Here is a 144,179-nt window from a genome sequence, read left to right as displayed (position 1 = left end):
TAAAGTATATCTCATTCACAAGGACATTCAAAAGCACCCATGTGTACAGGAAAACTTAAAAAAAAAAATTACATCATGCCCAGTACAGTACATATAATCAGAAAAGAGCAGAGAAGAACCTAAATTTTCATATCAGGCTGATGACTAGGTTCACTGAAAGCCTAACTGTGTTCAAGTGCCATATCCCCGAGTTAATGCCAAAAGAATGAAAGAGGTGTTTGCTGTAATTTATTTAGATACTTGCCCAAGGCATAAAATTTCTGTCAAAACATTAGATAAGCATGAGCTTTAAAAGAGGACATTTCAACAGTCACATACTAAGAGAAATATGGGATTTTTACAATACAGCTTGAGGAAAGGGTCTAAACAAATCAACAATTACAGTCTTCAAAAAAAAAAAAAGACAAGAAAAAGAAAACAGCTCAGCAAAGCCTATGGAAGTAAAGAAATAAAGTATATCTCCTTCACAAGATAAAAATACATGAACAGACATATGAACTATCCCAGAAATTTGACCTACAGGATAAAATCTTCAAAGCAAAATTCAAAAATGTAAAGTAAAACATAACACTAATAATTGTAGAACATTGGTGAAATAATGCATGAATAAGATGAGAACACCAATAGAGTCAGAAAATGTAAATTGCAAACCTAACAGAAATTCTGGAGCTAAAAAGTGTAATAACAGAAATAAAAAATGTCCTAGAGTGTTTCAGCAGCACATTTGAATGATAGAAAACAGAATCAAACTTGAAGGCAACAGATTGAAATTATCATATCTAAGGAGTGAAAAGAAAAAAAATAAGAAAGGGAACAGAGCCTAAGAGAATTTTAAGGAATATTATCAAAAGGACCAACATGTGTATTATGGGACCCTAAGGTGGAAAAACTAGAGGAAAATTGTCCTAAGATTATGGAAAGGAATAATGGCTGAAAACTTTGCAAATTTGAGGCAATCTACAAATCTAAAAATTTCTACATTCTCCAAGAAGAATAAATCCAAAGAAACCCACCCTGAGATACACTATAATCACACTGTTTTTTAAACTTATTTTTTGATATAGAGTCTCATTTTGTTGCCCTCAGTAGAGTGCCATGCTATCACAGCTCACAGCAACCTCAAACTCTTGACCTCAAGCGATTCTCTTATCTCAGCCTCCTGAGTAGCTGGGACTAAAGGTGGGTGCCAGAACACCCAGCTATTTTTAGACAGGGTCTTTCTCTTACTCAGGCTAGTCTCGAACTTCTGAGCTCAGGCAATCCACCTGCCTTGGCCTCCCAGAGTGCTAGGATTACAGGTGTGAGCCACCACACCCAGCCTTATAATAAAACTGTTGAGGGACAGAAACAAAGTGAGAATCTTGAAAGCAGCAAAGAAGAGTGATTTTTCATGTAGAAGTCATCTTCAATGAGATTATCACTGGATTTCTCAGTAGCAATCAAGGAGGCCAGAAAGAAGTAGGGTGATATATTTAAAGGAACAAAAATAAAATTCCTGGGGCAGAGACAGTTGTTGGGCTAAAAACATGCCCCTACTAGTCTACTCCCAGCAAGGCAGTTGGGAAAAAATCCCCAAATCATCTCCAGTGGGGGGAACCTGCATGGAGTCATCACTCTGGAGGCACGCTGATGGACTATAGGAGCCACCAAGAACATCAGAAGCTGAGGACAGCAAGAACAGAAGACAAGTATGTGGGAATGGGCAGGGACCAGCTAGCGAACCCTCACACAGAGGACTGGAGATGGGAAGGCTATAGGTTTCTGATCTAGCTGCATTGCATTAGAATTGGTGTGGAGGTCTTAGATTAGTAGGTGAACTTGGTGTTGAATGCCAGGTTTGAATACCTGGTGGACTGGATCTCCCACCTGCTTTGCTGCTTGCTGGATTGCCATTGTGGGAAGGTCCTGTAGGAGAAAGTGTCTGCAGAGTCCTAGTACACAGTGGGCTCTGATATTCCTGGAGAGCCTGGGCATTCACTTTTGGGGTAAACTGTGTAGCTCTCGTAACCCCAGGAATTGTTATCTGGGAGCACTGTGAGGTGTGCCTCCTAAGGCTTCTCTAGCCAGAGCTTTAAGACCCCAACCCCACAGGGATTTAATGCTGAATACAAACAGGCACAAACAGAGCAACTAAGTCAGGAAGACAGCCTGATCTCTTTGGCAACTACAGAGTGGTTTCCAGCATGTGTTCTCTGTCTCCTAATACCACAGCACTTCCTGGTGTCCAGTTTTTTTTTTACATACCTCTTTTATTATTGCTGGGGTTGTTTTGGTCTGGATTATTTTGTTGTTCTTTTGTTTTGAATGATTGTTTTTAAATTTTTATTCCTTTTTGTTTGGCTGATTGTATTTTTACCCCTTTCATTTTATTCTCTCTTCTTTAGCTCTTTTTTTCCTCTCTTGGTTGAGATTTATCTACTTTGCTTATCTTTCCCACATGAATTTCTCATACAACAGCTTAAGATATCCACTTGTTTTCCTTTATCTTATATAATTATAATTTTAATTTTCTTTGTTTTTTTTCTTTTTCTTTTCTTTGAGTGCTAAGGGGTCACAGCATTAATCCGGCTGGGAGGTCACGGAAGTGGTCTGGCTCCAGGAGGTCACAGGCTCATGGTCCATAGTGTCCTTCTCATATTGGCCTTTAGAAAGTCAGTACTGGCAGGTTCCCACTGTAACATACAGCTGAATTTTTCTTGATTTTATTTGTTTTATTATTTCACCATATTTTACTTTATTTTTTCTTTCTCTTCTTGAAATTAGTGGAGGTGGGGTCTGATATTTCACAGACTAGTAAAGAGCTCGAGATTTCTAAGGACCCACCCAGCCCAGTACCCCAAAGTTCTGGAGTTGCAGGTGTGGCCATAGCACCCAGACAATCAAAACTATTTCTCCGGTCACTCTTTCTAGCATTCTTTCTTCTCTCCTTTTCTCCAGTTCTTTTATTTTGCCACCTTTTCTGTTTTTTATTTCTATTTTTCTCTTCTTCCTCTCTCTCTTCACTATTTACTCTCTTCTTCCTTTTGGCCTTATAACAAGAGGCCACTTCAACACCTAAGCTCTGAGACAAGGCAAGGCAATTCAAAGTGAAGGAGGCAGTGAGAAGGATAAAGCAGTAGAAGAAAGTTGACAAGAAGAAAACACACAGGAGGAGGGACCAACAGAAAAATTCTGGCACCATGAAAAGCCACAACAGAGCAACACACACACAAAGGATGATGAAACAGCTATGGAAGAGGACTCCACTTATAGAAATTAGTGGAAATTACAAACAGAACTTAAAATATGGATAGTAAAGGCAATAAAGGGAATTGATGAGAAAATGGAAAACAAAACCAAAAAATGGATGAAAAATATCAAGAGGAAAGGCTATGACTGAGCTTAAGGAAAAGGAGGAGTTAACCAGGGAACTTAAAGATACAGTAGAAAGTATCAATAACAGATTAGACCATGTAGAAGAAAGAACCTCAGAGCTAGAGGATAAATTTCTTGGGTTAACCCAGGTAGTTAAAGAGTCAGAAAAGAAGAGAGAGAAAGCAAAACATTCATTCAGTGCATTATGGGACTTCAGAAAGCATTTAAACATACAAATTCTAGGGCTCACAGAAGGGAAAGAAGAATGTCCCAAAAGAATGGAAGCCCTACTGGATGTTATCATAAATGAAAACTTCTCAAGGTTCACTAAATATTTGAAACTTTCTTTTTAGAGTGATGTCAAACCCTGGGGTCGTCTCAACACAGAGCAGCTCCAAGGCACATTGTAATTAACCTATCCAAAGTCAAGATGAAAGAGAAAATTCTACAAGCAGCCAGAGTAAGCTTGAGCCCCCATCCCATATTCCATGAGCCCCCACCCCAACTGACCTATAGGGGAAGATCCATCAGGGTAACAGCAAACTTCTCAACTGAAACTTTTCAAGCCAGAAGAGAATGATCATCTACCTTCAACCTTCTTTTTTTTTTTTTTTTTTTTGTAGAGACAGAGTCTCATTGTACCGCCCTCAGGTAGAGTGCCGTGGCGTCACACGGCTCAATAGCAACCTCTAACTCTTGGGCTTATGCGATTCTCTTGCCTCAGCCTCCCAAGCAGCTGGGACTACAGGCGCCTGCCACAACGCCCAGCTATTTTTTTGTTGCAGTTTGGCCGGGGCTGGGTTTGAACCCGCCACCCTCGGCATATGGGGCCGGCGCCCTACTCACTGAGCCACAGGCACCGCCCAACCTTCAACCTTCTTAAACAAAACAATTTTCAGCCCAGTGCTGTTCAGTATCCTGCCAAAATAAGCTTCAAAATCGATGGAGAAATCAAATCTTTTGCTGCTGTGCAAACATTGAGGAAATTTGCCACATCAAGACTAGATTTCCAGGAAATACTTAGACCTATTCTTAACACCACTGAGAAACTAGTGAACAAAACCTAGTTTCCACAGTGGTGCAAAGGATAAAACTAAGCAATAGACTCTTATAAAAATGAGATGAATAGAACTCCACCACATTGACCAATTCTCTCAATAAATGTTAATGTAAGGCAGGACACCAGAAGAAATCATACCTAACAGGCATGATCTAACTCTTATTTGGTGTGTGTGTGTGTGTATCTCACAAACACACTTTAGAGTACAACCCAGACATAAGAAAGGCTGGAATAAAGTCTCGTAGCAACTTAGAACTGGAGACCATTATGTTAAGTGAATTAAGTCACAAGCACAAAAATAAATGATGCATGTTCTTACATATAAGTGGGTGCAAAACTATGGGTACACAAGAGCACACGGAGTGGTGAAATGGATATTGGAGATGCCAAAGGAAGGAGAGAATAAATGGGGGATGGAATATTCTTTACCAGGTTTAGAGTATACTAAATTTTTTTATTGTTTTGGATTCATTGAGGGGAAAGAAACATAGGTTACAATGGTTGAATTTGTTAGGTAAAGCCCCTCATTTAATTGTGTCCCACCCCCAAGAGGTGTGTCATACCTCTTGTCATGCCCCCACGCCATTCCCTTCTCCCCTTTCCCCATCCCTCATTCCCTGCTCTCCACCTTGTATTAGATCATCTACTGCCTTCAATAGTGTACACTATTTGGGTAATGCATACACCAAAATCCCAGGCTCTGCTACCACACAACATATACACATAACAGAATTCAAATTGTAATCCCTAAATGTATTGAAATTTATTTAATTAAAAAAATACAGAAATAAAGTAATGCATTCAACTGAATAACTACTGTTTTTGAAGTATGGGACCTTGCCTGCTTTTGAGGTGACTTTGTATAAATGTGCTGTAATGCATTGTGGTGATTTTAACATGAAACTCTCATAAGACACCTTATATCTTTTGTTTCTTATTTGTATCTGGTATCTGTCATCTAACATAATAGCTATCACTTCCACTTTTGTGTTGGCTGCAATTTTAATCATCAAAGTCATTGATAAAAATTAAAACAGAGGAGAACAAACATCTTGTTGCATGCTGCTAGAATTTCTTTTCTCTCTTGAGTTTTCAGTAATTTGAGTTCTTTCTGAACTTGAACAACCATTGACAACCTCTCCCAAATACCATACCTTCTAATAAAATGAATTTCTAGTTTTCAAGATCATGTGAGATCTTGTGAAATGCCTTTATGAAATCCAGATGAGCTACATCTAATAAATTAACCAAATTACTAGTTCAGTAAACGCCCATAACAGAAAACATAACTGATCTGGAATGGTTTATTTTTACATCATTTTTTTTTTATCCTTATACTCTTGGTGAGTACTTTTTAAAAGCATGGTTGGAGGGTTCAAATCCAAGCTGGGCCTGTCAAACAACAATGACAACTACAACAAAAAAACAGCCAGGCATTGTGGCAGGCAACTGTAGTCCCAGCTAGTTGGGGGGCTGAGGCAAGAGAATCACTGAAGCCCAAGAGTTTGAGGTTGCTGTGAGCTGTGATGCCACATCACTCTACCCAGGGCAACAGCTTCAGACTCTGTCTAAAAAAAAATAAAAAATAAAAATAAAAAGCATAATCTCACTTGCTCATTTAAAATGTATAATATGTCTTTTTTTATTGTTGTTCACATAATGAAATTTTTATCTTTGTAAAGCCTCTTTGGCTCCTCTATTCGAAAGTTTCAGAATTTTATAAAGCTTTTCAGTCTTCCCTCTTTCTCAGTTTTCATTCTACTACCAAATCTTGAATTTCCCCCTTCCATCCACTTCTGCTCAATGTATCCTCCACTTCACCATATATTGTATTGTCAGAAAAACCTATCAAGTAGATGAATGGACTAAATTTTATCACTCCCAAGTTTAAAGACTGAACCCTTAACCACAAGTTAAGTTAACCACAAGTGGTTTTATTTATTTGTTTATTTATTTATTTTCAGACAGGGCAATTAAGGAGGATATTGGGAGTAAATGCGGTTTTATGGGCAAGGTTTTAATCCATTAGGACCAGTGTCTTTATAAGGAAAGGAAGAGACACTCATGCACATGCAGAGAAAAGGCCACATGAAGACACAGTAAGAAGGTGGATTTCTGCAAAAAAATAAAAAAGAAAGGAGAGGGATCTCCAGAGACCAACTCTGCCAATATCTTGGTCTATAGACACCCTCTTTTTTCTTCATTAAAACAAACTAAAACCAGTGCTTATACACAATATTTTTTCTTTATAAACTACATTAAGTTCTGTGGGAACTAAATTTTAAATTATTTTTATAATTCTTCATGCTAAAATAATTTCTCTATTAAATGGTGATGATCTTTTGTTGTTTGGTTATGATGCCCATCAACCTAATCATAATATTTAAATGTTTATCTCACTTTCTGTGTTCATGTACATTGCATGAACACAGAGATTGAGCTTTTCTCATTTTGCTTAATATTTTCTATATTCACACTCAGTGCTCACACCAGTTGATACCATCTGCAATGACATCACTCCCGCCCCCCCTTCCTGTAGCCCATGCAGGCGAGGCCAGGAGGTAAGGCTAAGTAAGCTTCCTGTGCAGTCTTGAGCCATCCCAGGCCCTCCTGCTGGCAGTGGGCACAGAGTTACCCTGGGCTGGGAATGTAATGTGCTGGGTGGCCCTGCGCTGGGCCCAGGCTTCCGCTTTCTGAACCCCGGCCTATTGGTCCCTCAGTTCTGCACAGCATAATGATGTCCGCCCACAAATCACCAGCCTCTCAGACCTGGATTGAGCCATCAGCAGCCACCTGTCGAGCTTCCTCACCGACCAAGAAGACAGTACCAGATTCTCTCCACGAACCTCCATCTCCTAGCCTCCTGAGCCAGCCTGCAGAAATACACCAGGGATTTCGGGGGCACCAGATGTTCCAGGTTCGTAGGACTATGAGCAGGAGCCACAGGGGCGCCACCTGGCCGTCACAGGTTGGCTCCAAGGAGCAGCTACCCTCACTGCTCAGGAGCCAGAGTATCAAGGCCACGCATCCATCACGTGTACACTTGAACGCAAGGCCAAACGCCCTGGAGCATGCTGCCCTCATTCCCTGATGACACCAATCTCACCCTGATCCACAGCTCACTTCACTGACAACCACATCTGGGCTCTAGTGGAGACCTTTCACTTGGTGGATCAAGGGCTGCCCAGAACAGCCACAGTGTGTCCCCTGCCTAACCAGGCCCCCAATCCCACTGCCATGCAGAGTCCTACGCAACACTGCCGTCTGTCTCGCCAGTCTCTGAGCTCGATGAACCCTCCATCTCTGAAGACTTTGCCTATGCTCCTCGCCACGCTCAGCGACCCCCGTTTCTCATTCCAAGACCTGCCCAAAGACTTGCTCCACATGACCTCCTCTTTCATCCCTTACCCCCTTCCTGTACACTAAGGGTGTAGACACCCTTAGCCTCCCCTTCCCTCAGTCAACAGGCAATAGATGGGGCCAGGTGGAGGGAGGAAGCAGGAGCTTTAAAGTGGTGTGGGATACTGAGTCCCTTGTTAGGGCGCTGATCCTCACTGTGGCTGCTTCTTGGTCTATTTCTACTGCGGTCAGCCCTGGACCCGTCTCGCCCCCGCTCCCGCCCCCCCCCCCGCGACAGCCTGTCCTTTTGCACTTTCTGAACTCCACAAAACCTCCTTTGTTGATGGTGGCCCGGCCACCACTTGACCAACGACCCATGAATGGATTAACAAATTGTGCTATATGTATACCATAGAATATTATGCAGCCAAAACAAGATACTTTACCTCTTTTATGTTTACGTGGATGGAGCTGGAACATACTCTTCTTAATAAAGTATCTCAAGAATGGGAAAAAAGTATCCAATGTACTCAGTACTATTATGAAACCAATACATAATCACACTTTCATAGGAATGATAAAACACAACTATGTCCCAGAAGGAAGGAGGGAAAAGGAGTGAGAGGGGTGAGAGCAAGTGGAGGGAGGGTAATCCCTGGGACTTCACCTATGGTGCATATTGCAATGGTACAGGTCGAATTATTAAGAGTAGTGTATAAATGTCTTAACATAGCAACTAAGTAAGTGAGGTAAAGGCTATGTTAACCAGTTTGATGTAAGCCTTTCAAATTGTATATAAAACCAGCACATTGCATCCCATAAATGCATTAATGTACATAGATCTGATTTAATTTTTAAAAAATTTAAAAAAAAGAAAAAGGCACAGATCAGCCTCTAAAATCAAGATAAAAAGTTTTACAATTTGTGGAGCTCTAATGGAGAATAATGACTATGAAAATTTGGTTTGCGCTGGCTGACCATTCAATGAAAAGGCATAAAAAAAAGAGAGAGACAAGGTGCAGGCTTCATGCACTGTAGATCCTGCCTGCCACCCTGCAGGCTCACTCTGGGAAGAACCAGAGACTCTGGCTTAGCTGTTCAGGACCAGGACTGGAGAGTACTTTAATTTATTCAAGATGCTTCATCATCTGAAGTTCTGCTATTTTGTACATAATGAGTTTATTCTATTATGAGCTATCAAAAATTACATTTTTTGTAGAAGCTTCTTTGTATAAATAAAAACTAAGTGAAAATAAATGTATATATTTTCTATATTCAAACTCATACTTCAGAGACCCATCTCTCTCATAGTATCATACTATGATTACTTTGCAATTCATGATATAAAAGAATGTTTTACAAACTATGCCCATAATTTTGTGTTTATTTTGTTTACACATGCACTCTGAACTGTAAACAACTAATTAAATACAAATAATAGAATTGATTAAAAATTGAACATGCTGCAGATAGTACATACAAATGTATCATACAGTCAATTTACATGTATTTGTGTATGGATTTTCATTGTAAATGTACTTGCTTTTGAGGAATGCCAAGAAAGTTTGAAAACAATGATCCACTAGTCATTCATGTAATGTGGTGCTCTTTTAAAGGTTGTTCTTTTCAGACAATAAAAATGAATTCAATATCCTTGGAACTATATTAATATAGACATCATCAAACATATTATGTCTCCTTGTGACCATTTTGTGATGATTATTGCCCAAAGTATCATGTTTGGAACTCAACCTAAGGGATGTACTTGTTTTGAATAATTATTTAGAAACCATATTCTTATTGTATCAGTTAAACCAGGGAAAGGTTTTTATACTTGATAGCCTAAGGATATTTTTGGTCACATGTTGAATTTTTTTTTAAACCTCAGTCTTCCTGAAAAATTAACATTGCTACTATTTCTATCTGCAAGAACAGGCACAAAAAATTTGTGGGTATCATTTCAGTGCATTGATGGCCTAGCACCATTGATGAACTTTTGTGTTGACTGGGCAATTTTATAGTTCTGTTTGGACAGAGTTATGTGTAGATTTTTGGCTACTAAGAGATACAAATTGTTGTTTGTTTGTTTGTTTGTTTTGAGACAGATGCTCACTCTGTCCTGGGTAGAGGACCAGAACATCATCCTAGCTCACAGCAACCTCAGACTCTTGGGCTCAAATGATCCACTTGCCTCAGTCGCCCTAGTAAGCGTGAATGCAGGCACCCACCACAATGTGTGGCTAGTTTGTCTATTTTTGGTAGACATAGGTAGAGATAGGGTCTCTCTTTTTGTGCTGACTCTTCCCCAACTCCTGAGCTCATTTTACCCACCTGTCTCAGCCTCCCAGAGGGCTAGGATTATAGTCCTGAGCCACTTTGACTGGTCTCACATTGTTTTTAAGTGAAAAAGATAAACCAGACATTTTGGTTTATTGCCCAGTTCAAAATTAATCAGTTTGTAGCTATCTTAGAATTGTTTTATTATCATCTTTTATCAAATTACCTATAAATACCTAGGTTTTGAACTATTTTGAGGTGGTATTAACATTTTAATGATTCCTTCTTTAATAAGAAATATACAATATTTTACATGTGTTTATTTTATATTTATAACTTTAAAATTATATGTTTTGTTTGTGGCAATAATTAAACATATAATTCCAAGTTAGTGAATTCCTAGCCTTTATTTATTTTTTCGAATGCAAATTAGGTTATAAACTCCTTAATATTTTCTTCTTAGTTCACCTAGATTGCAAACTTTTGGCATCTTTGTTGACAACCTATTTTTGATGGTAACTACCACCCTAAATCCTATAAATAGACATAGTATGAGTAAATACCAAAGGGTTTTGTCTGATCAACACCAGATGAGATCTACTTTGACATTTGCATTGTTAGTGTGTTCTTTTTCTGAAAAAAACTAATCTGTGTCCAAGATATCCTAAGAAAAATATCTCATAAAGAAAAATACTCATATAGGTATAGAATGTTGTGCCAACTAGTATTGTTCTGAAGTATTATTCATGGCTCTCTCGAGTTTCTCCCTCCCCTTTAGATTGAATATGATGGCATTAACAAGATGTAAGTGCTCAAAGAATTTCATTAAGGTAATTGATGCTGGCATTGAAGGATAAGAGTGATCCCTAAACTTTTCAGATATAATGGATATTTGGTTAATAACAATTGGACAGGATCTGCTGAACTGAAAATACCACCAAAGAAGGGGATATATAGAGGTTTGTTTTGAACCTTGATTTATCTGTCATGATTATATGGAAAAAATATGAATTTTGAAAGCATGTGAAAATGAATTCAGGTCCCAATTAATTTTTACAACTTATTTTTTGAAAAATAGATGATAAAACCTGTTATCTATTTCAATAGAAACAACAACAAAGACATCATGGGGTCCCTTTACCCAGACATGCCATGTTCCAGCAATTCACCAAAATGACAAACCAAAAGGAAAGAGAAGAGGCACCCGCTATACGTTCCCTAGGCCTTTTAGAAAATGTGGAGTTGTTCCTTGGCCACACATATACTAATCTACAAGAAAGGTGATATTGTAGAACCCAAGGGAATGAGTACTGTTGAAAAACTCAGGCCCCCAAAAAATGTTACCTTGGCAAAACTGGAAGAGTCTACAATGTTACACAGCATGCTGTTGGCATTGTTGTAAACAAACAAGGTAAGGGCAAGATTCTTGCCAAAAGGATTCTTGTTTGTATTGAGCCTATTAAGCACTCTAAGAGCCAAGATAGCTTCCTAAAACACATGAAGGAAAATGATCAGAAAAAGAAGGAAGCCAAAGAGAAAAGTAACTGAGTTCAACTGACGTACCAGTCTGTTCCACCCAGAGAAGCACACTTTGTGGGAACCAACAGAAAGAGCCTGAGGTCCTGGAACCCATTCCCTGTGAATTCATGGCATCAAAGGCATCACAGCATAGCACACAGGAGAGCCAAGAGAACCAGCTGAGCAGAAGTGTAAAGTGCTGGACCTATTCCCCACGAATTCATGGCATAATAGGCATAGTAAGTTTTGTCACATTTGATAGAAAGGCACCTCCCTGAGCTGCTGGAAATTTTTTCTATGAATTCACGTAATAATAGGTATTAAAAATGTTCATATTTATGCAAAGTAAAAAATTGGTTATCAGTGTCTTCTTATAATGCAAGAGGAAACAGGTATAGGGAGATTAAGTGATTATGAGAATATGCCGTGACTATACAGAAAGCCTGTATATCTGATATTCTGATTAATAATAGGTTTTTATACAACAAAAATATGACATTATATTGTGTATTATCTTTGGCTCTTAGAACAGTACTACCAACACATGTTGCAGATGAAACAAGTACATGTAACATACGGCACACTGTGATATTTAAGTGATTAATTTAAGATGAAAAAATGGAAAATAACATAGATAAATCAAATATTTAGTAGAAAATCTACCTTTCATTGTAAAGTTTTGATTTATTCTATTTATACTCCATTATTTTATGTTTTTCCTTTGTGTGTAGATATATAAATATATATGTACAAAAATACACATAGTAATCATAATAATTAATGGAAAAATTCTTTTACTGCAATTTTTTTTTTTTGAGAAAAAGTCTCCTTCTGTCACCCTTGGTAGAGTGTGGTGGCATCACAGTTCCTCCTGCATCAGCCTCCCAAGTTGCTGCAACCACAGGTGTGAGCCACCGCTGCAATAACTTGAATTAACCAAGAAACATACTTGTATTAATTTTTCTTATGAAAAACTCTTTTGAGAAAACTATGCATTTGAGGACCACAAAATAGTTCATTTCATTAACAAATTCTACAACATAATGACAGATACACTGGACCCTGTATCACTACTCTATATAAAAAATGGACACTCTTCCAAAACTAGGTTCAGTGTGGAGAGAGATAATCTGACACACAACAACAAGGCATGGAGATTTTTTTTATTTAAATAATGTGACTTTTCTTGTGAGAACAAGACAAATCTCTGAAATCTATACAAAAATGGCTTGAAAGATCAACACTACAGACTGGTTTGTAGTTGTTTGTTGTGCTTAGGGCAGAGACTTACATAGTTAGAATTTTCTGTAAATGTCAAAGTAGCAAGGAAGTATGCTTTTATAAGCTTGATCAGGTAGATGTGTGACTGAAAAGTAATCATGTGATTTAATTGCCGTTCATCATCAAACATGAAGAAAAAGAGTCAGAGTCCATATAATAGGAGACCATAGTTACAGTTAATAAATTTCTGCATTGGCTGCTTTTAGTTTTCAGTCAGAATGCTTGGGATTAATTTCTGACATGTTTCTGATATGGGCTCTTTCTGATTTTGAAGAAGTTATACGACCTCTGGTGCTCATTTTTCTTCTTTCAAAATGGGTAACTTATATTTCACTATAAGAAGTGTACAAGACCAACAATATTTGAAAATTATTAACTTATATTTGTGAATGAACAATCAGTGTAATATGTACTTTAAATAATTTTAGCTATATTTCATAAGTAAAATAAAACAACAAATCTGTGGGAATATGTTGTATTTTTATTGTGGTCCTGACATTTCTCCCTGATAAGGATGTTATACATGTTGCAAGATATTCTGTGAGGATGCAGATCTATCTGATTTTAATGAGTTCTCAACTTATTTTCTCACCATATGTTTGGGACTGGACTGTCCAAATACATATCACAACTTCAACTTTGAATTTATATGTTATCTTAAAAATTACTTAGATATTTCTAAAGGTGGCTAATTTTCAGTTTAACATTATTCCATGGCCAACCAGAAAAATAGGAAATTTATATTTCTCATTAGAAGTTATTAAAGTTAAAATATTTTCAAAAACCATATGTCCTGTTATGCAAATAAATAATCTGTCCAACATTTTCCCTGTAATTGGTAGAGAAGAGAATAATTTAGAAACGGATTGTAACATCTCAATAGCGTAACCTTGAAAGGAGAAGGGACCAAATGAAGGACATTATACAACTGATGTGTATTCTGTTGATATGGGGAAAGGCTGAGAAAATATGATATAAATATACCTTTATGAAATGACACAAAATTTTCAAAACCTGTTAAAATCTAAAGAAAAGCAAGATGCTGAATAATTCACTGCATGAATGCATATCTACTCTCAGGGGAATATGAGGACAGAAAATTTAGAATTATCAACAATAGTCTTCTGTTTCGGAATCTGCACCAATTTATTATCCAAGAAAAATAAACTAACGAATGAATAATCATAACATTTTCTTCATAATGGAAGAATCTATAAATTCTCACAGTGCCAGAACAAGAACATACAATGTGACACAAACATATTACCAAAATTGCTTTAAGGCAGAGGTGTCAAACAAGCATCCTGAGAGCCCTAGGGTGATTTTGTGAGGACTTTTTTATTGTGTTACATATCACAAAAAACAAGGCAACATGTCTGGTGTTGGGATTTTGGGATGTGAGCTAATCTTACTGGAGTTTATGATGTCTCAAAGTCATTTTGATTTACATTTCTCTGATGATTAAGGATGATGAGCATTTTTTCATATGTCTGCAGGCCGTGCACTTGTCTTCTTCAGAGAAGTTTTTCTTCAAATGCCTTGCCCAGCCTGAGATGGGATCACTTGTTCTTTTCTTGCTAATACATTTGAGTTCTCTGTGGATTCTGGTTATTAAACATTTGTTGGAGACATAACCTGCAAATATCTTCTCCCATTCTAGGGGCTGTCTGCTTGCTATACTTACTGTGTTCTTGGCTGTGCAGAAGCTTTTAAGTTTGATCAGGTCCCAGTAGTGTATTTTTGATGCTGCTTCAATTGCCTGGGGGGGTCCTCATCAAAAAGTATTCACTCAGACCGATTTCTTCAAGAGTTTTCCTGGCACTTTCTTCTAGTATTTTTATAGTTTCATGTCTTAAGTTTAAATTTTTATCTAATGAGAGTCTATCTTAGTTAATGGTGAAAGGTGTGGGTCCAGTTTCAGTATTCTATAGGTCACCAGCCAGTTCACCCAGCACCATTTGTTAAATGGGGAATCTTTTCCCCACTGAATGTTTTTAATTGGCTTGTCAAAGATGATAACAGTAAGTAGCTGGGTTCATCTCTTGATTCTCTATTCTGTCCCATACATCTACCTCTCTGTTTTTGTGCTAGCACCATGCTTTTTTGATAACTATCAATTTATAGTATAGTCTGAGGTCTGGTAGCGTGATTCCTCCTGCTTTGTATTTAATTCTGAGTAATGTCTTGGCTATTTGAGGTCTTTCCTGATTCCATATAAAACAAAGTATTATTTTTTCAAAATCTTTAAAATATGACAGTGGTGCTTTAATAGGGATTGCATTGAAATTGTATATTGCTGTGGGTAGTATGGACATTTTAAAAATCTTGATTCTTTCCATCCATGAACCTGGTATGTTTTTCCATTTGTTAATATCTTCAGCTATTTCTTTTCTTAGAGTTTCATAGTTCTCTTTATAGAGATCTTTCACATACTTTGTTAGATAAACTCCCAAATATTTCATCTTCTTTGGCACTACTTTGAATTGAATAGAGTCCTTAACTGTTTTTTCAGCTTGACTATTGTTGGTATATATAAAGGCTACCGATATATGAGTGCTGATTTTGTAACCTGAGAAGCTGCTGTATTCCTTGATCACTTCTAGAGTTTTGTAGTAGAATCCCTGGTGTTTTCCAGATATACAATCATACCATCTGCGAAGAGTGAAAGTTTGATCTCTTCTGATCCTATATGGATACACTTGATCACCTTTTCCTCCCTAATTTTAATGGCTAAAACTTCAATTACAATGATAAAGAACAGTGGAGACAATGGGAAACCTTGCCTGGTTCCCGATCTGAGTAAAAATGATTTCAATTTAACTCCATTCAATACAATATTGGGTGTGGGTTTGCTGTAGATGGCCTCTATCAGTTTAATAAATGTCCCTTCTATACCCATTTTCTTTCTTTCTTTTTTTTTTTTTAACTGAAACTCATAAGTTGAAGAATTTTATTGGTGAAAAAATATGATTTGAAAGAATGCTGGTCTTTTTTTTTTTTTTTTTGAGACAGAGTTCACTCTGTTGCCCTGGGTTGAGTGTCGAGGAGTCCTAGCTCACAGCAACCTCAAACTCTTGGGCTTAAGCAATCCTCCTGCCTCAGCCTCCAGAATAGCTGAGACCACAGGTGCCACCACAACGCCTGGATAGTTTTTTCTATTTTTAGGAGAGACAGGGGTCTTGCTCTTGCTCAGGCTTGTCTTGAACTTCTGAACTCAAACAATCTATACCCCTCAGCCTCCCGAAGTGCTAGGATTACAGGTGTGAGCCACCATACTTGGCTAGCATGCTGGTCTTTTTCTTTGTTTATTTTTATTTTAAAATGTGATTTTTATGGGACTTTTTATGGGACTGTCACCTGAGGCAAAGGAAGTCTTTTTATTTTGTTATTGTTGGGGATTCATTGAGGGTACAATAAGCCAGGTTACACTGATTGCAATTGTTAGGTAAAGTCCCTTTTGCAATCATGTCTTGCCCCCATAAAGTGTGACACACACCAAGGCCCCACCCTCTCCCTCCTTCCCTCTTTCTGTTCCCCCCCCATAACCATAATTGTCATTAATTGTCCTCATATCAAAATTGAGTACATAGGATTCATGCTTCTCCATTCTTGTGATGCTTTACTGAGAATAATGTCTTCCACGTCCACCCAGGTTAATATGAAGGATGTAAAGTCTCCATTTTTTTTAATGGCTGAATAGTATTCCATGGTATACATATACCACAGCTTGTTAATCCATTCCTGGGTTGGTGGGCATTTAGGCTGTTTCCACATTTTGGCGATTGTAAATTGAGCTGCAATAAACAGTCTAGTACAAGTGTCCTTATGATAAAAGGATTTTTTTCCTTCTGGGTAGATGCCCAGTAATGGGATTGCAGGATCAAATGGGAGGTCTAGCTTGAGTGCTTTGAGGTTTCTCCATACTTCCTTCCAGAAAGGTTGTACTAGTTTGCAGTCCCACCAGCAGTGTAAAAGTGTTCCCTTCTCTCCACATCCACGCCAGCATCTGCAGTTTTGAGATTTTGTGATGTGGGCCATTCTCACTGGGGTTAGATGATATCTCAGGGTTGTTTTGATTTGCATTTCTCTAATATATAGAGATGATAAACATTTTTTCATGTGTTTGTTAGCCATTCGTCTGTCGTCTTTAGAGAAAGTTTTATTCATGTCTCTTGCCCATTGATATATGGGATTATTGGCTTTTTTCATGTGGATTAATTTGAGTTCTCTATAGATCCTAGTATCAAGCTTTTGTCTGATTGAAAATATGCAAATATCCTTTCCCATTGTGTAGGTTGTCTCTTTGCTTTGGTTATTGTCTCCTTAGCTGTACAGAAGCTTTTCAGTTTAATGAAGTCCCATTTGTTTACTTTTGTTGTTGTTGCAATTGCCATGGCAGTCTTCTTCATGAAGTCTTTCCCAGGCCAATATCTTCCAGTGTTTTTCCTATGCTTTCTTTGAGGGTTTTTATTGTTTCATGCCTTAAATTTAAGTCCTTTATCCATCTTGAATCAATTTTTGTGAGTGGGGAAAGGTGTGGTATACCCAAGTGTTCTGATCATGAAGGGATGCTGGATGTTATCAAAAGCTTTTTCTGCTTCATTTGAGAGAATCATATGGTCTTTGTTTGTTAATTTGTTTGTGTTCTGAATTATATTTATAGATTTACATGTATTGAACAAGCCTTGAGACCCTGGGATAAAACCTACTTGGCCATGGTGATTAAATTATTTGATGTGTTGCTGAATTCTGTTTGTTAGGATCTTGTTGAATATTTTTACATCAATATTCATTAGTGATATTGCTCTATAATTATCATTTCTTGTTAAGTCTTTTCCTGGTGTGGGGATCAAGGTGATGTTTGTTTCATAGAATGTGTTGGGTAGTATTCCTTCTTTTTCTATATTTTGAAAAAGGTTGAGTAATATAGGTACTAGTTACTCTTTAAAAGTTTGGTATAATACTGACGTGAAGCTATCTGGTCCTGGGCTTTTCTTTTTAGGGAGATTTTGTATAGTTGATGCTATTTCAGAACTTGATATAGGCCTGTTCAACATTTACACTTGATACTGGCTGTCTTGGAAGGTGGGGTGCTTCAAAGTATTGGCCCATTTCCTTCAGATTTTCAAATTTCTGAGAATAAGGTTTATTGCAATATTCATTGAAGATTTTTTAAATTTCTGAGCATTCTGTTATTATTTCATTTTTGTCATTTCTCATTGATGAAATTAGAGACTTTGCCCTTTTTATCCTAGTTAGGTTAGCCAAAGGTTTATTTATTTTATTGACCTTTTCAAAAAACCAACATTTTGATTTATTGATCTGTTGTATCAGATCATATTGTTTTCAATTTCATTTAATTCTGCTCTAAATTTGGTTATTTATTTTCTTCTACTGGGTTTGGGATTGGAATGATCTTCCTTTTCCAGTTGCTTGAGATGTGCCATTAAGTTATTAACTTCCTCTCTTTCCGTTCTCTTGAGGAAGGTTTGCTATAAATTTCCCTCTTAGTACTGCCTTTGTGGTATCCCAGAAGTTCTAATAATTTGTATCTTTACTGTAGTTTTGTACCAAAAATTTGGTAATTTCCACCTTAATCTCGTCTATGACCCAGCTTTCATTCAGTATAAGGTTATTTAACTTCCTTGTTTTTGTATAAGTATGCAGATTCCTGCTGTTACTCAGTTCAACTTTTATTCCATGATGGTCTGAGAAGATGCAAGGAATAATTTCTATTTCTATAAATTTACTGAGGTTAGACTTGTGACCGAAGATGTGATCTATTTGAAGTATGTTTGTGGGCTGATGAGAAGAATGTGTATTCATTTTTGTTGGGATGAAATGTTCTCTAGATGTCTGTTAAATCCAAATTTTGAATGGTGAAGTTTACATATACAATTTCTTTTTTTTATTTTATTAAACATTTTTTTTATTATTAAATCATAGCTGTGTACACTAATGTGATCATGGGGGCACCATACACTGGTTTTATAGACCGTTTGACACATTTTCATCACACTGGTTAACATAGCCTTCAGACATTTTCTTAGTTATTGTGTTAAGACATTTACATTCTACATTTACTATGTTTCACATGTACCCTTGTAAGATGCACCGCAGGTGTAATCCCACCAATCAGCATCCCTCCACCCACCTCCTCCCTTCCTCCCCTCCCTCTCCCCCTTTTCCATATGCTTAGGTTATAACTGGGTTATAGCTTTCATGAGAAAGCCACAAATTAGTTTCAAAGTAGGGCTGAGTACATTGGATACTTTTTCTTTCTTCCATTCTTGAGATACTTTATACTAAGAAGAAAATGTTCCAGCTCCATCCATGTAAACATGAAAGAGATAAAGTCCCCATCTTTCTTTAAGGCTGCATAATATTCCATGGTGTACATATACCAAATTTTATTAATCCATTCATGGATCGATGGGCATGTGGGCTTTTTCCATGACTTAGCAATTATGAATTGGGCTGCAATAAACATTCTGGTACAAATATCTTTGTTATGATGTGATTTTTGGTCTTCTGTGTATATGCCTAGTAGAGGAATTATAGGATTGAATGGCAGATCCATTTTTAGTTCTCTAAGTGTTCTCCAAACATCTTTCCAAAAGGAATGTATTAATTTGCATTCACACCAGCAGTGTAGAAGTGTTCCCTTTTTCCAAATCCACGCCAATATTTCTGGTCTTGGAATTTTGTGATATAGGCTAATCTTACTGGAGTTAGATGGTATCTCAAAGTAGTTTTGATTTGCATTTCTCTGATGATTAAAGATGATGGAGGATGATGGGAAGATGGCGTACTGAAGCCAGCTTTCCACAGAGGCTCCCGTCCTGAAGGAGAGTTAGGGGATGAAAATTTAGCAAGTAACCTGATGGATTTGAGCAACACCAAGCGAGAAAGTTGAAGAACGCACATCAACCCCGCTGAGGAGAGCTGCGACCACAAGGAAGCAAACAAAAGGTACTAAAACCATCACCAAGCGGACGGGAGTCCTTCCTCTCCCACCTGATCGGCTTAAGGGCCCCACAAACAAAAGGGCAGAAATCAAAGGCCCTCCCACTACACTTCACGGGAGACACCTACTACAAACTGGACCTATCTCCCTTACTAGGATGCCTAGGCGTTCTCCTGCCAGGCATAAAACTGTATAAATCTGTAAATATCCTTTGCTGGCAACTCTGAGCACCCAGCACTTCCCTCCACTCTCTCTGAGGTCTGAAAGCCTGTCCCCCAGGAGTTCGAATTCTTGGCTGACTCCTAAAGGGGAGAGGACAGTCCCCGAGTTGCAGCTGGTCAGTGCTGATTCTGGGGCACAGGAGAGAGGTGAGGACAGTCAGCGGAGGGAGACCCTCACGAGGGCAGCGCTTCCCCGATGCGAGGTGCAGCAGCCCTCCTTGGGCAACAATACAACCAGGCATATATCTGAGTTGAACTTGCTACCAGATGCTCTGAGCTCCCTGCTGCTCTGAGCTCCTGGCACTCCCCCCGCCCTCCCTCTGTGGTCCGGAGACCTGAGCGCCTGCCGTGTGACTGGGCAGGGAGCCGGGTGGACCTGAGTCTGTTTTTCACTGCCCGGCGGTTCTGGGCTCCAGCTGCACCCTCCATCCCTCCCCCACTCTGAAGCCTCAAGGCTTGAGCTGCGGTGGTACAACCAGGTGAGAGACTGGGAGAAACCGAATTTGCTCACTTCCGACTGGGCTCCCTGCAGCTCTGAGCCCTTGCTAGCTCTGGGCTCCCGGCGCTCTCCCCACCCTCGCTCTGTGTTCCGGAGACCTGAGCGCCAGCCGTGTGGCCAGGCAGGGAACTGGGTGGAGCCAAGTCTGTTCGCTGCCCCGCGGTTCTGGGCTCCAGCCGCTCCCCCCACCCCACCCCCACTTTGAAGCCTGAAGGCTTGAGCTGCGGTGGTACAACCCAGAGAGAGACTGGGAGGAACTGAATTTGCTCGCTGTCAACCGGGCTCCCTGTGGCTCGGAGCCCCTGCTGTCTCTGAGCTCTCGGCACTCGCCACCGCCCTCGCTCTGTGGTCTGGAGACCTGAGCACATGCCATGTGGCTGCGCAAGGAACTGGGTGGAGCTGAGTCTGTTCACTGCCTGGCGGTTCTGGGCTCCAGCTGCTCCCCCCACCCCACCCTCACTCTGAAGCCTGGAGGCTTGGGCTGCAGCACTGTGGTGGAGCCAAAGATTGGGAGGAATTGAGTGAGCTTGCTGCCGGCAGCTCTGAGCTCCCAGCAGCTCTGAGCTCCAAGTGCCCCACCCCACCCTCACTCTGGGATCTGGAGGCCTATCCCCTGGGAGTCCAGATTCTTGAGGGATTTTTCGGGGCGTGGACAGTGCCTGAACTGCGGCTGGTTGGTCCTGACTCTGGGACACAGTAGTGAGGCTGGGGAAGACCCACATCAGAATGGCAGTTCCCTGAGGTGGCTGAAGCCATACCCCCTGCTTCCCTGTGCAACCAGGGGAGGCCACCCCTGAGTATAGGATTTGCCTGAGGTGACTCACAGACCCTGGAAACATCCAGGGTAGGGCCAACTCAGAGAACTGAGACTTCAACCCAGAGTAAGTGCTTCACTGGGGTCAAACAGAAGCCAGCTGACAATAAGTCAGAACCACTCAGCCCCACACCAGACAGGGGCCCAGTGTCTCAGGCTACAACACTGAACAGGCCCTCAACAAAACCCTAGGGGAAAATCAAAGGGAGTAAAACAACCATGGTGCGGAATCAGCAGAAAATCTCCAGTAACATGAATAACCAGAATAGATAACCCCCCCCAAGGAAAGAAATGGTGGATGTAATTGAAGATCCCATTCATAAACAACTGGCAGACATGTCAGAAATCGAATTCAGAATTTGGATTGCAAACAAGATTGATAAAATGGAATTAGGAATCCGAGGAGAAATTCAAAAGTTGTCTCAGGAATTTAATGAATTTAAAGACAAAACCACCAAAGACTTAGACACACTGAAGCAAGAATTTTCAGCCCTCAAAGATATGAAAAATACAGTAGAATCCCTCAGAAACAGAATGGACCAAGCAGAAGAAAGGATTTCTGACATCGAAGATAAAACCTTCAAACGCTCCCAAACTCTCAAAGAGGAAGAGAAATGGAGAGCAAAAATGGATCATTCTCTTAGAGAGCTCTGGGATAATTCGAAGAAGGCAAATATATGAATAATAGGAGTTCTGGAAAATGATGAAGTGGCATCGATGGGCACAGAGGCCCTTCTGCATGAAATTATGAAAGAGAATTTTCCAGACATGCCTAGAGATTCTGAAATTCAGATAGCAGACAGTTTCAGAACTCCCACACGATTCAACCTGAATAAGTCATCCCCAAGACATATCATAATTAGCTTCACTAAAGTCAACATGAAGAAGAAAATTCTCAAGGTTATCAGGTGAAAGAAAGCCATTACCTACAAAGGTAAGAACATTAGAATGACTGCAGATATCTCTGCTAAAACTTTTCAAGCCAGAAGAGGGTGGTCATCGACTTTTAATCTCCTAAAGCAAAATAACTTTCAACCCCGGATCTTGTACCCAGCTAAACTAAGTTTCATCTATGATGGAGAAATTAAATATGTTGAAGAAATTTGCCACAACCAAACCAGCTCTTCAGGATATTCTCAGACCTATCCTCCATAATGACCAACCCAATCCTCTACTACAAACGTAAACTCACTCAGAAAGTCCTGATCAAACTCCAACTTCTACAATGGTGAAAATATTAAAATTGTCCACTAGACTTTTGAAAACTCGATACCCAAAATTTCACCAAATTTATCAATAATCTCCATTAATGTGAATGGCTTAAACTGTCCTCTAAAGAGATATAGGTTAGCCGACTGGATACAAAAACTCAGACCAGATATCTGTTGCTTACAAGAGTCACATCTTAACTTAAAAGACAAACACAGACTCAGGGTGAAAGGATGGTCATTCATATTCCAGGCAAATGGTAACCAGAAAAAAGCAGGTGTTGCAATTTTATTTGCAGATGCAATAGGCTTTAAACCAACAAAAGTAAGGAAGGACAAGAATGGTCACTTCATATTTGTTAAGGGTAATACTCAATATGATGAAATTTCAATTATTAATATCTATGCACCCAATCAGAATGCACCTCAATTCATAAGAGAAACTCTAACAGACATGAGCAACTTGATCTCCTCCATCTCCATAATAAACGGAGATTTTAACACTCCTTTGGCAGTGAGGGATTGATCCTCCAACAAAAAGCTGAGTAAAGAAATTTTAGATTTAAATCTAACCATCCAGCATTTAGATCTAGCAGACATCTGCAGAACATTTCATTCTAACAAAACTGAATACACATACTTCTCATCAGCCCACGGAACTTACTCCAAAATTGATCACATCTTAGGTCACAAATCTAACCTCAGTAAATTTAAAGGAATAGAAGTTATTCCATGCATCTTCTCGGACCATCATGGAATAAAACTTGAGCTGAGTAACAACAGGAATCTACATACTCATACAAAAACATGGAAGTTAAATAACCTCATGCTGAATGATAGCTGGGTCAGAGATGAGATCAAGAAGGAAATTGCCAAATTTTTGGAACAAAACGACAATGAACACAGAAACTATCAGAACCTCTGGGACACCGGAAAGGCAGTTCTAAGAGGGAAATTTATAGTGCTGCAAGCCTTCCTCAGGAGAATGGAAAGAGAGGAAGTTAGCAACTTAATGGGACATCTCAAGCAACTGGAAAAGGAAGAACACTTCAAGCCCAAACCCAGTAGAAGAAACGAAATAACCAAAATCAGAGCAGAACTAAATGAAATTGAAAACAAAAGAACAATACAACAGATCAATAAATCAAAAAGCTGTTTTTTTTAAAAGGTCAACAAAATAGATAAACCGTTGGCCAACCTAATCAGGAGAAAAAAAGAGTAAAATCTCTAATCTCATCAATCAGAAATGACAAAGATGAAATAACAACAGACTCCTCTGAAATCCAAAAAATCCTTAAGGAATATTACAAGAAACTTTACTCTCAGAAATATGAAAATCTGAAGGAAATGGACCGACACTTGGAAGCTCATCAGCTTCCAAGACTTAACCAGAATCAAGTGGAAATGTTGAACAGGCCCATTTCAGGTTCGGAAATAACATCAACCATACAAAACCTCCCCCAAAAGAAAAGTCCAGGACCAGATGAAGTTATATATTGCTTTGGGTAGTATGGACATTTTAACAATGTTGATTCTTGCCAACCATGAGCATGGTAGGTTTTTCCATGTGTTAACATTTGCAGCTTTTTCTTTTCTTAGACTTTCATATATTTTGAGAGTCTCTCCTGTGGAGTGGAGTGGGAGGACCTTTGAACTCTGCTGGTTTGTTTGTTGGGCACTCCAAGCCAGTCTCATGGGGGAGGGGACTCCCATCCACTTGGTGATGGATTTTGTACCTTTTGTTTGAATCCTTGGGGTTGCAGCTCGCCTCAGTGGGGTTGATGTGTGTTCTTCAACCTTCTCTCTTGGTGTAGCTCTAATCCATCAGGCTGCTTGCTAAATTTCTGTCCTTTAATTCTTCTTCTGGACGGGAGCCTCTGTGGAAAGCTGGCTTCAGTCAGCCATCATGTCTCTGCCCCCTTTAAAATTTCTTTGCTCAGGTTCTTATTGGAGAATCTATCCAACACTGCCAAAGGAGTGTTAAAATCTCTGACTATTATGGAGCTGGAGGAAATCAAGTTGCTCATGTCAGTTAGTGTTTCTTTTATAGACTGAGGTGCATTCTGGTTGGGTGCATAGATATTAATAATTGAAATGTCATCATATTGAGTATTACCCTTAGCAAATATGAAGTGACTATTCTTATTCTTCCTTACTTTTGTTCGTTTAAAGCCTATTGTATCTGCAAATAGCATTGCAACACCCACCTTTTTCCATTCACCTGAAATATAGATGATCATCTCATCAACCTGAGTCTATATTTATCTTTGAAGGTAAAACGAGACTCCTGTATGCAGCAGATATCTGGCCTGAGTTTTTGTATCCAGTCAGCCAAACTGTGCCTCTTTAATTAATTTGAGGACAATTAAAGCCATTCGCATTAATGGAAAATATGTATAAATCTGGTAGAATTTGTGGTATTGAGTTTTTCAAAAGTCCAGTGGACATTTTTAATCTTTCACACTGTGGACATAGGAGTTTGATCAAAAGTTTCTGAGTAAGTTAATTTTTATGGAGGAGGACTGCACTGGTCATTATGAAGGATAGGTCTGAGAATATCCTGAAGAGCTGGTTTGGTTATTGCAAATGTCTTCAACAGATGAATGTCATTAACGTATTTAATTTCTCCATCATAAATGAAACTCAGTTTAGCTGGATACAGGATTCAGGGTTGAATGTTATTTTTTTTTAGGAGATTAAATGTCAATGACCACTGTCTTCTAGCTTGAAAGGTTTTAGCAGAGAGATCTGCAGTCATTCTAATGTTCTTCCCTTTGTAGGTTATGGTTTTCTTACTTCTGGCTGCTTTCAGAATTTTCTCCTTCATATTAACTTTAGTGAAGTTAATTATGATGTACCTGGGGATGTCTTATTTGGGTTGAGTTGTGCTGGGTTTCTGAAACTGTCTGCTATATGAATTTCAGTATCTCCTGGCATGTCTGGATAATTCTCTTTCATAATTTCATGAAGAAGAGCCTCTGTGCCTTGCGAAGCCAATTTGTCACCTTTGGGGATTCCTATGAGGCAAATATTAGTTTTCTTTGAATTATCCAGAGCTCTCTGAGAGAATGATCTGTTTTTGCTCTCCATATTGCTTCCTTTTTGAGCGCTTTGGAGTATTCAAAACCTTTGTTTTCAATGTCAGAAATACTTTTCTGATTGCTCCATTCTGTTATTGAAGGATTCTACTGTATTTTTCACATCTTTGAGGACTGCAAATTCTTGTCTCAACGTGTGAAAATCTTTGGTGATTTTGTCCCTAAATTCATTGAATTTTTGAGACAACTTTTGACATGGTCCTGGAATTTCTAATTCTAACTTTTCCTCTATTCTGTTAACTTGTTCGCAATCCAAATTCTGAGTTTGATTTCTAACATCTCGGCCATCTGTTTATGAATGAGATCTTCGGTTGTATCCACCATATCTTTCCTTGCAGGGGTTTATCTACTCTGGTTATTCATGGTACCAGAGTTTTTCCACTGATTCAGCTCCATGATTATTTTACACCATTTGACTAGATGAGCAGATAAAGAGAAGTTGGGTTTAGGGCTCCAGGAGTAGTGCTTAAACAGCCCTTTGCCCCAAAGCTGGGACTGGTGCCTGTACCTTTTCCCCTGGAGCTTTGCCAAGGACCCGTACAGTGCTATGGCCTGAGAAACTGGGGATCTGCTTCATCAGCTAAGTGACTCTGTCTTTTTTTCAGCTGGTCTCTTTCATACCCTAGTGAATTACTTATTCTGGGTTGAAGTCTCAGCTTTGGAGAATTACCAGCAATTAAGTCACCTCACCCCCCCCCCACAGGCAACAATTGGAAAAGGTATATCAAACTTTCTTACAACCACACACCCAGGGTACCACTTGGATAGTTCTCAGGTGACTGGCCCAGTTCCAGAGGTCCAAATCAATTGTCCCAGTCAGCACCTGTCTCAGGTAGGAGAGTTCAAAAGGTCTCTGACAACTAGATCACAGGGGTCTGCTGGAAACTCAAGTATGACTCGCTCTGGTGCTCCGTGAGGTCAGGAGGACCCACCTAGCAAATACTTTAGTCTGGGAAGTTTGATGCCTCCTTCCCCACCTTGCACCTCTGTCGCAACCAATCACTGATAACCCCACAGGGCTGTGACCCAGTTGCCTCCAATGAGCAGATACTCTAGGAGTTTGTGCTTGTATGAATCATAGGGATATCTATGTCTTCTCAGCCAGGCCACTGCTCTCTGCCACTGTCTGGCAGGGGGAGGTGAGGCCTGACAGCCTCAGGTGCTTAATGGAGGCTGGGGCAGTTCACTCTGTTCCAGTCCTGCCCCTGATTGATGTTGCTAACAGAACTTCACAGAATTTGTTTCTGTCCCAGCTATTTTCCCCTGCAGATCAGACACTGTTGGAGTTCATGGAAAGTGCAACTCAGGCCCAGTCTGTGCTGATGCCCACTCTCAGCTACAGTTTCTGTTGGGGCAGGATGGTTAAGCTCACACTCAGCTGTCAGTTCCAGCCTCTGCCTGCCCTCCTTTTTCTCAGCTATGATTCCCTGCGGGCTGGGTGTGTCTTAGGCTCAGTAAGGCAGTCCTCTGAGTCAGCCCCAACCTGAGAGTCCTGCTGACTCTGGATGTGCATGTATTCTAGTCCCAGTGCTCAGCCCAAGCCACTACCACCTCAGGAACATCCTTTACTCACGGGGCCTGCATTTCCATCCTAGATCTGTTCTGCCAGTGGCTGGCACCAGAGGAGATGCCTGACCTCCTCTGGTTGCCCAGAGAGACAGGGGGTGTGACTCCGGAATATCCCGAGGGGTGTGATATTGCTGCTGTGGTTGGTGCTCTGTGCCTCAGAGCACTGGTGCTCCTGTATAGTTTCCTCTCAGCTGACTGTCCTTTCCTTACTCCTGTGCCACAGAATCATCATTGACCAGCAGCAGTCCATGCTCTGTCCATATCTCTCAAGAAAATACCCAAGAATCTGGACTCCTGGGGGACAGGCTTCCAGACCTCAGAGTGAGAGTGGAGGGGAGTGCTGGGAGTTCAGAATTGCAGGTAGAGAATATATACAGTTTTATACAGTTTTATGCCTATCAGGAGAGTGCCATGGTACCCTAGTAGGGGAAGTAGGTCCAGTTTTTAGAGGGTCTCTCCTATAGGATAAAATGGGAGGACTTTTGAACACTGCTTGCTTGTTTGTATGGAGTACTCCAAGCCGTTCTCATGGGAGATGACTCCCATATGCTTGGCGATGGATTTTGTACCTTTTGCTTATATCCTTGGGCTTGCAGCTTACCTCAGCAGGCTTGATGTGCATTCTTCCACCTTCTCTCTTGGCTCGGCTCTAATCCACCAGGATACATGCTAAACTTCTGTCCTTTAACTCTCCTTCTGGACGGGAGCCTCTGTGGAAAGCTGGCTTCAGTCAGCCATCTTGCCACCACCCCTGGTTGTTTGCTTTCATGAAGAAAAAAAGGGTGTCTATAGACTGAGGTATTGGCAGGGTTGGTCTCTGGAGATCCCTCTCCTTTTTTTTCAGAAGTCCACCTTACTACTGTGTTTTCATGTGGCCTTTTCTCTGCATGGGCATGAGTGTCTCTTCCTTTTCTTATAAACACACTAGTCCTATTGGATTAGGACCTTGCCCATAAATCTGAAATTGCTCCCAATATCCTCCTTAAATGCCTTCTCTCCAAATAAATTGACACTTGTAGTTAAGGATCAAGTCTATTAACTTGGGAGTGATAAAATTTAGTCCATCCAACTACTTGATAGGTTTTTCTGACAACACAATACATGGTGAAGTGGAGGATGCATTGAGCAGAAGTGGATGGAATGGGGAAATTCAAGATATGGTAGTAGAATGAAAACTGAGAAGGAAGAAAGACTTAAAAATCTTATAAAATTCTGAAACCTCCAAATATAGGAGCAAAAGAGGCTTTGCAAAGATAAAAATTTGATTATGTGAACAACAATAACAGAAGACATATTACCCATTTTAAACAACTAAGTGAGATTATGCTTTTATTTTTATTTTCTATTATTTTTTAGACAGAGTCTCAAGCTGTTGCCCTGGGTAGAGTGCTGTGGCATCACACCTCACAGAAACCTCAAATTCTTGGGCTTAATATATTGTTTTGCCTCAGCCTCCCAAGTAGCTGGGACTATAGGCCCCCACCACGATGCCTGGTGGTTCAGAAAGTGCAAAAGGAAGACCTCTGGGTGGCTGGAAAGAGGGGATCAGGGCTGAGGGCTGTAGAAATAGACCAAGAAGCAGCCACAGTGAGGACGCAGCGACCTAACAAGGGGCTCGGTATCTCACACCACTTTAAAGCTCCTGGTTCTTCCCTCCATCTGGTCCCATCTATTTCCTGTTGACTGAGGGAAGGGGAGGTTAATGGTATCTACACCCTTAGTCTATAGAATGGTGGTAAGGGATAAAAGAGGATTTCATGGGGAACAAGTCTTTGGGCAGGCTTGGGAAGGAGAAAAGGGGGTCGCTGAGCGTGAGGAGGAGCATAGGCAAAGTCTTCAGAGATGGAGGGTTCACTGAGTTCAGGGATTGGCGAGTTGGCAATGTTGCCTAGGACTCTGCATGGCTTGTGGGGTTTGGGGGCCTGGGCAGGCAGGGGACACACTGCGGCTGTTCCAGGCAGCCCTTGATCCACCAGGTGAAGGGTCTCCACTAGAGCCCAGATGTGGTTGTAAGTGAAGTGCAGCTGTGGAACAGGGTAAAGTTGTTGTCATCAAGGAACAAGGGCAGCACGCTGCAGTGTGTCTGGCCTTATGTTCAAGTGCACTCACGATGGATCCGTGGCCTTGATGCTCTGGCTCCTCAGCAGTGAGGGTAGCTGCTCCTTGGAGCCCACCTGTGCCCGTCTGGTGGCACCACTGCAGCTTCTGCTAATAGTCCTGTACCCCTGGAACATCTGATGCCCAGAGATCCCTGGTGTATTTCTGCAGGCTGGCTCAGGAGACCTGGAGATGGAGGCTAGCAGAGGAAACCTGATGGGTGAGGAAGCTGGACAGGTAGCTGCTGATGGCACAGTCCAGGTCTGAGAGGCAGTTGGTTTGTGGGTGGACATCATCATGCTGTGCAGAACTGAGGGACTGATAGGCAGGGATTCAGAAAGCTGAAGCCTGGTCCCAGGGCAGGGCCATGTGGGACACTTAACTTTCCCAGTCCAAAGTAACTCAGTGTCCACTGCCAGCAGGAGGACTTGGGATGGCTCAAGAGTGCAGAGGAAGCTTAGCCTTGCCTCCTGGCTTTGCCTGCATGGCCTACATGCAGGGTGGATCTGGTGTGATGTCATTGGAGATGGTATCAGCTTGTGTGAGCACTGAGTGTGAATATAGAAAATATTAAGCAAAATGAGAAAAGCTCGATCTCTGTGTTCATGCAATATGCAATCTAGCATAGAAAGTAAGATAAACATTCAAATATTATGATTACGTTGATGGACATCATAACCAAACAACACAAGATCATCATCATTTAATAGAGAAATTATTATAGCATGAAGTATTGTGTATAAGCACAGAATGTTTTTAGTTTGCTTGTTTGTTTTAATGAAGAAAAAAGAGGGCATCTATAGACTGAGGTATTGACAGGGTTGGTCTCTGGAGATCCCTCTCCTTTTTTCTTTGTTTCTTTCTTTTCTTTCTTTCCTTTTTTTTTGCAGAAATCGACATTCTTACTGTGTCTTCATGTGGCCTTTCCTCTGTATTTGCATGAGTGTCTCTTCCTTTTCTGATAAACACACTGGTCCTATTGGATTAGGACCTTGCCCATAAAACCTCATTTACTCCCAATATCCACCTTAAATGCCCTCTTTCCAGATAAATTCACACTTGTGGTTAAGGATTCAGTCTCTAAACTTGTGAGTGATAAAATTTAGTCCATCCGTCTACTTGATAGGTTTTTCAGACAACACAATATATGGTGAAGTGGAGCATACATTGAGCAGAAGTGGATGGAATGGGGAAATTCAAGATCTGGTAGTAGAATGAAAATTGAGAAAGAGGAAAGACTGAAAAGCCTTATAAAATTTTGAAACTTCTGAATAGAGGAGCCAATGAGGCTTTACAAAGATAAAAATTTCAGTATGTGAACAACAATAAAAGAAGACATATTATACATTTTAAACGAGCAAGTGAGATTATGCTTTTATTCTTATTTATTTATTTAGACAGAGTCTCAAGCTGTTGCCCTAGGTAGAGTGCAGCTCACAGCAACCTTGAACTCTTGTGCTTAAGTGATTGTCTTGCCTCAGCCTCCCAAATATCTGGAACTACATTTGCCCACCACAATTCCTGGCTATTTTTTGGTTGTAGTTGTCATTGTTGTTTGACAGGCCAGCTTGGATTCCAACCCTCCAGCTATGTTTTTAAAAAGTATTCACCAAGAGTATAAGGATAAAAAAAATGATGTAAAAATAAATCATTCCAGATCAGTTATGTTTTCTGTTATGGGAGTTTACTGAACTAGTAATTTGGTTAATTTATTAGATGTAGCTCATCTGGATTTCATAAAGGCATTTCAAGAGCTCTCATATGATGCCCTTAAAAACAAGAAATTCATTTTATTAGAAGGCAGGGTATTTGGGAGAGGTTGTCAATGGTTGTTCATGTTCAGAAAGAACTGAAATTACTGAAAACTGTCAAGAGAGAAAAGAAATTCTAGCAGCATGCAACAAGGTTTTTGTTCTCCTCTGTTTTAATTTTTATCAATGACTTTGATGATTAAAGTTACAGCCAAGACAAAAGTGGAAGTGATAGCTATTATGTTAGATGACAGATATCAGATACAAATAAGAAACAAAAGATATAAGGTGTCTTATGAGAGTTACATGTTAAAATCACCACAATGCATTACAGCACATTTATACAAAGTCACCTCAAAAGCAGGCAAGGTCCCATACTTCAAAGACAGTAGTTATTCAGCTGAATGCATTACTTTATTTCTGTATTTTTTAATTAAAAAAATTTTCAATACTAGTTTGCAGTCCCACCAGCAGTGTAAAAGTGTTTCCTTCACTACACATCCATACCAGCATCTGCAGTTTTGAGATTTTGTGATGTGGGCCATTCTCACTGGGGTTAGATGGTATCTCAGGGTGGTTTTGATTTGCATTTCTCTAATATATAGGGATGATGAACATTTTTTCATATATTTGTTAGCCATACAACCTTTCTCGAAGGAAGTATGGAGAAACCTCAAAGCACTCAAGCTAGACCTCCCATTTGATCCTGCAATCCCATTACTGGGCATCTACCCAGAAGGAAAAAAATCCTTTTATCATAAGGACACTTGTACTAGACTGTTTATTGCAGCTCAATTTACAATAGCCAAAATGTGAAAACAGCCTAAATGCCCACCAACCCAGGAATGGATTAACAAGCTGTGGTATATGTATACCATGGAATACTATTCAGCCATTAAAAAAAATGGAGACTTTACATCCTTCGTATTAACCTGGATGGAAGTAGAAGACATTATTCTTAGTAAGGCATCACAAAAATGGAGAAGCATGAATCCAATGTACTCAATTTTGATATGAGGACAATTAATGACAATTAAGGTTATGGGGTGGGGGAGGAAAAGCAGAGAGAGGGACGGAGGGAGGGGGGCGGGGCCTTGGTGCGTGCCACCCCTTCTGGGGGCAAGACATGATTGCAAGAAGGACTTTACCTGACAAATGCAATCAGTGTAACCTGGCTTATTGTATCCTCAATGAATCCCCAACAGTAAAAAAAAAAGCAAAATAAAATAAAATAAAACTGTATTAGGAACCTAATTCTATGATTTTCTTACTTAGGAAAAAACATTTTTTTCAATAGATTTAGAGATTACAAGTTGAATTCTTTTATGTGTATATGTTGTATGGTAGCAGAGTCTGGGATTTTGGTGTATGCATCACCCAAATAGTGTTCACTATTGAGTGCAGTAGATGATCTAATACAAGATGGAGAATAGGGGAATGAGGGATGGGGAAAGGGGAAAAGGGAGGTGGGTGGGGGCTCATGGTGTATGGCACACCTCTTGGGAGTGGGACCCAATTACATGATGGGTTTTACATAACAAATGCAATCAGTGTAACTTATGTTTTTTAACCCTCACTGAATCCCAAACAATAAAAAAAATAAAAAATACTGTACGCTAAGTCCGGTAAATAACATTTCATCCCTCATTTATTCTCCCCCCACCTTTGTATCTACAATATCCATTTCACCACTCTGTGTTCTATTGTGTACCAATAGTTTAGCTCCCATTTATATATAAGACATGCATCATTGATTTTTGTGCTTATGTCTTAATTCATTTAACATAACGGTCTCCAGTTCTAAGTTGCTACAGGACTTTATTCCAGTCTTTCTTATGTCTGAGTTGTACTCTAAAGTGTGTGTGTTAAGATACACATACACACACACTAACACACACCAGACAAGAGTTAGATTGTGCCCATTAGTTTTGATTTCTTCTGGTTTCCTGCCTTACATTAATATTTATTGAGAGAATTGATAGATGTGGCAGAGTTCTATTCATCTCATTTTTGTAAGAGTCCATTGCTTAGTTTTATCCTTTGCACCACTGTGGAAACTAGGTTTTGTTCATTATTATCTCAGTGGTGTTAAGAATAGGTCTAAGTTTTTCCTGGAAATCTAGTCTTCATATGGAAAGTTTCCTCAATGTTTGCATAGCAGCAAAAGATTTGATTTCTCCATCGATTTTGAAGCTCATTTTAGCAGGATACTGAACAGCACTGGGCTGAAAAAAATGTTTTGTTTAAGAAGGTTGAGGAAGATGACCATTCTCATCTGGCTTGAAAACTTTCAGTTGAGAAGTTTGCTGTCACTGATGGATCTTACCCCATAGGTCAGTTGGTGCTTACTCCTGGCTGCTTGCAGGATTTTCTCTTTCATCTTGACTTTGGATAGGTTCACTACAATGTGTCTTGGAGATACTCTGTTATGAGATGACCCCAGGCTTCAATATCATTCTGAAAGGAGAGTTTCAAATATTTAGTGAATCTTGGGAAGATTTCATTTATGATAACATCCAGTAGGGTTTCCATTCCTTTGGGACATTCTTCTTTCCCTTCTTCTTTCCTATAATTTGCATGTTTAAATGCTTTCTGAAGCCCCATAATGCACTGAGTGAATGTTTTGCTTTCTCTCTCTTCTTTTCTACCTCTTTAACTACCTGGGTTAGCCCAAGAAATTTATCCTCTAGCTCTGAGATTCTTTCTTCTACATGGTCTAATCTGTTATTGATACTTTCTACTGCATATGTACATTCCCCAATTAACGCCTTCATTTCCTTAAGCTCTGCCATAGCCTTTCTATGGTCTTGATTTTTTCATCCATTTTTTGGTTTTGGTTTCCATTTTCTCATCAATTCCCTTTATTGCCTTTACTATCCATATTTTAAGTTCTATTTGTCATTTCCATTACTTCCTATAGATGGAGTCCTCTGCCATAGCTGTTTCATCATCCTTTGTGTGTGTGTTGCTCTGTTGTGGCTTTTCATGGTGCCAGAATTTTTTTTGTTGGTCCCTCCTCCTGTGTGTTTTCTTCTTGTCAACTTTCTTCTCCTGCTTTATCCTTCTCACTGCCTCCTTCACTTTGAATTGCCTTGTCTCAGAGCTTAGGTGTTGAAGTGGCCCCTTGTTATAAGACCAAAAGGAAGAAAAGACTAAATAGTGAGGAGACACAGGAAGAAGAGAAAAAGAGAAATAAAAAAACAGAAAAAGGGGGATGGTAAAAGAAAGGAATTAGAGAAAAGGAGAGAAGAAAGAAGGCTAGAAAGAGAGTGACAGGAGAAATAGTTTTGATTGGCTGGATGCTATGGCCACACCTGCAACTCCAGGACTTTGCATTACTGGGCAAGGTGGGTCCTTAGAAATCTTGAGCTCTTTACCAGTCTTGGAAAAATCAGACCCCACATCCACCAATTTCAAGAAGAGAAAGAAAAAGTAAAATAAAATAAAGAGAAACAATAAAGCAAATAAAAACAAATAAAATAAAAAAAATTCAGCAGTATGTTGCAGTGGGGGACGTGCCAGTTCTGACTTTCTAAAGGTCAATGTGAGAAGGACACCCTGGACCATGAGCCTGTGACCACCTGGAGCCAGACCACTGCTGTGACCTCCAAGCCAGACCAATGCTGTGAACCCCTAGCACTCAAAGAAAAGCAAATAAAAAGATAAAGAAAATTAAAAATACAATTATATGACAAAGGAAAACAAAGGGATATCTTAAGTTGTTGTATGAAAAATTCGTGTGGGAAAGATAAGCAAAGTAGATAAATCTCACTTGACAGAGGAAAAAAGCAGATAAAGAAGAGAGAATAAAATGAAAAGGGTCAAAATACAAGCAACCAAACAAAATGAAATAAAAAATTAAAAAACAATCACCCAGGGCGGTGCCTGTGGCTCAAGGAGTAGGGCGCCGGTCCCATATGCCAGAGGTGGTGGGTTCAAACCCAGCCCCGGCCAAAACAAAAAAAAAACCAATCACCCAAAACAAAGCAACAACAAAAAATCAAAACCAAAAACAATGCTAGCAAGAAAAAACAAGAAAGTAAATAAACTGGACACCAGGTGGTGCTGTGGTTTTAGGAGACAGAGAACACATGCTGGAAACCACTCTGTAGTTGCCAAAGAGATCAGATCTTGTCTTCCTGACTTAGTTGCTCTGTTTGTGCCTGTTTGTCTTCAGCATTTAATCCCCGTGGGGTTGGGATCCTAAAATTCTGGCCAGAAGCCTTAGGAGGCACATCTCACAGTGCTCCCAGACAATTCCTGAAGTTTATGAGATCCACTCAGTTTACCCCAAAAGTGAATACCCAAGCTTGTCAGGCGCATCAGAGCTCACTGTGTACTCAGACCCTGCAGACAGTTTCTCCTACAGGACCTTCCCACAATTTCAACCCAGCTAGCAGCAAAGCAGGTGGGAGATCCAGTCCACCAGGGTTTCAAACCTGGCTCTCAACACCAAGTTCACCCACTCATATAAGACTCCCCAGCAATTCCAATGCAATGCAGCACTAGATCAGAAACCTACAACCTTCCCATCTCCAATCATCTGTGTAAGGGTTGGCTAGCTGGCCCCTGCCCATTTCCACATACTCGCCTTCTTTTCTGGCTGTCTTCAGCTTCTGATGTCCTTGATGGCTCCTATAGTCCATCAGCATTCCTCCAGAGTGATGATAACAGGTAGGTTCCCCCCACTGGAGATGATCTGGGGCTTTCTTTCCCCACTGCCTTGCTGGGAGTAGACTAGTAGGGGCGTGTTTCTAGCCCAACATCTTGCTGTGCCGCAGGAATTTTATTTTTGTTCCTTTAAATATGTCACCCTACTTCTTTCTGGCCTCCAAGATTGCTGCTGAGAAATCTAGTGATAATCTCATTGAAGATGACTTGTAGATGACAAATCACTGTTCTTTCAAGATTCTCCCTTTGTCCCTGTCCTTCAACAGTTTGATTATAAGGCTGGATGTGGTGGCTTACACCTGTAATCCTAACACTCTGGGAGGCCAAGGCTGTTGGATTGCCTGAGTTCACAGGTTCAAAAACGGCCTGAGTAAGAGCAAGACCCCGTCTCTAAAAATAGCTGGGTGTTCTGGCACCCACCTTTAGTCACAGCTACTCAGGAGGCTGAGATAAGAGAATCGCTTGAGTTCAAGAGTTTGAAGTTGTTGTGAACTGTCATACCATGGCCCTATACTGAGGACAACAAAATGAGATCTGTATCAAAAAGTAAGTTTGAAAAACAGTGTGATTATAGTGTATCTCAGGGTGGGTTGCTTTGGATTTATTCTTCTTGGAGAATGTAGAAATTTTTAGATTTGTAGATTGTCTCAAATTTGCAAAGTTTTCAGACATTATTTCTTTCCATAATCTTAGGACAATTTTCCTTTAGGTTTTCCTCCTTAGAGTCCCATAGAACATATGTTGGTCTTTTGATAATATTTCTTAAAATTCTCTTAGGCTCTGTTCCCTTTCTTATTTTTTTCTTTTTGCTCCTTAGATATCATAATTTCAATCTGTTGCCCACAAGTTTGATTCTGTTTTCTATCACTCAAATGTGCTGTTGAAACCCTCTGGGACTGGGCGGCGCCTGTGGCTCAGTGAGTAGGGCGCCGGCCCCATATGCCGAGGGTGGCGGGTTCAAACCCAGCCCCGGCCAAACTGCAACAAAAAATAGCCGGGCGTTGTGGCGGGCGCCTGTAGTCCCAGCTGCTTGGGAGGCTGAGGCAAGAGAATCGCGTAAGCCCAAGAATTAGAGGTTGCTGTGAGCCGTGTGACGCCAGGCACTCTACCCGAGGGCGGTACAGTGAGACTCTGTCTCTACAAAAAAAAAAAAAAAAAAAAAAGAAACCCTCTGGGACATTTTGTATTTCTGTTACATTTCACTTTTTAGCTCCAGAATTTCTGTTAGGTTTGCAATTTACATTTTCTGACTCTATTGACGTTCTCATCTTATTCATGCATTATTTCACCAAAGTTCTACAATTATTTGTGTATGTTTTAATTCATATTTTTAAACTTTGTTTTGAAGATTTTATTCCATAGGTCAAATGACTGGGACAGCTCATATGTCTGTTCATGTATCCTGTGAATGGGATATAAGTTATTTATTTTTATGCCTTTCTATTTTTTTTGTCAAAAAATAAGTACTTGAATACTATAATGTGGTGACTTATTAATTTAAATTATATTCCTTCCCTAGGTTTGCTGAGCTGTTTTCTTGTTTTGACGACTGTAATTTTTGATTTGTTTAGATCCTTTCCCCAAGCTATATTTTAAAAACCCTGTATTCTTCTTAGTGTGTGACTGTTGAAATGTCCTTTTTTTAAGCTCATGTTGATCTAATGTTTAGTCAGAAATTTTATGCCTTCGGCAAGTATATAAATAAATTACAGTAAACACCTCTTTCATTCTTCTGATATTAACTCTGGGATATGGCACTTGAATACAGTCAGGCTTTCAGTGAACCTAGAGATCAGCCTGAGGTGAAAATTTAGGGTCTCTCTGCTCTTTTCTGATTATGTGTACTGTCCTGGGCATGATGTGATTTTGGGGGGGTAATTTTTCCTGTACACATGGGTGCTTTTGAATGTCCTCATTGCCAAAATAATGTCCTTTTAATACTTTTTTTTCCTGGGCATTAAGCAATCTAATTCTATGTTTACAACACAATCTTCTGTCCCAGGGATCTGTAGAATGATAGTTTGCTATGCAAAGTTTTTGCAATGTCACTGCTTTTCAGTCTGAGTTCCAGGTTAGGTAAATAAAAATTGAACATCTTGCATCAGCCCTTTGGGTTATCTCCAGACAAGTTACAATAGGCATACCCCAGGATTTGTGAAATGGATATACTCTGCTTTCCTTGGAATCAGGGACTAAGGTCCCATACTGTGAATGTGGACCACCATCAATTGAAGATTGATTCCACAAAGTGTGTGAGTTGGTCAGGGCCTGGAAAAGTGTTGCCAAGGTTCCCTACTGATTTCAAGATTCCCTTTTCTTATTTTAGCATTTGTTCTACAACCGTGACTATTTTCTAGAATCCTGACAAATTTATCTAACAATTACTGCTTTTTTCTATATTTTTATAAAGGGATAACTGCCTAAAATTGCCTTAATCACTATTTTTGTAATGTAATTCTCTCTTGACAAAATACAGGCATTTGTAGCTTTAAATTTACCTCTAAGCACTGTTTTAGGTGCATCCTGTATGTTTTGGTATGCTGTGTCTTTATTTTCTTTCCTATCAAACTAGTTTCTAATTTCCATTGTGATTTCTTTATTGCTACATTGATAATTTTACTTTGTTTTCATTTATTTTTTAAAACAGTCTGATTTTGTTGAATGGCTAGTGTGCAAATGTGTGATTACAGCTCACTGCAATCCCAAGCCATATCCTCCTGGCTCAGACTCCTGAGTAGCTAGAACCATTTGGCTTGCACCACTATGCCCAGTTAATGCTTTTTGTGTTTTACAGGAATGGGGTCTTGTTGTGTTGTCCAGGATGGTGTCAAGGTCCTGGCCTGAAGCAATCCTCTTGCCTTGGTCTACCAATGTGTTAGGATTATAGACATGAGCTACTATGCTTAGCTTGTTTAATTAAATTAATGAATTAATTCAGATTCAGACCATTGATCCACTGTTTAAGAATTGTAATTAATTACCATGTATTTGTAATTCTTTCCAATATCTTTCTATTATTACTTCCTAATGTTATTCCTTTTGATGAAAACATGTGAGTGAAGTGCAGGAACCCCCTCTGCCTTCTCAATGGTTGTGTGGTGCTTGGGATACAGAGAGCAGCAAACCTGAGCATTGCATATTTGGGGATATGGGTGGCATCCCCACATTGTAATTACTGCCAGAACTCACTGGTAACACTTGGAACCTGTGTAGGTCATGAAAATGAAACTCTCTCAACCACTTGCCCCACTGATGCCACTAGCTATATTCAAGAAAAAACTATTGCCTCCAGTGAGGGACACAAGGGCTTGTAGTACTCTCACCAATTTGTCTGTCCCTTCTGGGAATAGCTATATCTCCTTATAGGCATGTCCCTGGCAGAAATACACCTGCCCCAGGAGAGCCCTTCAGCCAAAGCACACAGTCAGGCTGGTAGCCCTGAACTCGGTGAGCTGATCTGCCTCCATCACCCTTGCTACATCTGGGTCTGTGGGGGAACTATGAATCCAGGTGCTTTTGTGCCCCAGAGTACAGAGGCCATTGTCCATTCTGAGACTGCTTCCCATTCTGAGAGTGGGAAGTATAAACATCTTATGCACCCAATCAAACTAAGAGAAGTCTCATCAGAAACCTTATAAGCCAGAATGGATTGGGATCCCATCTTTAGTTTTAAGGAGAATATCCCACAAAGCTAAGTTTCATAAATGAATGATAAAAAAGGCTTTCACAGACAAGCAAACAGTAAGATATATATTACCCCTAGACATGGCCTACAAGAAATGCTCGGAAGTATTTTAAACAACAGAAAGAACAGCTGATGTTGACTACTATAAGAACTCTGGAAATATAAGCACTGATGTTCTAGAAAACAGTAATACAGTGGAGAATACAAAGTAACTGGTAACAATCATCATTATGACTATCAATATTAAAATTGAATATAAATGGTCTAAATGCACCCATTTAAAAGATATAGATCAGCATAACAGATGAAAAACACACACACACACAATCTAAGTATATATTGTCTTCCAGAAACTCATTCGATTTGTAGAGTCTCATAGATTGGAGTGAAATGGGTAGGAAAAAAAGTTCTACACAAGTGGAAATTTTAAAAGATCAGGGTAGTTGTTCTTATATTAGATAAAACAAATATTGAATCAACAACAATATTAAAAAGACAAAGAAAGTTATTATGTAATGATATAAGGATCAATTCAACAAGAAAATCTAATAATCCGAAATATATATGCACCTAACAGCAAAGTTCACAGATTCATAAAACAGATACTACTAGATATATGCAATGAAATAAGCAGCAACTTAATAACAGTGGCATGCTTGCAAACCTACTGACAGACACAAAGAGGTAGATAAGGCAGAAAATCAACAACGTAACACTGATCGTAAATGAGATGTGCAGACAAATGGATGTAACAGATTTTCATAAAGCATTCTATGCCAAAACTTCAAAATATACATTCTTCTCATCAGCACATAGAACATTTGTCAAGATACAATATATAGTAGGACACAAAATAATACGTCTTTGAAAATCAAAATAAATGAAATCAGACCATGGTTCTTCTCACATCACAGTGAGTTCAATTCTAAGAGGCACTCTCAGAACTACACAAATAAATGGGAGTTAAACAGCCTGCTAGAGAATGATTTTGGGATCAATAATGAAATCAAGATGAGAATCAAAACATTTTTTAATTGAATGAACATAATGACACTACCTACCAAAATCTGTGGGATACAGAAAAACAGTGCGGAGAGGGAAGTTCAAAGCACTCAATGTCTACATCAAGAAGACAGTGAGTCAGAAAATAACAATGTACTGTCACCACCTCCCCCCAAGAAACCAAGAAAAAATGAAACAAACCAAACTCAAAGCTAGCAAAATACAAGAAATAACAAAGATGACAACAGAACTAAAGGAAATTTAAGCAAACAAAAAAAAAAAAACAACTATACAAAGGATGAAAGAATCAAACTTTTGGTTCTTTGAAAAGATAAATTAAATTGACAGATCACCAGATAGTGTAACCAAGAAAAGGAGAGAAAGGATTCAAACTTATGTGTCATTATGAATGTTTTGAGATACACAGAAATCAAGAAATGTAAAGTGTGCATAGATGGAAATGAATGAAGCACTCCCAGCAACACCTAGAAGCCAAGCAAGTTGCAACTTGCATGAGTGAATCAGAAATGAGGCAATTGACTGTGTTTCTTGGAAGGAAAATAGTAGATCACAGCTCTGTTTCAACGTTTTTGTAGTGACCCATGTAAACTCAATCAGAAATGAGAAAAAAAAAAAGAAATGACAAAGGAGACACAGAAATACAAAATCTCAGAGTGCTATGAACACTTCTATGCACACAAATTAGAAAATCTAGAGGAAATGGATAAACGTTGGGAAATAAACAACCTCCCAAGTCTGAATCAGAAATAAATTGAAATTTTGAACAAACCAATGTCTAGTGGCAAGATTGAATCAGTAGTAAGACATCTACTAACAACAAATAAAGCCCATAGCCAGATGTGTTCCCAGCCAAATTCTATTAGACCAGCAGAGAACTGGTAACTGTCCTACTGAAATTGATCCACAACACAAAGAAGAGGGAATCCGTCTGTGAAGTGAGTATCACACTGATACCCATGCCAGGAAAGGATATAGTAAAAAAAAGAAAACTATGGACTAATATCCATTGTGAATATACATGCAAAACTCCTCAACATAATACCAGTAAATCTAATTAAATGATACATCAAAAAAAATTCCCCATGATAAAGTCAGTATCATCCCAGGGGTGTAAGGATAGTTCAACACACACACTTAGAAATGACTATACCCTCCTCACTCAGGTTGATTTTAAAAAGATTCTAAGGTTTTAAATTTTCTAAAATTACAAATGTGTTTTTTCTAAACCAGATTTAAAAATATGATTTTAATATGTACTTTCAATAAAAATATTAATTTTTGTTTTATATTCTATTATGTAGTTTTCCTCATAGCTGTATCAATTATTGACAGAACTGTGCTTAATCTCACATTAAAATCATCAATATGATCACTTCTGTTTACAAATTCAAATAATACTAAATAACTGTACAAAAATTTCACAGCTGATATTACTTCTCAGTTAACCTTTTATCATTGTTGTAGTACACACTCCATCACTAGTACAGTTGTTGTTTGATGATTTACATATAGTTAACTTATCTCTTTTGAAATTAGTATTTGCTTATTGTAGTGTTTTCCTCTTTAGTTTGAACCTTAAATTGACTTTATTTTAGTTGTTACATTGTAAAAGCTGATTTTTTTCACACTGTGGATCATTCTCTGTTCTATGGCTTAAATTGCCATTTCTGTTTTACAAGGACCTGTGAACCATCGTCATCTGGTTCTAAGATTTGCAAATGCATGAGAAGAGCTCCACGTTCTTTTCCTCCTCAGAAAGTCACTGAGCAGTGTTCTGGTCATAGTTGTTAATGAAAAAGTATTTTAAATATTTTATTTAGAATGCTGGCGGTTTCAAGCATAATTTTTCGGTTTTCTCAAATATCATAGTTTTGGTGCTATTATGGGAAAATTGCTAAATATTTCTTCATAAAATAATAGGTACAGAGATAAAAAATGTGATATTCACACAAAAAATCTTCAAAATAGAATAGAATTTCAAGAAATAATATCTAATGATGAAAAATTTGATATGTAATTGTTCCTATAGAAAGTGTAATGTGGATTTTATACACTATATGAGGATGAATAATACATTTGTGGTTTGGGAGTCCTGATTATTATCCATGGGGGGAGAGGAGCATGGTTCTATTTATACTTCATAGCATTCTACTGTTAAATGATATATAATTAGCAACATGTTGTAAACTCAGGCTTTGATTTCAGATTAATATATACAACAGGGAAGATGTAAAATCCTTCAATCTATTGAAAGATATATCTAGCATCATCCACCAAGTATTCTTACTGCCAGTGAACTGATGGACACGTCACATTAGGGAGAAACTCGTAAAAATAGGGGCATTGCAATAACCATCAATATAAACTTTTGAAAATCATTGTAGGATCATAAGAGAAGTGCTCCTGCCACGTGAAACAGTGTCCCTGCTTTCTTCTATGAGCCTGGCCATTTACCTCAGCACATTCACTAAGCCAATAGTTGGCGGATACCTGCAAAGTAAAAATTATGCGTGCTCTTTCAGAAAACTACCTTACTAAAATTATGGGGATGGGAAATTCTCATCATATGCCCTTTGTTGCAGAGAAGTGTGTGACATTGTTCCATCCCTTGCTCAAAATAGTTTGTGGAGAGAACTTGCTCTTCTTTAGAAAGGCCTGGTTTAGAAAGGATAGACTTTTGTTACTTTTGATAATTACTAAAGGACAAATTACTGGATAAAAACAGGAAATAAGCACAGCTAAGTTTTCCATTCGTGGTACATCGTGTGTATAAGTTACATAAATGGTAAGGCAGCAGTTGGTCCAGTAAAAGAAAACAAAGCAGCTCACCAGCACCAGGGTAACATAGGTGGCCTTGGTCTCAGGAGAGGGCCCTGTGCCATGGCTGGTCCTGTGGATACACTGAACTCTCCTGTGGTGTATGATGAGATGCACTGCAATATATACACTGGTGCAGATCATGAGGAGCACACAGAAGAAATCCCGCACAATCATGGCCGCTAGGAAGACAGCTGCCTCCATTCCAGAGTCTCTCCCAATACAATATCCCAGATTATATGGTTGTCGAACGCTGCTGGAGTTGTAGGGGGCCCAAGAATACAGGGTGACTCGAATGTAGATCAGCATATTGATGATCCAGTAGAAAAAGAAGGCAGGCAAGATGCACGTGGAGACCTTGGGTCTGAGCCATGCCCACCTAGAGTTGCTGGGAGTGATACTAATGGCCTGAAATATACTCAAAAAAGATGTTGTACAGAGGGAAAGGCCTCGGGTGACTCTGTACATGTAGAGTACTACCTTACAGCCAATGTCATCCATGAAGTTTCTTATTTCAAGAGAGTTTATTATTTCTGGAATTCCAATGAAAATAATTGTCATGGCATTAGCTAAAGTTAGGTGGGTGAATATCAAATCTATAGGCTTCTTCATATGGGTCTGAAATAACATTTTAATGTGTACCATGAGAAGTATTGTGTTCCCAATAAGACCAATCCCAATTACAGGGAGAAAGAATATTCCCAAAATAGTTTCAGTTGGAATTAATGATTTCATTGATGTCTTCTAATTTGCATAGGCTCCTTCCCAGCTGTAGTGGAACACAAATGGCTTGTAAGTTTGATGGGAATAACTGGACTTCTTGTAGAGAATGTGAGGTATGATCACTCTCTCAGCAGGTTGTGGAAATGCTCTGTAAGAATATTTAGGACATTAAGAATTAGTCTGGAGGAATATGACAAAGATTATTGAAGTCACTTCAGAAGACTATAGAAGTTGAGATAAACTGGCATTTTAGAAACATTATTGTAACCTATTTTCTGAGAAAGAAATTGAGTATCCCAAAGGACCATGTTTTATTTACTAAACAAATTTTGTACTTGTTGAGATTGTACTTAAATTTTACCTATCTTTTCTGAATTTCATTTCAAACCTTTGAATGCATTTCTGTTTTGTGTCTCAATAATGGAAAATCATCACAATATTTTAATGCATATTATGATGATTCTGCTTTGCATGATGTACCTTGTTGCTATTGTCAGTCACCGGGAGAAGAACCCCTTCCCCAGGTTTAAGCAGGACAGTCTGACCCTGTACCTTTCGTTCTTCTGACCCTTGCTCTCACTCTTCCCCAACTCCAAGACCCTTTTAACACACATGGTGAACATCAGAGGAGCTTAGTGGGCAGTTCCCTGTATCCTCTGTCTCTGATGTAAAAATTCACTTCTTGTTTTTTGCTCCACTCTGAAGTCTTTGGTTCTCTTTCAACTGTCTCAAGTAGTGGAATCTTCCTTTCCTGCACCCTGTTGTGCTCCCCGGCCTGAAGGTGGGAACATCCTCTTTGATCCTCAGGATGACTCCCAGATAATTCTCCATCACACCAACTTCAGGACAATTGTCACTGACCAACAGCATTCATCATTGTTCTTGTGCAAATAATCTGCTGACCCCAAGTCATCCCTCTCCTCAACTCCTGACCCACGGCAACACCACTCTAAACTCCTGTCATTGTTCTTGGTTGACTGTGGTGTCACAGATGATATGTCCAATGCCCTTGCCCTCTCAGTTCTACAGTCTTCTTTCTTCCAATAGTCACACTTCACTCACTTCACCCTCTCCCCCTGCTAATTCCCTAGAGATTATTACTCATAACGTGAACTTCTATTTAATTTTCAAGAATCCTCTTCTTCTCTCACTGGCTATTCCCAGATCAGTACATCATTTTTGATGTCATGAGCTCAACCCCATTGATTTCTTTATTCTCCATCACCCTCCTATAGCCTCTCTTTCCTCCTTACTCAAACCTTTTAAGACCCAGCATTATGACCACTCCCAGTAAAAAACATCAGATTGTGTTTCTTTTTTTCCTAGTTCCTAGTCCACACCATAGGAAAAAAAAATTATAGCTATATCTTATATTTTGTCTTACTTATCCAATCTACCCATATAACCAACAATGGAGAATAACACAAAGGGCTATTAACTCAACTTATATCAAATTCATTACCACTAAATTCCAGTGAACTTTTATGATTTTCAGAAATTATACTACATTTTCTAAACTATTCCAAGTCTATTTAATTTCTCCTTCCTCTGATGACTACTTTGTATTATCTTTTCTAATCTCAAACTGCCAACATAACCTCTCTCTCTATCATAGTCAAATGATGGTATACTGTAATTTTCATAAGAAAAGCAAAGATTTCTAAATATTACCTTCAAGGTGGCACCTATGGATCAGTGGGTAGGTCTCCAGCCCCATATACTGAGAGTGGCTGGTTTGAACACAGCCCTGGCCAAATTCCAACAAAAAATAGCAGGGCGTTGTGGTGGGTGCCTGTAGACCAAGCTACTTGGGAGGCTGAGGCAAGAGAATCACCTAAGTTCAAGAGTTGGAGGTTGCTGAGAGCTGTGATGCCACGGTACTCTACTGAGGGTGACAGGGTGAGACTCTGTCTTGAAAAAAAAATCCCTTCAGAATGCCAGCATTGCATTTATCACATATTTTGTGTCCTTGCTTAGAATTTCATCCTTCTCTCCTAGCACAGTGAATGAACTCTCCATGATTCCTTTCATTAGCCAATAAATCTGGATCTGTCTTTTTTTCTCAATAACCTATCTTTTTTTATTCTCTCTCATGTGATTTTTGAAAAATTCCCTTAGCAATGTACACATGTATTGTATTTCTTGTATATTTCTTGAGTCATTTATCCTCCTCCCTTTTGAACTGTACTCCTTCAAGTAATTCTCTACTCCCTGTCTCCAATTTCTCTCATATTAAATGTTCTTGATCCCAGAATATAGTAGATTGAAAAACATCTATAGATCCTTCCCTTTCCCATTTACATTTTAATGTGACAGGGTGGCTGCACTCACTAGGTGGCTATTTTCTCCACTCCTTGAACATGGGACTAGCTTTGGTCAATCACTGCACAGCCAGCTGAACACCAGCAGTTCTTCATAATGACTGCATGGCCATGGTGGGGGGCAGGGGTGGGGGTTGGTCTCCTGTCTCACTTGGAACTCTGATAGCCACATGTGGGCAGCGTGCTGGCCTGTAGTGGATAGGCAGCCACAGGGAGGAAATCTGGGGCACTTAAGACAGCTCTGAAAACTGTACCTGAGGCCATTCCACCATGATCAATATTGAGACCATATAGGACAGCAGCCATTCTCCAGCTAACCACCTGCATAACCATGTTTTCTTGAGAAAATCCAGCAAACACGTTAAATAAATCAGAGTCAAAGCCACATGTTGTGTGATTTCATTGTATGAACTACCCAGAACAAAGAAATCCATAAAACAGAAAGCATGTGTAGAACTGCCAGGGACCTGATGAAAGATGCTCCCATTTCTATGAAAGAGAAAAAAATTAGCACCTGTAACCTTAGTTTCTCAGGAGGTGGAGGAAGGAGGATCACTTGACTCCAGGAGTCTGAGATTGCTGTGTGCTATGATGATGCCACTTCACTCTAGCCTGGGTGACCAAGCTAGACTCTGTCTCAAAAAGAAAGAACGAAAAGAAAAGAGAGAGAGATAAAGAGACACAGAGAGAGACAGAGAGAGAGGGAGGGAGGGAGATGAGAGTGAGGGAGGAAAGAAGGAAGGAACGAAAGAAGGAAAGAAAGAAAGAAAACTATATTATGAGGTATGTGTATTTTCTCAGAAATACTAGGATGTCTGAACTTTAGGAAACCTACTGATTGATTCACCTATTAATAACTAAAGTTAGCAAGGCACATGACCATTTCAGTAAATGAGAAAGGTGCATTTATATATATTGAAAAATGATTTATGATGAAAAATTAAACCCCCATAGTATATTATAAATATAAACAAATTTTTAACTTTATGCAAGGTAGTTTATAAACATAGGGAATATAAATTTTGTAACCAAGTGTAGTTTTAAGATTTGAGTAAATCTCAAGTATAAGAAGCATGCCAGCTATCATTGTTTCTATTTTAAATTACATTTATGGCTTCTAAAATGTGTGGTGAAAGGAAAGCAGAGATAAGCATTTCCAAAACAAAATAATTGATTGTTGTTATTCACTGAAGATAAGATGGTCTACACTGAAAAATAAATTTGAAACTTTGGAGAAAGTTATAATATAAGCACAGCTTAGTAACTCTACCAGATAGATCATTATAGTAATACATTTGGTATCATAATTTTAGAAAACATAAAATTTTCAATAATAATAAAACTATGAGATTAAGTCAAATTAGTACAATAATTTCTTGCATATAATTGTATAAATCAATTGAAAGGTATTAAGATAGAAACAGGTAGTATTGTGTAGAGCATTTATATATCAGAATATCCTATGTCATAAAAGATCAATTCTCATCAACATTTAAAATTTAATACCATATCAAACAAAACGTAAATCCCTTTGGTAATGCTGAATTTGACAAGTTAATTCTGAAACAGACATACAAGATATATAAAAAAGAAAAATGTGGTGGCACATGAAGAGAATGTTTAAAATAGGTACTAAAATAAACAGGAGAAATGAAAAGGAAATAAATGAGAAAGAGAATTAAAGTCAGGAGACAATGTTTTGTCAAAGTGAAGGAAAAAGCCCAAGGGCCCATTGACCCATGAATGGATTAATAAATTATGGTATATGTATACCATGCAATACTATGCAACATTTAAAAAAGATGGGGACTTTAACTCTTTTATGTTTACATGGATGGAGCTGGAAAATATTCTTCTCAGTAAAGTATCTCAGGAATGAAAAAAAATATCCAACGTACTCAGTACTACTATAAAACCAATTTATAATCATACACACTTTCATATGAGAGATGAATCACAAGTATAGCCTAGGATGAAGGAGGGAAGGGGTGGTGTATAGGAAGGGAGGTGGTGGTTTGATAGAGGGAGGGTTAATGGTGGGACCACACCTATGGAGCACATTGCAAGGGTACAAGTCAAATGTATCAAGTATTGAAGACAAACGTCTTAACACTGTGATTAAATGAGGTGAAAGCTATATTAATTAGTAGGATGTAAGCACTCCAATTTATACAAATAATCAACACATTGAATCCCACAAAGGCATAAATGTATTCATGATCTATGTATATATGACTTAATAAAAGAAAAAATAAAAGAAAATAATGTGAAGGACAAGTGAAACTATAAATGCAAAAACAGGGTGATTTTACTGTCATCCCAAGATGAAAATCAGCTAAGGAGAGTGAAGGAGAAAAGAAAAAAACACAAATGAACAGGCAACAATATAAAGAGAATTGTGCAAGTAAAAAAGTCATAGAGGCAAAAAAAGTAGAAAAGGTATAAGTAATGTATAAGAAATAATTGAAAATATGTTTGTAAGAATACATTAGAAGGCATGAAATGGGATATTTTAGGGAAGGAAAAGCAATAATTTTCTAGAAACATTTGTGTTATGACTAACAAAGTGCTATAATAACATTGTGGTGAGATCTTGTGGACCCAGTTAAACCTTCAGAGATAAAATAAAGATTAAACTAAGGACATTTAATGTTCAACAGATGCAAAAGGATGTCTTCTGGGAGCTGCCCTTGTCCCACTAAAAGCAGAAACATCAGGAAATGAAGCTGTCATAAATTCTCTCCCCCTAGAGAGTTTTATGGTCACTTAAAAAAAAAAAACAAAAACAAAAAGACCACATACACCTGCATAAAGAAACATTATCACACACCTCTTTATCTGTTTGTTCTCCTAAATACTCATTTGTCCTTTCCATAGAAGCATTTTCTCTGCCCTTCTTTCCTTTTTAAAAGAAACTATGTAAGCCCCTAATTTTAGCCATTAATGTACTACTTTTTTTGTGAGCTTCCAGATGCATATGAAAACTTTCCTGTATCTATTAATCCATCTTTTGTCAGTTTACTTCTTAGGCCCACAGATACTGAACACAAGATGATAGATGAGAACAGGGTGTGGTAGAAACTGAAAAAGAAAAAAGGAAACACTCTCATGACAGAAACAAAAACCGAGAGACTGAAATAATAATGGAATAAAAATGACAAAGCATATACCTAAAAATGATTGAAATAGAAAATCTTCCAAATTATTTTTAGACTGAAAAAGTTAATGAATAAATGATAGTAGTGAACTTGGAAAAACAGGGACATGGATTTAAATACTGGAAGATGGCAAGATGAAAAGGTGAGCGTGTGGTGAACAAATTGGATTATAAGGCAATGTTAATATGACAGAGGTGATGAAAACACACACATTCAGGACAGGGAAGAAATAACAGGTAATAAAATCTATTTGTGTAGACAGAGTTTAATTTTCAAAGTGAAAGACCCCTAAGTGTGAGAGTGGAGGAGGTTCAGAAACAAACAATGACGGAGTGGGTGACACTGTACTAACAATGTGAATTAAAGAAGCAGCAGAGAAAGTAACAATGTCTAACACACAAAAAATAAAAAATATACCAATGTAAGAACTTCACAGGTATTAGTAGGCAGAATCTAAAGTGGGGCATTGAGAAGAGAAGAATAATATGAAAGGAAACTAAGCGGAGAAAACAAAGAAAGAAACAATTACCCACTATTAAGGCTGGAGTTCCCTGGGTGAACCATCAGTCATCATCAGCAAAGCTCCCAGGAGATCAGGCTTTCCTGCTTGTTCCCAGAACCTTCCTGCTCTTCCTGGACCCTGGTACATCCTAATACCCTTGTCTCACATTCTGGGGTCTCTGGCTCCACATGCTTTTTTTGGGCAGCTTCTCCCACCACTTTGGAAATATGACCCTGGAGCTCGGGAGCTTTCTCCTGGCTGGTCTGGTCCATTTCCAAATCAGTTTCTACCCTCTCTCTGTGATATCTTGAGGTTAATCCATGCAAGATGTTAAATGAAATGACACCTCATGGGTTATTTGTAACCATAATATTTAAATAAATATTGTTACTTAAAATAGTTGTAAAGAATTCCAATCTTTACATGGTGTGATTATTCACCTAGTACATAAAGTATTTCTCACATCTGTCATAATTACACCCTATGGGATATTAATAAAATATTTTACGTCATTTATTTGACCTGTTGAACACATACTTCTATTCCATATCTCCAATAAAAGATTGACCTTATATAGTATGTTTTACACTGGAAGGCCATTATTGATCACTCTATTTTACATTTCTGCAGATATTCCAATGTATTATTTGTTTTTGCCCCAACATTAAATTAATGCCTCCACATTAATATTCTTTTTTATTTTTTTTATTTTTTTATTTTTTTTAATTTTTTTATTAAATCATAACTGTATACAATGATATGATTATGGGGCATCATACACTCACTTCGTAAACCATTTGACACATTTTTATCACAGTGGTTAACATAGCCTTTCCGGTGTTATCTCAGTTACTGTGCCAAAACATTTACATTCTACATTTACCAAGTTTCACAAATACCCCTGTAATATGCACCACAGGTGTGATCCCACTGATTCCCCTCCCTCTACCCACCCCCCCCTTTCCCACTTCCCCCTATTGTTAAGTTGTAGCTGGGTTATAGCTTTCATGTGAGAGCCCCAAATTAGTTTCATAGTAGGGCTGTGTACATTGGGTATTTTTTCTTCCATTCTTGGGATACTTTACTAAGAAGAATATGTTCCAGAAAACCCTTGAAGAAATTGGTCTGGGTGAGCATTTCATGAGGAGAACCCCCCGGGCAATTGAAGCAGTTTCAAAAATACACATTAATATTCTTAATAGCACACAACTGGCAGGACAATATCTATTTATGCAAACTGATATAAACTAAAACCACAGAAGCAAAATGTTATTAAAAATGCATCTTATGGGAGAGGCATTGGTTATTTTTCAAATAGCATAAGAATCTATATGTGGAATATATATTTTATGAAAAAAATTTATAAATATAAATTAAAAATAAAGAGAAACTTTTATAGTAAATTTCCTTGATTTTAAAGTTTTTAAACAGAATGCTTCGTAATAACTACACATTTTTCTATATTTTAAAAATTATTTGTTATTAATAATTATATATACCAAATAGCCATTTAGAGGAAGTTTACATTAAAAGAAAAGTTTAAAAATAAGAATCAGAACAAAAATAAACTTCCTAAAATTTTTTGAATTAAAAGAAGTTAGAACCTATACAAGATAAAACTAAATGCTTTTGAAGCATCTCAAAAATGGTCAGAAATATGTAAAAGGACATTATAGAAGAATAAATAATCATTGTGGAAAACTATGTTTATGAATGTAAAGAAGTGGTAGAAAGGATACAATTAAATACATTTAAGATAAAAGAAAGGAGACTGAGAAGAAAGAAAGGTGTAGAATGGGAGGGAAGAATAGAAAGAATTTACAAGGAAATTAAAATAGAATTTTAAAAGCAATAAATTAAGGGCAGAGAAATGACTGAGAACAATCACAGAAGGTACAAGATTTGTAGGGTACAACCCATTTTATAAAGGTTGATACATTATAAATAAAGAAATATCAATATGAAAAGTGAGTTTGAAGATTGTGAAGTCAAAGAAAAATAATTTTGATTAGTGCAATCAGAATTAGGGACAAAGATAAATGAAAGGGAGAAGGCAGGAGAATAAAAGCTGTCAGAGGAAAGAGAAATGAGATAAATGGAATAGAAAGCAAATGCTCAAATGCAGATGGAGGAGCATGGGGGTAGGAACACGGAGAGAAGAGATGTGCATTTAGGTAGTGGTGAAGTATAGAATGTAAAAAGAATTTTGAAGAATAAAGAACTTAGGAAGGTAAATTTTTCTTGCCAAGAATGGCATGGCCAGATGTCTCCGTTCATCTGTGAACTGCAGGCAGGGAGGGACTTACTGAGCTGCCTTCAAGCTGGTTCAGGGGACTCCTCTGCTCAGGGCAGCTGGATGCCTTCGCCTGGCCTGGGGATGTAGGTGATGGGTTACTTTATCCTCTCTGTTCCAATTTGTTCACAGGGAACTTTTTGATTTGTCCAGAGGAATAACAAATTACTCTCTTAGTCACAGAGTGTTCTGTTGGTAAATTTAGAAGTGTTTTTAATTAAAGTCACCACCTGAGCCAGAAACATTCCTTCCTCAACTTTATGACAAGTGATTCTATAGAGCTGCACAATAGTAGAGGAAAAAGTAAACTCAGGGTGTTAGTTTTTTTTACTTATTTTAAAAAAGAGAAATGATTATTGTTCTAATCACAGTCCAGCAATCTAGAGAGGAATTAATTTCTTTCTTCTAAGAATTGAACCATAATTTACTTTCAAGCATCCATGTCTCCATCTAATAATATTTAAATTTAAAAGGGATGTAAATGCGGGGAGCTGGAGACAATAAATGAAAAGTGAAATTTTAATGACTAATGTATAGCAAGTGCTATAATTAGTGCAAATTTATGATTTAAACAATTTCATCAGTGGGTTTTTTATTCCTTGTTTTGAATGTTGTACAGTGGTCAATGTATAGTTTTATAATGTATTTTGCAATAGACTGATCAGCCCAGGAAAAAAAATGAAGCTGAAATTTGTGCATTGCCCAAGCCAACACAGTAAATGCTGATCTGTGATTTCATTGCACAATCATATCAACAGAGGAAATGACTTTCTCTGTAGGCCCTGTAATTAACAGGCTTTGGTCCCAAGCTTATGCTGTGCCTTATGCAGAAAGTACAGGCTGTTTCCTACTGACATACCTCCTAGTATATCCTCTTCTTTGACACACTCATGCATCAAACCCAGGACATCAGACCTGGAGGTGCTATGTCCTTTCTCAATTAATCACTGGACAAGTGTTTTTTGAGTGTTTAATTTCCAGTTACCAAGATTTTAAAAATCAACTATAATTCACATGGCTAAATATCATAAAGATTCATCAGTTAAGCTTGCTGTCATATCAGCGGGCTGTTTTGCAGTATCCTCCAAAATATTATGACAGTGTTACTGGAATAAGAGGTTATGACCACCTGTCACTGTCAGCCAATATGCAGAGATGAGGATAGGTCCACCAAACTTCATTTGTCTGAAGGTCAACAATTCTGAAGAACAGTGGGAGTAATCTCTCCAAGACTATTCTATTCTTCTATTTCCAAAATCACAGTTTTATACATAAAAGTTCAAAGCAAGAACCATACTAACCCTTATCATAAACAACAATAATTAACACTTATCTTAATTAATGGTACTTGCCATAACTTATGAAGTACAAGAAACAATAATTGACTTAACCCATGACCCATACAATAATATTCCAATTCGAAAGTTAATGTCCTAAATCAATTGTCCTAAACTACTTAAGATATACGCTTTTAGGTTAAAGCCAAATTATAAAACAATAAGGATGGAAGACATGAGGTGAAGGTCACTGTAGGACCTAAACCAGCCAGATTAGCTCTGTTGTCTCAGCCCTAGCCTGACTGACTCCATCTTATTCTCACTATATGTGCTCTCAATAGTAACCTCCAAAATCACCAATCGAACAGGGAGCAAAATGGTGACAGAGTAACAGCTTCTTTGCAACCAGGAGCAGCAAGATTTCAGGGAGAAGACTCCAGGCATCTCTGGCTTATGGGCTCTGCCCTGAAACATCCCTTAGGGTATGCAGGGAGACAGCTAGAGACTTCTGGACCCCAAGAGAAGGAGAAAAGCGGTGGAGAACTGGCAAGTGGTTGTGTTAGTTTGGTCTGAGGCTGTCTGCAGCTGTAATTACAACAGCAGCGAGATTGGAAACAAGAAAGATTTTCCTGTGGGCTGTTTTGTTATTTTGGACTTGAGCATTTGGTTGAACTACCTTGGGAGAAGTTGAGCAAGAATACGGATGAGTTTAAGTGCAATCAAGGGCCCCAGACTGTGCCATTAAGCTGTAATGCAGCTAATAGTTAGACTGTTGGCCACACACACAGCCATTTTAGAAGAACTGCCCCTGCAGGCTCTTTTCTCAGAGTCTTAGAGTGAGGATCAGGCTGGGAGAACTTGGGTGTGTAATCTAGTGACTGAGCAGTGCTAAAGGCCGGGACTGAGACACTGGAGAAGAGTGGAGATTTCAGTGTTTGGCAGTAGCAGGGATGCTTGGCATCCTTGGCCCTCAGGGGCATACAGTGAGACCACTTTGGTGCACTGAATAAGTGGGCAGCCTCTTTAGGAGAGATCCCAACAAGAAGTGCTTTCCTGGGAAAGCTTCTGCTTACCCAAAGTTAATGATTTAAAGTGTGTTTTAAGTGGGCTGAGGAGAGATTTAGGCTCTCAATCCTGCAGGGTTTGAGAAATCAGCAGAAGGCTCCAGTCTCCATTTTGTACAAATGTATCAGTATTGTGATTAAAATATTATGCCCCACAAGATCACCGGTTGTCCAGATAATATTCAGCAAGATATGTACATATATATATATGCTACTTCTTTTGTTTTTGTTTTATTTTGTTTTATTTCAACATTTTCCCCCTAGATTTTTCTTTCTTGTCTTTCTATATTTTTTGTTTCAATATAATTTTCCATTGTTGCCTCATTTATTTTTATTTATTCATTTTTATTAAATCATAGCTGTGTACATTAATGTGACCATGAGGCACCATACACTGGTATTATATACCATTTGACATATTTTCATCACACTGGTTAACATAGCATTTCTGGCATTTTCTTAGTTATTGTCTTAAGACATTTATATTCTACACTTATTAACTTTCACATGTACCCTTACAAGATGCACCGTAGGTGTAATCCCACCAATCATCCTCCCTCCTCCCATTCTCCCACCTCTCTCTCCTCCTTCTCCCCCTTCCCCATATTCTGAGGTTATAACTGGGTTATAGCTTTCATATGAAAGCCATAAATTAGTTTCATAGTAGAGCTGAGTACATTCGATACTTTTTCTTCCATTCTTGACATACTTTACTAAGAAGAAAATGGTCCGGCTCCATCCATGTAAATATGAAAGAGGTAAAGTCTGCATCTTTCTTTATGGCTACATAATATTCCATGGTGTACATATACCATAGTTTAGTAATCCATTTGTGGATCGATGGGCACGTGGGTTTTTCCATGACTTAGCAATTATGAATTGGGCTGCAATAAACATTCTGGTACAAATATCTTTATTATAATGTGATTTTTGGTCTTCTGGGTATATACCTAGTAGGGGAATTATAGGATTGAATGGCAGATCTATATTTAGATCTCTAAGTGTTCTCCAAACATCTTTCCAAAAGGAATGTATTAATTTGCATTCCCACCAGCAGTGTAGAAGTGTTCCCTTTTCTCCACATCCACGCCAACATCTCTGATCTTGAAATTATGTGATATGGGCTAATCTTACTGGAGTTAGATGATATCTCAAAGTAGTTTTGATTTGCATTTCTCTGATGATTAAGGATGATCATTTTTCATATGTCTGTAGACCGTATGCCTGTCTTCTTCAGAGAAGTTTCTCTTCAGGTCTTTTGGACAGCGTGTGATGGGATCACTTATTCTTTTCTTGCTACTATGTTTGATTTCTCTGTGGATTCTGGTTTTTAAACCTTTGTCGGAGACATACCTGCAAATATCTTCACCCATTCTGAGGGTTCTCTGCTTGTTTTACTTACTGTGTTCTTGGCTGTGCAAAAGCTTTTTGGTTTGATCTTGGCATTTCTTTTTAGGGAGACTTTGTATGGTTGATACTATTTCAGAACTTAATATAGGCCTGTTCAATATTTCCACTTGATTCTGGCTAAGTTGTGGAAGGTGATGTGCTTCCAATTATTGCTCAATTTCCTTCAGATTTTCATATTTCTGAGAATAAAGTTTCTTGTAATATTCATTAAGGATTTTATGAATTTCTGAGGAGTATGTTGTTATTTCGTCTTTGTCATTTCTGATTGATTAAATTAGAGATTTTACTCTTTTTTCCTGATTAGGTTAGCCAACGGTTTATGTATTTTATTGACCTTTTCAAAAAACCAACTTTTTGATTTATTGATCTGTTGTAGAATTCTTTTTTTTTATTTTATTAAATCATAGCCGTGTACATTAATGTAATCATGGGGCACCATACAGTAGTTTCAGAGACTGTTTGACACATTTTCATCACACTGGTTAACATAGCCTTCCTAGCATTTTCTTAGTTATTGTGCTAAGACATTTACATTCCACATTTACTAAGTTTCACATATACCCTTGTAAGATGCACTGCAGGTGTAATCCCACCAATCCCCCTCCCTCTGCCCACCTCCATCCTCCCTCCCCTTCCTTTCCCCCTTCCCTGTATTCTTAGGTTGTAACTGGGTTATAGCTTTCATGTGAAAACCATAAATTAGTTTCATAGTAGGGCTGAGTACATTGGATACATTTTCTTCCATTCTTGAGATACTGTACTAAGAAGAATATGTTCAAGCTCCATCCACGTAAACATGAAAGAGGTAAAGTCTCCATCTTTCTTTAAGGCTGCATAATATTGCATGGTATACATATACCACAATTTATTAATCCATTCATGGATCAATGGGCACTAGGGCTTTTACCATGATTTAGCAATTATGAATAGGGCTGCAATAAACATTCTGGTACAAATATCTTTGTTATGATGTGATTTTTGGTCTTCTGGGTATATGCCTAGTGGAGGAATTATAGGATTCAATGGAAGATCTATTTTTTAGATCTCTGTGTTCTCCATATATCTTTCCAAAAGGAATGTATTAATTTGCAGTCCCACCAGCAGTGTAGAAGTACTCCCTTTTCTTCACATCCACGTCAACATCTCTGGTCTCGGGATTTTGTGATATAGGCTAATCTTACTTGAATTAGATGATATCTCAAAGTAATTTTGATTTGCATTTCTCTGATGATTAAAGATGATGAGCATTTTTTCATATGTCTGTAGGCTGCGCACCTGTCTTCTTCAGAGAAGTTTCTCTTCAAATCCCTTGCCCAGCCTGTGATGGGATCACTTGTTCTTTTCTTGCTTATATGTTTGAGTTCTCTGTGGATTCTGGTTATTAAACCTTTGTCAGAAACATAACCTGCAAATATCTTCTCCCATTCTGAGGGCTGTTTGCTTGCTTTACTTACTGTGTTCTTGGTTGTGCAGAAGCTTTTTAGTTTTATCAGGTCCAAGTAGTGTACTTTTGAAGCTGCTTCAATTGCCTGGGGGGTCCTCCTCTTAAAATACTCACCCAGACCAATTTCCTCAAGGGTTTCCCCTGCACTCTCTTCAAGTATTTTTATACTTTCATGTCTTAAGTTTAAATCTTTAATCCAGTGAGAGTCTATCTTAGTTAGTGTTTGGTCCAGTTTCAGTCTTCTGCAGGTTGCCAGCCAGTTCACCCAGCACCATTTGTTAAATAGGAAATCTTTTCCCATCTGAATGTTTTTAATTGGCTTGTCTAAGATTAAATAACAGTAAGTAGCTGGATTCATCTCTTGGTTCTCTATTCTGTTCCAGACATCTACTTCTCTGTTTTTGTGCCAGTACCATGCTGTTTTGATCACTATCGATCTATAGTATAGTCTGAGGTCTGGTAGTGTGATTCCTCCTGCTTTGTTTTCATTTCTGAGTAATGTCTTGGCTATTCGAGGTTTTTTTCTGATTACATATAAAATAAAGTATTGTTTTTTCAAGATCTTTAAAGTATGACAGTGGAGATTTAATAGGGATTGCGTTAAAATTATATATTGCTTTGGGTAGTATGAATATTTTAACAATATTGATTCTTCCCGGCCATGAGCATGGTATGTTCTTCCATTTGTTAACATTTTCAGCTATTTCTTTTCTTAGCGTTTGATAGTTCTCTTTATACAGATCTTTCACGTCCTTTGTTAGATAAACTTCCAAATATTTGATCTTCTTCAGCACTATTGTGAATGGAATATTGTCCTTAACTGATTTTTCAACTTGACCACTGTTGGTATATATAAAGGCTACGGATTTATGAATGATGATTATGTAACCTGAGATGCTGCTGTATTCCCTGATTACTTCTAAGAGTTTGTAGTAGAATCCCTGGTGTTTTCCAGATATACAATCATATCATCTGTGAAGAGCGAAAGTTTGATCTCTTCTTACCCTATATGGATACCACTGATCGCCTTTTCTTACCTAATTGCAATGGCTAAAACTTCCATTACAATGTTAAAGAGCAATGAAGACAATGGGCAGCCTTGTCTGGTTCCTGATCTGAGTGGAAATGATTTCAATTTAACTCCATTCAATATGATATTGGCTGTGGGTTTGCTGTAGATGGCCTCTATCAGTTTAAGAAATGTCCCTTCTATACCAATTTCTAAAGTGTTCTGATCATGAAGGGATGCTGGATATTATCAAAAGCTTTTTATGCATCGATTGAGAAAGTCATATGGTCTTTGTTTTTTAATTTGTTTATGTGCTGAATTATACTTATAGATTTACAGATATTGAACCACCCTTGAGACCCTGGGATAAAACCAACTTGGTCATGATGTATAATTTGTTTGATGTGTTGCTGGATTCTGTTTGTTAGGATCTTGTTAAATATTTTTGCATCTATATTCATTAATGATATTGGTCTATAATTTTCTTTTCTTCTTGGATCTTTTCCTGGTTTGGAGATCAGAATGATGTTTGCTTCATGCAATGTGTTGGGTGGTCTTCCTTCTTTTTCTGCCTTTTGGAGCAGGTTGAGTAATATAGGTACTAATTCCGCTTTAAAGTTTGGTAGAATTCTGACATGAAACCATCTGGTCCCGGGCTTCTCTTTTTAGGGAGGTTTTGTACGGTTGATGCTATTTCAGAACTTGATATGGGCCTGTTCAACATTTTCACTTGATTCTGGCTAAGTTTTGGAAGGTGACGTGCTTCTAAGTATTGGTCAGTATCCTTCAGATTTTCATATTTCTGAGAATAAACTTTCTTGTAATAATCATTAAGGATTTTTTTTTACCTTTTTTTTTTTTATTGTTGGGGATTCATTGAGGGTACAATAAGCCAGTTACACTGATTGCAATTATTAGGTAAAGTCCCTCTTGCAATCATGTCTTGCCCCCATAAAGTGTGACACACACCAAGGCCCCACCATCCTCCCTCCATCCCTCTTTCTGCTTCCCCCCCATAACCTTAATTGTCATTAATTGTCCTCATATCAAGATTGAGTACATAGGATTCATGCTTCTCCATTCTTGTGATGCTTTACTAAGAATAATGTCTTCCACTTCCATCCAGGTTAATACGAAGGATGTAAAGTCTCCATTTTTTTTAATGGTTGAATAATATTCCATGGTATACATATACCACAGCTTGTTAATCCATTCCTGGGTTGGTGAGCATTTAGGCTCTTTCCACATTTTGGCGATTGTAAATTGAGCTGCAATAAACAGTCTAGTACAAGTGTCCTTATGATAAAAGGATTTTTTTCCTTCTGGGTAGATGCCCAGTAATGGGATTGCAGGATCGAATGGGAGGTCTAGGTTGAGTGCTTTGAGGTTTCTCCATACTTCCTTCCAGAAAGGTTGTACTAGTTTGCAGTCCCACCAGCAGTGTAAAAGTGTTCCCTTCTCTCCACATCCACGCCAGCATCTGCAGTTTTGACATTTTGTGATGTGGGCCATTCTCACTGGGGTTAGATGATATCTCAGGGATGTTTTGATTTGCATTTCTCTAATATATAGAGATGATGAACATTTTTTCATGTGTTTGTTAGCCATTCGTCTGTCGTCTTTAGAGTAAGTTCTATTCATGTCTCTTGCCCATTGATATACGGGATTGTTGGCTTTTTTCATGTGGATTAATTTGAGTTCTCTATAGATCCTAGTTATCAAGCTTTTGTCTGATTGAAAATATGCAAATATCCTTTCCCATTGTGTGGGTTGTCTCTTTGCTTTGGTTATTGTCTCCTTAGCTGTACAGAAGCTTTTCAGTTTAATGAAGTCCCATTTATTTACTTTTGTTGTTGTTGCAATTGCCATGGCAGTCTTCTTCATGAAGTCTTTCCCCAGGCCAATATCTTCCAGTGTTTTTCCTATGCTTTCTTGGAGGATTTTTATTGTTTCATGCCTTAAATTTAAGTCCTTTATCCATCTTGAGTCAATTTTTGTGAGTGGGGAAAGGTGTGGGTCCAGTTTCAGTCTTTTACATGTAGACATCCAGTTCTCCCAACACCATTTATTGAATAGGGAGTCTTTCCCCCAAGGTAAGTTCTTGTTTGGTTTATCAAAGATTAGGTGGTTGTAAGATGTTAGTTTCATTTCTTGGTTTTCAATTCGATTCCAAGTGTGTATGTCTCTGTTTTTGTGCCAGTACCATGCTGTCTTGAGCACTATGGCTTTGTAGTACAGACTAAAATCTGGTATGCTGATGCCCCCAGCTTCATTTTTGTTACAGAGAACTGCCTTAGCTATACAGGGTTTTTTCCAGTTCCATACAAAATGCAGAATAATTTTTTCCAAATCTTGAAAGTATGATGTAGGTACTTTGATAGGAATGGCATTGAATAGGTAGATTGCTTTGGGAAGTATAGACATTTTAACAATGTTGATTCTTCCCATCCATGAGCATGGTATGTTCTTCCATTTGTTAATATCCTCTGCTATTTCCTTTCTGAGGAGTTCATAGTTTTCTTTATAGAGGTCCTTCACCTCCTTCGTTAGGTTAATTCCTAGGTATTTCATTTTCTTTGAAACTATGGTGAAGGGAGTTGTGTCCTTAATTAGCTTCTCATCTTGACTGTTATTGGTGTATACAAAGGCTACTGACTTGTGGACATTGATTTTATATCCTGAAACATTACTGTATTTTTTGATGACTTCTAGGAGTCTTGTGGTTGAGTCTTTGGGGTTCTCTAAGTATAAGATCATGTCGTCAGCAAAGAGGGAGAGTTTGACCTCCTCTGCTCCCATTTGGATTCCCTTTATTTCCTTGTCTTGCCTAATTGTATTGGCTAGAACTTCCAGCACTATGTTGAATAGTAAAGGTGACAGAGGACAACCTTGTCTGGTTCCAGTTCTAAGAGGAAAAGCTTTCAGTTTTACTCCATTCAGTAAAATATTGGCTGTGGGTTTGTCATAGATAGCTTCAATCAGTTTTTGGAAATGTGCCACCTATGCCTATACTCTTCAGTGTTCTAATTAGAAAAGGATGCTGGATTTTATCAAATGCTTTTTCTGCATCTATTGAGAGGATCATGTGATCTTTATTTTTGCCTCTGTTAATATGGTGGATAATGTTTATGGACTTGCGTATGTTAAACCATCCTTGTATCCCTGGGATGAAGCCTACTTGATCATGATGAATGACTTTTTTGCTGATAAGCTGTAATCTATTGGCTAGGATTTTGTTGAGAATTTTTCCGTCTATATTCATGAGTGAGATTGGTCTGAAATTCTCCTTTTTGTTTGGGTCTTTTCCTGGTTTTGGTATCAGGGTGATGTTTGCTTCATAAAATGTGTTGGGGAAGATTCCTTCTTCCTCAGTTTTTTGGAATAATTTCTGCAGTAGAGGAATAAGCTCTTCCTTGAAGGTTTGATAGAATTCTGGAGTGAAGCCATCTGGACCAGGGCATTTTTTAGTTGGAAGCTTTTTTATTGTTTCTTTGATCTCAGTGGTTGAAATTGGTCTGTTCAGGAGGTCTGTTTCTTCCTGGCTAAGTCTAGGGAGAGGGTGTGATTCCAAATATTGATCCATTTCCTTCACATTGTCAAATTTCTGGGCATAGAGTTTCTGGTAGTATTCAGAGATGATCTCTTCTATCTCTGTGGGATCAGTTGTTATTTCCCCTTTATCGTTTCTGTTTGAGGTTAGTAGAGATTTTACTTTTCTATTTCTAGTTAGTCTGGCCAATGGTTTATCTATTTTATTTATTTTTTCAAAAAACCAACTCCTTGTTTCATTAATTTTCTGAATGATTCTTTTGTTTTCAATTTCATTGATCTCTGATTTGATTTTGGATATTTCTTTTCTTCTACTGAGTTTAGGCTTAGATTGTTCTTCTTTTTCCAATTCCATAAGATCTCTTGTGAGATTGTTGATGTGCTCTCTTTCTGTTTTTCGAATGTAGGCATCTAAAGCGATGAATTTTCCTCTCAAAACTGCTTTTGCACTATCCCACAGGTTTTGGTAGCTTGTGTCTTCATTGTTGTTATGCTCAAGGAAGTTAATGATTTCCTGTTTTATTTCTTCCTTCACCCATCTGTTATTCAACAGAAGATTGTTTAATTTCCATGCCTTTGGGTGGGGTTGAGCATTTTTGTTAGAGTTGAGTTCCACCTTTATTGCCTTATGGTCTGAGAAGATACAAGGTAAAATTTCAATTCTTTTGATTCTGTTGATATTTGTTTTGTGTCCCAGGATATGATCTATTTTGGAGAATGTTCCATGGGGTGATGAGAAGAATGTATATTCTTTGTCTTTGGGGTGGAGTGTTCTATATGCGTCTATCAAGCATAGTTGGTCTAAGGTCTCATTTAAATCTCTTATATCTTTGTTTAATTTCTGCTTAGAGGATATGTCCAGCTCTGTAAGAGGTGTGTTAAAGTCCCCTGTTATGATGGTATTATCAGATATCATATTGCTCAGACTGAGTAAGGTCTGCTTCAAGAATCTGGGAGCATTTAAATTGGGTGCATAAATATTTATAATTGAAATGTCTTCTTGTTGTAGTTTTCCCTTGACCAATATAAAGTGACCATCTTTGTCTTTTTTGACTTTAGTTGCTTTAAATCCACATGTATCTGAAAATAAAATTTCAACTCCTCTTTTCTTCTGAATTCCATTTGCCTGAAAAATTGTCTTCCAACCCTTGACTCGGAGCTTTAATTTGTCTTTTGAAGGCAGGTGTGTTTCTTGCAGACAGCAAATGGATGGCTTGTGTTTTTTAATCCAGTCAGCCAATCTATGTCTCTTCAGTGGGGAATTCAAGCCATTAACATTTATTGAGATAATTGATAAGTGTGGTAGTATTCTATTCGTCTTATTTGGTGGGAGTCCATTGCTTAGTTTTATCTTTTGCATCAGTGTGGAGGTTAGGTTCTGTCCTTTGATTTCTGAGTTCTTACTTTGCTGCTGATCCATTGTGGTGGTCAGTGTGCAGAACAGGTTGAAGTATTTCCTGTAGGGCTGGTCTTGTTGTGGCGAATTTTCTCAATGTTTGTATATCCGTAAATGATTTGATTTCTCCATCAATTTTGAAGCTTAGCTTAGCAGGGTACAGAATTCTGGGCTGAAAATTGTTCTGTTTAAGTAGATTAAAGGTAGATGACCATTGTCTTCTTGCTTGGAAAGTTTCATTAGAGAAGTCTGTGGTCACTCTGATGGATTTGCCCCTGTAGGTCAACTGGCGCTTACTCCTGGCAGCTTGCAGAATCTTTTCTTTTGTCTTGACTTTGGACAGGTTCATCACAATGTGTCTTGGAGAAGCTCGGTTAGAGTTCAGGCGACCCGGGGTCCGATATCCCTCTGAAAGCAGGGTGTCAGAATCTTTGGTGATGTTTGGGAAATTTTCTTTTATAATATTCTCTAGTATGGCTTCCATTCCTCTGGGGCATTCTTCTTCCCCTTCTGGAATTCCTATAACTCGTATGTTGGAACGCTTCATAAAGTCCCATAATTCTGACAGTGAACATTCTGCTTTCTCTCTCTTCTCTTCTGCCTCTTTTACTATCTGAGTTATCTCAAAAACTTTGTCTTCTACCTGTGAAATTCTTTCTTCTGCATGGTCTAACCTGTTGCTGATACTTTCCATTGCATCTTTAAGTTCCCTGATTGACTGTTTCATTTCCTTCAGCTCTGCTATATCCTTTTTATATTCTTCATATCGTTCATCTCTGATTTGATTCTGTTTTTGGATTTCCTTTTGGTTATTTTCCACTTTATTAGCAGTTTCCTTCATTGTTTCCATCATTTCTTTCATTGTTTTCAACATGTGTATTCTAAATTCCCTTTCTGTCATTCCTAACATTTCTGTATAAGTGGAATTCTCTGCAGTAGCTAGCTCATCGTCCCTTGGCAGGGTTGTTCTGGACTGGTTCTTCATGTTGCCTGGAGTTTTCTGCTGATCCTTCCTCATGAGTGATTTCATTTATCTGTTTCCTTGCCCTAATTTTCCTTTCACTTCCTCTTGCTCTTTAAATTCTTGTGCCTGTGGACTAAGGGTTACAGGACCAGAAGGGTGAGAAGGTTGAGGAGCAAAAAAGGGATGAAAGAAAGGAGGACCGAGTGATAAGAGAAAAAAGAAAGATAGAGAAAGGAGAGGGAGTGGGGATAAGGAATATTGACAAAAAGAGGAGAGGTACAGAAAGAGGGAGACAGAGCAATATAAGTGTACAGTAGGGTACTTTGACACAACCTTAAAAAACCCCACCTCCTGGGAGTGCCCAGTTGGGTTGTTCCCTTGAGGTCAGCAGCTCTTTGCTAACCGGATCAGACACTACCCCACCTCCACCAAGTAGAGAGGAAAGACAAAAATGCTATAAATCAAACCAAAACAAGCAAACAGAAAACTTTATGGGGATACAATTGGGTGAAAAACCAAATGATAGCGGTAGAAACACTAGCAAAAATGAAGTTGTAGTTATTAAAGAAGGCAGCAATGGGAAATTATAATTAAACTAGAAAAGTTGAGAAAGAAAAAGGGATCTGTACGGAAAAGATTGAAATTAAAAAACAAAAGAACATCAACAATGTCAAAATAAACAAACAAACAAAAAAAAACAACCAAACAAAAAAACAGAAAAAAATACACAACCAAAAACAAAGCAGTTTGTATATGTTATTGAATATTGTCTGGGCAACACGTGGTCTTCTGGGGTTTGAGATGTTAGTCACAGTTCTGATACGACTGGAGGCTGCTGATTTCTCAAACCCCAGCAGGTAGACACCCTAAATCTCTCTTCAGCCCACTTAAAAGGCACTTTGAACTTGTAAACTTGCTGAGCAGAAGCTTTCCCAGCTTTCTCGCTGGAATCACTGCTGAAGTGTCTATCCACTTACCCAGTGTGCCAAAACCGGTCTCACTCTGCCCCTGAGGTTTAGGGCTGCAAGGCGGCTCAAACCCCACCCTTAGGCTACTTGGTTTCTGGGTTACAAGCTCCCACCCATTTCTAGCTCTGCGACCCTGAGGGCGGAGCTTGCTGGGGCAGATCACTGACAATGGTTCCGTGTGACCCACCGCCAAACACTATTAGCTCCGTCTGGCTCAGCGGCTCAGACTGGGGCCTTAGGCAAAGGCCAAAGTTCTCCGCACTCCCGCTCAGGCCTTCCCCAGGGCAGTTCAACTCAGTGCCAAGCCCAAGGACATCAAAACAGTTTACAGGTAAGGCCTTTCTGGTTTGCAGTCTCGCTGCTACTGAACTTACAGTTGTGGGCGGGTTTAGACGGATTGAACACACGCGACCACTTGCCAGTTTTCCACTATTTTAGTCCTCCTCTTGGGGTCCAGAAGTCTCTCGCTGACTCCCTGTATCCTCATAGGAGTGATGATAGGCAGTTCCCACCAGCCAGAGATGCCTGGAATCCTATGTCCCCAGACTCACAGTGCCCAGATGCAAGGAAGCTGTTACTCGGCTGCCATCTTGGATTTTTTGGATTTCTGACGAGTCTGTTGTTATTTCGTCTTTGTTGTTTCTGATTGATGAGATTAGAGATTTTACTCTTTTTTTCCTGTTTAGGTTGGCCAAAGGTATATCTATCTTATTGTCCTTTTCAAAAAACTAACTTTTTTATTTATTGATCTGTTGTATAATTCTTTTGTTTTCGATTTCATTTAATTCTGCTCTAATTTTAGTTATTTCTTTTCATCTACTGTTTTTGTGGTTGGAATATTCTTCCTTTTCAGGTTGCTTGAGATGTCCCATTAAGTTGTTAACTTCTTTTCTTTCCATTCTCTTGAGGAAGGCTTGCAGTGCTATAAATTACCTCTTAGGACTGTCTTTGCGGTATCCCAGAGGGTCTGATAATTCGTGTCTTCATTGTCGTTTGTTCCAAAAATTTGGCAATTTTCTTCCTGATCTCATCTCTGACCCAGCTATCATTCAGCATAAGGTTATTTAACTTCCATGTTTTTGTATGAGTATGCAGATTTGTGTTGTTACTCAGCTGAACTTTTATTCCATGGTGGTCCAAGAAGATACAAGGAATAATTTCGATTCCTTTAAATTTACTGAGGTTAGACTTGTGACCTAAGATGTGATCGATTTTGGAGTAAGTTCCATGGGCTGATGAGAAGTATGTGTATTCAGTTTTGTTGGGATGAAATGTTCTGTAGATGTCTACTAAATCCAAATGTTGGATGGTTAGGTTTAAATCTAAAATTTCTTTGCTCAGCTTCTTATTGGGGGATTGATCCAACACTGCCAAAGGGGTGTTGAAATCTCCAACTATTATGGAGGTGGAGGAAATCAAGTTGCTTATGTCTGTTAGAGTTTCCCTTATAAATTGAGGTGCATTCTGGTTGGGTGCATAGATATTAATTATTGAAATCTCATTATATGGAGTATTACCCTTAACAAATATGAAGTGACCATTCTTATCCTTCCTTAGTTTTTTTGGTTTAAAGCCTATTGTATCTGCAAATAAAATTGCAACACCTGCTTTTTTCTGATTACCATTTGCCTGAAATATGGATGACCATCCTTTCACCCTGAGTCTATATTTGTCTTTTAAGTTAAGATGTGATTCTTGTATGCAACAAATATCTGGCCTAAATTTTTGTATCCAGTCATCTAACCTATGCCTCTTTAGAGGACAGTTTAAGCCATTCATATTAATGGAGAATATTGATAAGTCTGGTAAAATTTGGGGTATTAAGTTTTTCAAAAGTCCAGTGGACGTTTTTAATCCTTTCACCAGTGTGGAAGTTGGAGTTTCATCAAAAGTTTCTGAGTAATTTTTCTTTTGTGGTAGAGGATTGCTTTCGTCATTATGGAAGATAGGTCTGAGGATATCCTGAAGAGCTGGTTTAGTTATGGCAAAATTCTTCAACATATGAATGTCACTAAAGTATTTAATTTCTCCATCATAAATGAAACTCAGTTTAGCTGGATACAGGATCCGGGGTTGAAAGTTATTTTGCTTTAGCAGATTCAAAATTGATGACCACCCTCTTCTGGCTTGAAAAGTTTCAGCAGAGAGATCTGCAGTCATTCTAATATTTTTCCCTTTGTAGGTAATGGCTTTCTTATGTCTGCCTGCTTTGAGAATTTCCTCCTTCATATTAACTTTAGTGAAGTTAATTATGATGTGCCTGGGGGATGTCTTATTGGGGTTGATCGTCCTGGGTTTCTGAAGCTGTCTGCGCTCTGAATTTCAGGATCTCTAGGAATGTTTGGAAAATTCTTTTTCATAATTTCATGGAGAAAAGCCTCTGTGCCTAGCTAGGGCACTTCATCCGTTTCAGGAATTCCAATGATTCGGAGATTGGCCTTTATCGAATTATCCCAGAGCTCTCCGAGAGAATGATCTGTTTTTGCTTTCCATTTCTCTTCCTCTTTGAGAGTTTGGGAGCATTCAAGGCTTTGTCTTCAATGTCAGAAATTCTTTCTTCTGCTTGCTCCATTCAGTTACTGAGTGATTCTACTGTATTTTTCAGATCTTTGAGGGCTGCAAATTCTTGCTTCAGTGTGTCTAAGTCTTTGGTGGTTTTGTCTTTAAATTCGTTAAATTCTTGAGACAACTTTTGAATTTCTCCTCGAATTCCTAATTCCATTTTATTAATCTTGTTTGCAATCCAAATTCTGAATCGAATTCTGACATCTCAGCCAATTGTTTGTGAATGGGATCTTCAATTACATCTGCCATATCTTTCCTTGGTGGGGTTGATCTATTCTGGTTATGCACGTTATCAGAGATTTTCCGTTGATTCCACCCCATTATTGTTTTACTCCCTTTGATTTTTTCCCCTGGAGGACCCATACAGTGCTGTGGCCTGAGAAACTGGGAACCTGTTTGGTTTGGTGGGGCTAATTGGTTCTGTCTTGTTTTCAGCTGGTTTCTGTTTGACACTATTGAAACAGTTACTGTGGGTTGATGTCTCAGCTGTGGAGAAATACCAGCAATTAAGTCATCCCGCCCACCACAGGCAACAATTGAAAAAGGAAAATCAAACCTTCCTACTGAAAGAAAATATTACCATGAGAATGTGACCACTTCTCGCCCCCTACCTTAGGAATGTGACCTTTTGTAACTGTTCCAGGAGCTTCAGCAAATATTTACTATTAAGTAAATAGCCCCAGGAGCTTCAGCAAATATTTACTTAATAGAAATATTTGACTGTTAGTCTTGTCTTAAGACAGTTGAATAGTGAATTAGAGTTCTCCTTATCTACTTAGAATCCCAGGTGTGTGTATTCTCTCTTACTTTGATAGAATCCCTGCATGTCTGCTATCCCGCCCATTTTGTAGTTTTTGCCTTTAAAAGCTTGTAAAAAACTGCTGTGGGGGACTTGATTTCTTGGCTCCTAAAAGAGTTGTGAATCAAGTCCCCCGTATACAGGAATAAAAATCCTCTTGCGTTTTTGCATCAAGAGACGACTCTTGCGGTTGATTGGGGTGGTCAGAGCTCCGGGCTGAGGGGGGGTTCTGCCCCCAAGTCTTTCACTACAACCACACCGAGGGCACCACCTGAATAGTCCTCAGATGATTGGCTCAGTTCAAAAGGTCCAGATAAATTGTCTCAGTCAGCACCTGTCTCAGGTGGGAGAGTTTAAAAGGTCTCTGGGAACTGGATTACAGGGGTCTGGTGACTACTCTGATATGGCTTGCTCCAGTGCTGCATGGAGTCAGGAGGAGCCATCCAGAAAATAGATCAGTTTGGGAAGGTTGATGCCTCATTCCCCACCTTGCAGCTCTGTCACACCCAGTTGCTGCTAGCCCAGCAGGGCTGTGACCCAGTCAGTTTTCTGCAATGAGCAGATACTCCAGAGCTTTGCACCTGCCTAAATCACAGGTAAGTCTGTATCTGCTCATCCAGGCCACTGCTCTCTGCCTCTATTTAGCAGGGGGTGGTGAGACCTGTCAAGCTCAGGCACTTGATTGAGGCTGGGGGTGTTCATTCAGTTCCAGCCCCACCCTTAATTGATGTTACTGGCTGACAGAACAACCCTGTGGGAGTTTGTTTCTGACCCTGCTAAATTCCTCTGCAGAGGAGAGGCTAATTTGAGTTCCCAGAACCTGTGCCTCAGGCCCTGTCTTTACTCCTGCAGGTTTGTAATCACAGCACGATTAGTTGTCAGCTGTAGCCTCTTGGCCTCCTATGTCTATAGGCTGACGATCCCCTGAGGGCTGGGTGTGTCTTAGGCTCACTAAAGTGGTCCTCTGGATCATCCCCACCCTGGGAGTTTCACGGCTCTGCGCATGCATTTGCTAATCCCCGGATTCCACCCAGGCAGTACTGCCTCAGGCAAACCTTTCACTCATGGGGTCTTTGTTTCAGTCCCAGGTCTGTTCCATGGTGGTTGGCATCTGACAAGATGCCTGGCCTCATCTGGTTGCCCAGGGAGACAGGAGGAGTGGCTATGGGATATCTGGGAGTGGGACTTGTTATTGCTAAAGACGGCTGCTGCTCTGCACCTCAGGGCACCGCCGCTCCGGCGTGATTCCCTCTTAGCCAACCATCATTTCCTCACTCCTGTGCTGCAGAATCAGCACTGTCCATCTGGAGTCCAAGTCTGTCTGCACCTCTTGAGAAATCACCCAAGAATCTGGATTCCTGGGGGGCAGGTCTCCCGACCTCAGAGTGAGAGTGGAGTGGAGTGCTGGGAGCTCAGAGTTGCAGGTCATAACACCAACCTCATTGACAGCAAATGAGCAAACAAACAGATACAAAGGCTACCAGACACAAAAGCCCATAGATACAGAAACAGACAGAGACAAATAGACATACAGACAACATCCACAACAACAGCAACATAAAAACAACTGCAATAAAAATAGTGATAATCGTAAAATAATTGAAAAGAAAAAAAGTGGTGTTCATAGAAAATTTAAAAGAGAAGAAAGGAGAAATTAAAAATAGAAATAAAAATATACCTATATAAAAAGTAATTGTAAAAAAATTAACAAAATCTCCTGCAAGAAAATGGTGAGGAAAAAATGGAATCCCCAAAAAAAAGAAAGAAAAAGAAAAAAAAGGCACCAACAAAAAAAATATTATTGTATGTAGAAATATACATCTATATATATGATATAGGGATCAACTTTCATAGGGATATATTCATACTGCAATGTACTTTCTGGACACCCGGTGTTGCTGTGAGTGGTTTCCAGGCTTATACCTGATTCACAGTTTATACTGTTACCACGGTAACCACCTTCCATGGCTGATTACCATTTTGGAGTTTCTGTAAAAGTTTGTCACCTAGGTATTGTGTAACCTAGGCTGTTCTGCTCCAGATAGCACTCGCGACCGACCTTCCCACTCAGTGCAGGAGTCCACGCTTCTCAAATCTTTCCACTCTGCTCCCATGTTCTCCTGCAAACTGGTGACTGCAATCGGCTGTGGGCGCGGTTGCTGGAGGGTCCGTGGCTAAAGAGTCCCACGGCTGTAACTGGTTCCCATGTCTGGAGCGCTCGGGGACCTTATTTTTAGTTTTATGGTCAGAGTTACCCTTTTGGATCAAGACACACCAGTTCGCCATGCAGCCTGAACTGCCAACCCCCTCCAAAATTCTCCACCAGGAATGCTTCAGTCTATTCAGGTCTGGGGGAAGGCGCCCACCATTTTGGGTAGTACAAAATGTCTGTTTCCCAGGTGGGATCCCTTCCCTTCAATTTTCCATCAGGCTGCCAAGCTCCCCGTGGTTTTGAGTGGCTCTCTTTTTGGATGCCTCCTTCAGTTCAGGAATAAATATTCATCAATTGGGTTTTGTCAGCATTTGCAAGCTGCTGTCCTCCATAAGGGAGGGGCCTGCTGGCCAGCATGGCCAAGCAGGGAAGAAGCTCTACAACAGAGTCTGTGGTTTTAAATTACCCCTCATATATAGCAATCCGCCAATTTGCTGAGCATCTCCAGCTCCCCGTCCAAACCAATAATCCACACACAGGGAAGGTCCAGACCCCTTTTCCTCTCACCTGATGGCTTGGAAGAGGTGAGCTACACGTCCGTTCTGTCCGCCATCATGCTCCATCTCTCTCTAATTCTTTTATTTTTAATTTTATTTAATTCTGCTCTGATTTTGGTTATTTCTTTTCTTCTAATGGGTTTGGGGTTGGAATGTTCTTCCTTTTACAGTTGCTTGAGATGTCCCATTAAGTTGTTAACTTCCTCCCTTTCTGTTCTCTTGAGGAAGGCTTGCAGTACTATAAATTTCCCTCTTAGGACTGCCTTTGTGGTATCCCAGAGGCTCTGATAATTCATGTCTTCATTGTCATTTTGTTGCAAAAATTTGAGAATTTCCTTCTTAATCTCATCTCTGACCCAGCTATCATTCAGCATAATGTTATTTATCCATTTTTTTGTATGAGTATGCAGAATATTGTTGTTACTGAGTTCAACTTTTATTCCATGGTCGTCCAAGAAGATGCCAGGAATAATTTGGATTCCTTTAAATTTACTGAGGTTAGACTTGTGACCTAAGATGTGATTGATTTTGGAGTATGTTCCGTGGGCTGATGACAAGTATATGTATTCAGTTTCGTTAGGATGAAATGCTCTGTAGATGTCTGTTAAATACAAATGTTGGATGGTTAGGTTTAAATCTAAAATTTCTTTGCTCGGGTTCTTATTGGAGGATCTATCCAACACTGTGAAAGGAGTGTTGAAATCTCACACTATTATGGACCTGGAGAAAATCAAGTTGCTCATGTATGTTAGAGTTTCTTTTATAAATTGAGGTGCATTCTGGTTAGGTGCATAGATATTAATAATTGAAATCTTGTAATATTGAATATTAACCTTAATAAATATGAAGTGACTATTCTTATTCTTTCTTAATTTTGTTCGTTTAAAGCCTATTGTATCTGTAAATAGAATTGCAACACCTGCTTTTTCCTGATTTCCATTTGCCTGAAATATGGACGACCATCCTTTCACCCTGAATCTATGTATATCTTTTAAGGTAAGATGAGATTCTTGTATGCAGCAAATATCTGGCCTGAGTTTTTGTATCCAGTCAGCCAGTCTGTGCCTCTTTAGAGGACAGTTTAAGCCATTCACAGTAATGGAGAATATTGATAAGTCTGGTAAAATTTTGGGTACCGAGTTTTTCAAAATTCTAGTGGACGTTTTTAATCCTTTCACCACTGTGGAAGTTGGAGTTTGATCAAAAGTTTCTGAGTGAGTTTACTTTTGTGGTAGAGAATTGTGCTGGTCATTATGGAGGATAGGTCTGAGAATATCCTGAAGAGCTGGTTTGGTTATGGCAAATTTCTTCAACATATGAATGTCATTAAGTATTTAATTTCTCCATCATAAATGAAACTCAGTTTAGCTGGATACAGGATCCTGGGTTGAAAGTTATTTTGTTTTAGGTGATTAAAAGTCGATGGCCACCCTCTTCTGGCTTGAAAGGTTTTAGCAGAGAGATCTGCAGTCATTCTAACAATCTACAATTTGTAGCTTATGATTTTCTTACATCTGACTGCTTTCAGAATTTTCTCCTTCCTATTAACTTCAGTGAAGTTAAATATGATGTGTCCAGGGGATGTCTTATTCGGGTTGAGTCGTGCTGGGGTTCTGAAACTGTCTGCTATCTGAATTTCAGAATCTCTTGGCATGTCTGGAAATTCTCTTTCATAATTTCATGGAGAAGGGCCTCTGTGCCTTGCAAAGCCACTTCATTGCTTTCAGGATTCCAATGAGGTGGATATAAGCCTTCTTCGAATTATCCCAGAGCTCTCTGAGGAATGATCCCTTTTTGCTCTCCATTTCTCTTCCTCTTTGAGAGTTTGGAGCATTCTAAAGTTTTGCCTTCAATGTCAGAAATCCTTTCTTCTGCTTGCTCCCCTGTGTTACTAAGGGATTGTACTATATTTTTCAGATCTTTGAAGGCTGCAAATTCTTGCTTGAATATGTCAAAATCTTTGGTGGTTTTGTCTTTAAATTCGTTGAATTCTTGAGAGAACTTTTGAATTGCTCCTCTAATTTCTAATTCCAACTGTTTCACCATTCTATTAATCTTGTTTGTAATTCAAATTCTCAATTCAATTTTTGACATTTCGGCCCTCTGTTTATGAATCGGATCTTCAGTTACATCTGCCATATCTTTCTTTTGGGGGGTTGATTTACTCTGGTTATTCACGTTACCAGAGTTTTTCTGCTGATTCCACCCCATGATTATTTTACACCATTTGACTAGATGAGTGGATAAAGAAAAGTTGGGTTCAGGGCTCCTGGAGTAGTGATTAGCCAGCTATTTTCCCAAAATCTGTGACTGGTGTCTGTACCCTTTCCCCTGGAGCTTTGCTGAGGACCTCCATGGTGCTATGGCCTGAGAAACTGGGGACCTGCTTGGTGTGGTGGGGCTAAATAGCTCTGTATTGTTTTCAGCTGGTCTCTGTCCAACCCTAGTGAAACAGTTACCCTGAGTTGAAGTCTTATCAGTGGAGAAATACCAGCAATTAAGTCACCCCACAGGCAACAATTGGAAATGAAAAATCAAACCTTCCAACAACCACACACCCAGGATACCACTTGGATAGTCCTCAGGCGATTGGCTCAGTTCAAATGGTCCAAATCAATTGTCTTGGTCAGCACTTGTCTCAGGTGGAATGGTTTAAAATGTCTCTGGGAAGTAGATTGCAGGGATGTGCTCTGGTGCTCCGTGAGGTCAGGAGGACGCATCCAGCAAATAGATTAGTCTGGGAAGGTTGATGCCTCCTTCCCCACCTTGCACCTCTGATAACCAGTCACCAATATCACCACCCAGTCACTGATAAACCCACAGGGCTGTGACCCAGTTGCCTTCAATGAGCAGATACTTGCCTGAATTACAAGGAGTTCTATGTCTCCTTAGCCAGGCTGCTGCTCTCTGCCCCTGATTGATGTTACTGACAGAAGAGAACAACTTTGCAGAATTTGTTTCTGTCCCTGCTAAATTGCCCTGCAGAAGAGAAGCTGTTTTGAGTTCACAGAACCTGTGCCTCACGCCCTGTCTGTGCCACTGTCCAGTCTCAGCTGTAGTTTGTATTTGCAGCACAGTTACCCTTCAGTTCCAGCCTCTGCCTACCCTCCTTTATTTAGGCTGATGATCCCCTGGGGGCCGGGTGCATCTTAGGCTCAGTAAAGCTGTCCTCTGGGTCAGCCCTGCCCTTGGAGTCTGTCAGCACTGTGGATGCATTTTCTAGTTTCTGTGCTCCACCCAGGATGGTACCGCCTCAGGCAAACACTTTACTCACAGGGTCTGCATTTCCATCACAGATTTGTTCTGCCAGTGGTTTCCACCAGTAAAGATGCCCAGGCACCTGTGGTCACCCAGAGAGACAGGGGTTGTGACTACAGAATATCCAGGGGTGAGCCCTGTGGTAGCCAAAAAATGGCTGCTGCTCTGTGCCTTGGGGCACCAATGCTCCTGTGTGGTTCCCTCTCAGCTGACCATCCTCTCCTCACTCCCGTGCCACAGAATCAGCACTGACTAGCAGCAGTCCAGACCCTGTCCACACCTCTCAAGAAAACACCCAAGAATCTGGACTCCTGGGGGATAGGCCTCCAGACCTCAGAGTGAGAGTGGAGGGGAGTGCTGGGAGCTCAGAATTGCAGGTAGAGAATATATACAGTTTTACACAGTTTTATGCCTGGCAGGAGAGTGCCATGCCACCCTAGTAGGGGAAGTAGGTCCAGTTTTAAAGGTTCTCTCCTGTGGAGTATATTGGGAGGAGTTTTGAACTCTGCTCCTTTGTTTATGTTGTACTCCAAGCTGTTCTGCACTCCCATCCACTTGGTGATGGATTTTGTCCCTTTTGTTTGTATCCATGGGGTCACACCTCACCTCCGCTGGGTTCATGTGTGTTCTTCAACCTTCCCTCTTGGTGCAGCTCTAATCTTCCAGGTTACTTGCTAAATTTCTTTCCTATAACTCTCCTTCTGGATGGGAGCCTCTGTGGAAAGCTGGCTTCAGTCAGCAATCTTATCTCATACCCCTTGTTGCCTTATTTAATAATAAGAACTTCATATTTGCTAGTGTTTCTGCCCTTATTGTTTGGGGTTTTGCCAAATTTTATCCTGTAAGGTTTTCTGTTTTTTATTTTTGTTTGGTTTATGATATTTTTGTCTTTCCTCTCTACTTGGTGGAGGTGGGGTACTGTGTCTGAACATGTTGGCAAGGACTTCTGATGTCAAGGGAACCACCCAACTAAGCATCCCCAGGGTTTGGGGTTTTTTTAAGGTTGGGTCAAAGGATTGTACTGCATACTTTATTACTCCTGTCGCCCACTTGCTGTGCCTCTCTTCTTTTTGTCTATATTCTCTTTTACTTACTCCCTCTCCTTTCTCTTTTATCTCTTTCTTTAAATTTTTTTTTCCTTCTTGCTCTTCAATCTTCTCATCCTTCTGGTCCTGTACTAAAAGGACTCACAAAAACCTTAGGGTAGAGGATTGGTACCTTAAAGAATGAGGGGAAGTGTAAGGATAATTAGGGTAAGGAAACAGATAAAAGAAAACACTCATGAGAAAGAACCAGCACAAAAATCCTGGCAACATGAATAGAGACATATACGTATGGAACAGAACTGGAGACCAAGAGGTGAACCCAGACACTTACCATCATTTGATTTTTGATATGCCTATTAAAAATATAAATTGGGGGAAAGATTTCTTTTTCAATAAATGGAGCTGGGTGAATTGGCTGGTGACCTGTAAAAGACTGAAACTGGACCTACACCTTTATCCTCTTACAAAAATTGACACTCTGGTTAAAGAATTAAACTTAACACATGAAACTATAAAAATTCTTAGACAGAGTCGCAGGGGTAAGGCTTGAAAAAAATTACCAGGGAGAATACTTTATGAGGAGGACACCCTGGGCAATTGAAGCAACATCAAAGATACATTACTGGGATCTGATCAAATTAAAAATCTTCTGTACTACCAAGAACAAACTAAGTAAAGCAAATAGACAGCCCTTAGAATGGGAGAGGATTTTTTGCAAGTTATATTTCTGACAAAGGTCTAATAATAAAAATTTATGGAGAACTCAAACTTATTACTAAGAAAAAAACAAGTGATCCCATTTCACTGTGGGCAAGAGACATGAACAGACAAGTGCATGGTCTACAGGCACATGAAAAAATGCTTATCATCTTTAATCATCAGAGAAATGCAAACCAAAACTACTCTGAGATACCATCTAACTCCAGTAAGAGTAGCCCACATCACGAATTCTCAAAACTACAGATGTTGGCATGGATGTGGAGAAAATGGAACACTTCTGCACTGCTGATGGGAATGCAAGCTAGTATGTTCCTTTTGGAAGGAAGTTTGGAGAACACTCAGGGATCTAAATGTAGACCTGCCATTTGATCCTGCAATTCCTCCTCTAGGTATATATCCAAAGGACAAAAAAAATCATGTGGCAATAAATATACTTGCACCATATTGTTCACTGCAGCTCAATTCATAATTGCCAAGACTTGGAAGGAGCCCAAGTGCCCATTGACCCATGAATGGATCAATAAATTGTGGTATATGTATACCATGGAATAATATGCAGCATTAAAAAATGGAGATTTTACTTCTTTTATGTTTACATGGATGGAGCTGGAAAATGTTCTTCTTAGTAACGTATCTCAGGAATGGAGCAAAAATATCAAATGTACTCAGTACTACTGTGAAACCAATTTATAATCACTCACACTTACATATTAAAAACAAAACACAACTTTAGCCTAAGATGAAGGAGGCAAAAGGAGGAAGAGGGGAAGGAAGGGGGGTGGGTTGATAGGGGGAGGGATAGTAGGGGGACCATACCCATGGAGCACATGGCAAGTAAAATTTGGATCTATCAGGTGTAGAACACAAATGTCTTAATGCTGTAATTAGGCAAATGAGGTGACAGCTATATTGATTAGTAGGATGTAAGCACTCCAATTTGTACAAATAATCAACACATTGAATCCCACAATGGCATAAATATATTTCTGATCTATGTACAAATGACTTAGTAAAAAAATTAAATAAGAAAAGTGGACCTGGAGGTGGAGCAAGATGGCGGACGGGTCGTACATGTAGCCCACACCTCCCAAGTCATCTGGTGAGAGGAAAGGGGGTCTGGACCTTTTCCCCATGTGGATTATTGCTGTAGACAGACAGCTGGAGATGCGCAGTGAATTGGCAGATTGCTGTATTTGAGGTCTAATTTAAAACCACGGACTCTATTGTAGAAATTCTCCCTGTTTGGCCATGCTGGCTGGCAGGCCCCTCCCTCATGGAGGACAGCAGTGTGCAATCCCTGGCAAAACCCATTTGATGAAAATTTATTCCTGAGCTGAGTTTAGCGATCTGAAAGGGGCCCCACTCAGAGCCACAAGGGACTAAGCAACCGGATGGAAAATTGAAGGGAAGAGATTCCACCTGGGAAACAGACATTTTGAATTGTCTGAAATGGCGGGCACCTTCCCCCAGAACAACAGGAGTGATTAAATAGACCGGACCATTCGGGTGGGGAATACTGGTGTGGGCTGGCAGTTCAGGCTGTGTGGCAAACTGGCAGGTGGCTGGACTCAAACCTCTAGAGTCAAAAGTGAGACCCTGAGCCACATAAAGGGAGCAGAAGTTTTCTGTGTGCTGCAGCCACGCGGTGGGCAGCAGCCACCCCTCCCCCACAGCCAATTGCAGTTGCCAGTTTGCAGAAGAACATGGGAGTAGAGTGGAAAGATTTGTGAAGGGTGGACTCCTGCACCGAGTTTGGAGGTCAGTTAGAAGTGCTGTCTCAAACAGAGAGGCCGAGGTTGCACAATTAGGTAAAAACTTTTACAGAAACTCCAAAATGGCAATCGGCCAGGTAGGGTGGTTACTGTGGTAACAGTATAAACTGTGAATCAGGTATAAGCCTGGGAAACACTCACAGCGCCACCTGGCTGTGCAATAATTTATATTGCATTATAAATATATTCCTACGAAAGTTGATCCCCAATTCACACATACAGATGTATATTTCTACATATATACAAGAATAATATTTTTGTGGTTGGTGCCTCTTTTTTTTCTTTTCTCTCATCATTTTCTTGGAGGAACTATCATTAATTTTTATTATTTTTATATATACATTTTTTTATTTTTTTTTTCTATTTTTAAATTTTTTTTCTTCTTTTTTAACGTTTTTATGAACACCACTTTTTTCTCTCTCTCTTTCCTTTCTCTCTTCCTCTTCTTCCCTTCTTATGGTTTCTGAGAGTACTAACATCAGATTTCTAGAGGGTTTTTTGTCTGTTTGTTTTCTTTGTTTTTTTTTACCTTTTTTCTTTTTTTCTTTTTCTCCATTATTCTATGATTATCATAATTTTTATTATAGTTGGGTTTTTTGTTGTTGTCTGTATGTCTATGTGTTTCTGATTGATTGTGCATCTGTGGGCTTGTGTGTCTGGTAGCCTTTTTATCTGTTTATTTGCTCATTTGGTCTCAAAAAGTTTGGTGTTTCAACCTGCAATTCTTCTCCCAGCACTCCCCTCCACTCTCACTCTGAGGTCTAGAGACCTGTGCCCCAGGAGTCCAGATTCTTGGGTGATTTCTTGAGGAATGTGGACAGGGCCTGGACTGTGCTGGTCAGTGTGGATTCTGCAGCACGGGAGTGAGGAGACAACAGTCAGCTGAGGGAGAACCACATCGGAGCAGCAGTGCCCTGAGGTGCAGAGCACTAGCTGATCTTGGCAACAATATGGCCCACCCCCAGATATTCTGAAGCCACAACCCCTGTCTTCCTGGGCAACCAGAGGAGGCCAGGCATCTTCCCAGATGTCAACAACCATGGAACAGATCTGGTACTGAAACACAGGCACCATGAGTAAAGGGTTTGCCTGTGGCGGTACCGGCCTGGGTGGAGTGCATGGACTAGAAAACGCACGTGCAGACCCAGGAAATTCCCAGGGTTGGGCTGACCCAGAAGACCACTTTACTGAGCCTAAGACCCACCCAGCCCTCAGGGGATCATCAGCCCATAGACAGAGGAAGGCAGGAAGCTAAAGCAGACTGTGCTATGAATACAAACCTGCAGGAGTAAAGACAGGACCTGAGGCACAGGTTCTGGGAACTCAAAACAGCTTCTCTTCTGCAGAGAAATTTATCAGGGACAGAAACAAACTCCCAAAAAGTTGTTTTGTTCTGATAGTAACATCAATCAGGGGTGGGGCTGGATCTGAGTGAACACCCCCAAGCCTCCATCAAGTGCCCAAGGTTGTCAGGCCTCACGACCCCCTGCTGGATAAAGGCAGAGAGCAGTGGCCTGGCTAAGCAGAAACAGATTTCCTTGTGATTCAGGAAGGTACAAACCCCTGGAGTATTTGCTCACTGGAGGCAACTGAGTCACAGCCCTGCAGGGGCTATCAGTCACTGGCTGTAACAGAGCTGCAAGGTGGGGAAGGAGGAATCAACCTTCCTAGACTACTCTATTTGCTGGGTGGGTCCTCCTGACATCATGGAGCACCAGAGAAAGTCATATTTGAGTTGTCACCAGACCCCTGCAATCCAGTTCCCAGAGACCATTGATACTCTCAGACCTGGGACAGGTGCTGACTGAGACAATTGATTTGGACCTTTTAAACTGAGCTAATCGCCTGAGGACTATTCAAGTGGTGCCCTGGGTGTGTGGTTGTAGGAAGGTTTGATTTTCCTTTTCCAATTGTTTGCCGGTGGGCGGTGGGGTGACTTAATTGCTGGTATTTCTCCACAGATGAGACTTCAACCCAGAGTAACTGTTTCAATAAGGTTGAACAGAGACCAGCTGAAAACAAGACAGAACCAGTTAGCCCCACCACACCAAATAGGTCCCCAGTCTATCAGGCCATAGCATTGTATGGGTCTTCATAAAAGCTCTAACGGAAAAGGCAAATGGTTGAAAATAATCATAGGGCAGAATCAACAGAAAAACTCTGGTAGAACGAATAACCAGAATAGATCAACCCCCCCTCCCCCCAAGGAAAGATATGGCAGATGTAACTGAAGATCTCATTCATAAACAGCTGGCTGAGATGTCAGGAATTGAATTCAGAATTTGGATTGCAAACAAGATTAATAGAATGGAGGAAAATTTGGAATTAGAAATTCGAAGAGCAATTCAAAAGTCAGAATTAGAAATTCAAGGAGAAATTCAAAAGTTGTCTCAAAAATTTAATGAATTCAAAGACAAAACCACCAAATATTTTGATGCACTGATGTAAGAATTTGCAGCCCTCAAAGATCTTCAAAATACAGTAGAATCCCTCAGTAACAGAGTGGAGCAATCAGAAGAAAGGATTTCTTACATTGAAGAAAAAATGTTTTGAACACTCCCAAACTCTTAAAGAGGAAGACAAGTGGAGAGCAAAAACAGGTCATTCCCTCAGAGAGCTTTGGGATAATTCAAAGAAGGCTAATGTCTGCCTCATTGGAATCCCTGAAAGTGATGAAGTGGCCTCGCAAGGCACAGAGACCCCTCTCCATGAAATTATGAAAGAGAATTTGCCATACATGCCAAGAGATTCTGAAATTCGGATAGCAGACAGTTTCAGAACCCCAGCATGACTCAATCCAAATAAGACATCCCCCAGGCATATTATAATTAACTTCACTAGTGTAAATATGAAAGAGAAAATTCTGAAACTAGCCAGATGTAAGAAATCCATTACATACAAAGGGAAGAATATTAGAATGACTTCAGATCTCTCTGTTGAAACATTTCAACCAGAAGAGGATGGTCATCAACTTTTAATGTCCTAAAACAAAATAAATTTCAACCCCAGATCCTGTATCCAGCTAAACTGAATTTCACTTATGATGGAGAAATTAAATAATTAATGACATTCATATGTTGAAGAAATTTGCCATAACCAAACCAGCTCCTCAGGATATTCTTATACCTATACCCCATAACAACCAGCACAATCGTCTGCCACAAAAATAAGCTCACTCAGAAACTTTTGATCAAACTCCAACTTCCACAGTGGCAAAAGATCAAAAATATCCACTGGTCCTTCGAAAAACTCAATACCCAAAATTTCACCAGACTTATCAATATTCTCCATTAATGTGAATAGCTTAAACTGTCCTGTAAAGAGGCACAGGTTAGCTGACTGGATACAAAAACTTAGGCCAGATATTTGCTACATGCAAGAGTCACGTCTAACCTTAAAAGATAAATATAGACTCAGGGAAAAAGGATGGTCATCCATATTTCTGGCAAATGGTAGCCAGAAAAAAAGCAGGTGTTGCAATTCTATTTGCAGACATAATAGGCTATAAATCAACAAAAGTAAGGAAGGACAAAAATGGTCACTTCATATTTGTTAAGGGTAATACTAAATACGATGAGATTTCAATTATGAATATTTATGTACCAAACCAGAATGCCCACAATTCATAAGAGAAACTCTAACAGACATAAGCCACTTGATTTCCTCCAGCTCCATAATAGCTGGAGATTTCAACACTCCTTTGACACTTTTGGATAGATCCTCCAATAAGAAGCTGAGCAAAGGGGCAGAGACAAGTTGGCTGACTGAAGCCACCTTTCCACAGAGGCTCCCGTCCAGGAGGAGAGTTAAAGGACAAATATTTAGCAAGTAACCTGGTGGATTTGAGCTGCACCAAGAGAGAAGGTTGAAGAACGCACATAAACCATGCTGAGGTGAGCTGCGACAATGATACAAACAAAAGGTACAAAATCCATCACCAAGCGGATGGGAGTCCCCTCCTCCATGAGAACGGCTTGGAGGGCCCCACAAACAAACAGGCAGAGTTCACAGGTCCTCCCACTACACTCCACGGGAGAGACTCTCTAAAAACTGGACCTGCCTCCCCTACTAGTTTTCAATGGTGTTCCTCTGCCAGGCATAAAATTGTATAAAACTGTACATATTCTCTACCTGCAAATCTGAGCTCACAGCACTCCCCTCCACTCTCACTCTGAGGTCTGGAATCCTGTCCCCCAGGAGTCCAGATTCATGGGTGATTTCTTGAGGGGTGTGGACAGTGCCTAAACTGCAGCTGGTCAGTGATGACTCTGGGGCACAGGAGCAAGGAGAGGATGGTCAGATGAGAGGGAACCACACCATAGCAACAGTTCCCTGAGGCTCAGAGCAGCAGCCATCTTTTAGCAGCAATGTGGCTCACTCCCGTATATTCTGAAGCCACAACCCCAGTCTCCCGGGCAACCAGAGGAGGCTGGCAACCAGCCGTGAGTAAAGGATTTGCCTGAGGTGGTACTGACTCACAGACTCAGGAACTTCCCAGGGCAGGGCTAACACAGAGGACTGCTTTACTGAGCCTAAGACGCACCTGGCCCTCAGGGGATTGTCAGCGTATAGACAAAGGAAGGCAGCATGGTAGAACTGACAGGTAACTGTATACAAACCTGCAGGAGCAAAGACAGGGCTTTGGAACTCAAAACAACTTCTCTTCTGCAGGGGAACTTAGCAAGAACAGAAACAAAATCCCGCAAAGATGTTCTATTCTGTTCTGTTTTGTCAGTAACATCAGTCAGGGGTGGGGCTGGACCTGAGTGAACACCCCCCAACCTTCATCAAATACCCGAGGCTGTCAGGCCTCACCTCCTCCTGCTAGATAGAGGCAGAGCGCAGAGGCCTGGCAGATTTCCTTGTGATTCAGGCAGGTGCAAACACCTGGAGTATCTGTGCACTAAGGCAACTGGGTCAGCCAACTGCAGGGCTATCAGTGACTGGGTGTGACAGAGGTGCAAGGTGGGGAAGGAGGATCAACCTTCCCAGACTGATTGATTTGCTGGGTGGCTCCTCCTGACTCCACGCAGCACTGGAGCAAGCCATATCAGAGTAGTCACCAGACCCCTGTGATCCAGTTCCCAGAGAGCTCTTAAACTCTCCCACCTGATACAGGTGCTGACTAAGACAATTGATTTGGACCTTTTGAGCTGAGCCAATCACCCGAGGACTATTCAGGTGGTGCCCTGGATGTGTGGTTGTAGGAAGGTTTGATTTTCCTTTTCCAATTGTTGCCTGTGGGGTGTGGGGTGACTTAATTGCTGGTATTTCTCCACAGCTGAGACTTCAACCCAGAGTAACTGTTTCACTAGGGTCAAACAGAAACCAGCTGAAAATAAGACAGAACGACTTAGCCCCACCACACCAACAGGGCCCCAGTTTCTCAGTCCACAGCACTGTATGGGTCCTTGACAAAGTTCCAGGGTAAAAATCAAAAGGAGTAAAACAATCATGGGGCTGAATCAGTGGAAAAACTCTGGTAACATGAATAACCAGAATAGATCAACTCCACAAAGGAAAGATATGGCTGATGCAATTGGATATCCCATTCATAAACAACTGGCTGAGATGTCAGAAATTGAATTCAGAATTTGGATTGCAAACAAGATTAATAAAGTGGAGGTAAATTTGGAATTAGAACTTAGAGCAACAATTCAAAAGTGGGAATTAGGAATTTGAGGAGAAATTCAAAAGTTCTCTCAAGAATTTAATGAATTTAGGAGGTGGAGACAAGATGGCTGACTGCAGCCAGCTTTCCACAGAGGCTCCAATCCAGAAGGAAAGTTAAAGGACAAAAATTTAACAAGTAACCTGGTGGATTAGAGCTGCACTAAGAGAGAAGGTTGAAGAACGCACATCAACCCCACTGAGGTGAGCTGTGACCACAAGGATATAAACAAAATGTACAAATCCATCACCAAGCAAACAGGAGTCCCCTCCCCCAAGAGAACAGCTCAGAGTGACACACAAACAAACGGGCAGAGTTCAAAGCTCCACCCACTACACTCCATGGGAGAGACCCTCTTAAAACTGGACCTGCCTCCCATACGAGGGTGCCATGGCGTTCCCCTACCAGGCAAAAAATTGTATAAAACTGTATATATTCTCTACATGCAACTCTGAGCTCACAGCACTCCCCTCCACTCTCACACTGAGGTCTGGAGGCCTGTCCCCCAGGAGTTCAGATTCATGGGTGATTTCTCGAGGGGTGTGGACAGTGCCTAAACTGCAGCTGGTCAGCACTGAATCTGGGGCATGGGAGCAAGGAGAGGACGGTCGGCTGAGAGGGAACCACCGCTCTGTTTGGTGGTTTGGAGCCATCTTTTAGCAGCAATACGGCTTCCTTAGAATATTCTGAAGCTACACCCCCTGTCTCCCCGGGCAACAAGAGGAGGCAGGCAACAACCCCTGAGACTTAAACCCAGAGTAACTGTTTCACTAGGGTCGAACAGAAACCAGCTGAAAACAAGATAGAACCACTTAGCCTGACCACACCAACAAGGTCCCAGTTTCTCAACAACAGCCCTGTACGGTTCCTCGACAAAGCTCCAGGGGAAAAATCAAAGGAAGTAAAACAATCATGGGGTGGAATGAGCAGAAAAACTCTAGTAACATGAATAACCAGAATAGATCAACCCCCCCCCAAGAAAAGATATGGCAGATGTAATTGAAGATCCCCATCACAAACAACTGGCTGAGATGTCAAAAATCGAATTCAGAATTTGGATTGCAAACAAGGTTAATAAAGTGGAGGAAAATTTGGAATTAGAACTTCAAGCAGCAATTCAAAAGTCAGAATTAGGAATTCGAGGAGAAATTCAAAAGTTGCCTCAAGAATTGAACGAATTTAAAGACAAAACCACCAAAGACTTAGGCACACTGAAGCAAGAATTTGCAGCCCTCAAAATCTGAAAAATACAGCAGAATCCCTCAGTAACAGAATGGAGCAAGCATAAGAAAGAATTTCTCACATTGAAGACAAAGCCTTTGAATGCTCCCATACTCTCAAAGAGGAAGAGAAATAGAGAGCAAAAATGGATCATTCTCTCAGAGAGCTATGAGATAATTCGAAGAAGGCTAATATCCAACCCATTGGAATTCCTGAAACCAATGAAGTGGCCTCGGTAGTCACAGAGGCCCTTCTCCATGAAATTATGAAGAGAATTTTCCAGACATGCCTAGAGATTCTGAAATTCAGAAACCAGACAGCTTCAGAACCCCAGCACAACTCAAACCCATTAAGACATCCCCCATGAATATCATAATTAACATCACTAAATTTAATACGAAGGAGAAAATTCTCAAAGCACCCAGACATTAGAAAGTCATTAAATACAAAGGGAAGAATATTAGAATGACTGCAGATCTCTCTGCTGAAATTTTCAAGCCAGAAGAGGGTGGTCTTCGAATTTTAACCTCCTAAAGCAAAATAACTTTCAACCCCGGACCCTGTATCCAGCTAAACTGAGTTTCATTTATGATGGAGAAATTAAATACTTTAATGACATTCAGATGTTGAAGAAATTTGCCATAACCAAACCGACTCTTCAGGATATTCCCTGACCTATCCTTCATAATGATGAACCCAATCCTATACCACAAAAATAAACTAACTCAGAAACTTCGGATCAAACTCCAACTTCCACACTGGTGAAAGGATTAAAAATGTCCACTGGACTTTTGAAAAACTCGATACCCTAAACTTCACCAGACTTATCAATATTCTCCATTAATGTGAATGGCTTAAACTGTCCTCTAAAGAGGTATAGGTTAGCTGGTGGGATACAAAAACTCAGGCCAGATATTTGTTGCATACAAGAGTCACATCTTAACTTAAAAGACAAATACAGACTCAGGGTGAAAGGATGGTCATCCATATTTCAGGCAAATGTAATCAGAAAAAGCAGGTGTTGAAATTTTATTTGCAGACACAATAGGCTTTAAACTAACAAAAGTAAGGAAGGACAAGAATGGTCACGTCATATTTGTTAAGGATAATACTCAATATGATGAGATCTCAATTATTAATATCTATGCACCCAACCAGAATGCACCTCAATTTATATGAGAAACTCTAACAGACATGAGCAACTTGATTTCCTCCAGCTCCATAATTGTGGGAGATTTCAACACTCCTTTGGCAGTGTTGGATAGATCCTCTAACAAGAAGCTGAGTAAAGAAATCTTAGATTTAAACCTAACCATCCAACATTTAGATTTAGCACACATCTACAGAACATTTCATCCCAACAAAACTGAATACATATACTTCTCATCAGCCCATGGAACTTACTCCAAAATCCATCACATTTTAGATCACAAGTCTAACCTCAGTACATTTAAAGGAATAGAAATTATTCCATGCATCTTCTCAGACCACCATGGAATAAGACTCAAGCTGAGTAACAACAGGAATCTGCATACTCATACAAAAACATGGAAGTTAAATAACCTTATGCTGAATGATAGCTGGGTCACAGATGAGATGAAGAAAGAAATCGCCAATTTTTTGGAACAAAACAACAATGAAGACACAACCTATCAAAAACTCTGGGACACCACAAAGGCAGTTCGAAGAGGGAAATTTATAGCACTGCCAGCCTTCCTCAAGAAAACGGAAAGAGAGGAAGTTAATAACTTAATGGGATAGCTCAAGCAACTGGAAAAGGAAGAACATTCCAACCCCAAACCCAGCAGAAGAAAAGAAATTACCAAAATTACAGCAGGATTAAATGAAATTGAAAACAAAAGAATAATACAACAGATCAATAAAACAAAAGGCTGGTTTTTCGAAAAGGTCAATAAAATAGATAAACCTTTGCCCACCTAATCAGGAAAAAAAGAGTAAAATCTCTGATCTCATCAATCAGAAACAACAAAGATGAAATAACAACAGACTCCTCAGAAATCCAAAAAATCCTTAATGAATATTACAAGAAACTCCGTACTCAGAAATGAAAATCTGAAGGAAATTGACCAATACTCGGAAGCATTTCACCTTCCAAGACTTAACCAGAATCAAGTGGAAATGTTGAACAGGCCCATATCACATTCTGAAATACCATCAACCATACAAAACCTCCTTAAAAAGAAAACCCTGGGAACAGATGGTTTCGCGTCAGAATTCTACTAAACCATTAAAGAGGAATTAGTACCTATATTACTCAACCTGTTCCAAAAGGTAGAAAAAGAAGGAAGACTATCTAACACATTCTATGAAGCAAACATCACCCTGATCCCCAAACCAGGAAAAGACCCAACAAGAAAAGAAAATTATAGACCAATATCACTAATGAATATAGATGCAGAAATATTTAACAAGATCCTAACAAACAGAATCCAGCAACACATCAAACAAATTATACATCATGACCAAGTCAGTTTTATCCCAGGGTCTCAAGGCTGGTTCAATATACGTAAATCTATAAATGTAATTCAGCACATAAACAAATTAAAAAACAAAGACCATATGATTCTCTCGATCAATGCAGAAAAAGCTTTTGATAATATCCAACATGCATTCATGATCAGAAACCTAAAGAAAATTGGTATAGCAGGGACATTAATTAAACTGATAGAGGCCATCTACAGCAAACCCACAGCCAATATCATACTGAATGGAGTTAAATTCAAATCATTTCCACTCAGATCAGGAACCAGACAAGGCTGCCCATTGTCCCCATTGCTCTTTAACATAGTAATGGAAGTTTTAGCCACCGCAATTAGGAAAAGGTGATCAGTGGTATCCATATAGGGTCAGAAGAGATCAAACTTTCGCTCTTCGCACATGATATGATTGTAAATCTGGAAAACACAAGAGATTCTACTACAAAACTCTTAGAATTGATCAGGGCATACAGCAGTGTCTCAGGTTACAAAATCAACATCCATAAATTGGTAGACTTTATATATACCAACAATAGTCAAGTTGAAAAAACCGTTAAGGACTCTATCCCCTTCACAGTAGTGCCAAAGAAGATGATATATTTGGGGATTTATCTAACAAAGGACGTGAAAGATCTCTATAAAGAGAACTATGAAACTCTAAGAAAAGAAATAGCTGAAAATGTTAACAAATGGAAAAACATACCATGCTCATGGCTGGGAAGAATCAACATCGGTAAAATGACCATACTACCCAAATCAATATATAATTTCAACGCAGTCCCTATTAAAGCTCCACTGTCATACTTTAAAGAATTGGAAAAAAACAATACTTCATTTTATATGGAATCAGAAAAAACCTCGAATAGCCAAGACATTACTCAGAAATAAAAAGAAAGCAGGAGGAATCACTCTACCAGACCTCAGACTTTACTACAAATCTACAGTGATCAAAACAGCATGGCATTGGCAAAAAAACAGAGAAGTAGATGTCTGGAATAGAATAGAGAACCAAGAGATGAATCCAGCTACTTACCATTATTTAATCTTTGACAAGCCAATTAAAAACATTCAGTGGGAAAAAGATTGATTCAAAATCAACATTCATAAATCGGTAGGCCTTATATATACCAACAACAGTCAAGTTGAAAAAACAGTTAAAGACTCTATCCCATTCACAGTAATGTCAAAGAAGATGAAATATTTGGGAATTTATCTGTAAAGGACATGAAAGATCTCTATAAAGAGAACTATGAAACTTTAAGAAATGAAATAGCTGAAAATGTTAACAAATGGAAAAACATACCATGCTCATGGCTGGGAAGAATCAACATTGTTAAAATGTCCAGACTACCCACAGCAATATATAATTTCAACGCAATCCCTATTAAAGGTCCATTGTCATACTTTAAAGAACTTGAAAAAACAATACTTTGTTTTATATGGAATCAGGAAAAACCCCAAATAGCCAAGACATTACTCAGAAATAAAAACAAAGCAGGAGGAATCACGCTACCACACTTCAGACTATACTACAAATCGATAGTGATCAAAACAGTATGGTATTGGCACAAAAGCAGAGAAGTAGATGTCTGGAACAGAATAGAGAACCAAGAGATGAATCCAGCCACTTACCGTTATTTAATCTTTGACAAGCCAATTAAAAACATTCAGTGGAGGGCGGCGCCTATGGCTCAGTGAGTAGGGCGCCGGCCCCATATGCCGAGGGTGGCGGGTTCAAACCCAGCCCCGGCGAAACTGCAACAAAAGATGGCCGGGCATTGTGGCGGGCGCCTGTAGTCCCAGCTGCTTGGGAGGCTGAGGCAAGAGAATCGCATAAGCCCAAGAGTTGGAGGTTGCTGTGAGCCGTGTGACGCCACGGCACTCTGCCCGAGGGTGGTACAGTGAGACTCTGTCTCTACAAAAAAAAAAAAAACATTCAGTGGAGAAAAGATTCCCTATTTAACAAATGGTGGTGGGTGAACTGGATGGCAAGCTGCAGAAGACTGAAACTGGACCCACACCTTTCACCATTAACTAAGATAGACTCTCACTGGATTAAAGATTTAAACTTAAGACATGGAACTATAAAAATACTAGAGGAGAGTGCAGGGAAAACCCTTGAAGAAATCGGTCTGGGCGGAGTATTTTATGAGGAGGACCCCCGCAGGCAATTGAAGCAGCTTCAAAAATATACTACTGGGACTTCATCAAACTAAAAAGCTTCTGCACAGCCAAGAACACAGTAAGTAAAGCAAGCAGACAGCCCTCAGAATGGGAGAAGATACTTGCAGGTTATGTCTCCGAGAAAGGTTTAATAACCAGAATCCACAGAGAACTCAAACACATTAGGAAGAAAAGAACAAGGGATCCCATCGCAGGCTGGGCAAGGGATTTGAAGAGAAACTTCTCTGAAGAAGACAGGCACACAGCCTTCAGACATATGAAAAAATGCTCACCATCTTTAATCATCAGAGAAATGCAAATCAAAACTACTTTGAGATATCATCTAACTCCAATGAGACTAGCCTATATCACAAAATCTCAAGACCAGAGATGTTGGTGTGGTTGTGGAGAAAAGGGAACACTTTTGCACTGTTGGTGGGAATGCAAATTAATACATTCCTTTTGGAAAGATATATGGAGAACACTTAGAGATCTAAAAATAGAACTGCTATTCAATCCTGTAATTCCTCTGCTGGGCATATACCCAGAAGACCAAATATCACATCATAACAAAGATATTTGTACCACAATGTTTATTGCAGCCCTATTCATAATTGCTAAGTCATGGTAAAAGCCCAAGTGCCCATCGATCCACGAATGGATTAATAAATTGTGGTATATGTACACCATGGAATATTATGCAGCCTTAAAGAAAGATGGAGACTTTACCTCTTTCATGTTTACATGGATGGAGCTGGAACATATTCTTCTTAGTAAAGTATCTCAAGAATGGAAAAAAAGTACCCAATGTACTCAACCCTACTATGAAACTAATTTAAGGCTTTCACATGAAAGCTATAACCCAGTTACAAACTAAGATTAGGGGGAAGGGGGAAAGGGAGGGGAGGGAGGGGCAGGTGGGTAGAGGGAGGGGGATTGGTGGAACTACACCTGTGGTGCATCTTACAAGGTTATATGCGAAACTTAGTAAATGTGGAATGTAAATGTCTTAGCACAGTGATTAGGAGAATGCCAGGAAGGCTATGTTAACCATTGTGATGAGAATGTGTCCAGCGGTCTATGAAACTAGTGTATGATGCTCCATGATCATATCAATGTACACAGCTATGATTTAATAAAAAATAAAAAAAATTAAAATATAAAAAAAACCTTTCCCTGATTTTACTGATACAATAAGAATATGGTTTCTAAATAATTATTCAAAACAAGTACATCCCTTAGGTTGAGTTCCAAACATGATACTTTGGGCAATAATCATCACAAAATGGTCACAAGAAGACATAATATGTTTGATGATTTTTGTATTAATATAGTTCCAAGGATATTGAATTCATTTTTATTGTCTGAAAAGAAGCAAAACCTTTAAAGGAGCACCACATTACATGAATGCTAGTGGATCATTGGTTTTCAAACTTTCTTGGCATTCCTCAAGAGCAAGTACATTTACAATGCAAATCCATACACAACTTGATGTAAATTGACTATATGATACATTTGTATGTACTATCTGCAGCGTGTTCAATTTTTAATCAATTCTATTATTTGTATTTAGTTGCTTACAGTTCAGAATGCATGTGTATGCTGTTTATAAATAAACACATAATTATGGGCATAGCTTGTAAAACATTGTTATATATCATGGATTGCAAAGTAATCGCAGTATGGTAAGGCTCAGAGAGATGGGTCTCTGAAGTATGAGTTTGAATATAGAAAATATATACATTTATTTTCACTTAGTTTTTATTTATACAAAGAAGCTTCAGTACAAAAAATGTAAATTTTGATAGCTCATAATAGAATAAACTCGTTATGTACAAAATTGCATAACTTCAGATGAATGAAGCATCTTGAATAAATTAAAGTACTCTCCAGTCCTGGGCCTGAACAGCTAAGCCAGAGTCTCTGGTTCTTCCCAGAGTGAGCCTGCAGGGTGGAAGGCAGGATCTACAGTGCATGAAGCCTGCACCTTGTCTCTCTCCTTTTTATGCCTTTTCATTGAATGGTCAGCCAGCGCAAACCAAATTTTCATAGTCATTATTCTCCATTAGAGTTCTACAAATTGTAAAACTTTTTATCTCATTTTCAGAGGCTGATCTGTCTCTTTTCCTTTTTTTTATTTTTTAAAAATTAAATCATATCTGTGTACATAAATGCATTTATGGGGTACAATGTGCTAGTTTTATATACAATTTGGAAGGCTTACATCAAACTGGTTAACATAACCTTTACCTCACTTAGTTGCTATGTTAAGACATTTATACACTACTCTTAATAATTTGACCTGTACCATTGCAATATGCACCATAGATGAAGTCCCAGGGATTACCCTCCCTCCACTTGCTCTCACCCCTCTCACTCCTTTTCCCTCCTTCCTTCTGGGACATAGTTGTGTTTTATCATTCCTATGAAAGTGTGATTATGTATTGGTTTCATAATAGTACTGAGTACATTGGATACTTTTTTCCCATTCTTGTGATACTTTATTAAGAAGAGTATGTTCCAGCTCCATCCACGTAAACATAAAAGAGGTAAAGTCTCCATCTTGTTGCTGCATAATATTCCATGGTATACATATACCACAATTTGTTAATCCATTCATATGTCGTTGTTCAAGTAGTGGCTGGGATCAGTTCTGAGCCACCAACAAAGGAGGTTTTGTGGAGTTCAGAAAGTGCAAAAGGAAAGGCCGTCTGGGGGGCCTGGCTAGAAAGGTCCAGCGCTGACCGCAGTAGAAATAGACCAAGAAGCAGCCACAGTGAGGATCAGCGCCCTAACAAGGAATCCAGTATCCCACACCACTTTAAAGCTCCTGCTTCATCCCTCCACGTGGCCCCATCTATTGCCTGTTGACTGAGGGAAGGGGAGGCTAAGGGTGTCTACACCCTTAGTGTACAGGAAGGGGGTAAGGGATGAAAGAGGAGGTCATGTGGAGCAAGTCTTTGGGCAGGTCTTGGAATGAGAAAAAGGGGTCGCTGAGCGTGGGGAGAAGCATAGGCAAAGTCTTCAGAGATGGAGGGTTCATCGAGCTCAGAGACTGGCGAGACGGCAGTGTTGCGTAGGACTCTGCATGGCAGTGGGGTTGGGGGCCTGGGTAGGCAGGGGACACACTGTGGCTATTCTGGGCAGCCCTTGATCCACCAGGTGAAGGGTCTCTGCTAGAGCCCAGATGTGGTTGTAAGTGAGGTGCAGCTGTGGAACAGGGTGAGGTTGGTGTCATCAGGGAATGAGGGCAGCATGCTCCAGGGCGTTTGGCCTTGCGTTCAAGTGTACACGTGATGGATGCATGGCCTTGATGCTCTGGCTCCTGAGCAGTGAGGGTAGCTGCTCCTTGGAGCCAACCTGTGCCCGCCAGGTGGCGCCTTGTGGCTCCTGCTCATAGTCCTACGCCCCTGAAACATCTGGTGCTCCAGAGATCCCTGGTGTATTTCTGCAGGGTGGCTCAGGAGGCCAGGAGATGGAGGCCAGTGGAGGGTACCTCGTACTGTCTTCTTGATCCGTGAGGAAGCTGAACAGGTGGTTGCTGATGGCTCAATCCAGGTCTGAGATTGTGGGTGGACATCATCATGCTGTGCAGAACTGAGGGACCAATAGGCGGGGGTTCAGACAGCCGAAGCCTGGGCCCAGGGCAGGGCCACCCAGCACATTACATTCCCAGCCCAGGGTAACTCTGTGCCCACTGCCAGCAGAAGGGCCTGGGATGGCTCAAGAGTGCACAGGAAGCTTACTTAGCCTTACCTCCTGGCCTCACCTGCATGGACTACAGGCAGGGCTGGTCCGGAGTGATGTCTTTGCAGATGGTATCAGCTCGTGTGAGCACTGAGTGTGAATGTAGAAAATATTAAGCCAAATGAGAAAAGATCAATCTCTGTGTTAATGCAATGTACAATCTAGCATAGAAAGATAAATATTTAAATATTGTGGTTAGGTTGATGGGCTTCATAACCAAACAACAAAAGATCATCACCATTTAATAGAGAAATTATTTTAGCATGAAAAATTATGAAAATAATTTAAAATTTACTTCCCACAGAACTTAACATAGTTTATAAAGAAAAAATATTGTGTATAAGCACAGAAGGTTTTTAGAATGCTTCTTTGTTTTAATAAAGAGAAAAGAGGGCATCTATAGACCGACGTATTGGCAGAGTTGGTCTCTGGAGATACCTCTCCTTTTTTTTTGCAGAAATCCACCTTCTTATTGTGTCTTCATGTGGCCTTTTCTTGGCATGTGCATGAGTGTCTCTTCCTTTCCTTATAAAGACACTGGTCCTAATGGATTAAAACCTTGCCTATAAAACCGCATTTACTCCCAATATCCTCCTTAATTGCCCTGACTGCAAATAAATTCGCACTTGTGGTTAAAGGTTCAGTCTATAAACTTGGGAGTGATAAAACTTAGTCCATCCATCTACTTGATAGGTTTTTCTGACTACACAATATATAGTGAAGTGAAGGATACATTGAGCAGAAGTGGATGGAATGGGGAAATTCAAGATTTGGTAGTAAAATGAAAACTGAGAAAGAGGAAAGACTGAAAAGCCTTATAAAATTCTGAACATTCTGAATAGAGGAGCCAAAGAGGTTTTACAAAGGTAAAAATTTCAGTGTATAAACAACAATAAAACAAGACATATTATACATTTTAAACGAGAAAGTGAGATTGTGCTTTTATTTTTATTTTTAATTTTTTTTTAGACAGAGTCTCAAGCTGTTGCCCTGGGTAGAGTGACGTGTCATCACAGATCACAGCAACCTCAAACTCTTGGGCTTAAGTGATTGTCTTGCCTCAGCCTCCCAAGTAGCTGGAACTACATTTGCCCGCCAGAACGCCTGGCTGTTTTTTGGTTGTAGTTGTCATTGTTGTTTGACAGGCCCAGCTTAGATTTGAGCCCTCCAACTATGCTTTTAAAAAGTATTCACCAAGAGTATATGGATAAAAAAATGATGTAAGAATAAATCATTCCAGATCAGTTATATTTTCTGTTATGGGAGTTTACCGAACTAGTAATTTGGTTAATTTATTAGATGTAGCTCATCTGGATTTCATAAAGGCACTTCAGAAGATCTCATGTGATGTTCTTGAAAATAAGAAATTCATTTTATTAGAAGGCAGGATATTTGGGAGGGGTTGTCAATGACTGTTCATGTTCACAAAGAACTCAAATTACTGAAAACTGTCAAGAGATAAAAGAAATTCTAGCAGCAAGCAACAAGATTTTTGTTCTCCTCTCTTAATTTTTATCAATGACTTGGATGATTAAAATTGCAGCCAACACAAAAGTGGAAGTGATAGCTATTATGTTAGATGGCAGATATCAGATACAAATAAGAAACAAAAGATATAAGGTGTCTTATGAGAGTTACATGTTAAAATCACCACAATGCATTACAGCACGTTTATACAAAGTCACCTCAAAAGCAGGCAAGGTCCCATACTTCAAAGACAGTAGTTATTCAGCTGAATGCACTACTTTATTTCTGTATTTCTTTTAATTAAAAAAATTTCAATAGATTTAGGGATTACAAGTTGAATTCCTTTGTGTGTATATGTTGCATGGTAGCAGAGTCTGGGATTTTGGCATATGCATTACCCAAATAGTGTACACTATTGAAGGCAGTAGATGATCTAATACAAGGTGGAGAGCAGGGAATGAGGGATGGGGAAAGGGGAGAAGGGAGGGGGCTGGGGACATGACAAGAGGTATGACACACCTGTTGGGGGTGGGGCACAATTACATGAGGGGCTTTACCTAACAAATGCAATCCTTGTAACCTACGTTTTTTTCCCCTCAATGAATCCCAAACAATAAAAAAAAAAAAGTGTACTCTAAGCCTGGTAAATAACATTTAATCTCTCATTTATTCCCTCCCCTCTTTGGCATCTCCAATATCCATTTCACCACTCTGTGTGCTCTTGTGTACCCAGAGTTTAGCTCCCACTTATAGGTAAGAACATGCATCATTTATTTTTGTGCTCCTAACTTAATTCACTTAACATAATGATCTCCAGTTCTAAGTTGCTACAAGACTTTATTCCAGTTTTTCTTATGTCTGAGTTGTACTCTAAAGTGTGTGTGAGATACTCATACATATACACACACACACACCTAATAAGAGTTAGATCATGCCTGTTAGGTATGATTTCTTCTGGTGTCCTGCCTCATATTAACATTTATTAAGAGAATTGATCAATGTCGTGGAGTTCTATTCAGCTCATTTTTATAAGAGTCTATTGCTTAGTTTTATCCTTTGCGCCACTGTGGAAACTAGGTTTTGTTCATTAGTTTCTCAGTGGTGTTAAGAATAGGTCTAAGTGTTTCCTGGAAATCTAGTCTTGATGTGGCAAATGTCCTCAATGTTTGCATAGCAGCAAAAAATTTGATTTCTCCATCAATTTTGAAGCTTATTTTAGCAGGATACTGAATAGCACTGGGATGAAAATTGTTTTGTTTAAGAAGGTTGAAGGTAGATGACCATTCTCTTCTGGCTTTGAAAGTTTCAGTTGAGAAGTTTGCTGACACCCTGATGGATCTTCCCCTATAGATCAGTTGGTGCTTACTCCTGGCTGCTTACAGGATTTTTCTTTCATCTTGACCTTGGATAGGTTCATTACTATGTGACTTGGAGCTGCTCTGTGTTGAGATGACCCCAGGGTTCAATATCACTCTGAAAGGAGAGTTCCAAATATTTACTGAATCTTGAGAAGTTTTCATTTATGATAACATACAGTAGGGCTTCCATTCTTTTGGGACATTCTTCTTTCCCTTCAGTGAGCCCTATAATTTGCATGTTTAAATGCTTTCTGAAGTCCCATAATGCACTGAGTGAATGTTTTGCTTTCTCTCTCTTCTTTTCTACCTCTTTAACTACCTGGGTTAGCCCAAGAAAATTTACCCTCTAACTCTGAGATTCTTTCTTCTACATGGTCTAATCTGTTATTGATACTTTTTACTACATCTTTAAGTTCCCTAATTAACTCCTTCATTTCCTTAAGCTCTGCCATAGCCTTTCTATATTCTTGATACCTTCCATCCAGTTTTTGGTTTTGTTTTCCATTTTCTCATCAATTCCCTTTATGGCCTTTACTATTCATATTTTAAGTTCCATTTATCATTTCCATTACTTCCTATAGGTGGAGCCCTCTTCCATAGCTGTTTCATCATCCTTTGTGTGTGTGTGTTGCTCTGTTTTGCCTTTTCATGGTGCCAGAATTTTTCTGTTGGTCCCTCCTCCTGTGTGTTTTCTTCTTGTCAACTTTCTTCTCCTGCTTTATCCTTCTCACTCCCTCCTTCACTTTGAATTGCCTTGTCTCAGAGCTTAGGTGTTGAAGTTGCCTCTTGTTATAAGGCCAAAAGGAAGAAGTGAGTAAATAGTGAGGAGAGATAGGAAGAAGAGAAAAAGAGAAATAAAGAAAAAAAAAACAGAAAATGGGGATGTCATAAAAGAAAAGAATTGGAGAAAAGGAGAGAAGAAAAAAGTCTAGAAAGAGAGTGACAGGAAAAATAGTTTTGATTGGCTGGGTGCTATGGCCACACCTACAACTCCAGCACTTTGGGGTACTGGGCTGGGTGGGTCCTTAGAAACCTCCAGCTCTTTACCAGTCTGGGAAAAATCAGACCTCACCTCCACCAATTTCAAGAAGAGAAAGAAAAAATAAAGTAAAATAAAGAGAAACAATAAGACAAATAAAATTAAGAAAAGTTCAGCAGTATGTTACAGTGGGAACCTGCCAGTACTGACTTTCTAAAGGCCAACGTGAGAAGGACACCCTGGACCATGAGCCTGTGACCTCCTGGAGCCAGACCACTGCCATGACCTCGCAGCCAGACCAATGTCTTGACCCCCTAGCACTCAAAGAAAGGAAATAAAAGCAGATAATGAAAATTAAAAATACAATTTATAAGACAAAGGAAAACAAATGGATATCTTAAGCTGTTGTATAAGAAATTCATGTGGGAAAGATAAGCAAAGAAGATAAATCTCAACCGAGAGAGGAAAAAAGGAGCTAAAGAAGAGAGAATAAAATGAAAGGGGTAAAAATACAACCAGCCAAACAAAAAGAAATAAAAAATTTAAAAACAATCACCCAAAACAAAAGAACAACAAAATAATCCAAACCAAAAACAACCCCAGCAATAAAAATGAGGAAAGTAAAATACTGGACACCAGGTGGTGCTTTGGTATTAGGAGACAGAGAACACATGCTGGAAACCACTCTGTAGTTGCCAATGAGATCAGGTCCTGCCTCCTGACTTAGTTGCTCTGTTTGTGCCTGCTTGTCTTCAGCATTCAATCCCCATGGGGCTAGGATCTTAAAGCTCTGGCCAGAAGCCTTAGGAGGCACATCTCATAGTGCTCTCAGACAACAATTTCTGGGGTTATGAGAGCCATTCAGTTTACCCCAGAAGTGAATGCCCAAGCTCGTCAGGCACATCAGAGTCCACTGTGTACTAGGACTCTGCAGACACTTTCTCCTACAGGACCTTCCCACAATGGCAACCCAGCTAGCAGCAAAGCTGGTGGGAGATCCAGTCCACCAGGTATTCAAACCTGGCACTCAACACCAAGTTCATCTACTCATCTAAAACCTCCACAGCAATTCCATGCAATGCAGCACTAGATCAGAAACCTATAGCCTTTCCATCTCCAATCCACTGTGTGAGATTGGCTAGCTGGTCCCTACCCATTCCCACATACTTGCCTTCTGTTCTGGCTGTCCTCAGCTTCTGATGTCCTTGGTGGCTCCTATAGTCCATCAGCATGAGTGATGACTCCAGGTAGGTTTCCCCCACTGGAGATGATTTGGGGCTTTTCCCCCCACTACCTTTCTGGGAGTGGACTAGTAGAAGCATGTTTTTAGCCCAACTGGCTCTGCCACAGGAATTTTATTTTTGTTCCTTTAGATATATCACCCTACTTCTTTCTGGCCTGCATTATTGCTACTGAGAAATCTAATGATAATCTCATTGAAGATGACTTTTACATGAAAAATCACTCTTCTTTGCTGCTTTCAAAATTCTCACTTTGTTTCTGTCCCTCAACAATTTGATTATAAGGCTGGGTGTGGTGGCTCACACCTGTAATCCTAGCACTCTGGGAGGCCAAGGCAGGTGGATTGCTTGAGCTCAGAGGTTCTAGACCAGCCTGAGTAAAAGCAAGACCCTGTCTCTAAGAATAGTTGGGTGTTCTAGCAACCACCTTTCTAGATAAGAGAATCGCTTGAGGTCAAGAGTTTGAGGTTGCTGTGAGCTGTAATACCATAGCACTCTACTGAAGACAACAAAATGAACTCTGTATCGAAAAATAAGTTTAAAAAACAGTTTGATTATAGTGTATCTCATTGTGGGTTGCTTTGGATTTATTCTTCTTGGAGAACGTAGAAATGTTTAGATTTGTAGATTGCCTCAAATTAGCAAAGTTTTCAGCCATTATTCCTTTCCATAATCTTAGGACAATTTTCCTTTAGTTTTTCTACCTTAGAGTCCTATAATACATGTTGATCAGATCACTGCAATCCCAAACTCCTGGGCCTAAGCCATATCCTCCTGGCTCAGACCCCTGAGTCACTAGAACCATTTGGCTTGCACCACTATGCCCAGTTAATGCTTTTTATGTTTTATAGAGATGGGGTCTTGTTGTGTTGTCCAGGATGGTGTCAAGGCCCTGGCCTCAAGATTCCGGCCTAAAGTAATCCTCTTGCCTTGGTCTCCCAATGTGTTAGGATTATAGACATGAGATATTATGCTTAGTTTGTTTAAATTAAATTAATGGATTAATTCAGATTCAGACCACTGATCCCCTGACTGTTTCAGAATATTAATTACCATGTATTTGTAATTCTTCCCAATATTTTTTATTATTACTTCCTAATGTTATTCCTTTTGATGAAAACATGTGAGTGAAATGCAGGAACCCCCTTTGCTCTCTCAGTGCTGCTGGGGTGCTGAGGATACAGAGAACAGCAAACCTGAGGACTGCATATTTGGGGCTCTGGGTGGCATCCCACATTGTAATTACTGCCAGAACTCACTGGTAACACTTGGGACCTGTGTAGGGCATGCAAATGAAACTCTCTCATCCACTGTCCCACTGCTGCCACTAGCTACATTCAAGCAAAAACTATTGACTCCAAGGAGGGAGGGAAGGTCTTGTAGTCTTCTTTCCACGTCTGTCCCTTCTGGGAATAGCAAACCTCCCTATAGGCAAGTCCCTGGCAGAAACACACCTGTCCCAGCAGAGCACTTCAGCCAAAGCACACAGTCAGTCTGGTAGCCCCAAACTCAGTGAGCTAAGCTGCCCCCACCATCATTGCTACATCTGGACCTGGTGGGAACTATGAATCTAGGTGCTTTTGTGCCTCAAAGAACAGTGGCCATTGTCCATGCTGAGAGTGGGAAGTATAAACATCTTATGCACCCAGTCAGACAAAGAGAAGTCTCAGCAGAAACCTTATAAGCCAGAATGGATTGAGTTCCCCTCTTTAATTTTAAGAAGAATATCCCACAAAGCTAAGTTTCATAATTAAGGATAAGAAAGGCTTTCACAGACAAGCAAACACTAGAATATGTGTTACCCCTAGACATGGCATGCAAGAAATTCTCAAAAGTATATTAAACACCAGAAAGAACAGCTGATGTTGACTACTATAAGAACTCTGGAAATATAAGCACTGATGTTCTAGAAAACAGTAATACAGTGGAGACCACAAAGTAACTGGTAACAATCATCATTATGACTATCAATATTAAAGTTGAATATAAATGGTCTAAATGCTCCCATTTAAAAGATGTAGATCAGGAGAACAGATGGAAACAAACACACAATCTAAGTATATATTGTCTCCCAGAAACTCATTCAATTTGTAGAATTGACTCCTCATAGATTGGAGGGAAATGGGTAGGAAAAAATGTTCCACACAAGTAGAAATTTTAAAATATCAGGGTAGTTATTCTTATATTAGATAAAACAGATATTGAATCAATAACAGTAATAAAAAGACAAAGATAGTTATTATATAATGATACAGGGATCAATTCAACAAGAAAATCTAATAACCCTAATTTATATGCACCTAACCCACAGTTCACAGATTCATAAAACAAATACTACTAGATTTATGCAATGAAATAAGGAGCAACTTAATAACAGTGGCAGACTTCCAAATGTACTGACAGACACAAAGAAGTAGACAAGGCAGAAAATTAACAAAGTAACACTGATCATAAATGAGATATGCAGACAAATGGACCTAACAGACTCTAATAAACCATTCTATGCCAAAACTTCAAAATATACATTCTTCTCATCGGCACATGGAACATTTTTCAAGATACAGTATATATTAGCACACAAAATACGTCTTGGAAAACTAAAAAAAAAAAAAATCAGACCATGGTTCTTCTCAGATCACAGGGAGTTCCATTTAAATATCAATTCTAAGAGGCACTCTCAGAACTACACAAACACCTGGAAGTTAAACAGCCTGCTGGAGAATGATTGTGGGATCAACAATGAAATCAAGATGAGAATCAAAACATTTGTTGAATTGAATGACCATGATGACACTACCTACCAAAATCCGTGGGATACAGAAAAGCAGTGCTGAGAGGGAAGTTCAAAGCACTCAATGTCTACGTCAAGAAGACAGTAGGTCAGAAAATAACAATGTACTGTCACCGCCTCCCCCCAAGAAACTAAGAAAAAATAAAACAAACCAAACCCAAAGCTAGCAAAAGACAATAAATAAAGATGACAACAGAAAGAAAGGAAATTGAAACAAACAAACAAAAACTATACAAAGGATGAAAGAATCAAAAAGTTGGTTCTTTGAAAAGATGAAATTAACAGACCACTAGGTAGGGTAACCGAGAAAAGGAGAGAAAGGATTCAAAAATATGGGTCATTATGAAAGTTTTGAGATACAAAAAATCAAGGAATGTAAAGTGTGCATGGATGGAAATGAATGAAGCCCTCCCAGCAACACCAAGAAGCTGAGCAAGTTGCAACTTGCATGAGTGAATCAAAAAGAAGTGAATCACTTCTTGGAAGTGAAATAATAGATCACAACACTCTGTTTCAAAATTTTTGTAGTGACCCATGTAAACTCAATCAAATGAGAAAAAAAGAGAAATGACAAAGGAGACACAGAAATACAAAATCTCAGAGTACTATTAACACCTCTATGCACACAAATTAAAAAATCTAGAGGAAATGGATAAACGTTGGGAAATACACAACCTCACAAGTCTGAATCAGAAAGAAATTGAAATTCTGAACAAACCAATGTCTGGTAGCAAGATTGAATCAGTAATAAGACATCTACTAACAACAAATAAAGCCCATTACCAGATGTGTTCACAGCCAAATTCTATTAGACCTGCAGAGAACTGGTAACTCTCCTACTGAAATTGATCCACAACATAAAGAAGAGGGAATCCTTCTGTGAACTGAGTATCACACTGATACCCATGGTGTGATTCGTGGATCGATGGGCTCTTGGGCTTTTCCCATGACTTAGCAATTATGAATATGGCTTCAATAAACATTCTGGTACAAATCCACTTTCATGTTTACATGGATGGAGCTGGAACATATTCTTCTTAGTAAAGTATCTCAAGAATGGAAGAAAAAGTATGCAATGTACTCAGCCCTACCATGAAACTAGTTTATGGCTTTCACATGAAAGCTATAACCCAGTTACAACCTAAGAATAGGGGGAAGGGGGAACGGGAGGGGTGGGAGGGGGTAGGTGGGCAAAGGGCAGGAGATTGGTGGGATTACACCTGCGTTGCATCTTACAAGGGTATATATGAAACTTAGTAAATGTGGAATGTAAATGGCACAATAACTAAGAAAATGTTAGGAAGGCTATGTTAACCAGCATAATGAAAATGTGTCAAATGATCTATGAAACCAGTGTATGGTGCCCCATGATCACATTAATGTACACAGCTATGATTTAATAATTAAAAAAAGAAAGAAATTAGTATTTGCTTACTGTAGGGTTTTCCTCTTTAGTTCGAACCTTTGATTTACCTTATTTTAGTTGTTACATTGTAAAAGGAATATAGCTGATTTTCTTCACATTGTAGATCATTCTCTGTTCTATAGCTTAACTTGCCATTTCTCTCTTACAAGGACCTGTGAACCATCATTATCTATTTCTAAGATTTGCAAATGCAAAAGAAGAGCTTCACTTCCTTTTCCTCTTCAGAAAGTCACTAAGCAGTGTTCTGGTCATAGTTGTTACAGAGTTGTTAATGAAAAAGTAATTTAAATATTTTATTTAGAACGCTAGCTGTTTGAAGCATAATTTTTCGGTTTTCTCATCTATCATAGCTTTGGGGCTATTATGGGAAAATTGCTAAATATTTCTTCATAAAATATAGGTACAGATATAAAAATGTGATACTCACACAAAACATTTATTCAAAACAGAATAGAAATTCAACAAATATAACTAATGACAAAAAATTAATATGTAACTGTTCTATAGAAAATGTAATGTGGATTTTATACACTATATGAGGATGTATAGTACATTGATGGCTTGGGAGTTCTGATTATTATCCATGGGGGAGAGGAGCATGGTTCTATTTATACTTCATAGGGTTGTACTGTTAAAGCATATGTAATTAACAACATGTTGTAAACCCAGGCTTTGATTTCAGGCTTATGTATACAAAAGGATAGATGTAAAATCCTTGGATCTATTGAAAGATGTGTCTAGCAGCATCCACCAAGTACGCTTACTGCCAGGGGTGGACATGTCACATTAGGGAGAATCTCATAAAAATAGAGACATTGCAATAAATAGCAATATAGACTTTTGAAAATCATTGTAGGATCATAAGAGAAGTATTCCTTCCATGTGAAACAGTGTACCTGCTTTCTTTTTTTTTTAATATTTTTATTTTTTATTAAATTATAGCTGTGTACATTGATATGATCATGGGGCATCATACACAGTTTCATAGACCGGTTGACACATTTTCATCACACTGGTTAACATAGCCTTCCCGGCAATTTCCTAATTATTGTGCTAAGACATTTACATTCCACATTTACTGAGTTTCAAATATACCCTTATAAGATGCACCGCAAGTGTATTCTCACCAATCCCCCTTCCTCTACCCACATCTCCCCTCCCTCCCTTCCTTTTCCCCCTTCCCCCTATTCTTAGATTGTAACTAGGTTATAGCATTCATGTGAAAGCCGTAATCAGTTTCATAGTAGGGCTGAGTACACTGGATCCTTTTTCTTCCATTCTTGAGATACTTTACTAAGAAGAATATGTTCCAGCTCCATCCATGTAAACATAAAGGAGGTAAAGTCTCCATCTTTCTTTAAGGCTGCATAATATTCCATGGTATACATGTACCACAATTTATTGATCCTTTCGTGGATCGATGGGCACTTGGGTTTTTTCCATGACTTAGCAATTATGAATAGGGCTGCAATAAACATTGGGTACAAATATCTTTGTTATGATATGATTTTTGGTCTTCTGGGGATACGCCCAGTAGAGGGATTACAGGATTGAATGGCATATCTATTTTTAGATCTTTAAGTGTTCTCCATATATCTTTCCATAAGGAATGTATTCCCACCAGCAGTGCAAAAGTGTTCCCTTTTCTCCACATCCACGCCAACATCTCTGGTCTTGGGATTTTGTCGTATAGACTACTCTCACTGGAGTTAGATGATATCTCAAAGTAGTTTTGATTTGCATTTCTTTGATGATTAAAGATGAAGAGCATTTTTTCATACGTCTGAAGGCCGCACGCCTATCTTCTTCAGAGAAGCTTCTCTTCAAATCCCTTGCCCAGCCTGCGAAGGGATCTCTTGTTCTTTTCATGCTAATGCGTTCGAGTTCTCTATGGATTCTGGTTATTAAACCTTTGTCAGAGACATAACCTGCAAGTATCTTCTCCCATTCTGAGGGCTGTCTGCTTGCTTTACTTACTGTGTTCATGGCTGTGCAGAAGCTTTTTAGTTTGATGAAGTCCCAGTAGTGTATTTTTGAAGCTGCTTCAATTGCCTGCGGGGGTCCTCCTCATAAAATACTCGCCCAGACTGATTTCTTCAAGGGTTTTCCTGCACTCTCCTCTAATATTTTTATAGTTTCATGTCTTAAGTTTAAATCTTTAATCCAGTGAGAGTCTATCTTAGTTAATGGTGAAAGGTGTGGGTCCAGTTTCAGTCTTCTGCAGGTTGCCATCCAGTTCACCCACCACCATTTGTTAAATAGAGAATATTTTCTCCACTGAATGTTTTTTTTTTTTTTGTAGAGACAGAGTCTCACTGTACCACCCTTGGGCAGAGTGCCGTGGCGTCACACGGCTCACAGCAACCTCCAACTCTTGAGCTTACGCGATTCTCTTGCCTCAGCCTCCCAAGCAGCTGGGACTACAGGCGCCCGCCACAATGCCCGGCCATCTTTTGTTGCAGTTTCGCCGGGGCTGGGTTTGAACCCGCCACCCTCGGCATATGGGGCCGGCGCCCTACTCACTGAGCCATAGGCGCCGCCCTCCACTGAATGTTTTTAATTGGCTTGTCAAAGATTAAATAACGGTAAGTGGCTGGATTCATCTCTTGGTTCTCTATTCTGTTCCAGACATCTACTTCTCTGCTTTTGTGCCAATACCATACTGTTTTGATCACTATCGATTTGTAGTATAGTCTGAAGTGTGGTAGCGTGATTCCTTCTGCTTTGTTTTTATTTCTGAGTAATGTCTTGGCTATTTGGGGTTTTTCCTGATTCCATATAAAACGAAGTATTGTTTTTTCAAGTTCTTTAAAGTATGACAATGGACCTTTAATAGGGATTGCGTTGAAATTATATATTGCTGTGGGTAGTCAGGACATTTTAACAATGTTGATTCTTCCCAGCCATGAGCATGGTATGTTTTTCCATTTGTTAACATTTTCAGCTATTTCATTTCTTAAAGTTTCATAGTTCTCTTTATAGAGATCTTTCATGTCCTTTACAGATAAATTCCCAAATATTTCATCTTCTTTGACATTACTGTGAATGGGATAGAGTCCTTAACTGTTTTTTCAACTTGACTGTTGTTGGTATATATAAGGACTACTGATTTATGAATGTTGATTTTGTAACCTGAGACGCTGCTGTATTCCTTGATCACTTCTAAGAGTTTTGTAGTAGAGTCCCTAGTGTTTTCCAGATATACAATCATAGCATCTGCGAAGAGCAAAAGTTTGATCTCTTCTAACCCTATATGGATACCCTTGCTCGCCTTTTCTTCCCTAATTGCTGTGGCTAAAACTTCCAATACAATCTTGAAAAGCAGTGGGGACAATGGGCAGCCTTGTCTGGTTCCTGATCTGAGTGGAAATGGTTTAAATTTAACTCCATTCAATATGATATTGGCTGTGAGTTTGCTGTAGATGGCCTCTATCAGTTTAAGAAATGTCCCTTCTAGACCAATTTTCTTAAGTGTTCTGATCATGAAGGGATGCTGGATATTATCAAAAGCTTTTTCTGCATCGATCGAGAGAATCGTATGGTCTTTGTTTTATAATTTGTTTATGTGCTCAATTACATTTATAGATTTACAGATATTGAACCAGCCTTGAGACCCTGGGATAAAACTGACTTGGGTCATGATGTATAGTTTGTTTGATATGTTGCTGGATTCTGTTTGTTAGGATCTTGTTAAATATTTCTGCATCTATATTCATTAGTGATATTGGTCTATAATTTTCTTTTCTTGTTGTGTCTTTTCCTGGTTTGGGGATCAGGGTGATGTTTGCTTCATAGAATGTGTTGGATACTCTTCCTTCTTTTTCTTCCTTTTGGAACAGTTCGAGTAGTATAGGTACTAATTCCTCTTTAAAGGTTTGGCAGAATTCTGACGTGAAACCATCTGGTCCTGGGCTTTTCTTTTTAAGGAGGTTTTGTATGGTTGATGCTATTTCGGAATGTGATATGGGCCTGTTTGACATTTCCACTTGATTCTGGTTAAGTCTTGGAAGGTGAAATGCTTCCGAGTATTGGTCAATTTCCTTCAGATTTTCATTTCTGAGTACGGAATTTCTTGTAATATTCATTAAGGATTTTTTGGATTTCTGAGGAGTCTGTTGTTATTTCATCTTTGTTGTTTCTGATTGATGAGATTAGAGATTTTACTCTTTTTTTCTTGATTAGGTGGGCAAAGGTTTATCTATTTTATTGACATTTTCGAAAAACCAGCCTTTTGTTTTATTGATCTGTTGTATTATTCTTTTGTTTTCAATTTCATTTAATCCTGCTGTAATTTTGGTAATTTCTTTTCTTCTGCTGGGTTTGGGGTTGGAATGTTCTTCCTTTTCCAGTTGCTTGAGCTATCCCATTAAGTTATTAACTTCCTCTCTTTCCGTTTTCTTGAGGAAGGCTGGCAGTGCTATAAATTTCCCTCTTCGAACTGCCTTTGTGGTGTCCCAGAGTTTTTGATAGGTCGTGTCTTCATTGTTGTTTTGTTCCAAAAAATTGGCAATTTCTTTCTTAATCTCCTCTCTGACCCAGTTATTATTCAGCATAAGGTTATTTAACTGCCATGTTTTCGTATGAGTATGCAGATTCCTGTTGTTACTCAGCTTGAGTCTTATTCCATGGTGGTCTGAGAAGATGCATGGAATAATTTCTATTCCTTTAAATTTACTGAGGTTAGACTTGTGATCTAAAATGTGATGGATTTTGGAGTAAGTTCCATGGGCTGATGAGAAGTATATGTATTCAGTTTTGTTGGGATGAAATGTTCTGTAGATGTGTGCTAAATCTAAATGTTGGATGGTTAGGTTTAAATCTAAGATTTCTTTACTCAGCTTCTTGTTAGAGGATCTATCCAACACTGCCAAAGGAGTGTTAAAATCTCCCACAATTACGGAGCTGGAGGAAATCAAGTTGCTCATGTCTGTTAGAGTTTCTCATATAAATTGAGGTGCATTCTGGTTGGGTGCATAGATATTAATAATTGAGATCTCATCATATTGAGTATTATCCTTAAAAATATGACGTGACCATTCTTGTCCTTCCTTACTTTTGTTGGTTTAAAGCCTATTGTATCTGCAAATAAAATTGCAACACCTGCTTTTTTCTGATTACATTTGCCTGAAATATGGATGACCATCCTTTCACCCTGAGTCTGTATTTGTCTTTTAAGTTAAGATGTGACTCTTGTATGCAACAAATATCTGGCCTGAGTTTTTGTATCCCGGCAGCTATCCTATACCTCTTTAGAGGACAGTTTAAGCCATTCACATTAATGGAGAATGTTGATAAGTCTGGTGAAGTTTAGGGTATCGAGTTTTTCAAAAGTCCAGTGGACATTTTTAATCCTTTCACCAGTGTGGAAGTTGGAGTTTGATCTGAAGTTTCTGAGTGAGTTTATTTTTGTGGTATAGGATTGGGTTCATCATTATGAAGGATAGGTCAGGGAATATCCTGAAGTGCTGGTTTGGTTATGGCAAATTTCTTCAACATCTGAATGTCATTAAAGTATTTAATTTCTCCATCATAAATGAAACTCAGTTTAGCTGGATACAAAATCTGGGGTTGAAAGTTATTTTGCTTTAGGAGATTAAAAGTCAATGACCAGCCCCTTCTGGGTTGAAAAGTTTCAGCAGAGAGATCTGCAGTCGTTCTCATATTCTTCCCTTTGTATGTAATGGCTTTCTTTCACCTGACAGCTCTGAGAATTTTCTCCTTTGTATTAACTTTAGTGAAGTTAATTATGATATGCCTGGGGGATGTCTTATTCGGGTTGAGTTGTGCTGTGGTTCTGAAGCTGTCTGCTATCTGTATTTCAGAATCTCTAGGCATGTCTGGAAAATTCTCTTTCGTAATTTCATGCAGAAGGGCCTCTGTGCCGAGCAAGGCCACTTCATCAGTTTTAGGAATTCCAATGATTCGGAGATTGGCCTTCTTTGAATTATCCCACAGCTCTCTGAGAGAATGATCCTTTTTTGCTCTCCATTTCTCTTCCTCTTTGAGAGTTTGGGAGCGTTCAAAGACTTCGATGTCAGAGATCCTTTCCTCTGCTTTCTCCACTGTGTTACTACGGGATTCTACTGTATTTTTCAGATCTTTGAGAGCTGGAAATTCTTGCTTCAGTGTTTCTAAGTCTTTTGTGGTTTTGTCTTTAAATTTGTTAAATTCTTGAGACAACTTTTGAATTTCTCCTCGAATTCCTAATTCCATTTTATTAATCTTGTTTGCAATCCAAATTCTGAATTCGATTTCTGAATTCAGAAATTCAGAAATTCTGAATTAATTTATTATCTATTAATCTTGTTTGCAATCCAAATTCTGAATTCTGAATTCAGTTGTTTGTGAATGGGATCTTCAATTACCTCTGCCATATCTTTCCTTGGGGTGGGGGGTTGATCTGTTCTGGTTATTCAAGTTACTGGAGTTTTTCCACTGATTCCGCCACATGATTGTTTTACTCCCTTTGATTTTTTTCCTAGAGATTTGTTGATGACCTGTACAGTGCTGTGACCTGAGAAACTGAGGCTCTGTTTGGTGTGGTGGGGCTAAGTGGTTCTGTCTTGTTTTCGGCTAGTTTCTGTTTGACCCTATTGAAGCAGTTACTCTGCGTTGAAGTCTCAGCTGTGGAGAAATACTAGCAATTAAGTCACCCTGCCCACCACAGGCAACAATTGGAAAAGGAGAATCAAACCTTCCTACAACCACACACCCAGGGAATCACATGAACAATCTTCAGGTGATTGGCTCAGTTCAAAAGGTCCAAATCAATTGTCTCAGTCAGCACCTGTCTTGGGTGGGAGAGTTTAAGAGGTCTCTGGGAACTGGAACACAGGGGTCTGGTGACTACTCTAATATGGCTTGCTCCAGTGCTGCATGGAGTCAGGAGGAGCCACTCAGTAAATAGATCAGTCTGGGAAGGTTCATGCCTCCTTCCCCACCTTGCAGCTTTGTCACACCCGGTCGCTGCTAGCCCCACAGGGATGTGACCTAGTCAGTTGTCTCCAGTGAGCAGATACTCCAGAGGTTTGCACCTGCCTAAATAACAGGGAGGTTTGTATCTGCTCATCCAGGCCGCTGCTCTCTGCCTCTATCCAGCAGGGGGTGGTGAGGCCTGTCAACCTCAGGCACTTGGTGGAGGCTGGGGGTGTTCACTCAGTTCCAACCCCACCCTTAATTTATGTTACTGGCTGAACAGAACGACCCTATGGGAGTTTGTTTCTGACTCTGAAGAGCCCCTGCTAAATTCCTCTGCAGAGGAGAGGCTGACTTGAGTTCCCAGAACCTGTGCTTCAGGCCCTGTCTTTACTCCTGCAGGTTTGTATTCGCAGCATGGTTAGATGTCAGCTGTAGCCCCTTGGCCTTCTTTGTCTATAGGCTGATGATCCCCTGAGGGCCAGGTGCAGCTTAGGCTCAGTAAAGCAGTCCTCTGGATCAGCCCCAAGCTGGGAGTTTCCGGGCTCTGGGGGTGCGTTTTCTAGTCCTCACATTCCACCCAAGCCTGTACCACCTCAGGCAAACCCTTTATTCACGGGGCCTGTGTTTCAGTCCCAGGTCTGCTCTGTTGTGTTGCCATCTGGGAAGATGCCCAGCCTCATCTTGTTGCCCAGGGAGACAGGAGGAGTGGCTATGGGATATCTGGGAGTGGGCCTTGTTATTGCTAAAGATGGCTGCTGCTCTGCCCCTCGGGGCACCACCGCTCCGGCGTGATTCCCTCTTAGCTGACCGTTGTCTCCTCACTCCTGTGTTGCAGAATCAGCACTGTCCAGCTGCAGTCCAGGTCCTGTCTACACCTCTCGAGCAATCAGCCCAGAATCTGGACTCCTGGGGGGCGGTCCTCCAGACCTCAGAGTGAGAGTGGAGGGGAGTGCTGGGAGCTCAGAGTTGCAGGTCGTAACACCAAGCTCATTGAGAGCAAATGAGTAAATAGACAGTTAGAAAGGCTACCAGACACACAAGCCCATAGATACAGAAACAGATGGAGACACATAGACATACAGACAATACCCATGACAACAGCAACATAAAAACAACTGCAGTAAAAATAGTGATAGTCGTAAAATAATTTTTTTAAAAAGATAAAAAGTGGTGTTTGTAGAAAAGTTAAAAGAGAAGAAAGGAGAAATTAAAATTTGAAAAAATAGAAATAAAAAATATCTATTTAAAAAGTAATAATAAAAAATTAACAAAAGCTCCTCCAAGTAAATGTGAGGAAAAAACAGAACAACAAAAAAAAACAAAAAAAAAAGAAAGGCACCACCTACAAAAAGATTGTTCTTGTATGTAGAAATATACATCTATATGTATGATGTAGGGATCAACTTTCGTAAGAATATAATCATACTGCAATATACTTTCTGGACACTAGGTGGCACTGTGAGCAGTTCAGGTGGCACTGTGAGCAGTTTCCAAGCTTATACCCGATTCACAGTTTATACTGTTACCATGGTAACCACCTTCCATGGCCTATTGCCATTTTGGAGTTTCTGTAAAAGTTTGTCACCTAAGTATTGTTCTGCTTCAGCTGTTCTGCTCCAGACAGCACTTGCGAGGGACCTTCCCACTCAGTGTAGGAGTCCATGCTTCTCAAATCTTTCCACTATGCTCCCAGGATCTCCAGCAAACTAGTGACTACAATCGGCTGTGGGGGAGGGTGCTGCTGGGTTCACGGCCATGGCTGGAGCCAGTTCGCGGGGCTGGAGCCGGTTTGCACGGTTGGAGCACTCAGGGACCTTATTCTGAGTTTTATGGTTCAGAGTTTCCCTTTTTGATTGGGACCAGCCAGTTCACAATGCAGCCTGAACTGCCAACCTCCCTCCAACTTTCTTTGGCAGGAATGTTGTGATCTTATTCAATCACTGCTGGTCTGGGGGAAGGCGCCTGCACTTTTGGGTAGTTCAAAATGTCTGTTTCCCAGGCAGGATCCCTTCCCTTCAATTGTCCAACAGGTTGCCTGGTTCCCCGTGGTTTTGAGTGGCTCTTTTTTCGGATGCCTCTCTTAGTTCAGGAATAAATATTTGTTAATTGGGTTTTGTCAGCATTTGCAAGCTGCTGCCCTCCGTAAGGGAGGGGCTTTCTGGCTAGCATGGCCAAGCAGGGAAGAATCTCTACAACAGAGTCTGTGGTTTTAAATTACCCCTCATATATAGCAGTCCGCCACTTCACTGAGTGTCTCCAGCTGTCCATCCACACCAATAATCCACACACGGGGAAGATCCAGACCCCCTTTCCTCTCACCTGATGGCTCAGGAGAGGTGGGCTACACGTCCATCCTGTCCACCATCATGCTCTGCCTCCCTATACCTGCTTTCTTCTATGAGCCTGGCCATTAACCTCAGCACATTCACTAAGCCAACAGGTGGCAGATACCAGCAAAGTAAAAATTATGAATGTTCTTTCAGAATACTACCTTATTAAAATTATGGGATGGGAAATTCTCATCATATGCCCTTTGTTCCAGAGAAGTGTGTGACATCATTCAAGTGCTTGCTCAATATAGTTTGTGGAAGGGACTTGCTTTTCTTTAGAAAGGCCCAGTTTAGAAAGGATAGTCTTTGGTTATTTTTGATAATTACTAAAGGACAAATTACTGGATAAAAACAGGAAATAAACACAGCTAAGTTTTCCATTTGTGGTACATCACGTATATAAGTTACATAAATGGTAAGGCAGCAGTTGGTCCAGTAAAAGACAACAAAGCAGCTCACCAGTACCAGGGTAACATAGGTGGCCCTGGTCTCAGGAGAGGGCCTGGTGCCATGGCTGGTCCTGTGGATGTACTGAATGCTCCTGTGGTGTGTGATGAGATGCACTGCAATATATACACTGGTGCAGATCATGAGGAACACACACAAGAAATCCCGCACAATCATGGCTCCTAGAAAGACAGCAGCCTCCACTCCAGAGTCTTTCCCAGTACAATATCCCAGATTATATCGTTGTCGAATGCTGCTGGAGTTGTAGGGGGCCCAAGAGCTTATGATGATCCGGATGTAGATCAGCATGTTGATAATCCAATAGAAAAGGAAGGCAGGCAAGATGCATGTGGAGACTTTGCATCTGAGCCATGCCCACCTAGAGTTACTAGGAATGATACTAATGGCCTGAAATATACTCAGAAAAGATGTTGTACAGAGGGAAAGACCTCGGGTGACTCTGTACATGTAGAGTACTACCTTACAGCCAATATCATCCATGAAGTTTCTTATTTCGAGAGAGTTTATTATTTCTGGAATTCCAATGAAAATAATTGTCATGGCATTAGCTAAAGTTAGGTGGGTGAATATCAAATCTATAGGCTTCTTCATATGTGGCTGAAATAACAATGTAATGTGTACTATGAGAAGTATTGTGTTCCCAATAAGACCAATCCCAATTAGAGGGAGAAAGAATATTCCCAAAATAGTTTCAGTTGGAATTAATAATTTCATTGATGGCTTCTAATTTGCATAGACTCCTGCCCAGCTATAATGGAACACAAATGACTTCTTGTAAAGGATGTGAGGTACGATCACTCTCTCAGAAGGTTGTGAAGATGCTCTGTAAGAATATTTAGGACATTAAGAATTAGTCTGGAGGAATATGTCAAAGATTATTGAAGTCACTTCAGAAGACTATTGAGGTTGAGACAAAGTGCTGTTTTAGAAACATTATTGTAACCTATGTTCTGAGAAAGAAATCGAGTATCCCAAAGGACCACGTTTTATTTACTAAACACATTTTATATTTGTAGAGGTTGTACTTAAATTTTACCTATCTTTTCTGAGTTTCATTTCAAAAGTTTGAATGCACTTCTGTTTTGTGTCTCAATACTGGAAAATCATCACAATATTTTAACGCATATTATGATAATTCTGCTGTGCATAATGTACCTTGTTGTTATTGTCAGTCACCAGGAGAAGATCCCATCCCCAGGCTTAAGGAGGACAGTCTGGCCCTGTACATTTTACTTTTCTGACCCTTGCTCTAACTCTTCCCCATCTCCAAGACCCTTTCAACACACATGGTGAACATCAGAGCAGCTTAGTGGTCAGTTCCCTGTATCCTCTGTCTCTGATGTAAAAATTCACTTCATGTTCTTTGCTCCACTCTGAAGTCTTTACTTCTCTTTCAACTGTCTCAAGTAGTGAAATCTTCCTTTCCTGCACCCTGTTGTGCTCCCAGGCCTGAAAGTGTGGGAACATCCTCTTTGATCCTCAGGATGACTCTCAGATAATTCTCCATGACACCAGCTTCAGAACAATGGTCACTGACCAACAGCATCCATCATTGTTCTTGTGGAAATAATCTGCTGACCACAAGTCATCCCTCTCCTCAACTCCTGACTCACTGAACACCACCCTAAACTCCTGTCATTGTTCTTGGTTGACTGTGGTGTCACAGATCATCTGTTGAATGCCCTTGGCCTCTCAGTTCTGCAGTCTTCTTTCTTCCAATAATCACACCTCACTCACTTTACCCTCTCTCCTTGCTAATTCCCTAGAGATTATTACCAATAACTGTGAACTTCTATTTATTTACCAGCATCCTCTTCTTCTCTCACTAGCTATTTCCAGATCAGTACATAATTTTTGATGTCATGAGCTCCACTCCATTGATCTCTTTATTCTCCAACACCCTCCCATACTCTCTCTTTCCTCCTTACTCAAAACTTCTAAGACCCAGCATTATGACCAGTCTCAGTAAAAACGTTGGATTGTGTTTCTTTTTTTCCCCTAGTTCCTAGTCCACAACATAGGAAAAAGATTCTGGTTATATTTTATATTCTGTCTTGCTTATCCAATCTACCCATATACCAACAATGGAGAAAAACACAAAGGGAAATTAACTCAATTTATGTCAAATTCTTTGCCACTAATTTCCATTGAACTTTTATAATTTTTCAGAAATTATACTACATTTTCTAAACTATTCTGAGTCCATTTAACTTCTTGTTCCTCTGATGACTACTTTGTGTCATCTTCTCTAATCTCAAACTGCCAACATAACCTCTCTCTATATCATAATTAAGTGATGGTATATTGTGTATTTTATAATTAGAGCAACGATTTCTAAAGATTATTACCTTCATGGCGGCACCTGTGGCTCAGTGGGTAGGGTGACAGCCCCATATACAGAGGGTGGCTGGTTCAAACCTGGCCCCAGCCAAACTGCAACTAAAAATAACCAGGCATCTTCATGCATGCTTGTAGACCCAGCTTCTCAGGAGGCTGAGGCAAGAGAATTGCCTAAGTCCAAGGTTTGGAGGTTGCTGTGAGCTATGACACCACAGCACCAAGGGTGACAGGGTGAGACTCTGTCTTGAAAAAAAAAATTGCCTGCAACATGCAAGCATTAAATTTATTACATATTCTGTATACTTGCTTAGAATTTCATCCTTCTCTCCTGGCACAGTGAATGAATTCTCCTTAAATTCTTTCATTAGACAATAAATCTGGAACTGTCTTTTTTTCTCAATAACCAATCCTTTGCTATTCTCTCTCATGTGCTTTCTGAAAATTTCCCTTAGCAACATACACATGTATTGTATTTCTTGTATATTTCTCAAGTCATTTATCACCCCCCTTTTGAGCAGTACTTCTTCAAGTAATTCTCTACTCCCTGACTCTCATATTAAATGTTCATGATCCCAGAATGCAGTAGATTGAAAAACACCTATAGATTCTTCCATTTTCCATTTACATTCTAATGTGACAGGTGCCTGCACTCACTAGGTGGCTATTTTCTCCAACCCTTGAACATGGGACTAGCTTTGGTCAATCAGTGCGCAGCCAGCTGAACACCAGCATTTCTTCATAATGACTGCATGGGCATGGTAGGGTGCACAGGGTGGGGGTTGGTCTCCTACCTCACTTGGAACTCTGATAGCCACATCTGGGGAGCGTGCTGGCCTATCAGAGGATGGGCAGCCACAAGGAGGAAATCTGGATCACTTAATACAGCTCTGAAAACTGTACTTGAGGCCATTCCACCATGAGCAACATTGAGACCATATAGGACAGCAGCCGTTTGCCAGCTAACCACCTGCATGACCATGTTTTTTTGAGAAAATCCAGCAAATGAGTTAAATAAATCAGAGTCAAAGCCACATGTTGTGTGATTTCATTGTATGAACTATCAAGAACAAAGAAATCCATAAAACAGAAAACGTGTAGAACTGCCAGGGACCTAAGGAAAGATGCTCCCATTTCTATGAAATAGAAAAAAATTAGTTAGGCCTGATGGTATGCATATGTAACCTTAGTTACTCAGGAGGTGGAGGAAGGAGGATCACTTGACTCCAGGAGTTTGAGATTGCTGTGTACTATGATGATGCCACTTCACTCTAGCCTGGGTGACAAAGCTAGACTCTGTCTCAAAAAGAAAAAAATAAGAGGGGCAGAGACAAGATGGCTGACTGAAGCCAGCTTTCCACAGAGGCTCCCATCCAGAAGGAGAGTTAAAAGACAGAAATTTAGCAAGTAACCTGGTGGATTAGAGCTGCACCAAGAGAGAATGTTGAAGAATGCACAACAACCCTGCTTAGGTGAACTGCGACCCCAAGGATACAAACAAAATGTACAAAATCCATCACCAAGTGGATGGGAGTACCCTCCCCCATAAGAACAGTTCAGAGTGCCCCATAAACAAACGAGCAGAGTTCAAAGTTCCTCGCACTCCATTCCATGGGAGACACCCTCTAAAAACTGAAACTACCTCCCCTCGTAGGGTGCCACTGCATTCACTTCCAGGCAGAAAACTGTATATATTCTCTACCTGCAACTGTGAGCTCCCAGCACTCACCCAACTCTCACTCAGAGGTCTGGAGGCCTGTCCCCCAGGAGTCCAGATTCTTAGGTGATTTCTCAAGGACTGTGGACAGGACCTAAACTGCAGCTGGTCAGTGCTGACTCTGGGGCATGGAAGTGAGGAGAGGATGGTCCTCTGAGGGGGAACCACACTGGAGTGGCAGTGCCCCAAGGTGCAGAGCAAAGCCCACTTTTGGCAACTATAGGGCTCACTCCCAGATATTCAGAAGCCACACCCCCTGTCTCCCTGGGCAACCAGAGGAGGCCAAGGATCTACTCAGGTGGCAACCACCATGGAACAGATCTGGGATGGAAATGCAGACCCCATGAGTAAAGGGTTTTTTCTGAGGCAATACTGGACTGGGTGGAGCACAGAGCCGGGAAGGTCCCAGGGAGGGGCTGACCCAGAGGACCACTTTACTGAGCCAAAGATGTACCTGACCCTCAGGGGATCATCAGCCTATAGACAAAAGAAGACAGGAGGCTACAACTGACAGGTAACCGAATACAAACCTGCAGGAGCAAAGACAGGGCCTGAGGTGCAGGCTGTGGGAACTCAAAACAGTTTCACTTCTACAGGGGAATTTACCAGTGACAGAAACAAATTCCCGCAAAATTGTTCTGTTCTGTTCTGTCAGTAACATCAATCAGGAGCAGGGCTGTAGCTGAGTCAACACACCCCAGCCTCCATAAAGCGCCCAAGATTGTCAGGCCTCTCCTCCCCCTGCTAGATAGAGGCAGAGTGCAGCGGCCTGGCTGAAAAGAAATACATTTCCTCGTGATTCAGGCAGGTGCAAACCCCTGGAGTATCTATTCACTACAGGCAACTGGGTCAAAGCCCTGCAGGACTATCAATAACTGGGTGTGAAAGAGATGCAAGGTGGGAAAGGAGGCATCAACCTTCCCAGACTGATCTATTTGCTGGGTGGCTCCTCCTGACTCCATGGAGCACTGGATCAAGCCATATCAGAGCAGTCACCAGACCCCTGCAATCCAGTTGCCAGAGACCTCTTAAACTCTCCAATCTGAGACAGGTGCTAACTGAGACAATTGATTTGGACCTTTTGAACTGAGCCAATCACCAGAGGACCATTCAGGCAGTGCCCTGGATGTGTGGTTGTAGGAATGTTTGATTTTCCTTTTTCAACTGTTGCCTTTGGGTGGCGGGGTGACTTAATTGCTCTCCACAGTTGAGCCTTCAACCCAGAGTAAATGTTTCACTACAATTTGAACACAGACCAGCTGAAAACAAGACAGAACCACTTAGCCCCACCACACCAAATTGGTCCCCAGTTTCTCAGGTCACAGCACTGTACGGGTTCTCAACAAAGCTCCAGGGGCAAAAATCAAACAGAGTAAAAAAATCATGGGGCATAATCAGTGGAAAAACTCTGGTAACATGAATAACCAGAATAGATCAACCCCCCCAAGAAAAGATACGGCAGATGTGATTGAAGATCCCATTCATAAACAACTGGCTGAGATGTCAGAAGTCGAATTCAGAATTTGGTTTGCAGACAAGATTAATAAAATGGAATTAGGAATTCGAGGAGAAATTCAAAAATTGTCTCAAGAATTTAACAAATTTAAAGACAAAACCACCAAAGACTTAGACACACTGAAGCAAGAACTTACAGCCCTCAAAGATATGAAAAATACAGTAGAATCCCTCAGAAACAGAGTGGAGCAAGCAGAAGAAAGGATTTCTGACATTGAAGACAAAGCCTTTGAATGCTCCCCAACTCTCAAAGAGGAAGAGAAATAGAGAGCAAAAATGGATCATTCTCTCAGAGAGCTCTAGAATAATTCAAAGAAGGCTAATATCCGCCTCATTGGAATCCCTGAGAGTGATGAAGTGGCCTTGCAAGGCACAGAGGCCCTCCTGCATGAAATTATGAAAGAGAATTTTCTACACATGCCAAGAGATTCTGAAATTCAGATAACAGACAGTTTCAGAACTCCAGCATGACTCAATCTGAATAAGACATCCCCCAGGCATATCATAATTAACTTCACTAAAGTTAATATGAAGAAGAAAATTCTGAAAGCAGCCAGACATAAGAAATCCATTACCTACAAAGGGAAGAATATAGAATGACGGCAGATCTCTCTGCTGAAACTTTCAAGCCAGAAGAGGGTGGTCATCGACTTTTAATCTCCTAAAGCAAAATAACTTTCAACCCCAGATCCTGTATCCAGCTAACCTGAATTTCATTTATGATGGAGAAATTAAATACTTTAATGACATTCAGATGTTGAAGAAATTTGCCATAACCATACCAGCTCTTCAGGATATTCTCAGACCTATCCTCCATAATGACCAGCCCAATCCTCTACAACAAAAGTAAACTAACGCAGGAACTTTTGATCAAACTCCAACTTCCACAGTGGCGAAAGGATTAAAAATTTCCACTGTACTTTCGAAAAACTCGATACCCAAATTTACCAGACTTATCAATATTTTCCATTAATGTGAACAGCTTAAACTGTCCTCTAAAGAGGCACAGGTTAGCTGACTGGATGCAAAAACTCAGGCCAGATATTTGCTCCATAAAAGAGTGACACCTTACCTTAAAAGACAAATATAGGCAAATGATAATCAGAAAAAAAGCAGGTATTGCGATTCTATTTGAAGATACAATAGGCTTTAAACCAACAAAAGTAAGGAAGTATAAGAATGGTCACTTCATATTTGTTAAGGGTAATACTCAATATGATGAGATTTCAGTTATTAATATCTATGTACCCAACCAGAATGCACCTCAATTTATAAGAGAAACTCTAACAGACATGAGCAACTTGATCCTACAGCTTTAAAAAAGTTGAAAATTTCAACACTCCTTTGGCAGGGTTGGACTGATCCTCCAATAAGTAGCTGAGCAAAGAAATTTTAGATTTAAACCTAACCATCCAACATTTGGATTTAGCAGACATCAACAGAACATTTCATCCCAACAAAACTGAATACACATACTTCTCCTCAGCCCACGGAACATACTGCAAAATCGATCACATCTTAGGTCAAAAGTCTAACCTCAGTAAATATAAAGGAATAGAAATTATTCCTTGCATCTTCTCGGACCACCATGGAATGAAAGTTGAACACAGTAACAACAGGAATCTTCATACTTATACAAAAACATGGAAGGTAAATAACCTTATCCTGAATGATATCTGGGTCAGAGATGAGATTACGAAGGAAATTGCCAAACTTTTGGAACAAAACAACAAGGAAGACACGAATTATCAGAACGTCTGGGATATTGCAAAGGCAGTCCTAAGAGGGAAATTTATAGCACTGCAAGCCTTCCTCAAGAGAATGGAAAGAGAAGAAGTTAACAACTTAATGGGACATCTCAAGCAACTGGAAAAGGAAGAACATTCCAACCACAAACCCAGTAGAAGAAAAGAAATAACCAAAATTAGAGCAGAATTAAATGAAATCGAAAACAAAAGAATTATAAAACACATCAATAAATCAAAAAGTTGGTTTTTTGAAAAGGTCAATAAAATAGATAAACCTTTGGCTAAAATAACCAGAAAAAAAAGAGTTAAATCTCTAATTTCATCAATCAGAAATGACAAGGCCGAAATAACAACAGACTCCTCAGAAATAAAAAAAAAAACTTTAATGAATATTACAAGAAACTTTATTCTCAGAAATATGAAAATCTGAAGGAAATTGACCAATACTAGGAAGCATGTCACCTTCCAAAACTTAGCCAAAATCAAGTGGAAATGTTGAACAGGTCCATATCAAGCCTGGAAATAGCATCAAACAAACAAAACATCCCTAAAAAAAAAAAGCCCGGAACCAGATGGTGTCACGTCAGAATTCTACCAAACCTTTAAAGAGGAACTAGTATCTATATTACTCAACCTGTTCCAAAATGTAGAAAAAGAAGGAAGACTACTCAACACGTTCTATGAAGCAAACATCACCCTGATCCCCAAACCAGGAAAAGACCAAACAAGAAAAGAAAATTATAGACCAATATCACTAATGAATATAGATGCAAAAATATTCAACAAGATCCTAACAAACAGAATCCAGCAACACATCAAACAAATTATACATCATGATCAAGTCGGTTTTATCCCAGGGTCTCAAGGCTGGTTCAATATACTTAAATCTATAAGTATAATTCAGCACACAAACAATTTAAAAAACAAAGACCATATCATTCTCTCAATTGATGCAGAAAAAGCTTTTGATAATATCCAGCATCCATTCATGAATAGAACACTTAAGAAAATTGGTGTAGAAGGGAAATTTCTTAAACTGATAGAGGCCATCTACAGCAAACCCACAGCCAACAGCATATTGAATGGAGTTAAAACAAAATCATTTCCACTAAGATCAGGAACCAGACAAGGCTGCCCGTGGTCTCCACTGCTCTTTAACATTGTAATGGAAGTTTTAGCCACAACAATTAGGAAAGAAAAGGTGATCAAGGGTATCCATATAGGGACAGAAGAGATCAAACTTTCACTCTTCACAGATGATATGATTGTATATCTGGAAAACACCAGGGATTTTACTACAAAACTCCTAGAAGTGAACAAGGAATACAGCAGCGTCTCAGGTTACAAAATCAACATTTGTAAATCGGTAGCCTTTATATATACCAACAATAGTCAAGCTGAAATAACAGTTAAGGACTCTATTCCATTCACAGTAGTGCAAAAGAAGATGAAATATTTGTGAATTTATCTAACAAAGGATATGAAAGATCTCTATAAAGAGAACTATGAAACTCTAAGAAAAGAAACAGCTGAAAATGTTAGCAAATTGAAAAACATACCATGCTCATGGCTGGGAAAAATCAACGTTGTTAAAATGTCCATACTACTGAAAGCAATATACAATTTTAATGCAATCCCTATTAAAGCTCCACTGTCATACTTTAAAGATCTTGAAAAAATAATGCTTCATGTTATATGGAATCAGAAAAAACCTTGAATAGTCAAGACATTACTCAGAAATAAAAGCAAAGCAGGAGGAATCACACTACCAGACTTCAGACTATACTATAAATCTACAGTGATCAAAACAACATGGTACTGGCACAAATACAGAGAAGTAGATGTCTGCAACAGAATAGAGAACCAAGAGATGAATCCAGCTACTTACCATTATTTAATCTTTGACAAGCCAATTAAAAACATTCAGTGGGGAAAAGATTCCCTATTTAACAAATGTTGCTGGGTGAACTGGCTGGCAACATGTAGAAGACTAAAACTGGACCCACACCTTTCACCATTAACTAAGATAGACTCTCACTGGATTAAAGATTTAAACTTAAGACATGAAACTATAAAAATACTAGAGGAGAATTCAGGGAAAACCCTTGAAGAAATCAGACTGGGCGAGTATTTTATGAGGAGGACCCCCCGGGCAATTTAAGCAGCTTCAAATATACACTACTGGAACCTGATCAAACTAAAAAGCTTCTGCACAGCCAAGAACACAGTAAGTAAAGGAAACAAACAGCCCTCAGAATGGGTGAAGATATTTGCAGGTTATGTTCCCGAGAAAGGTTTAATAACCAGAATAAACAGAGAACTCAAACGTATAAGCAAGAAAAGAACAAGTGACCCCAGTGCAGGCTGGGCAAGGGACCTGAAGAGAAACTTCTCTGAAGAAGACAGGTGCAAGGCCTACAGACATATGAAAAAATGTTCATCATCTTTAATCGTCAGAGAAATGCAAATCAAAAGTACCTTGAGATACCATCTAACTCCAGTAAGATTAGCCCATATCACAAAATCCCAAGACCAGACATGTTGGTGTGGATGTGGAGAAAAGGGAACACTTCTACACTGCTGGTGAGAATGCAAATTAATGCATTTATTTTGGAAAGATGTTTGGAGAACACTTAGAGATCTAAAAATAGATCTGCCATTCAATCCTATAATTCCTCTACTAGGCATATACCCGGAAGACCAAAAATCACATCATAAGAAAGATATTTGTACCAGAATTTTTATTGCAGCCCAATTCATACTTGCTAAGTCATGGAAAAAGCCCATGTGCCCATTGATCCATGAATGGATTAATAAACTGTGGTATATGTACACCATGGAATATTATGCAGCCTTAAAGAAAGATGGAGACTTTACCTCTTTCATTTTTACTTGGATAGAGCTGGAACATATGCTTCTTAGTACAGTATCTCAAGAATGGAAGAAAAAGTATCCAATGTACTCAGCCCTACTATGAAACTAATTTATGGCTTTCGCATGAAAAGTATAACCCAGTTATAAACTAAGAATAGGGGGAAGGGGGGAAGGGAGGGTAGGGAGGGGGGAAGTGGGCGAAGGGATGGTGATTGGTTGGATTATACCTTCGGTGCATCTTACAAGGGTATATGTGAAACATAGTAAATGTAGAATGTAAATGTCTTAATATAATAGCTAAGAAAATGCCAGGAAGGCCATGTTAACCAGTGTGATGAAAACGTGTCAAAATGTCTATAAAACCAGTGTATGGTGCCCCATGATCGCATTAATGTACACAGCTATGATTTAATATTAAAAAATTTTAAAAAAGAAAGAAAAGGAATAAAGAGAGAGAGAGAGACAGAGAAAAAGACAGAGACAGAGGGAGGGAAGAAAGAGGGAGGTAAAAAAGAAGGAAAGGAAGGAAGGAAGGAATAAGGAAGGAAGGAAGGGAGGAAGAGAGTATACTATATTATGAGGGATGTGTATTTTCTCAGAAATACAAGAATGTCTGAACTTTAGGAAAACTGATTGATTCACATATAATAACTAAAGGAAGCAAGGTACATGACCATTTCAGTAAATGGGAAAGGTGCATTTTTGTATATTGAAAACTGATTTATGATGAAAAATTAAACCCCCATACTATGTTATAAATATAAATAAAATTTAACTTTATACCAGATAACTTATAAACACAGGAAATATAAATTGTGTACCCAAATGTAGTTATATAAATATAAAATTTAAGAAAATCTGAACTATAAAGAGCATGCCAGCTATCATTGTTCCTATTTTAAATTCCATTAATAGCTTCTAAAATGTGTGGTGAAAGAAAAGCAGAGATAAGCATTTCCAAAACAAAATAATCGATTGTCGTTATTCACTAAAGATAAGGTGGTCTACACTGAAAATTAAATTTGAAACTTTAGAGAAAGTTATTATAAAAACATAGCTCAGTAACTCTACCAGATAGATTGTTATATTAATAATTTTATTAGGTATTAAGATTTTAGAAAACATAAAATTTTCAATAAGAATAAAACTATTAGTTAAACTCAAATTCATACAATAATTTCTTGCATATAATTGTATAAATCAATTGAAAAGTATTACGATCAATTGAAAAGTATTTCTGGTAGTAGTACTACCAGAAACTGGTAGTATTGTGTAGAGCATTAATAAATCAGAAATCCCATGTCATAAAAGACCAATTCTCACCAACATTTAAAATTTAATACCATCTCCAACAAAACATAAATCCTTTTGTTAACGCTGAATTTGACAAGTTAATTCTGAAACAGATATATAAGATACACAAAAAAGAAAAATGTGGTGGCACATGAAGAGAATGTTTAAAATAGGTAAGAAAGTGAATAGAAGAGATGAAAGGGAAATAATAAAGAGGAGAACAAAAATTAAAGTCAGGAAACAATGTTTTGTCAAAGTGAAGGAAGAAGCCCAAGTGCCCATTGACCTATGAATGGATTAATAAATTATGGTATATGTATACCATGGAATACTATGCAGCATTAAAAGAAGATGGAGCCTTCAACTCTTTTATGTTTACGTGGATGGAGCTGGAAAATATTCTTCTTAATAAAGTATCACAGGAATGGAAAAAAATATCCAATGTACTTAGTACTACTATAAAACCAATTTATAATCCCTCACACGTTCATATGAGCGATGAGTCACAACTATACCCCAGGATGAAGAGGGAAAGAGAGGGAGATGGGAAGGGAGGGGGTGGTTTGATAGAGGGAGGGTTAATGGTGGGACCACACCTATGGAGCATATTTCAAGGTACAAGTCAAATGTATAAAGTATTAAAAACAAACGTTCTAACACGTGATTAAGTTAATGAGGTGAAAGCTATGTTAATTAGTAGGATGTAAGCACCCCAATTTGTACAAATAATCAACACATTGAATCCCACAAAGGCATAAATGTATTCATGAGCTATGTATATATGACTTAATAAAAAAAAGAAAAGAAAATAATATGAAGGACAAGTGAAACTATAAATGCAAAAAGAGGGTAATTTTAGTGTCATCCCAGGAGGAAAATCAGCTAAGGAGAGTGAAGAAGAAGAGAAAAAACAGAAATAGATAGGCAATAAGATAAAGAGAATTGTGCAAGTAAAAAAGTCATAGAGGCAAAGAAAATAGAAAAGGTATAAGAAATAACTGAAAATATGTTTGTAAGAATACATTAGAAGGTATGAAATGGGACATTTTAGGGAAAGAAAAGCAAGAATTTTCTAGAAACATTTGTGTTATTACTAACAAACAGCTATAACAACATTCTGATAAATCTTGTGGACCCAGTTAAACCTCCAGAGATAATATAAAGATTAAACTATGGACATTTAATATTCAACAGATGAAAGAAGGATGTCTTCCGGGAGCTTACCATGTCCCACTAAAAGCAGAAACGTCAGGAAATGAAGCTGTCATACATTCTCTCTGCCTAGAAAGTTTTATAGCCATTTAAAAAAAACCAAAAAGATCACATACACCTGTATAAGGAAACATTATCACACACTTCTTTATCTGTTTGTTCTCCTAAATACTCATTTGTCCTTTCCATAGAAGCATTTTCTCTGATCATTTGTCCTTTTTAAAAGAAACTATGTAAGCCCCTAATTTTAGCCATTAATGTACATTTTTTGTAAGCTTCTGGATGCATATGAAAACTTCCATGTATCTATTAATCCATCTTTTACCAGTTTACTTCTTAGGCCCACAGATACTGAACACAAGATGATAGATGAGAACAGGGTGTGGCAGAAACTGAAAAAGAAAAAAGAAAACACTCTCAAGACAGAAACAAAAACAAAGGGACTGAAATAATAATGGAATAAAAATGACAGAAAATATACCTAAAAATGGTTGAAATAGAAAATCTTCCAAATTATTTTTAGACTGAAAAAGTTAATGAATAAATAATAGTAGTGAACTTGGAAAAACAGGGACATGGATTTGAATACTGGAAGTTGGCAAGATGAAAAGGTGAGCATGTGGTGACCAAATTGGATTATAAGGCAATGTTAATATGACAGAGGAGATGAAAACACACACATTCAGGACAGAGAAGAAATAACAGGTATTAAAATCTATTTGTGTAGAAAGAGTATAATTTTCAAAGTGAAAGACCCCTGAGTGTGAGAGTGGAGGAGGTTCAGAAACAATGATGGGACGGGTGACACTGTACTAACAATGTGAATAAAAGAAGCAGCAGAGAAAGTAACAATGGATAACACAAAAAAAATAAAAAATACACCAATGTAAGAACTTCACAGGTGTTAGTAGGCAGAAACTAAAGTGGGGCATTGAAAAGTGAAGAATAATATGAAAGGAAACTAAGCAGAGAAAACAAAGACAGAAATAACTAGCAAGGCCAGAGCTCCCTGGGCTAAGCCATCAGTCATCATCAGCAAAGCTCCCAGGAGATCAGGCTTTCCTGCTTGTTCTCAGAACCTTCCTGCTCTTCCCTTCCGGAACCTGGTACATCCTAGTACCCTTGTCTCACATTATGGGGTCTTGGGCTCCACATACCTTTTGGGGGCAGCCTCTCCCACCACTTTAGAGATATGGCCCTGGTGCTGGGGCCCTTTCTCCTGGCTGGTCTGGTCCAAATCAATTTCTCAACTCTCCCAGGTGATGTCTTGAGGCCAATCCATGTAATGTGTTAAATGAAATGAACCTCATGGGTTATTTATAACCATAATATTTAAAGAAATATAATTATTTAAAATAGTTGTAAAGAGGGCGGCGCCTGTGGCTCAAGGAGTAGGGCGCCGGTCCCATATGCCGGAGGTGGCAGGCTCAAACCTAACCCCGGTCAAAAAAAAAATAAAAAAATAAAAAAAAAATAGTTGTAAAGAATGCCAATTTTTACATGGTGTGATTATTCACCTAGAACATAAAGTATTTCTCACATCTGTCATAATTAAACCCTATGGGATATTAATAAAATATTTTACATCATTTATTTTACTTGTTGAACACATACTTCTACATCTCCAACGAAAGATTGACCTAATATAGTATGTTTTACACTGGAAGGCCATTATTGATCACTCTATTTTACATTTCTGCAGATATTCCTGTGTATTATTTGGTTTTGCCCCAACATTAAATTAAAATGCTTCTGAAATGCTTCCACATTAATATTACTCATAGCACACAACTGACAACACAATATTTTTTATGCAAACTGATATAAACTAAAACCACAGTAGCAAAATGTTATTAAAAATGCATCTCATGGGAGATAAGTTGTTTATTTTTCTAATAGCTCAAGAACCTCTATGTGGAATAATATATTTTATAAATATAGGTTAAGAATAAAGAGAAAATTTTATAGTAAATTTCCTTGATTTTTAAAGTTTTCAAGTTGAGTGACTCATAATAACTAGGAATTTTTGTATATTTTAAAAATTATTTGTTATTAATAACTAGTTATTCCAAATAGTCATTTAGAGGAAGTGTACATTAAAGAAAAAGTTTAAAAGTAAGAATCAGAGCAAAAGTAAAATTCCTGAAATTTTTTGAATTAAAAAAATTAGAACATATACAAGCTAAAACTAAATACTTTTGAAGCAGCTCAAAAGATTGTCAGAAATATGTAAAAGAACATTATAGAAGAATGAATCATAATTGTGGAAATCTATGTCTATGAATGTAAAGGAGAATAGAAAGGATAAATTGAAATACATTTAAGATGAAAGAATGGAGACACAGAAGAAAGAAAGGTGTGGGATAAGAGGGAAGAATAGAAAGAATTCACAAGGAAATTAAAATAGAATTTTAAAAGCAATAAATTAAGGGCAGAGAAATAACTGAGAACAATTAAAGAAGGTACAAGATTTGTAGGGCACAACCCATTTTATAAAGGTTGATACATTATAAATAAAGAAATATCAATATGAGAAGTGAGTTTGAAGATGGTGAAGTGAAGGGAAAATAATTTTGATTAGTGCAATCAGAATTAGGGACAAAGATAAATGAAAGGGAGAAGGCAGGAGAATAAAAGCTGTCAGAGGAAAGAGAAATGAGATAAATGGAATAGAAAGAAAATGCTAAAATGCAGATGGAGGAGCATGGGGGTAGGAACACGGAGAGAAGAGATGTGCATTTAGGTAGTGGTGAAGTATAGAATGTAAAAAGAATTTGGAAGAATGAAGAACTCAGGAAGGTAAATTTTTCTTGGCAGGAATGGCATGGCCAGATGGCTCTGTTCATCTGTGAGCTTCAGGCAGAGAGGGACTTACTGAGCTGCCTTCAAGTTGGTTCAGGGGACTCCTCTGCTCAGGGCAGCTGGATGCCTTTCCCTGGTCTGGGGATGTAGGAGATGGGTTACTTTATCCCCTCTGTACCAATTTGTGCACAGGGAACTTTTTGATTTGTCCAGAGGAATAACAAATTACTCTCTTAGCAGAGTGTTCTATTGGTAAATTTAGAAGTGTTTTTAATTAAAGTCACCACCTGAGCCAGAAACATTCCTTCCTCAACTTTATGACATGTGATTCTACAGAGCTGCACAATAGTAGAGGAAAAAGTAAACTCAGGGTGTTAGTTGTTTTACCTTATTTTAAAAAAGAGAAATGATTATTGTTCTAATCACAGTCCAGCCATCTAGAGAGGAGTTAATTTCTTCCTTCTAACAATCGATCCATAATTTACTTTCAAGCATCCATGTCTCTGTCTATTAATATTTAAATTTAAAAGGGATATAAATGCGGGGAACTGGAAATAATAAATGGAAAGTGAAATTTTAATGACTAATATATAGCAAGTGCTATAATTAGTACAAATTTATGATTTAAACAATTTCATTAGTGGGTTTTTCATTCCTTACTTTGAATGTTGTACTGTGGTCAATGTATAGTATTATAATGTGTTTTGTAATAGACTGATCAGCCAAAGAAAAACAATGAAGCTGAAATTTGTGTATTGCCCAGGCCAATACAGTAAATGCTGATTTGCAATGTCTTTGCACAAACATATCAACAGAGGAAACGACTTTCTCTGTAGGCCTTGTAGTTAACAAACTTTGGTCCCAAGCTCATGCTGTGGCTTATGCAGAAAGTACAGGCTGTTTCCTACTGACATACCTCCTAGTATATCCTCTTCTTTGACACACCCAGGCATCAACCCCAGGACATCAGAACTGGAGGTGCTATGTCTTTTCTCAATTAGTCACTCGACAAGTGTTTATTTAGTGTCTAATTTCCAGTTATCAATGTTTTAAAAATCAACAATACTTCACATGGCTAAATATCATAAAGATTTATCAGTTAAGCTTGCTGTCATATCAGAGGGGTGTTTTGCAGTATCCTCCAAAATATTATGATAGTGTTACTAGAATAAGAGGGTATGGCCACCTGTCACTGTCAGCCAATATGCAGAGATGAGGATAGGTCCACCAAATTGCATTTGTCTGATGGCCAAAAATTCTGAAGAACAGTGGGAGTAATCTCTCCACGACTGTTCTGTTCTTCTATTTCCAAAATCACAGTTTTATACCTAAAAGTTAAAAGCAAGAAACATATTAACCCTTATCATAAACAACAACAATTAACACTTATCTTAATGGTAATTGCCATAACTTATGGCCCACAAGAAACAATAATTGACATAACCCATGCCCATACAACAAATTCCAATTCAAAAGTTAATCTCCTAAATCAATTGCCCTAAACTATTCAAGATATACACTTTTAGGTTAAAGCCAAATTTATTAAAAAAACAATAAGGATGGAAGACATAAGGCGAAGGTCACCGTAGGACCTAAACCAGGCAGACTAGCTCTCAGCCCTAGCCTGACTGACTCCATTTTATTCTCACTATATGTACTCTCAATAGTAACATCCAAAGTCACTAATCAGGACAGGGAGCGATGGTGGCACAGTAACAGCTTCTTTGTGACCAGGCCCAGTGAGATTGGGGAGAGAAGACTCCAGGCATCTCTGACTTATAAGCTCTGCTCAGAAACATCCCTTTGGGTATGCAGGGAGACAGCTAGAGACTTTTGCACCCCAAGAGAAGAAGAAAAGCAGTGGAGAACTGCCAAGTGGTTGTGTTTGTTGGGTCTGAGGCTGTCTGCAGCTGTAATTACAACAGCAGCGAGATTGCAAACAAGGAAGACCTTTCTATGGGCTGTTTTGTTATTTTGAACTTAGGCCCTTGGTTGAACTACCTTGGGAGAACTTGGGCAAGAGTACAGATGAGTTTAAGGGTCATCAAGGGCCCCAAACTGAGCCATCAAGCCAGAATGCAGCTAATATTGTTAGGCTGTGGGCCAACACACACAGCCATGGTAGGAGAACTGCCCCTTCAGGCTCTTCTCTCAGGGTCTCAGAGTGAGGATCAGGCTAGGAGAACTTGGGTGGATAATAGTGACTGACCAGTGCCAAGGGCCAGGACTGAGACACTGGGGAAGAGTGGAGATTTCAGTGTTTGGCAGTAGCAGGGCTGCGTTGCAGCCTTGGCCCTCAGGGGCATACAGTGAGACCAGTTTTGGTGCACTGAATAAGTGGGCAGCCATTTCAGGAGAGATCCCAGCAATAAGTGCTTTCCTGGGAAAGCTTCTACTTAGCCATAGTTAATGATTTTAAGTGTCTTTTAAGGGGGATAAGGAGAGATTTAGGTTCTCAACCCTGCAGGGTTTGAGAAATCAGCAGAGGGCTCCAGTCTCCATCTTGTACAAATGTATCAGTATTGTGATTAGATATTATGCCCACAAGATCACCTGTTGTCCAGACAATATTCAGCAAGATATATATACTGTTTTTTTGTTTTTGTTTTGTTTGTTTTATTTCAACATTACCCCCCTAGATTTTTCTTTCTTTCTACATTGTTTGTTTCAATATAATTTTCCATTGTTGCCTTATTTAATACTAATAACTACATTTTGCTAGTGTTTCTGCCACCATTATTTGGTCCCCCCCCCAATTTTATCCCATAAGCTTTTCTGTTTGTATATTTTTGTTTGGTTTATGGTATTTTTGTCTTTCCTCTCTACTTGGTGTAGGTGGGGTACTGTGTCTGAACATGCTGGCAAGGAACTTCTGATGTCAAGGGAGACACCCAATTCAACACCCCCAAATTTTGTGGCTTTTTAATGTTGGGTCAAAGGACCATACTGTATACTTTATTACTCCTGTATCCCTCTTGCTGTGCCTCTCTTCTTTTTGTCAATATTCCCTTTTACTCTGTCTCCTTTCTCTTTTGTCTCTTTCTTTTAAGTCTTTTTTCCCTTCCTGCTCTTCAGTCTTCTCACCCTTCTGGTCCTGTACCAAAAGGACTCATAAAAACCTTAGGCCAAAGGGTCAGTAATTTAAAGAAGGAGAGAAAATGAAAGAAAAATTAGTTCGAGGAAATAGATAAAAGAAAACACTCATGAGGAAGAATCAGCAGAAAAATCCTGCAACATGAAAAACTAGTCCAGAGCAAGTCCCCCAAGGGACCATGAGGTAGTTCTTTCTCTAAAGAGAAAGAAGAAAGAGAGAGAGAGAGAGAAAGCAGAATGTTCACTGACAGAATTATGGGACTTCATGAGTGTTTAAACACATGAGTTATATGTATTCCAAAAGAGGAAGAACGCCCCAGAGGAATGGAAGCCATAATAGACAATATTATAAATGAAAATTTCCCAAACATCACCAAAGATTCTGATACACTCTTTTCAGAGGTATATTCAAACCCAGGTCAACTTAACTCTAATAGAGCTTTTCCAAGACACATTGTGATGAACCTGTCCAAAGTCAAGACAAAAGAAAAGATTTTGCTAGCTGCCAGGAGTAAGCACCAATTGACCTAAAGGGACAAATCCATCAGGGTGACTACAGACTTCTCTAATGAAAATTTGCAACAGAAGGCAATGGTCATCTACCTTTAATCTACTTAAACAGAACAATTTCCTGCCCAAAATTCTATATCCCATTAAGCAAAGCTTTAAAATTGATGAAGAAATCAAATTTTTTACTGATATGCAAACATGAGGAAATTTGCCACAAGAAGAACATCTCTACAGGAAATATTCCAATCTGTTCTACACACTGACCATCACAATGGAGCACCAGGAAAGTAAGCACCCAGAAATTAACAGACAGACCATACCTTCCACAATTATGCAAAAGACAAAGGTAAGCAATGGACTTTCACAAAATAAGATGAATAGAACACTACCACACTTACCAATACTCAGTAAATGTTAATGGCTTGAATTCCCCACTGAAGAGGCATAGATTAGCTGATTGGATTAAAAAATGCAAGCGAGCCATTTGCTGTCTTCAGGAAACAAATCTGGCCTCAGAAGACAAATTAAAACTCAGAGTTAAGGGTTGGAAGACAATTTTTCAGATACATGTAGATTTAAAGCAACTACAGTAAAAAATGACAAAGATGGTCACTTCATAGCCAGGCATTGTGGCAGGCGATGTGGTCCCAGATACTCAGGAGGCTGAGGCAAGAGAATCACCAAAGCCCAAGAGTTGGAGGTTGCTGTGAACTGTGTGATGCCACAGCACTCTTCTGAGGGTGAAAAAGTGAGACTCTGTCTCTACATAAAAAAAAAAAGATGGTCACTCCATATTGGTCAAGGGAAAAATACAACAAGAAGATATTTCAAGTCTAAATATTTATGCACCCGATTTAAATGCTCCCAGATTCTAGAAACAGGACCTTACTTAGTCTGAGCTATATGATATCCTATAATGTCATAATAACAGGGAACTTTAACACTCTTCTTGTAGAGCTGGACAGATCCTCTAAACAGAAATTGAACAAAGATATAAGGGACTTATATGAGATGCTAGAGCATCAGTGCTTGACAGAGGTATATAGAACAATCCATCTACCCAAAGTTAAAGAATATACTTTCTTCTTATTGGCCCATGGCACATTCTCCAAAACTACTAGTGTCCTAGGACACAAAACAAACCTCAACAGAATGAAAAGAATTGAAATTTTACCTTGTATCTTCTCAGACCACAAGACACTAAAAGTGGAACTCAACTCCAACAAAAATTTTCAACCCCACATAAAGGCATGGAAATTAAACAACCTTATGCTGCATGACAGTTGGGTGCAGAAGGAAATAAAAGAGGAAATCATTAACTTCCTTGAGCATGACAACAATGAAGACACAAGCTACTAAAACCTGTGGGATACAGAAAAAGCAGTCCAGAGAGGAAAATTCATCGCTTTAGGTCCCTACATTCAGAAAACAGAAAGAGAGTTCATCAACAAACTCACAAGCCATCTCATGGAATTGTAAAAAGAAGAACAATCTAAGCCTAAACCCAGCAGAAGAAAAGAAATATCCAAAATTAAACCAGAGATTAATGAAATTGAAAACAAAAGAATTATTCAGAAAATTAATGAAACAGGATTTGTTTTTTTTTTAAAAAATAAAATTTATCAATCTTTGGCCAGACTAACTAGAAATAGAAAAGCAAAACCTCTAGTAACCTCAATCAGAAATGATAAAAGGGTAATAACAACTTATGCCACAGAGATAGAAGAGATTATTTCTGAATACTACCAGAAACTCTATGCTCAGAATTTTGACAATGTGAAGGAAATGGATCAATATTTGGGGAATCACACCCTCTCTGTAGACTTAGCCAGGAAGTAATGAACAGACCAATTTCAAGTACTGAGATCAAAGAAACAATAAAATATCTCCCAACAGAGTGGTGCCTGTGGCTCAAAAGAGTAGGGCACTGGCCCCATATGCCAGAGGTGGTGGTTTCAAACCCAGCCCCAGCCAGAAAGTGGAAAAAAAATCTCCCAACAAAAAAATGCCCTGGTCCAGATGGCTTCACACCAGAAAGCTATCAAATCTTAAAAGAAGAGCTTATTCCCATACTGCAGAAATTAGTCCAAAAAAATGAGGAGAAGGAATCTTCCCCAACATGTTCCACAAAGCAAACATCACCCTGATACCAAAACCAGGAAAAGACCTAACTAAAAAGAAGATCTTCAAACCAATTTCACTAATGAATATCAATGCAAAAATTCTCAACAAAATCCTAGTCAATAGATTACAGCTTATCATCAAAAAAGTCACACATCATGATCAAGCAGGTTTCATACCAGGGATGCAAGGCTGGTTTAACATATACAAGTCCATAAACATTATTCACCACACCAACAGAAGCAAAAACAAAGACCATGTGATCTCTCTAGATGCAGAAAAAGCATTTGATAAAATCCAGCATGCTTTTCTAATTAGAACATCGAAGATTATAGACATCAGTGGCACATTTCTTAAACTGATCTTAGATAAAGATATCTACAACAAACCCACAACTAATACATTACTAAATGGAGTGAAACTGAAAGCTTTCTACTTAGAAGTCGAACCAGACAAGGTTGTCCTCTGCTGCCATTACTATTCAACATAGTGCTGTAAGTTCTGGCCAATAAAATTAGACAAGAAAAGGAAATAAAGGGCATCCAAATGGGACCAGAGGACCAAACTCTCCCTCTTTGCTGACAATATAATCTTACACTTAGAGAACCCAAAAGACTCAACCACAAGACTCCTGGAAGTCATCAAAAAAGATACTAATGTCTCTGGATATAAAATCAATGTCAACTAGTCAGTAGCCTTTGTATTCACCAAAAGCAGCAAGATGAGAAGCTAATTAAGGACACAGCTCCATTCACCATAGCTTCAAAGAAAATTAAATACATAGGAATATACCCAAAAATAGAGTTGAAGAACGTCTATAAAGAAAATTATGAAATCCTAAGAAAGTGAATATCAGAGGATATTAACAAATGGAAGAACATACTGTGCTCGTGGGTGAGAACAACATTGTTAAAATGTCTATACTTCCAAAAGCAATCTAAAGATCAAATGCCATCTTTATTAAAATACCAACATCGTACTTTTAAGACTTGGAAGAATGATTCTTCCTTTGTATGTAACCAGAAAAAATCATGTATAGCTAAGACAGTTATTAGTAATAAAAGAAAAGCTGGGAGCATCACCATACCAGATTTTAGGCTATACTACAAGGCCATCATGGTCAAGACAGCAAGGTACTGGCACAAAAATAGAGACACAGACATTTGGATTGAATAGAAAACCAGGAAATGAAACTAACATCTTACAACCATCCAATCTTTGATAAACCAAACAAAAACATATACTAGGGGAAAAAAATTCTGTTCAATAAATGGTGCTGGGAGAACTGGATATCCAAGTAAAAGACTGAAACTGGATCCACACCTTTCTCCACTCATGAAAATTGATTCAAGATGGATTAAAGACTTAAGTTTAGGGCATGAAATGATAAAAATCCTCAAAGAAAGCATTTGAAAAACACTGGAAGATATTGGCCTGAGGAAAGACTTTACGAAGAAGACTGCCATGGCAATTGCAACAACAGAAATAAACAAATGGGAGGGGTGGGGCAAGATGGCCAACTGGAAGCAGCCTCTGACAGAAGCTCTTGTCCAGAGGGAAGGATAACATCCAGAGAGTACCCAATTATGCTGAAGACTGGGAGGTGAGCTGAGAGAGAAGAGTGATAACTGCAGGTCATCTCTGCTGAGGCAAACTGCAACTCTAAGAAAGCAAACTTCAGGTACAAAATTCATCTGAAAGGAAGTGTCCAGCCCCTCCCCCAAGAAAGCTGTTTTGTTTTGTTTTTCCTTTTTCTTGTCGTTTGCTCCTGTAGGTTTTCTATAGGCAAGCAGTGAACTGAGGACCTCTTGTCTCATCCCATGGGTGAGAGCTGTAGGAAGTGGGGACTACTTCCCCAGAGGGACCCTGCTGTGACTCTGAACACTCTCTTGCCAAGCAGAAAAATTGCACTAAAGTTTTCTCTGCCATTCTGAACTTCCAGTCCACCCTTCCTCCCTCATCTGATTAACCAGAAACCTAATCCCTGCAGAGACTGTGGGAGGAGGCTCATGAGCAGCGCCCCCCTACCCAGTCTGCCAGACCAACTGCCCCAACCCACACCTGGCCAGAGACTGCTAGAGCAGCACCCTGCCCCCGGCACCCTCCTTGCCTCTGTGCTGCACCCCCGCCCATCCAGAGACTGCAAGAGCCTTGTGCCCTGTGCCCTGCCCCTGACGTCATCCCTGCCTCAGTGCCATGTGGGGCCAGAGACTGCTAAAGCCATGCCTCCCATGCCCTGACCCCAGGGCCCTTCCTATCTCTGTGCCTCACAGGGCCAGAGACTGCTACAGCTATGCCGCACCCACGGCATATAGCCATAGTGAGGCAGTGCTGTCCGCGTTACAGAACGACGGGAAGGTGGTTTGTGCTCCCCGGAGCTTTGCCCCCAGCGCCCCCAGTATGCACAGCATCAGAAATGTTGCCTAGCATGCTCAGTTACCCGCTTAAGTTTAAAGATTGTGGCGTCTACTCATGTGTTTGTCATCCTGTACCAGAAGTCTGTTTGTTCTGATAAATTGTCAATATGTACTTTCCTAAGAATGAGCACAATGCACTACTAATCCAGATAGAGCACAGCCTTGTGAGCTGCTAAACTCAGTGGCACCAACAATGAACACATAAAGATGTTTTCCCACCAGTGAGCTAAGACGATAAGCCCAAGGACATGAAATACAAATTATCTACATAAGTTACAAAGTCACTGAAACACATCCACCCACCATAAAGTCCTGTTCAGAACATCTTGTTTCACCAATTGTCACGCATAATAAAAATCAATAGGAAAAATAATACTTGTCAAAGAATTTACTCTAAATCAAAATTATAATTATCAATAACAATAAGATCAAATAGTAAATGTAGAATTAGTCAAGCATTAACGTAAAGAAGATGTCAAGCTGTTCTAAAAAGATAATAAGAAACTGAGATAGAAGGAAACGGGCAGAGTTGACTAATAACCGCCACCCTCCGGAAGCGGAACGTTAAAACATAACAATGCATGATAAATCACACTTGTAAACGCAAAGATAACCCGCACACGTAAGCAAAAAGATTGCATTATGTAAGCTCTGTAAAAATGTATAAATACCAACATGTGTACCCAATAAATTCACAGCTGCATACTTCACCCGTGGTGTGCCAGACTGTCTTTCCTGCGCCGACCTCTCAACTTTCCTCGTTCCTTCTCCCTGCACCCCCTCGGACTGAAGGCCACCGACAGGGCGGTCCGTAGCACAGCTAAATGTCCCACGCCCTGCCCCTGGCACCCTCCCTGCCTCTGCGCCATGCCCCTCGGCCAGAATCGTGAGCTGAGCGCTCTCCTTGCTGAAGTCACCAGGAGCCAGACACTGCCAGAATCATGTGCAGCATCCCCTGCCCTGCTGCTGGATTGTGTGCACCATGCTCCTGGAGCTTCTCCTACAACCAGAATTCCCAGGCTTTGGCAGCGGCAGAGGAGCTGCACAGGACGATTTCCACAAAGATCCAGCAATGTAGAGTGATCCTGGCAGGGTCTAATCTTGGAGAGAAAACTCCCCAACTCTGTGGACTCCCAGAGGAAACCAGAACTCACTCTATACGGATACTGGTGCTGTAGAGTGGCTGGGGCAAAGGCGCAGTGGCTGAGGGAGAAAAGAATTTGCTGACTTGGTACACTCAGGATTAGACTGAGTTCAAGTGGAACACTCGCCAGTGGCTATTGAGCACCCAAGGCAGGCCTCAGCTCCCCCAACCAGCTGGTAGCAAAGGGCAGTGGCTGGGTCACGGGAACATTGACCTTCCTTGACTCTGACAGGCACTAGGCCCTGGCACATATGCCATGGAGGGATGGATCAGGACCACAGCCCTGTGACCCTTTTCACAACCAGTGACTAGGTGTGAAAAAGGAGCAAAGTAAGGAAAGAGACTCAGCCCCTTGGTCCAACTCTGCTACCAGGTGGGCCGTTCTGCCTCCATAGAGCACAGGAGTGAGCCAAATCAGAGCAACCAGTAGACCTCTGCCATCTAGTTGCTGGAGACTTTTTGAATTCTCCCACTTGAGAGTTCGTACTGACTAGGTCAATTGGTTCAGAACACCTAACCTGGGCCAATCACCCAAGGACCATCTTGTGTGGTACCCTTTTTGTGTAGTAATAAGAAGGGTTGATTTTCCTCTTCCAGTTGTTTTCCATGGGGGGTGGGGTGCCTTAATTTCTTGTATTTCTCCACAGCTAAGGGTTCACCAGAGTAACTGATCCACCTGGATCGGACAAGAGCCAGCTGAATACAAAACAGAGCCACCTAACCCCACCACACAAAGCAGGTTTCCTCAGCCTCAGACTGTAATACTGTATGGTCCTTTGCAAAGCTAAAGGGGAAAGCACCACAGTCGTCAGTCCCAGATCCTTAACAAAGGGCTAGTTAACTACAACTCTAGGAACCTCCAATTCAATTTCAAATTACCTGACCACTTAGCCAACAGTGAAAAACAATCATGAGGTGGAATCAGTGGAAAAACTCTGGCAACACGAATAATCAGAGCAGATAAACTCCCCTAAGGAAGGATAAAGCAGACACAGCACAAGATCCCATTTATAAACAAATGGCTGAGATGTCAGAAATTGAATTGAGAATTTGGATAGCAAATAAGATCAACAGAATGGAGGAAAAGATGGAACTAGAATTCAAGGCAGTAATTGACCTTTAATCTCCTTAAACCAAATAACTTTCAACCAAGGATCCTGTATCCAGCTAAATTGAGTTTCATCTATGATGGAGAAATTAAATACTTTATTGACGTTCACATGTTGAAGAAATTTGCCATAACTAAACCAGCTCTTCAGGATATTCTCAGACCTATCCTCCATAATCAACAACACAATCCTCCACCACCAAAATAAACGCACTCAGAAACTTTTGATCAAATTCCAACTTGCATAGTGGTGAAAGTATTAAAAATGACAGAGGGAGGGGGTGGGGCCTTGGTGTGTGCCACACTTTATGGGGGCAAGACATGATTGCAAGAGGGACTTTACCTAACAATTGCAATCAGTGTAACCTGGCTTATTGTACCCTCAATGAATTCCCAACAATAAAAAAAAAAAAAAATTAAAAAAAAAATGTCCACTGGACATTCAAAAAACTTGATATCCAAAACTCAATCAGTATTTTTTCATAAGTTTGGTAGCCATTCATCTGTCTTCTTTTTAGAAGGTTCTGTTCATGTCCCTTGCCCACTGATATACGGGATTGTTGCCTCTTTTTTTGGTTGATTAATTTGAGTTCCCTATAGATGCTATTTATCAAGGTTTTGTCCAATTCATAATATGCAAATATCTTTTCCCACTCTGAAGTTTTTTTGCTTTAATTGTTGTTTCTTTGGCTGTACAGAAGGTTTTCACTTTAATTAAGTTCCATTTGTTTATTTTTGTTGTTGTTGCAAATGCCACTGAAGTCTTCTTCGTAAAACCTTTCCCCAGGCTGATACCGTCAAGTGTTTTTCACACACTTTCTTCAAGGATTTTTACTGTTTCATGCCTTAGATTTAGGTCTTTTGTCCACATTGAATCAACTTTTATAAGTGATGAGACGTGCAAGACCACTTTCAGTCTTTTTTTGTAATTTTTTTATTAAGGCATATATACATAGATCATGAATATATTTATGCCTTTGTGGGATTATTTGTACAAATTGGAGTGTTTACATCCTACTAATTAACATAGCTTTCACCTCATTTACTTAATCATAGCGTTAAGACATTTGTGTTCAATACTTGATAGATTTGACTTGTACCCTTGCAATATACTTATTAACCCTCCATCAAACCACCTCCCTCCCCTCCTCCCCTTCATCCTAGGCTATAGTTGTGAATCATCTTTCATATGAAAGTGTGAGCAATTAGAGATCTAAAAATAGATATGCCATTCAATCCTATAATTCCTCTACTAGGTATATACACAGAAGACCAAAAATCACATTATAACAAAGATATTTGTACCAGAATGTTTATTGCAGACCAATTCATACTTGCTAAGTCATGGGAAAAGCCCAAGTGCCCATCAATCCATGAATGGATTAATGAATTGTGGTATATGTACACCATGGAATATTATGCAGCCTTAAAGAAAGATGGAGACTTTAAGTCTTTATGTTTACATGGATGAAGCTGGAACATATTCTTCTTAGTACAGTATCTCAAGAATGGAAGAAAAAGTATCCGATGTACTTAGCCCTACTATGAAACTAATTTATGGCTTTTATATGAAAACTATAACCCAGTTGTAACCTAAGAATATGGGGGAGAGGGGGAGGATGGACGGAGGGAGGGTGATTGGTGGGATTACACCTACGGTGCATCTTACAAGGGTACATGTAAAACTTAGTAAATGTAGAATATAAATGTCTTAACACAGTAACTAAGAAAATGTAGGAAGGCTATGTTAACCAGTGTGATGAAAATATGTCAAATGGTCTATAAAACCAGTATATGGTGCCCCATGATCGCATTAATGTACACAGCTATGATTTAATAATAATATAAAAAAGTGTGAGTGATTATAAATTGGTTTTATAGTAGCACTGAGTACATTGTATATTTTTTTTCCATTCCTGAGATACTTTACCAGGAAGAATATTTTCCAGCTCCATCCATGTAAACATAAAAGAGGTAAAGTCTCCATCTTTTTTAATGCTGCATAGGATTCCATGGTATACATATACCACAATTTATTGATCCATTCATGGGTCGATGGGCACTTGGGCGTCTTCCAGGACTTGGCAATTATGAATTGAGCTGCAATGAACAAAGTGCTGCAAATATCTTTGTTGCCAAGTGATTTTTGGTCTTTTGTATATACACCTAGTAGAGGAATTGCAGGATCAAATGGCAGGTCTACATTTAGATCACTGAGTATCCTCCTATCTTTTTTCCAAAAGAAACATACTAGCTTGCATTCCCACCAGCAGTGCAGAAGTGTTCCCTTTTCTCCACACCCAAGCCAACATCTGTAGTTTGGGGATTTTGTGATGTGGGTTACTCTTACTGGAGTTAGATGATATCTCAAAGTGCTTTTGGTTTGCATTTCCCTAATGATTAAAGATAATGACCATTTTTTCATGTGTCTGTAGGCCGTGCACCCGTCTTCAGAGAAGCTTCTGTTCATGTCTCTTGCCCACAATGAAATGGGATCACTTGTTCTTTTCTTATTTGTTTGAGTTCTCTGTGGATTCTGGTTATTAGACCTTTGTTGGAAATATAACCTGCAAAAATCCTCTCCCATTCTGAGGGCAGTCTACTTTCTTTACTTACTGTGTTCTTGGCAGTACAGAAGGCTTCTATTTTGATCAAATCCCAGTAATGTATTTTTGATGTTGCTTCAATTGCCAGGGGTGGTCCTCCTCATAAGTATTCTACCAGGTCAATTTTGTCAACTGTTTCCCTTGCACTCTCTCCAAGAATTTTTATAGTTTTATGTCTTAAGTTTAAGTCCTTTAAACAGTGAGAGTGAATTTTTGTTAGAGGATAAAGGTGTAGGTCCAGTTTCAGTCTTCTACAAGTCACCAGCCAATTCACCCAGCACTATTTCTTAAATAGGTAATCAATCTTTCCCCCAATTTATATTTTTGATAGGCTTATCAAAGATCAAAATACAATAAGTGTCTGGGTTCATCTCTTGGTTTTCAATTCTGTTCCGTACATCTACCTCTCTGTTTTTGTGGCAGTACCATGCTGTTTTGATCACTATAGATTTACAGTATAGTCTGAAGTCTGGTAGTATGATACCTTCTGATTTGTTTTTATTTCTGAGTAATGTCTCGGCTATATGAGGTTTTTTTCTGTTTCCATGTAAAACGAAGTACTAATTTTTCCAGTTCTTTAAAGTATGACAGAGGTACTTTAATAGGGATTGCATTAAATCTGTACATTGCTTTGGGAAGTATAGACATTTTAACAATGGTGATTCTTCCCAGCCATGAACATGGTATATTTTTCCATTTGTTAACATTTTCAGCTATTTATTTTTTCAGAGTTTCATATCTCTTTGTAGAGATCTTTCACATCCTTTGTTAGACATCTCAAACAACTGGAAAAAGAAGTACTTTCCAAACCCAAACCCAGCAGAAGAAAAGAAATAACTAAAATTAGAGCAGAATTAAATGAAATTGAAAACAGTTGATTATCCACTTCTCCTGGCACCATTTATTGAATACAGATTCTTTTCCCCAGTATATGTTCTTATTTGGTTTGTCAAAGACCATGTGGTTGCAAGATGTCAGCTTCATCTCATGGTTTTCTATTTGGTTTCTAATGTCAATTTTGCTATTTTTGTGCCAATATCATGCTGTTTTGATCACTACGACCTTGTGGTAGAGCTGAAGTTTGTTAGGGTGATACCCCTGCCTGTGTTTATTTTGGTGGGGGGGGATTCAATGAGGTTACAAAGAACCAGTTTACACTTCTTGCATTTCTTAGGTAAAGTCCCTTTTGTAATTGTGTCCTACCCCAAAGAGGTGTGTCACACACTGTAACCCATGATCCCCCTCCCTCTTCCCTCTCTCTGCTCCTCCATTTCCCCACCCCCCACCATGTACTTGTATCAATTTTCCTCATATCAGAATTGAGTACATTGGATTCTTGCTTCATTCTTGTGATGCTTTACTAAGAAGAATGTGTTTCCTTTTTTATATACATTAAATCATAGTTGTGTATGTTAATGCAATTATGGGTACAATGTGCTGGTTTTATATACAATTTGAAATACTTTCATCAAACTGGTTCACATAGCCTTCACCTCATTTTCTTAGTTATTGTGTTAAGACGTTCATATTCTACACTTAGTAGATTTAACATGCACCCTTGTAAAATGTACCATAGGTGTGGTCCCACCAATTACCCTCCTTCCACCTATCCTTCCGCCTGACCTCCCCTCCCCCTCCTCTTTCCCCTTCATTTTGGGCTGTAGTTGGGATATAGCTTTCATATGGAAGTGTGGGTGTTTATAAATTGATTTCATGGTAGGGGTGAGTACATTGGATACTTTTTCTTGCATTCTTGAGATACTTTGCTAAGAAGAATATGTTCCAGCTCCATCCATATAAGCATAAAAGAGGTAAAGTCTCCATCTTTTTTAAGGCTGCATAATATTCCATGGTGTACCTATACCACAATTTATTAATCCATTCATGGGTCTATGGGCACTTGGGCTTCTTCCACTACTTAGCAGTTATGAATTGGGCCGCAATAAACTTTCTGGTGCCAATATCTTTGTTATAAAGTGATTTTTGGTCTTCTGGATATATGCTTAGCAGAGGAATTGCAGGATCAAATACCAGATCTGTTTTTAGATCCCTAAGTGATCTCCAAAGTTCTTTCCAAAAGGAACTTATTAGTTTCTATTCCCACCTGCAGTGCAGAAGTGTTCCCTTTTCTCCACACCCATGCCAACATCTATGGTTATGGGATTTTGTGATGTGGGCTAATCTTAGTGGAGTAAGAAGAATGTGTTTCAACTCCATCCAGGATCATACAAAAGTTTAAAGTCTCTATCTTTTTTATGGCTGAATAGTATTCCATGATTTACATATACCACAGCTTGTTAATCCATTCCTGGTTTGATGGGCATTTAGGTTGTTCCAAAAATTTACCAATTGTTAATTCAGCTGCAATAAACATTCTACTTCAAATGTCCTTATGATGAAAGGATTTTTTTTTCTTCTGGTTAAATGCCCAGTAATGGGATTGCAGGATCAAATGGGAGGTCTAGTTTGAGTTCTACGAGGATTCTCCATACTTTCTTCCAAAAAGACTGTATTACTTTGCAGTCCCACAGGTGATGTAAAAGTGTTCATTTCTCTCCACATCCACCCCAGCATCTGCAACTTTGAGATTCTGTGATGTGTACCATTCTATCTGGGGTTAGGTGATATCTCATGGTGGTTTTGATTTGCATTTCTCTGATAATTAGGGATGATGAGCATTTTTTCATATGCTTGTTAGCCATTCGTCTATCTTCTTAATATGCAAATATCTTTTCCCATTCTAATGGTTGTCTACTTACGTTGGTTGTTGCTTCCTTTGCTGTCCAGAAGCCATTCAGTTTAAGTAAGTCCCATTTGTTTATTTTTGTTGTTGTTGCAATTGCCACTGGGTTCTTCTTCAGAAAGTCTTTACCAAGGGAGATACGTTCAAGTGTTTCCCCCCACACTTTCTTTGAGGATTTTGACTGTTTTCATGCCTTAGATTTAGATCTTTTGTCCATCTTGAATCAACTTTTGTAATTGGTGAGAGGTGCAGGTCCAGTTTCAGTCTTTTACATGTGGTTTCCAGTACTCCCAGCACCATTTATTTAATAGGGATTCTTTCCCTCAGTGTATGTTCTTGTTTAGTTTATCAAAGATCAGCTGGCTGCAAGATGTTAGCTTCATCTCATGGTTTTCTATTCAGTATCACATGTCAATATCTCTATTTTTGTGCCAATACCATGCTGTTTTGATCACTACGGCCTTG

The sequence above is a fragment of the Nycticebus coucang genome, chromosome 17 (genome assembly GCF_027406575.1).
Source record: "Nycticebus coucang isolate mNycCou1 chromosome 17, mNycCou1.pri, whole genome shotgun sequence".
Lineage (NCBI taxonomy): Eukaryota > Metazoa > Chordata > Mammalia > Primates > Lorisidae > Nycticebus > Nycticebus coucang.
The sequence above is the reverse complement of the archived record's forward strand: the minus strand, read 5'-3'. Positions refer to the sequence as shown.